At 43.5% G+C, this 121,896-nt stretch overlaps 3 protein-coding genes across 6 annotated transcripts; 1 reads left to right on the forward strand and 2 right to left on the reverse strand.

Moving 5' to 3' along the window:
- Window positions 1-42,754: 42,754 nt before the first annotated feature.
- On the reverse strand, window positions 42,755-85,151 carry ece2a (endothelin converting enzyme 2a). Its single transcript, XM_041948964.1, has 18 exons — window positions 84,987-85,151; window positions 84,382-84,483; window positions 82,813-82,881; window positions 82,527-82,675; window positions 81,481-81,523; window positions 81,361-81,405; window positions 81,176-81,273; window positions 80,845-80,942; window positions 80,462-80,643; window positions 79,947-80,055; window positions 79,375-79,450; window positions 79,104-79,173; window positions 78,893-79,025; window positions 78,711-78,805; window positions 77,693-77,756; window positions 77,370-77,591; window positions 75,747-75,885; window positions 42,755-43,019 (listed from the first exon to the last, which is right to left on the reverse strand). Exons 1-18 carry the CDS (start codon window positions 85,149-85,151, stop codon window positions 42,755-42,757), a joined length of 2,124 nt encoding a protein of 707 aa, XP_041804898.1.
- A 4,597-nt stretch (window positions 85,152-89,748) lies between these two features.
- map6d1 (MAP6 domain containing 1) lies at window positions 89,749-95,847 on the forward strand. Its single transcript, XM_041950014.1, has 3 exons — window positions 89,749-90,281; window positions 91,197-91,524; window positions 95,770-95,847. Exons 1-3 carry the CDS (start codon window positions 89,749-89,751, stop codon window positions 95,845-95,847), a joined length of 939 nt encoding a protein of 312 aa, XP_041805948.1.
- Window positions 95,848-97,782: 1,935 nt separating this feature from the next.
- On the reverse strand, window positions 97,783-121,529 carry yeats2 (YEATS domain containing 2). Of its 4 annotated transcripts, none has more exons than XM_041948743.1 (30): window positions 121,373-121,529; window positions 120,809-120,914; window positions 120,591-120,688; window positions 120,321-120,413; window positions 119,991-120,224; window positions 119,752-119,870; window positions 118,583-118,744; window positions 116,989-117,100; window positions 116,329-116,373; window positions 116,077-116,245; window positions 115,696-115,938; window positions 114,681-114,848; window positions 113,597-113,688; window positions 112,442-112,627; window positions 112,073-112,301; window positions 110,992-111,150; window positions 109,786-109,916; window positions 108,680-108,826; window positions 107,037-107,222; window positions 105,459-105,828; window positions 105,201-105,335; window positions 104,498-104,635; window positions 104,040-104,181; window positions 103,625-103,701; window positions 103,429-103,508; window positions 101,853-102,057; window positions 101,015-101,250; window positions 100,772-100,846; window positions 100,402-100,475; window positions 97,783-99,221 (listed from the first exon to the last, which is right to left on the reverse strand). In XM_041948743.1, the coding sequence occupies exons 2-30, from the start codon at window positions 120,906-120,908 to the stop codon at window positions 99,113-99,115; spliced, it is 4,314 nt and encodes a 1,437-aa protein (XP_041804677.1). In that variant the 5' UTR covers window positions 120,909-120,914; window positions 121,373-121,529; the 3' UTR covers window positions 97,783-99,112. The 4 variants fall into 4 exon arrangements, with proteins under 4 accessions (XP_041804677.1, XP_041804675.1, XP_041804678.1 ...); XM_041948741.1 differs by having other exon boundaries at window positions 104,498-104,638; XM_041948744.1 differs by lacking the exon at window positions 104,498-104,635.
- Between the last annotated feature and the right edge of the window lie 367 nt (window positions 121,530-121,896).

Consider the following 121,896-nt stretch of genomic DNA (forward strand, 5'->3'; position numbering starts at 1 on the left):
TTCACTGCTCCAACTGTTCTTTTCAGGCAAAAGAACAGAATATTCTTAATCAAAATATATTATTATTTTAATAATTTTCAACAATTTTCCTGAAAGCGCAAAAATCAGCCAGTCATTTATCCTTTAAACATGTTATCTGCTCAGCCAAAGAGCTCCTGTGCATTTAAACATCACAAGCTAATAACAACACAAAAAAAGACTATTGCATCTGGTTACATTTGTTTCATTACAATGAACAAAGCCAGGGTAGTATATTCTGAAATCATCTTAGCTAAGATCTTAGCTTGCCACAGATATATTGTATCAGATATACTGTATGTCATAACTGTCTAATGTTCCACTCACTGTCACACTGCTTTGATGACCAAACTTAACGCAATATTTCAGCACAGTGGGAAACAAGCTTATTTGCTAACTTGCAGAGAGCTAACTGTCGTTTGTGCTGTGTTAATAACATTTTTTTGTGTTCTGAGGGTGTTTCCTTAAACCCTCAAAGGCTCGTCTCACCATCTGGATGAAAAATGTTCTGTTTGCCGCCTCGAAAAATAGATTTTTAACTTGTTCGACTTGTTAACATGTTTCTGCCATACCTGTACAGTAAACATGAAGCTGCAGCCAGCAAGCGGTTAGCTGAGTTTAGCACAAAGCCTGCAGGATCTGTCTGAAGGAACAGAATTTGCCAAGCAATGCCTCTACAGCTCATCAATAATAACATTTATATAATACGTTTGTTTAATTCATAAAAACCCAAATTAAGAGGTCGCTGTTTGACAGGGGTCAACCTTTTTACACTCTCAAATGCACTTCTGAACAGATCCAGGCTGGCTGTTTCAACCTGTTTTCAGTTTTTATGCTAAGATAAGCTAAGATAAGATGAGCTAACCAGGCACTGGCCTCAGAAAGCCAGTAAGCAGAATTCCCAAAATGTTTAAATATGTTATGAGTTTATGCAAAAAAGTGAAAATCTGCCATAATTTAATCAGATTTTTCTTTCTTTGTCTAAAATATCAATATTGGACTAGAGAATCCAGTGTCGATCAGGTGCCATCTGACACAAATACCCCCACCAATCTCTGGAGAGCAACTCCATGTCAGGTAGACATCACTGAGCATGCTCAATACAGTTTCACACTGGTTAAACTGGAACGAAGGAGAATAAACTACAGCTACAGACATGTGACAAATAAAAGCAAAAATCAGCATAAGGTGTCTTAGTAAGGTGTTCCTCCAGCAGCTTTATGCTCCTTGGTACAAATAAAGGTCTTTTAAAGTCTCCTGAAGTCTCAAAATCTCTCATACATGATCTGGTGACTGTGACAGCTGATTTACATGATTTTAATTTTCATCAAACCATGCAGTCTGGAACATCTAAGGCAACAAATAATGAGCTACTGCCCTCTGATGAGACCTAAATTCTGTCAACTTTGGCGGTCAGAGGTCAGATGAGTGCTCGCTGCGGCTGTGGATGTAACCCAGGGTCTTTGGGGCTCGGGTGTCCTGACCTGGCAGATGGGCTGGGAGTGCAGGCCACGCTGGGGTCAACACAGACACACTGCCTCACTAATGGACGGCCACTGTGGAAAGACGGGACGGAAAAACCATGCATGACAAAACAAACAAAATGCTACAGCAGCGGCACTGACACACCACTGTAAATGTTAAGTGCCATTGTTGTGTTCTCTCTTCTGTTATCTCTCAAATACACGAGCACACACAGCCGAGAGCGACGCTCAGTCCTAGGTTCAAACTGAGCGTGTGCAGCGAGGACAGAGAGCTTTGATCTGATTCCACTTTCGCCTCATCCTGAGTGGATGTCCATTAATATTCCTCCTCCAGTTACGTAAGCCTGCCATACAGTATATTATGCCATTATGCTGCCCCAAGGGAGATGGGCAGATATACAGTGCTTTAGTCCTCTCTACATCTAATGCAGACACGTTTCCACTCACAAGGATAACCGGTGATCCCCTCCATCCCATCTTCTCTGGCCGATAGCAACTGGCCACACTGGGTGTAGGTCAAAGGAAATTCTAGTTTATTTCAGTTTGGGTCTTATTTTTGTAGTTTGGGCCATAGTTACTATCTGTTAACTCTCGCTGTACTCATAAAAGTAATTGCTGAGATCTGGGGATGCTGCGACATCAACATCAAAGACTGATAAGGCAAGAAAGTTTTTTCCCAATCTCAAATTGAATGATTATTGGAGGTCCGAGTGATTAGACTTCCTAGTATTTCATAAGAAAAAGGGAATTATTAGAGAAAAGTAAACACAATTTTGTTTAGAAGAAATATGTTTTTCATCCTCTCCTGTAGCGTTACTCACTCAGAGGTGTGATCTATAGCGCTTCATCTGGGGCTCATATCAAAAGAATCCTGACATGTGGCTTTCAAAATCTGATTGACTGAAAGTTTTGTTTTCATGAATATTCACAATGGATATTGTTATTTACTTAATTTACATTTGAAGGTAAATAGAAATGACAGAATAAGATGATCACCTCCCACTATGTTGAGGAACAGATATCATCAGCATATTGGATTCAACACACGTCTAGTTGCCGGTAGCCTACAGGTAATAACTTTTTCCCAAGCTTCTGATTGGCCAACATGGCTTTTAGGTTACGGTTCTATCGCCGCTGCGTTCCTGCCTTTAGTTGTGGAAGGAGAACGAAGAAAGAAAAACCCTGCTTTCAATAATAATAATAATGTGCATGTAGACAAGGCCTAAGTTTCATTCTCCCAAGTTTGACTTACCTGAGGGTTTGTTTAAAACCTGTATGATCATCTGACTGCTCGTGTTTCTTGCCATTCCCAAATCTCAGAAATTGTTAGCACGATGTTTTTTTGTTTGTTTGTTTTAAATCACAGATTGAACAAAAAATAGGACCTTGGTTGTAAACCTTTAAAAAGTGACAAAGCCTCGATTGCAGCTGCAGTAAGTAGCCAGTCGAATGAGGTACAAACATATAAACAGACAGTCGTGCTGTGCCGTGATTCAGTGTGAACACAAACACATACAGTGTGGCAGATGAAACCCAGAGATGTTTGGTTAAAGCATGCAGTCGACCTTTTGACTCACATGAGCCCTCACATAACACCCACACACCAAAGCACTCAGGGCCAATCGATGCAGACAGAGAGGGCAGGGTGGTGGCGGTGGTGAGAGGAGTGACTGAGAGAGTAAAAGAGAGACAGAAATACAGAGACAGAGAGAGAGAGAGAGAAAGGCATTGAGCATGCAGGAGATTAGTGTTGTTGCTGCCCTTGGGCAACAGAGCATGGAGGACAATTAGCAGCAGGAGAGAAAATTGTGGCTCTGCTATCTCACACACACATAAATACACAGTACTCCATATTAAATCACGGTCGTAGACACCTGGATGACTCAGGTAATCAGCTGAAGAAACAAAAAAAACTGCACATAAGACAAAAAAGGTTTGTGTTTGAGAGAAAATGATGACTAAACCTCTCCTGCACGAGGCCTGTGCCCTGCTCGGTGGTTATATAACTTAAGTCCAGTCAAGTTAAATCTCACTGTCAGGGTCTCAGCTAGTGCACATCAGTCGGTCCGAGTGAGGGAGATGCAAACTAAATTCAAGGGCTGCTGAATTTCAATATATTCAGATATTGACTGAGCAGAAATGGAAGCAAGGCTAAGTCAAAGTGAGGAGAAAGTGGGGTAAATGGCATCATGCTTTGGCAGGAAAATAGAACAAGAAAAGCATAAAAAACTAACTCTGCATGCGAGAGGACATTCAATCTCCATCAGTCCACACTGAGTGTGATGATCTTAATGTCCCAGCGCTGCAGTGTGGCTGGTCTGCACCCCTAAGCCTCTGCTGTCAATATCAAACCTACTGCCACTTACATAAGCACCCTCCTGTCATTCACCCTGCCAGGCCAAATAGGTGCCAGGATGTTTTTTTAAGCCCCCTGTTAAGGTAGCCAGGGCATTGCACCCAGTCATCACCATGGAAACCAGATAATAGCCAATGGGGTTTACCCAGACACAATGCAAGGGTTTGGAGGGAGAGACAGAGTGGGTGAGATCGAGACCATCAGATCGGAAGACATTTCAATGTGCGCCACAGTGTGTGTGCAGTGTGTGTTTGAGAGTGTGTGTGAAGAATATACAACAGGACACAAGAGTGTGTTAATGTCACATCGTGTTTTTACTTCACTGGAAATCCTCTTTATGAGTATAAAGGACACGAGGATGAACATTTTATATCTTACAAGCACGAGACATTATAACAGTGCCTGATCATCATGGAAGCAAATGACCCAAAAGCTCCCAAAGAGCTTATAAGAGGTTGCATCAAAAAGACCCTGTTCATGACTCATACAACCCCAGATAAAGTTACCAGTTAGTCCTCATCCTTATCCTGCATGATTATGGCCTCTTTATAGGATTCTCTCTTGAAAACAAGTTAGCTTGAAACATTAAAAAGTCAGCAGGGGACGGCTTGTTTGGCCAATTCACGGAGTTAACATTAGCTTAATTAACTAGCTCGCTGCTGCACAGCTGATAAAATCCGCCAGCAACTGTTGTTATTTGAGTGGACAAAATCAACAGTCGCTGGCTAGAGATGAAAAGCTGCTTTCGTTGCTCTCCAACTAAAATCAAGGACTCACTGTTTGATTTCAAACGGTAGCCGACGCTGTCATTATTTTTGCATGTGTGTCCAAGGACAGCCCAAAGCTTGACAGGAACTCCAGTCAATAGTCAGGTCCATGACAACTGGGCAAACTCCATCTGCTCAGGAAGATTGAAAAGCTCCACAATGGCTACTAAATAGGAGACCGTTCCCTTAACATCAAAGTTAAAGTTAAACAAACTACCATGTTACCCCAGCAGAAAATCATGGAACGAAAGAGAAGCCTTCTGAAAAATCACACACCTTTTTTTTCCCCCCCAAGTCTTAAAAATAGGCGGTAATTAGATCTCAGTGGAGAATTAAAAATAAATGATTTCTACTTTATCAATGTGGTCCCCCCTCCAGTCACCAGCCTTCCTGCCTGTCTGCACGCCCGGCTGCCTCTCCCTTTCTGGTCTATATTTAAGCAGCAGAGAGCACAGGACCAGAGACTCATCTCATGTTTCCTCAACAAATAACATGCAGGGCGAGCTATTACTCGTATGTACATGTGTATGTGCCCACAAGCAGCACCAGTGCGCTCGAGAGGTGCGTCAATCACCGCATATCTCCATTAGCAGCTTTTGTCTGGAATCTAAAGTAGACGGGGGGCAGATTCAGACAACCCCAACAGAAGGGGAAACACTGACTGACATATTAATAGACTTTAACACTGACTTTACATGCAGGCCGGGGCCGTAGTTATGTACCCTGTCTGGACATGCCGGTTTGTCTTGCAAACTGCGTAACACTGGCAGGCCGGTGCTGGTGAGTCTTCCTGATATATATGCAGACAGAACAGTTGAGGGCACTTGGAAGTAAAATTGCTTTATAAAAGATAAAAGTTTCTATTATGAACTCCACTAGAACAGAAGCTGATAATAGCTGCTTCAGAAAATTATGACAAAAAAACGCATGATGAGTCATGCTTGACATTACTACAAATCACTCCAGCAATCGCAATTGAACTGACTATATAAATAATACAAACTCATAGAAAGATACAGAAAACAATGTTTGTGGTTCATTGAGATTTTACCGTAGCGGTTTTCCTGAGGCTCCGTTGGTCATTCATTGGCCACTTTGAATGTGAGGGACCAATCACCACTGGGGACAGCCTATACGAAAGGAAACTTGCAGCCATCCAAAGAGAGCATCCCTTTGATGGTGTTGTGCATTTTGTAATGTAGCTTTTCTGAATTTCTTGTTACATTAAGAGGTAAATAGCGGGGAAGGGCAAGGGTTTATTGGCTGGAGCCACCACTGTAACACAGGTAGTTTTTCTAATGGATAAGTTAGTTGGGTCTTTTGCTTGGGTTTTTGGGTGGTTATTTAAGGTATGTTTTTTTTTATTCATTTCTTTTATTTGGCACATAAGTTTGTCCCGTTACCCCTCGTGTTTAGAGAACCTTTTTGTCTAAATGGTGTAAATAGTCTGTACAAGGAGGTGATATATGTAAGTCTGGGCACCCATGGTCAAATTGTGTTTCTGTGAATAGTTAGGTTTGAAGAAGATGGACTGAAAATTAAAGAAGAAACATCTTTAACAACATTTTAAGGAAATTTAGTGCATTATTCTTGTTTTGTACAAAAAAAAAAAAAAAGGAAAGGAGCACCATGCAAAGGTTTGGGCACTCCCACAGATTTTAGCTCTCAGCTAACTTTTTGAAAAAGTTAAAATAGAACTTTTTGGCCACAATGAGCAAAGGTCTGTAATAATTTCATGAAAAGTACACCTCTCCAGCTGTTAAGCCTGGGGGTGCATCGATCATGCTGTGGGCTTGTGTTGCAGCCAGTAACAAAGAAAAAACATTTCACTGGTAGAAGGAAGGAAGCGAACACACAAATCACAATGTATGTAAAATATCTAAACATGAAAAGATGCTGGCTTCTACAACAGGATAAGGATCCGAAACACACCTCAAAATCCACAATGGACAACCCCAAGAGGACCAAGCTGAAGGTTTTGCCATGGCTCTCACAGTCCTCCAACCTAAACATCACTGAAAATCTGTGGAAATACCTCCAAAGAGCAGTGCATACAAGACGGCCCAAGAATCTCCCATGACTAGAAGCCTTTTGCAGGAAGAATGGGTAAAATCCCCAAACGACGAAAATATCGTGCATTTGATTTTGAAAATATATTTAAATAATTTGTTAAAAATGTATATTCCCATTTAGCTGTCTTATCTTAAGAATTTCTCAGTTGAATTTACAGAAAATTTAGAAATCGCTATTATGACAGAAAATTACATATAACATGATTTTATTTGTGTCAAGCGCCCCTGGTGGTGCATGGTCTAAATCTGTCTACTGCAATCATTCCTCATAGATGACCAAAAGATATAATATGAGGACATCATTTACAGACAATGAAATTTCTCAGTTTCAACAATTGATAGTTGTCTTTGTGCTATTCTCAATTTAACATAGGGTTTCAATATCTTACAAATCATCAAATTCTGTCGGTTTACATTTTACCCTGTGTGCCAACATTAGTGGAAATGGAGTTGTAGTCTTAGGATTCTTGTAGATAAACCATTTATCTTACAAGTCAGTTAATTTAAACACAAGATAATTGTGCTCAAAAAGAGGATTCATTCTCAGTGAAGATTCTTGGACCCCTAATCTGCCTCTATACATGCCAAAGAGCAGTGATTCCAAACACGTCTCAGGGGGTCATCAGGTGGATACCTCCCTTCAACAGTGTTTCGCCTTCTTAGTCCCACGACACCTCCAGGAGGCTAGGCGGTGAACTCCGGCGTCCCAGAGTCAACCCCCCTAGTGCCAGTTCACACTGCTCCTACACAATCCAAACAGCGCTGCCATGTTCAACTTGACCCAAGCCTGTTTAGGAGATGCTCCAGGTAGTGGCCAGTACCGATGCTACCATTTAGCTAATGCTAATGCTAACCGCTAAGAAGACAATACAGTTCCGATGCTACCATTTAGCTAATGCTAATGCTAAATGCTAACCGCTACCTGCTAAGAAGAACAGAAGAAGACAATACAGCTAGATTCACCTATACTGTTAATGTTAACTGCTAGCTGCCAATACTAACTGCTAAGATACTATCATACTACCACTGCTTTAGCTATTGTTAGCTGCTACAATGCTACCACAGGCCTAGATGCCACATGTAACTGCCAATTGCCGCACTACCATCATCTACCCCTACCTCTCACCAACTGCACCAATAAAAGCGGGGTGTGGGGATGCAAGCCCTGGTTCGGGTAGGGGGTAGAAAGTAAAGAAGTAGAGTCAAAGATGAATTAAATAACTCACAATTAATTGATCAGTTACCTTTAGCCAGTTTCATACGATTGAAACATTTCTGGAAGCACAGCAGCATAAGCACAACGAGTCAGATCATACAGGTTGTGAACAAAGCCGCTGGTTAGTCAAATTGATCCGGAAGAGAAGACTAAGACCAAGATGAGTGTTTGTGTAAAACATTTATAATCCACTGACAACTTTTTTTTTTGTCCCATTTGTTGCCAAGTACATGTTACTGGACAGTTGAAGCCTCCTTGACTCCTTGTTGTTTGTCAAGTTTAAGTTTAAATAGCACCTAGATGGACACTTTTGCACATCTGTGGAATACCAAACTACCTTAAAACTGGCATCCTTCCTCTCAGGCACTTGCATTACATTGCATCGCTGTAAGCCGGAGCAAATGTGATGCATGGAGCTGGTGCTCAGCCATGCAGCCCGATAACACGGTGTGACGGCACCAAAACTGTCGAGGTCCCTCCGTATGAATAATTGTTGTTCTGGGCCCATCACCGATCCTTTGTGTGAGATACACGTGTGCATCACGACACAATAAGCTTCAGAGGACTCTGCAGAGCTCAGGCAAACAAGAGTACGCACACACACACACACACACACACACACAGAATATGAATACTGACACAAATAGATGGTTGCACAGACACATTTACCCAGAGAGTTTCTCCAGAGACAGACGTGTGTGGGGGAGTGAAGGGACAGAGTCTGCAGAACACTGAGCAACGAACTTTTTGAATTTCTCACATCAAACGCTCAAACTGGGTCAACATATTGTCCGAACACATTGTTAGAGAAAGTTACAGGTACAGTGTACAGCAGGTTTAATTACAAGTTTGCATAAACCTGCTAATAAACAACAGCTACTTCTCAAGAGTCGTGGCCTTGAGTCACATGACTTTCACTTGAGTCAGACTCAAGTCACAAATATGGTGACCTTAGACTTGACTGAAAAAACAAAACAAAACAAAAAAGCCATTGCAATCTGATTTTGACATTGACACCAATAACCAGTGACCTCGCTTTAGTCTTTGAATAACTTCATTTCCAGATTAAAACTTAGATTGAAATGTATGTTAAAAAAGTTTACTTCAAATCAGTCCGTCAGCAGCAAATCACAACGTGCTTGGCAGTGCACATTAGCCAACGGACAAAAGGTGATGAGATCAGATCAGATTACCACAGTCAGATAAAATGATTGCTGTGGTCAAACAAACAAACAAAAACATATGGCAACGTGCAAAACGTGCGGCTAAAAAGCCACAGATGGTTTTCAACATTTAAAGCTTCACAAAGAACGTCAAGATGAAGCTAACGATATTCCATGACTAGCAATGGCTTAAGCTAATATTAGCTAGCATAGTAGTATATGTAAATAAATAAATGAGCCCTAAACACTGCTAGCATGCTAACAAAATCTTTGCATCCAAGATTTGGTAGCTAAATGTTGCCTTTTAAAATCAACACACAGCAGTTTAACGTTCGCCATCTGTTGTTGGTGGCTAGCAGTAAAGTTAGCCTAACGTTCGACTAACGACTTCACAGCCAAGACATGAGACTTTCAAAACTATGACTTTGTCCCACTTTTGCTAATTTTTGGACAATTATGGAACATTTACAACAATTTAATTTTTAAAACGTGAAACTGATTTAGGACGGCTTGTTGCTGAATTATTTAACGTGTTACGGCAACTGAGACATCTCTGCGACAACTGAAAAAACTCTATCACAAGATGAAGGTCCATGAGATGTGGTTGAAAGCTCTGGAAATGGTGAACCTTGAGTTGGGACTTTTTAGTTTCATTTAAAATGTTATACCAACACCACATGGACATCAGCTGTTCCAAGGGATCAGTCAACTAAATATAAATGTGAAAAAACAGTTAACTTATGAGCTAATCCATGTTTCATGCCATACACTGTACATACAGCTGGGCTATATGGATGCATAGTGAGAAGCTACTGCATGGTCTCTGGGGATGGCTGCATGCCTGGGCTTTGGAGGCAGAGCTCACGTGTGACTGTCACGAAAGCTGGGATGGTAAAGCCATGCAGCCAGGACGGAGTAGTAGTAGCGGTCCGTACAGTAAGCCGTGGAGGAGCACAGCGGCTCCCCCCTACGCTGTCCCGGGGTCTTTGGAGAGAAGAGTCGCTGTGAGGCGAGCACGTGTATCCTGCTCTGCTCACATGATTCATCTCCACCAGCAAGCAGCCCGAACATGAATTATTCACTCTCCACTGTGACACGGAGGAGAAGCGAGAGGAAGGGTGGAGGGGTCGCTGGATATGGGAGAAAATGAGTAATGTAATGCACAGAAGTGGGAGAGAAAGGGGGAGGATGATCTAGGTTAGATAGTACCTGATAAAAACATAGCAGGGAGGCGAAAGAATTTAAACTGGAAGCCATGGCAGCCATAAAAAATGTGGACAACATATTTACTTGAAACCTGGTGGTCCAGGCGACTGTTCCTTAGCAGGGTATTATACACTGTACATACAGAATCAACAGACTGATTCCTGATTCTTGCTTGAGCCTTACTTTGTGATGAGTGCAATTTTAAAAGAACACTCCACATTTAAGACTGTAACAAGCATATTTCCCAAAGCGTTGGCGGCTTTGTGTCCAGTGCAGAGGTGTGTCAAGGAGCTCCAGCTTAACTCAAGTGCAGGAAGCAGAAGTAAACTGCCAGTATCCATCCATAGTGAAAAAATGCACCATAAAATAAAAACCATGGAGTGTGCATATTGTGCCTGAATCACTATTGTCAAGAAATAGCTCCAGAGTACTGCACACTGCAATTATTGCAGTTTCTAGCATTAAATACACAACATACAACATGTTTGACATGTTGCCTTGGAGTTATTGAAAGCTGTTTTGTTTTGTTTTGACAGGTAACTGTTACCCTACCTCAACTGACTGAGCTAAGACGACTAAGATCACTAAGAGGCCTAAAAACCAAAAATGTGGGGTCTTAAGGTGCTGGATATTTGTCGGTGTTCATCAACCAATCGTTAGCTCTGTCTGCCTGCCATTAGGGGCTGTGCAGGCAGAGTGCGGAAACAGCTGGGCTGTAAAACAACAACAAACAACATTTAACTAAATGCTCAGCAGAACTGCAGAGATGCGTGTTCATTCTTTGAAATTCTGGTGCTATCATATTACAAAGTCTCTTTTATTCAGTCTTAGCAAGGTTTAAAACTTACAATAAAAGAGGGGGGCATGTCCGTCCCTTTTACCTTAAAAAACATGTCATGACAGTTTCCTCAGAAGGTCAGGTCAAAAAAAGTCGAAGTGCGGTACAGGTGGAGCCCTCCAGAGGAGTGAGTAAAGCAGAGTGGGAGTTAACAAAGTTCATCATCCTGACTTCACCCCTTCACCCATTATTCATGACACTGAGATGTATGGGTGCACCTTCTGTACCTGCGCAGTGTAACTCCAGAGCCTTATGTCACCGGTGATTGGACGACTGACGTCATTGCAACCCAACACTGAACGATAGCAAACAGCTCAGCGACAACCATGACTGCTTGATAGCAAGGCTGGCGGTTGAAGGCCAGCTTAAACTGTGAATTCTGTGATGACAACATCATCATATTACCCCGTCCCGCTTTATGGATACATTACTGACCGAGATTCCCATACGCAGCATGGGCATGCATGTATGCATTCGCAGGAAATCCTTATGAGGAGGAGGATGATGCATCAAGTATGGTGAGTCATATTTGTACACATTCTGTATGGATCGGCACTCGCGCTATGACAACAGCTCTGCTGCTATGTAGATCACCCACCCACACATCGGAGTGGTGGTATTATGATATGAAGGATGAACAGTGGCAGATCTGCTCGGATATGATGTTCATTTGCTCTGAAAGCTAAGGATAAACTTAGAAAAAGATCATTTTTCGGGTAGAAGAGCTGTTGTTTGTGTCTAAAAATGGAATAAAGTGTCTAATGTGGAGTCTCATCAGAATCAACAGGTGGATGAGGTCCCACTGGCTGCTACACCCAAACACAGGAGTAAGGAAACAGCATCCCCAAAACACTGAGTCAGTCCACCCCCCTCCTTCCACTCTCGGTCAGGCATCTGTAAGCTGATCCTAAGTGGGCCACAGGGCTTCTCCAAGAGGACAGAGGAAACCACTCTGTTAGCACCCATCTTCGCACACTCACACTCTACTGATTCGATTCCTCAACATCCACACTCCAACATGGTTCGCTCTCTCTCACACACACACACACACACAAACACACAGCATCATGGCCTCTCCTGAATTATTCAGTATGGTGGCGGAAGCTTGTGTCTAAGTGACCTGACCTGTCTTGAGTGTACTGCAACAAAGAGGTAATATGAGATCCGGAGTCAGGATCCCCATGAGGAATTCCAGGTAATCCCACTGCCCTTCAAAAGTTTTACAGTATTCTAATATTAATCCGTTGTATGTGAGTCAGAATGATGCCACTCGTCCTAAACTAAGAAATCTATCTTTTTCTAATTTCTCTCTACAGGGGGCAGTAGGTCAGTTCACCACTTTGGTGCAGACTGAATCTCAACAAGGGTTCAGCTGGTTGTCATGAAGTTCTGTACATGCTTTCGTGGTTCCCAGAGGCTGTCTCCTAATGAGTTTGATGATTCTTTGACCTTTTCTCTAGTGCCACCAGCAGGTTGAAATTCTTGCTTTTGAATCCTCTGGGTGTCACTGATATTCTGGTGATCTTGTGACTTTTCTTGTCGCGCCACCAGCAGGTTTAAGCCAGAATTTGTACAGACATTCATGGTTCCCAGCTGATGAATGAAGACTTTGTTGATCCCTTCACTTTTCCTCTAGGGCCACTAATATGTTGACATCTGTGATTCTGAGTGAAATCTGTCAACAATAATTCGATGGAGTGCAATGACATTTGGTACATAAATTGTGTCCAGTGCTAATTAGCAATGTTAGCGTTGTCATCGTGAGTGTAGTAGCATGTCACTGTTAGATAGTAGTAGTACTACTTTGTGATCACCCCATTGATAGTAGTAGTAATACTATAGTAGTAGTAGTTGATAGTTACTTTGGCAGACATGACCCAAACAGTCTTTTGTATAGTGAATAATTTGAAATAAACTTGAAATATTAACTTTGTATATGTCAGTGCCAGTCACTGTCTGACCTTTCAGCAGCAGTTAGAGAGAAGATAAGCTGCTGATCCAAGGAGAATGACAATCCATCAACTCTGTACCCTCTTTCTCCCTCCAGGTGTGCGTCCTCAGTTTCTCCTATTCGCTGCTTTGTCTTTCTGTCCTCACCAGACTGCAATAATGCTCATCCTCTGTTATCTCTAGCCATTCTCTCCTCTCTGAGCTCTGGTTTTCCTGAAGATACTGTACATGAGATAACGGATTGTCTCTGGTGGTCGGATGAGGACAGGGTTTCACTCTGATGGACCCTCAGGTTTACATAATCTGGGCTCATCTGAGATTGAAAAGGTATGTTTGTGGCTCCCGAGGCAGCGAGAGCACACACTGTCATCCTTTCCAATTCTCCTGTTCTCTTGTTTTTTGCCCACCAACTATCTGACCAATAAGCTTCCAACATTTCCAACCACATGGCTTCTGTTTACAGTTGTCTTCTTCCACAGCTTTTGGTTGCATCACCGCCACCAACTGATCGATCGATTAGGCGTGAATGCGACCTAAATGACACTCAACTTGACAATTACAAACTTTGATGAGTTCGGCTATGTTGACCCACAGGAGAAAAGTCTCAGGTGCACGACTGTAGCCATGGCGAAGTGAAAGCAGACTGATGTTATTGGTGTTAATAAAGTAGGCCAGTGAAGTTGGTCCATTTCACCTCCACGCGGATCACTGATGTACATGCAGGCTATCACTGGTCAGGGTCCAATTGTAGTCTGCTATGCTTCTCAGAAGTCAGTTATTCTTTGTTATGAACCTATGGAGGCTTTAGTAAGGGGGATGATTAGTGAGAGGCAAGCAGAGGTGGACCATCCAAGTACATTTATATATGTGTGTGTGTGTGTGTGTGTGCGCGCGCACACATGCACCCACCACACCGTGGGTGAGGCAAAGCTGATCAGTGGGTAGAAACAACAGAGCGCTATCTCTGGTCAGCAGACTTGTACAGACCACAGAGCGCTGTCACCTTTAGAGATACTGTACATCCACACACACACATGCACACGCAGACACAGAGAACAGAGCACAGAGCACACACACACAGACACACACTAAATTTGCACCAGTGAACACATATTTGAACTGGGGCAGAGAGAAAAGCAGGGAGGAGGTGTGCATTTTATTTAGGTCATATTTCAGATCATATTTGATAAATTCTCTCCCATCTTCTCTGTGGTTGTTTACTGGTCTCATGTAGCTCTACAGGCCCCCCCTGCAGCCCCCCCACCTCTCTCTGAAGGAATGTGCATTTGAAATCAACCGCCTCTCTTCCTTTCCATTTCACCTCACCCATAGCCTGCAGCCAGGCATGTGGATGGCAAAAACGTGTAAGCGTCTTGAGGAAAAAAAAAAGAAACGAAGAGCGAGTGGGTGAGAGGAACATGGAGAAAAGGAGGGGCGGTGAGAGAATAAAGATGGGAGGGAGGGAGGCGGTGGGGCGAGAGAATGAGGTCTCAATGCTGGTCTCCTAACAAAGCAGATCTACTCTTCGGCTCTACCCTCCAGGGGTGCAACAGCCTGCTTGGTTTCCTTCATCCCTCCATCCCTGTTTTTACCCTCCCTCTCTCGCCTTCTTTCTCCAAGCTCCTGCCTTCAAGAGCCAAATGTGCGAACGCTATAAGGCACCATCTGCCCTGGAGAAGCTCGATTTTGTGCAAGTATAAATTTGCCTGACCGAGTGGGCTGTTGCTGCCCAAGCAAAGTGTCTTCCTCAGGAACATGTTTTCATTTGAAATTGAACTAGAAAACAAAATACCTTCCAAAAATCTATTACATAAAGATAATAAAGGGTTTTTTTCTGGTTGCTCCATATGCACAAGAAGAAAACAACACAATAAACACTCTAATAACACATTAATTTATACAGACCCATAGTCCCACTGGAAGACTTACAGCACTTGGCACAGTGATGGATAACAGGGAAAACTTCAGTGTTGGATTCCCTCTCTCCACCCTCCAACTCCCTGGCACTTTGCCCACCCACTTTTCCTCCCCCGAATTTCCTCTCTGCTACCCTCCTGCCCCCCTCTCCTCTCCTCTCCTCTCCTCATGCAGCTCACACCCCATGTCCTCTGCCCACCCACTGCACGGATAAATTATACATCAGAGACCCTCTCTCCTTTTCTCTTCTCCCCCTCAACATCTATCCATCCTTGCCTTGCTATAAGGCAAAGAAAAATGGCTTGTTTGTGCTTGAACGTATAGAAAAAGCTGACACTGATTCACAAAAGGAGATTTCTAGGCTCAGTACCTGTTCTGATGTGAATCTGAGCACAGGTTGTGTTGGGCTTGTGGAGGCACAGGCTACCGTAGGAAGACAACAACATCCTGCCTTTCAAGTGGGCGCATCCCTCCCTCACACCTCGCGTCGCCATGGAGACAAAAGTTTAGCGCTGGTCACGGGAATGTATGTAGGTCAGAACGGGACACCTCTCAAAACAAAAACACCAGGCAGCAGAACAGCGAAACTCGCGCCTTCGTTAGGCGAGGAGAGCTGCAGAAAGTTTGGATAACGAGCAGCGCTGATACGAGAAAACAGCTCGAACAACACAAAACTACACTGAGTGTTTACCGTGGAAATAAACATCAACATTTCACTGGGACTAGCTTTTTCAGGCTGCCGCCAAGCAAGGTTGTGTGTTAGAAAAAGTCTCTCTCCGCAGCCTAATTAGTGGGTTGACTTGAGGTGAATGCAGGAGTTCAATAAAGACAAATCACTGCTTTTTTGACAATAAATGCAGCTCTGAACTGGGTCACTGCTGATATGTTTACAAAGCGCCTAGTCAAGATGAAGAAAATGGAAAAACTCTGCCTTGGTCATTTCCCTTAAAATGAGGGAAACTCTTGTCTTCAGGGAAATTTTCAACAGCGTTCCCATGCTGTGAGATGTAATGTCTGTGTTAGTGTGTGTGTGTGTGTGTGTGTGGTCTGTGCAAGTGTGTTGGACCCCTGTCGAACCGATCAGCATCTCTGCATTCAGCTGCCACATTCTCCCCCCTGGCTATCCGGCACGCCGAGCTAAAATTAAAACCTCCCTTTCTTCCCTTTTCATCAGAAATAACCGACTCTGGCTTTTATCTCTCCTTTCTTCTTTATCTCTCCCACTCCCTCTCACTGCCTCCTCACCCTTTCTGCCTTCCCTTTCCATTGGGGACCAGAGAGAGGTTTGCTTTAATTACTGAACTACTTTTCACACCAGCGGAGAAAGACAGAGACACACTTCAGACACCCACGCCCGCCCACTGTCATGCTCCCAGCATCCTAGTGCTGCCTTTCATGCCTCTACTCCCGAGCGTGTGTGTGCGTGCTCGTGTGTGCATTTTGCTTGTGTTTAATTTAGTAAAAACTTGCCTCATCCACGGCTACTACTTAATAGCAGTTGCAGAGACAAGGCAGCATTTCACTGTGGTCAAATATGCAAAGTTAATTAAGCGATGTTTGCTAGTCTTGGTGGAGAATGATGAAAGAACGACGCAGACTTTGTGAAAAACTTCTTGCAGGATGGGAAGGCACTGAGTCAGCGAATGCGTAATTAATAAACTCATCTGCCTTTCAGAGCAGTTCAAAAAATAGTAAAACTCGGAGGAATATGAGCCGCGGAGAAACTAGAGCAAAACGTGAGCGGCTGGTACAGTGACACGTTTGGCTTCGAAGACTGAGAGGAGGGAGGGTGTTCCCCTCTTTTTGGCTCACTCCCCCTGTGCCTCCGTTTTCTCTGCCTGTAAATCTGATGCTACCCAAAGCCCAGGACACTTATTACACTTATCAAGCCCCCGCTTGCACTTATATGTAATTATCCATTAAGTTCTTGCGGGTATGCTTGTGTCAGCAGCGGCCGGGTAATTAGTTTATTGTTGCCATCCTCTATTTAGCAACACTTACAACTTACACAGCAGCTAATGCTCTGCTACTTTCTGATTGGGTTTTAGCCATAAACAACCCCTGTGTATTTAACAGCTTGGACAGAAACTGAAAAGTCAATCAAGATATTGTGGATAGATCAAGAGCCAAAACAGAAACAACAACTTCAATAAAGTCACTCATTCTTGTTAATGGCGAGTCGGAGATGAAGAGTTTGGCAGCAGCTGGCTAAGGCGAAGGGAAGTAAAATGGGCCAGTGTGTCTGGCTGCTGAACGGGTCTCCCGCGGGACGGGGAAGGGGGACAGGACAGCCCGGTGGAGGTTCCAGCAGCACATTAACACACTCCAGCCCTTTCACTAGGCCAGTAGCACAGGGAAGCCTCGAAAACCGAAGCCAACAAAACTGGCGCCTGAACCACCTCGACGCTTCCAGTGCAGCACTGAGGGGATTCTCTCTCTGCATTTTCAAATGACGTAACTTGTCGATAACATTATTAGAAATACTGATCACACCGGCACCCAACATTCGAATTTCTCAAGATCAACAGGTCGTGCCTTGCGCTCTAGTGGGGGGCATTCCTTGAATGCACCGTCCGTCTGTTCGCCGACTTTCTAAAACACGACTACCTTGGAACGTTGATTGCTTGAACACGATCAGACTGAAATCTGTCTGGCATGATTTACAGTTGTGTTGAGCAAAAAGCCTGCAGGACAGGAAAGCAGTGTAGCCAGGGCTGCAGAAGCATGTTCAACAGGTTAAACCCGGGTTACTTCAGCGTCTTTGCAAACCCTACACTGCCATTACCCACACTCACTGCAGACAAGCAGCGTCCCTCTGTCCCTGCTGCTTGTATTATTTTGCCACTTGGTCATATAAATAAGAATATAATGTGTATCTCCTGAACGAGAGGTGAATTCCAACCCCTCTCTTAAGCTGGCTGGACAGTGGCAAGCCTTGCAAGTTCACCAAGTTTAAGGCTCGGGCACACTCTCTGTGTACTCATAGCGTGGACGTGCATGTAGTCCCATTCGTACCACAGCTAAGGGTCTGCGTTGGTCCGGCAATCCATGCAGGCACATTTTCCGATTCACTCGTCATTGCAGTTGTTGGCAGTAATGCACCATAACATTGTTTGCCAACTGCCACAAAAACCAGGAAGAAGAGGTAGCACGCTCTTGAAAGAAAATGGTGACCTCATGGTGTTGTTATCTGGAGCATGAGCAGTCAGCTCTGCAGCCCACCACAAGCTCATTGGTTCAACTGATCTTCAGGTGATTGTCATTGCACCATGTGATCCTCCATCCTCCGTGCTCCTCTGCAAAAACAGTCTCTAAGTGAAGACAGCATGTTCCTCACTGAAAATGATGCACTGGAATCATACTTGTCAATATAATCATAACTCCATTTCATTAGAAAAGACACTCCATACCTTTCATTAAATTCCGTAAAGGTCTTCACTACATATATGAGTCTGGGTAGACATGGATGTAAACTGCATCTTGACTGGTTGGTGGAGGCAAACACGTGACCCCAGTTTCTTTCTTGTGTGAATGGTTACTGATGGTTGCACAGTCATCAGCAAGGACTTTTTGGAACCAGGACCTGGCACTGAGGAATATTTGAGCATCGCATTAAAATGATGTGTTCAGGTTTCCCATCTGTACTGGCCACTTATGTGTTAATTGGTAAGAAAAAAAATGTATCGTCAATTCCTGGCCCAGCGCTTATTGGCCCAGAGGCCCAGAAAGACTCTTCCCCCTCAGGTCTCAATCCACTGGTGACTTCCAAGTGCTCATCCCACAACAAAGCAGAGGTGGGTCTGCTTTTCTTTCGTTCGCTGGCTTGGCTAATAAGTAGCATCCTGCTATATGGAGAGGCATATAAATGTGTGTTCACCTTTCTCAGTTTCCCTCTGAGGACGAGGAGGAGGAGGAGCAAGGGTTCACTCCGACCCAAAGAGCCCACTGAGGGAAACCAATTCATTTAATATGGTGCTTATCAGAGAAATAACAGTAACAGGTCAATTTATCATGCTTGGCTAAAGGACACTGGTGCTTGTACTCTGTCCTTCACTGGTTCACATACAGTGCTGCTTTGTTGTAAAACTCCACAGAGGCCAAACAAATGTTGCTGGCTGTGCTGAATAACAGTAACACTAATTTAATGAGTGACTGTAGAGCGAATTAGAGGTAGAAAACACTTCTGTACAGCACAGGACTGCTGCAGACGTGGGCAGGCCAGTTTCCATAACAACCTGAAAAAAAAAAGATAATTTATTCTTAAAGTTTGGGTGCAAGAAAGCAAGTGTGCTCATCTGCTTGTGTTATACATGACATATAACTGCAGTCTAGGTTGATTTTTCCTAAAGTAAAACTCATTCTTGTCACTGTAGCTCCTCCATGCTCTCACAACAGTCACTGTGCTTGAATTAGTTGCTGCCACATCAGTCCTGTTTAGAGGAAAGAGACTGTCGACAGTTCCTCCATTCAGAACTAATGTAACGTCAGCTGTTTGGGTGGCAGTGCGCCCAACAGTGAGACAACAAAACATAAATCCCCAACGGAGATCAAAGCTACATATTCTGTATATAAACTGAGAAATTGGGTGGAAAGAGATTAACACCAAAACATTTTCCCACATCAGATTTATTACTGGGGCCAGTTTTGCCAGAATTATTTGGTGGAGCCTTGAGCAAATGCTCAAATATCTGCAACAGTGTTTGTCAAGGCCAGCAGCTGCGTATGTTGGTGTAGAAAGACAGAACGAGCAGACAATGTCAAAGGCTGAAGACTGCAAGCTTTTCATTGGCCAACACAGCGTCTCCTCTGGACTTATTGTAGACTACAGCAGCGCTTGGTGACACTGTAGACCATAAACTACGCGACAGGAGCCAATCATGGTTGCAAGGACTACATGTTGACACAGGAGCTAATTTTACAAGAATTAAAAATGATGTTTTTCATTATTGTTAAGTGTTAAGTTGTCAGTGCCCACTGAATCTAAAAGGTTTCTGCTGAGTTGACGCTCACTGTGACACACAGACAAGTTTCAAGAGTGTGAATTGATTTTAATGCTGCATGCAAATAAACAGAAAGCACTGACCGCCTGGAAGCGGGAGGAAAACTTTACACACTAAAGCAGCAGTAATGTAAAGTATGCATGGTTTGTATCAAAGTAGCTGAAACAACCACAGTCAAAGATTTGGTCCTTTACGAGGAAAAGTGTTCATTCAACCGATGAGACTTAGAGACATGAGAGACAATGTCCCCGACCTCCCAGCCTGCACAAGAGTCAAAGAAAAGGTGCGCTCAAATCATAGAATTTCCCCCTAACTGTGCAACGCCGCAATTATCTTTCAACTCAATAAGACAGCACTCTTCCTCTTTCCAGTTATACTGCCAACATTATAAAGCAGCTCTCGCTTCTCGCACAAAACCAGGCCGAGACTCATTAAATACTAGATCATAAAACTGTTCTTTAACTGCGCTCCTACTGTCTCATTATACGGTGAGAACACCAGGCAAGTGTTAGAGCCTTCACAGTCAGGCAGTCAGAGCTGCACACACAGGGGAACAAGTGATGGGTTCGAGCCCAGTGTAGTGTGACTGTACTATTTGTGTGGGAGGGAGAGGAGGAGCTGGATCCAAATTAAAGCAGAGAGGCAGAAAATGGTTGGAAGTGCGGTCTACCAGGTGAGGAAGACGAAGAAGAAGAAGAAGAAGAGGAGGTTTAACAGCGCACATGTAGAAGCCAATCCTCCCTTTGGCTTTCCACACAGCCTGGCAGGAAAGAATCCATGTTGATTTATTCTTTATTTATGTGTGTTTCAGCTTTTTAAAGTAATTTCACAGATTTAAAAATGTAGTGCTTACGTCCACCTGTGTGCATACTGCATATGGGTCAGGTAAACTGTTTCGACTTAAAGGTAGACTGTGGAGAGGTTTAGGTTCATGCCATTCGGAGACGAAAATTATGAAGGCACTGAGCGTTGTGGGAATATCTGGGAAGGTGACAACAGCGGAAAAAGCTTCTTTTTCTTTGGGTTTTGTAACGGAAACAGCTGATCAGTCATATGAGTTATAGTTGCTGCATCAGAACTTATTCCTCAAAGGTGTTTCCATTTCCCAGTTAGCGCATTAACAGTTTTTCAAAAAGGGCAAAAACCACCTCAAGCGAGGAAGCTTTACGATTGCAATATTTCGAAACGTGCATAAAAACACTGCGATGGACTGACAGAACAGTCGAGAGCCTGTAAGTGATTTAGCCCCCTGCACTCTGCACCCACGCTGGTGTTTTCACTTGTTGCCTGATCTTCTCAGGACTGTGTGTACGTGTACATACTGGGCTTGATTGACGTCTCCCTCGCTCTCCTGTTACTTCTGTTGCACCCCATAACCATTTCATTGTGTATACAGTGAGTTTTGTGACATCCACTCATTCTCAGCAGAGCTCCACCCAAACCGTGAATTAATAACACCTGTGTGGGTGCACAGGGGGGCTTTACCGTGACATTTATTTTCCTCACAGCAATTATTTGCTTGTCCAGCTGATTTTTTCTCGGCTGTGTCCTATGATATATGCGGATATCTGGCTGAAAACAGGCCAAAGCAGTGACTCAGAGCGCTCCGACAGCACAGACGATTGATTTCGCACTGGCTTACAAGCAGCAAAAGAGCACAATGCCAACAAAACCATATAATAAATAAAACAATTAAAAGGTACTTTGTCAACAAAAGTGTTGTAGTGAGATGTAGTGTAGCCGGCATCTGGCCAATGAGAAAGTGTGTGAATGGAGTCTACCTCGAGGAAAACAGCTTTTACTGGAGGGTGAACGGCTCCAGAAGAGAGTTGGCTCCTTTCTGACACCTCATAATAATGGCTCTCCTGGCAAAGCCAGACCAGCAGTACAGCATTCTGGACAGCTGCTGTTCAAACACACCTTGCTGGTATCATTAAAGACGTCTGGGATTATTAATATCATGCCAAAAGGAGTGGACGGATGGGTGAGGTGGGATGCCTCCACTGATTGACTGACTACTGGCTGGCTGTTGCAGCTGGGAGGTTTTTTCTATTTCCACTTGGTTCCACTGGACTCCCACAGTGAGCAGAGTAACAGTCATTGTAGGAGTTGATGTTGAAGTGACTGGAGAAGGGCTGAGTCACCGGCGATAAGGCTTTAATCCAAATTTAACAGCCAGAGGAATTCCCTGACTGTTGTACTGCAGCATCAGCAGTGACGGTGCGTGAAGAAAAGGAAAAAATAATGACTAAAATCATCACCAAGTTAAGTGATCGAGTTCTTGAAAACAAGGCATTGCGTTTAGATTTGGTACAGGTCCCCAAACTGAAGATACTAAATCACACTGGAGAGTGCAGATAGATAGGCAGGTGGTGTGGTTAGCCTGTCAGCTCCCCTGCTATAGTGATCCCTGGTTACACTAGATAATCCACGCGGGTAGTTTCTAGGTTAACTTATTTAATGGATCAGACCTTCACTGGCAACAAACTACATGTATGGATGTGTGCATGACCCGAATCAATCATGAAAAGCTTTTGGTCTTCAATCTCGCAGCTCTTATAAAAAACAACCATCATTATCATCTATCCTCAGAATAACACACTGACACCTAACTTACACCCTTCAGCGTCGGCTGTGTGTGTTGTTTGGGGATCAAACACAACCAACTGCTGAAATGCGACCTAAATTCATTCTCAGTTTTCATTGCCACAGTTCATTTTAGATTTTAACTCCAAAGAAAATGCTGCTGACTGCGGCACCAGTGTTGACTGCAGTTATTTTACTTTCCAATAAAGATAAAACGGAGCCGAGTCACAGGTTGTGACTCAGGTTCATTCTGGGATACAAACAGCGTTGTGGGGAAACCCTGAACTCCCCATGAGCTTTTTGCCCGAGAGGTACTTGACACCGAAGATGCTATTTGAGGCGTAAATACAGATTTTTTAGATTTTTGCAAAAGAAATCAGCTGCAGCTCGATCACAGTCACTTGTTTCATGTTGGATTTTTAAACAATAAATCATTTATTTTCTGTCTCTCACTCTTTTTTCACATTCTTAGAGAAAACAAGGAAGTCTGCTGCTGCTGCTGCTTGTTGTATTACTGTAAATCCTTTCTTTCCACAGCTGTGTTATTGTAACAGACAGATCAGTACTCCAGCTTCAGTTTGATAACTTATGTAACTTTGCAAACTCTCAGTCCTCTCTTGAGCAAAACAAGAACAAACTGCATTATGCCTCTAACAACTGGAGACTTTTCCATTTACTTCTGAGCAGCTCCTCTCCACTGAGGGAGATCGGTGTGATCATGATGAGATTAATGTTGACATCTCTATGAGGCATAACGTTAAAATCCAGAAAACACTCATCAGAATATGTAAATCTATGCTGCTCAATATGATGTTATTGCAGCCTAAGTGTTCACTGTAATGTATTATCTATCTTGAGCAAGTTTCAAGTAAGTTAATTACAGCTTCACTCGAGTAAATGGAAACCACTGGCTGCCTGGAAGGTAGGAAAAACAATATACCACTTCACTATAAAGCAGTGAAGTGAAGCACAAACAAGTTATACTTAATCGGCTAAAATGTGCAAAAACAACAGTCAGGTTCTTTAGGAGGACATCAAGTTTTATTTAATTCCAGCTGAGTGTAGCCTGTTGTCAAATATGCCTTCAGTACAATTGACTACAAATTTTCACAGTTGCATGTCAGCCTGATCTATGGACAGTAACGACAAACAACATCAAGAGTGCATTTCCCAGAGCTAATCCCAAAGGAGACTTAACAAATCCCTCTGCTTCTTGCCACCGGCATCAAAGCTGGAGAGAGTAACACCGCACATCAAAGCCTGAGACGACTCAGATGAAAAAAAAAATTTAAAAAGACGCCGGCAAGCTGAGCACCTAAAAATGCCTCAAAAAATAAAATCCACTTCATTCCTCTTTTACTGGTTCTGGCTCATTCAGTGAATACCCACCTCAAACAATCAAACGCTCGCTCGCTGTGAGCTGCTTTGTCCCACCTTTAAACATCACATCCAATTCAGGAGACACTCGGTGGTGTCCTGCCTCGTGCTAAGTAATGGCGAACAGTTGCTATTATTTGGGAGCTATTTCTGTGGCAGCGGTCGACCCTGCGGGCGGAACATGCAGCTCGTAGACCGCGACGGTGCCGTGCCCCAGACTGGGAGAGAGTGGCCTGAAGCTCGCCCACTTAGGTCCCCTCAAATACCCCATCCTCAAATATGAAGTGCTGCTTCAACTGGGAAACTTTTCATGCTACGCAAGCTTTGCTGTTGCAGGATCTTTGTGCAGTTCTGATATGGCCTAAATGAAGGGATATGCAGCTGACTCATTTGTGTGTGTGTGTGTGTAATTTTGCATGATTAAATACAGTAACATTAAAATCATGGTAGTAGCAGGATGATGGCGCGTCAGCAGCAGGCGTAACACGGTCGCTCCGTCACTCTGTTGCACCTTCTGTTTGTTTGTGCTCTGCTTATCTGTCACTCTTTTTTCCATCCCCCTGTCTGTCTCTCCGTCTCCCTCCATCTGATGGAGGACTGGATGAGCACTTGGATTCAGAAAGCTGTGATTGTTTAGCGAGAATTCAGCGTGGCCCCAGGCTGTTGTTTTTCATAATTAAGTACTGGAGCAACAATCTGGCTACAAACAAAGCCCACAGCAGAGAGGGACGCCCGCACCGCAGCGCTGTTCCAAAACACTCCTCATGTAATATCCATACTGTACAGGTCAGAACTGACCACGTACAGCGGCCCTAAAGGGGTTTCAGCAGGTGAAGGCACTGTAGAGACTGCTCTGGACATGTAACACAGCAAAACAAACCCTCCACCCTCCCTCTTTCACACGTGAGCAACTCTGTCTCCTGAACGCTCCGCCGGTAGCTCTTTCTTCTCGTCTACTTCTAAATTTGAAGCAACATGAAAAGCAGGGTCCAATTTTTGCCGTTTCCGTATAATTGCATCATTTGGCAAGTGGTACAGTTATTTCAGGCACTCGGATAGCTCGCTGTACACAATGCAGAGGCTCAGGGGGACGTAAAAAGGATAGAGGGAAGGGGCGGGAGGAATATCATGGCTTACACATGGACACGTCTATTTTCTGCAAGTGGGTCAGGACATAAATTCATCTGATGCTTTTGGACAAAGGTCGGACAAACGGAGCAGAGATGGTTTTTGTCTTGTGACATGTCCATCAATTGAAGATTCAACCTCAACCTCATTTATTCACCCAAAGCCTTTTGATGTATGGAAGCTGATAATATTCGGATTTAAAATGCCTAAAATACTCGAAGCGTATTCAAATCACATGCTGTATATGCTGCATACATGCGATGCCTACACATCAGATAGGCTTTCATTTCTCTGTGGGCTTAACATGCCTGTTAAAAGGGGAAAAGAAAGCCCACAGTTTCATCTCGGTAAACAGGAGACGGACAAAACAAACTTTCCCTTCCCGACCACCTCTCGACTGCATGGCGATAGCAGGATGGGATGCGCCGCACTGTCACCTAGTTTCCATGGTAACCTGTTGCTATGGAAACAGGCCCTGGAACAGACTCTGGAGTCAGGCGGTGGAGATTTTGTTGCCAGAGAGGCAGAGGGAGGTGAGGACGGAAGGGAGAGAAACAAAAAAAACAAAACAAAACAAAAAAAAACAGGGTAGAGGAAAGAGAAGACATGAAGAAGAGGGTAGAAAGTGAAGTGGAGTACTATCCCATCCAAGCACCAACACAGCTCGCTCGTCACCACAACTTCACCGTACTTCTTCTTTTTTGTTTTTTTACTGCATTATGGGGGGGTTCAAGTGTTCGATAAGGACCGAAAAGGCAGAAAAGGAGGGAGCAGCCTCATTGGCATTCATCTCACACGTCTGTTGGCCATGTACAGCTAACATTACATAACCACTGTGATGGCTGATGGTGGCACCACAGCCAAACGCGGAGGTGCACGCTCTCTCTGAATGTTCCGCTCCTCCTATCTTTGTGAGGACCAGTTTGAGTTTTAGACATTCATAATGAAGAGCACTCTGACCCCTCCTCGTATGTTCATGAGGACATACGGGTGCTGGGGGTCTTACAATGACTTTAGGTATCGGTCAAGTGGCCGTGTTATGCGCGTGTTGATTATTTAAGGTCAGCCGAGATATAGAAAAATGAGAGTTTGAGCGCATGTGTGTGTGCCTTCATGCATGTTCTGATGAGTGAATCAAGTGTTAGTTCACTGCAGGATGTTATAGAAACAACCTTTTAGAGGTTACAGCCAGTGGTCACTTAACACGCACACACGCACAGCTGTGTTTCTGTCACTTTTGGGGGGACATTACACTGACTTACATACATTTCCTGGAGACTTATCCTCACCATAACCATAACCACTGCCTTAACCTAGGCCTAACCATACCCTAACCAAAGTCTTCACCCAAAAATGTAGTGATGTACATTATGGGGTCTTGTGTTTTGTCCCCATAAGGACGGCAAGTTCCCACAATATGACTGTGTAAACAGATTTATGTCCCCACAACGTCTGTAATACTATAATGCACACACACCTACATATATACCCACAAACACACCTACTCTCTCACACAGACACACACACAAACAACATGAGTAAGAGAGGAAAGTGGCAAACAGCTTAATTTGTTTGTTACTGAGAAAATAACAAAGAGGCAGCGCTGCTTGCTGGCAGGTAAATCCGAGCCTAACACTCTCATTTGTAGATGTCCGCATAAAAGGCTGTTTCCCAGAAATTACAGACCGAGCAGCCTTCGGACAACATTTGATTTCCTGTAACGTCTTCCTGCGCACCCCCCTTCCTCCGTCTCCATCTAGCTCTCTAATCTTTCCCTGGCTCAAGTTGGACTGCAGCCTGCTGGGTTAGTCTATACAACTGCTGTCACATAGACAGCCTTGGAGCATGTTGTGTAGTACAGTCAGTGACAGACAATATGGACAGCAACTGGCAGGGAGCACCACAGCACAGATGGACACACACTCACGCAGAGTCAGATGCACACTTATTCATGCTGTCTGAGGTTTATTCACTCAATCGCTCTGACAAACTGCACCACAGAGTTCAGTCGGACTTTCTACATTACGGCTACAAATACGTGTGTGTGGAATATAAACAAATCTGACAGCAAGGATGTGTAAGTTTTATCTTTGTACACATAAAGAAAATGCATGCAACCCCCCCCAAAATTAATCATTCAATCTGAATTTCTTTGAGGTTTAGTGTTCAATATCTGGAGTTCATGAAAAGCTTCAATTCAGATTTCTTTCAGATTCATTATCAGCGTTTGCGGGCTGAGAAGGCAGACACACTACAGTTTTTAGTGTTAGCCTAATTTATATTTACAGTCTGTGGATACAACCTGAAAACCAGACAATAAAGGAAAAGTTCGACATTTTGGAAAATTTTATGAGGGCTTATATGCTGGGCTATTTCTTGTCAGGGACCATTAACTCTCTGGAGTCGCCTCTGGTTGCTAGGCAACAGGTCCTGACCAAGTAAGTCAGGCACATCAACCCCCGTAAAAATTCAGTTTTTGTACAGACTAAACAAACGAGACACAGCATGTTCATTAGTGAGTTTACAGGTGCTGGTAGGTGGCTGGTGTTACCTTTTGGACAGAACCAGGGTGGCTGTTTCCCCCTGTTTCCAGTCTTTGTGCTGAGCTAAGTTAGCCAGCTGCTGGCTGTAGCTTCATATTGACCGTACAGACAGGAGAGCTATATCAATCTTCTCAACTCACTGCAAGACAGCGAATACGCTTTTATATCCCAAACGCAGTCTTTCCTTTAAAACAGCATGTGTAGCCCATTAAACTTTGTAAACCTTATATGTCTTTATTTAGAAATACAAAGTTCATAAGCTTAAAATACGGATGTAACAAAAAATTCTCCTTAAAATTCTCCCTAAGTTGATGTGATTCGTGAAATTGTTTCACTGTCGAAGACTCAGTTGATCTTCTTGAACTCCAAAAACTGATTTTACAGTTTAGTTTGTCCGTACACACAACAAACAAGTTTCAGTCACATCTCATAATAAAGATGCTCATTTTGACATGGAAATCCATGTTTTATATCACAACATCCCATGATGGGAGGAAAGGAACAGAGTTTAAACAGGTATGAAAAAACAGAGATGACATGAACAGGGTGAAGGTCCGATGGACAAACCAAGAGAGGAAGAGAAAACGAGACAAACTGCGCTCTATGGATTGTCACAGCTGCCTCGGGCATAGCTGTTTTCTGTGGAACACGGAATAAAAGGTTTGCAATGGCTTCAGTCTGACGATACTGAAGGAGGCGATTTAATTAACTGATTTGGAGCATTACACAGCTCCACTTGTGTTCAATGAGCAACCCACAACTACCACCAGAAACAGCATCCAGAAGCTTGAGTAACAGAACAGTATAGAACATCTCTGTGATCTGTTTGTGGCAAACTATAGCAATATGTATCTGTCTTTTCATGTAAGCTTATGCCGATGATTGCAGAACCAATGAGCTTGTGGTTAGTGTCACCAATTTAGCATCTGACCAAATATTAAATATATGATCACGGTCTCCTCTCCTGTTCCTGAGTGATGATGTTGAAGAATGGCCAGAAAAGTGTTTCTGCACAGTGATGTCACAGTGAAGGTGACCTTTGACTTTTTGGATATAAAATGTCATCACTTCGTCATTTTATCTTATGAAACACTTGTGATACTATCACCTGTTTACCTGTGGAATGATCTAAACAGGTGTTTCTGGAGCATTCCACAACTTTCCCAGTCTTTTGTTGCTCAGGGTTATTTTTTGTGATGTGACAGTGTGAGTTTATGATTTTGCTTTATCTAAATCTACAGTCCAAAGTGGGAAATTATTGTGAAAAAAAGGTTCTCCTCATAAACCTACAATAAAGCCATAAATGTGATGTAATTTTAGGTACAAACGTAAGTCAGCCATCTGTACGAAGAGACAGTCAGGACATGAAGTAACTTTTAGAGTTAATGAGGCCCTGAAATACAATAAAGCCATTTAAACTATGCAATTTAATGCTTAATACCCTGGTACATTTAATGGCAAATGCATTTACATCATATTTTATTTGCTAAGATTTGTTCAGATGAAGGCTATTTTGAGTAACGGCAGACATTAGGACATTTCTTGGACTTAATTTATGTATTTCTTCATCGCTTCACTATGTTGGCAGACAGCAACCATAATGGCATTTTTTCACATATACAATGATGTGTGTGTGTGTGTGTGTGTGTGTGTGTGTGTGTGTGTGTGTGTGTGTGTGAAATGCAGTGTCTGCCAAAAGCCTGCTGACAGCTGCTGGCAGCTACTGTGTTGCAGATGCATAAGTCACTGTCACAGCGTCACGCTTCTTCCAGCTTGGGAGGTGTCAGTTAAATAAATGTATAATTATCTGGCGGTTGTCGAGAAGCAGTTTAGTGCGACGTTCCGCTGCCTGACTCAAAGAGAACGGAAAGACGAGCTCCTCAGATCTCTGTCTTCTTTTCAGTGCAAAAGAAAAGTGAGGACATACAGCAGAGACCTCTGTCTACACATCTGGAGCTGAGACACTGGAGGGCACATCTGTGTCATGTGTGTGTCTTTGTGTGTTTGTCGATGTGTAGGAGATTTTTGTGCATGATGTGTCCAGGCATGTGTGTGTGTGTGTGTGTGTGTGTGTGTGTGTGTGTGTGTGTGTGTGTTAAGCAGTAGATCCAGCTGTTCAACAGTGGGATCCCTGCACATCTGGCAGCATGCTTTGGCCTGGAGTTGAGAGGGTTAGCTACCATACAGCGATGATGAGAGGGATTGGAGATAGAGAAGGAAGAGCAGGAGATAAGATTAAAGACAAAGGGGAGGCGGCAGAGGGCTCGAGAAGATCAAAAGAAGATAGATTTAGCTTCATAATATGAGATGAAAATAAGCAGATATTCAGTGAGACACCTGGAGAGGAGCTGTGTTTGAGAGAGATGATGGAAGAAGCTGAATACATTTACGCTCCTCTGCCTCCTGCAGTCTTGTAATTTTCCTTTAATTCCAATAAAAAGAACATAAACTTGAAAATAGTAATAGAGTAACAGCTGACAGACCATCATCTTAAAGCGCCGTCAGCTCAGTCCAGACATTTAGGTGACACAAAAATACAGCCTCCTGTCTGGCTTAGATACAGCAAAGGTGAAAATAACATGACCATGCCTGACATTTGGCCTCGTCTTTCCACGACCACATCTGTTATATTTGTTGGGGCTTGTGGGGAAAAGTCCAATTTTAATTGTGCAGACATGCACAAACAGATGAACTGCCCATGTTTTGGAGCCCATTGTCTTAGGCTGTGGATGCATTCAGAGTCAATCCGTTGAGCTGTAGATTCACTGGTAGAACTTATACGGTACCAAATCCTTTTACAGCCCACACAAAGCTTAAACCTGCAACGACTGATTATTTTTTTGGCCACCTGCGGACAGCGGAAACAAGTTGCGAACACCACACTGACATATTATCACCCTTTGAGCTGGTATGATGAACTTGTTAGCTTGTTGCTTATTAACACATCCAGCAGGTAAAAGACCAAAACTATCATTCATTTGGAGTGATGTTTGTGCCTCCTGGTGAATGGAAGTCCAGTAGTGTCGGCCTTTGACAGATGCAGCAGAAGAAAAATGTCATCAAGTTGCATTGAGGGAAGTGTAGGTTTCAGCTGCTTTGGTGCTTGACCTACATTTGAATTTAAAGTCAGGACATGTTGGCATCTGATGCTTCAGTTTCAGCTAGTATTTATCTTTCTCTGTTATCTGTTTCATTGGTTCATGCTGCACTGAACTGTTTCAAATATCCTTCTTCTAGAACACCTTTCTCCAAGTTCTCTTTATTCTACTTCAGCAGAGCCAAAATGACTCCACAGCTGACAATTGATGAGTTACATGATCTGTTTGTACCTGCAGGAAACAGGTCTATTTTTGGTGAGAGGGTCAAGCCTCAAGGGTCCAAATCAGCGCCCTCTCCCTGCTTCAACCACTCCTTTAAAACAGCAAATAGCTGTTACCTTAGCTGTCTGCTCTGGTCCATTAGCTCACAAGAGAGGAGGTCATTTTGGTGACTTGAGATGGAACCGGCATTATGTTGCGTGGACCTCTGCCAGCTGAGAAAAATCTGTTTCTTGTGAGTCTTGTGTGTGCCCGCTGTGGGACTGGAATGCGGGAAGATAGAGGATCACAAGCCTCAGCGATCGACCCAGGCCGGCTTTCGATGGACAGCGAAAGGTTGGGGTAGAGGAGAAAGAGAAAAATAGAGTGCAGTGGAGAAGAGAAAGTGACCCAACTGCAGGCTTGATTGATCTGCCGTGTGGAAGAAAGCTGTTTTCACAGTTGGCTGGGTCTTATCTATCCAGAAACACCTCACACACAGACATTGAACACACATGAACACATGCCAATGCACGGACAGACAAACAAACAGATGATTTTCCAACATGCACAGAGATGCCTCTCGGGTATCGGGTTCCCCAGATATGAAAAGAAAAAAAAAACCCAGCCCAGGTCTGTGGGTCGGCTTTGTCATGTCACTGCATGTTCTCCATAATGTATAATTGACAAATATGATGATGGTGACAGGCGTCGACTGGAAGAAAAGCAAAATGGAACTGATCTCCAAAGCACGCCTCAACTGGAATGATACCTTTCAACAGGAAAAGAAAACAGTGACATACAAAAACAAAGCTTTTCCTCCGTCCCTCCCTCCTCCCTTACTTTGAAATGCCTTAATGAGAGAAAAGCGTCTGTATCGATTCGCCTGCATTCTAACACCTCGTGATCGAAGAACAAAAGAGGGGAAAGATCGGGATGACGGCAGAGAGTGAGAGCGCATCCCGTCGAAGAAGCTTCCAGACGCTGCAGCCAACTGAGGAGCGGTGCACCCTGTATAAATAATAAAATAAAGCTTTATGGTGTTGCAAGTTTTTGTACAAGAGCGAGTGAAATGAAATGTGTACAGCTTTCTTGGACTGCACTGACACTCATTTGTGCATGTTTACCGTATGTGCGTCACTCTTTTTAATGCTTTTAATGACGAAGGAACACTGTAGAAGGGCCAAACAAGCAACAGAGATATAGTTCTTTGTAACAATCTTATTGCTTTTACTTATTTGCCTTATTTCTTGCCCTATTTATGCAGTCTGTGAAACCACAGGCATGACAACACCAACAATGCATACGGGTGGACAAAATAACATCTACTGTAATAGCACTACGATAATTTGCACCCTTGGGAAGCATGTAAAAGTCTGACACTTGGGGAAGTATGCTTGTTTGCTGACTTGGGGAGAGATAGATGAGAAGATCGACACCACACTCACAGCTGTCCGTGAATAATGAGGCGATAGCCAGCAGCCAGGTTAGCTTATCTTAGCACAAAGAGTGGAAACAGGGGGAAAAAGCTAGCCTCCTGGCCAGCTGGCCAAAGGAAACAAAATCTGTGCACCTCTGAGGCTCACTAATCACCACATTGTCAAAGTGTAAAAAAAAAAAAAAACGACACCAGGAAGTTACTGGTCACTGCCGAGTAACTGAAAAGCTTAGTGACAAGTAGCTGAAACATCCAAGTATTGGGAGGAAGAATGCAAACTTGATCAACGCTACTGAACAAAAGGGGAAAAAGAGGATGAGCCTTAACATCAACAATTCCAGGGTGACTGTGTTTTGTGTGAAAGTACAGTTTGCAACAATATCTGCTTTAATAATTAATAGTTCATAACATCTAGATTAAAATCAGTTCCGGAGAATTAAGAACATGATGTGGTGTTGATGAAGGGGCACTTGAACTCCTCTCACAGGGCTGTGGGGGTGCGTCTGACTGACGAGGTCAAGAACTGAACAGTGATAAGGTGTGATGGGATCAGGAATATAAAAGCAGCCTCGCACGCATAGTCACACACACACACTCCTAGGAGATTTGTGTACTCTACTAACCGTCTTCATGGGGTGCACGCCACTCCACTTCACTGCGGCCTACATTGATTTCCCACACATCCACTCTAAACGTGGACTCTGCCCCTCGTTTTACTCCCTACCGCGTTGTGCTCATCACATGCACAAAACGAAAAGATAAACTGAGAGTGAAAACACTGTAATGCATCTCTGTGTATGGGTTTTTCTTTTCAGGTTTTCTGGCCACACGTCTGGCGAGCTGCACTCACTCTCTTTTTCGCTATCCTCCTCTCCTGTCCCTCATCCCTCTCTCCCATATTCTCTTATTCCAATTAATGATCTTCCTCCTTTAGGCATCCGTTGTTTCCATAGGAACAGTGCTATATAGTCGATACCAGTCGCCTAGGCAACGGTGAGCTGGGCAGGACATTCCGCGTGCGTGTGTGCGAGCGTTTGTGTGTGAATGTGCGTGCACATGTCACATGTTTACTTGGTTTGGGCTTGCCCCCCTCGCAGTCCTTAAATGTAAAAGATATTCAACCAGTCTGCAAAGCCATTTTCCTCATTTTCCTCTTCGATTCTGAGCAGTGTGCATCGTCTTGTTCTTTATTAACTATTTCCCTCAGTATTGTGCCTGTATGTGACCTCGTGTTCTGAATGTCTCCTTCTCTCTCTATTTATTGCACACACACACACACACACACACACACACACACACACACTACTAAAGGGTAGTCCCTGTAGATTATAATCTCTGTCCTGCGTACAGATTATACTGTACATGTGGTGAAAAGTGGGTAAAAAATCTGGCAGCACAATATTTGCCGCAGTAATACTGCAATCCTGTGCACAGATGACATGACATAGAGCTACAGGATTGAGAGACAAACACTACTGTGTGTGTGTGTGTGTGTGCAAAGAGTGTGTGAGTGCATCATGTGTGCATTAAAGCATGCAGTCACATTTATGAGATTTAGCAATGACTCATGTTTAGCTCGCATCTGCCGACCCATGTCATTACACGGCATTACAGGACACGATGTATCCGTGTGGACAGTCTTGTAAACTTGAAACGCTCTTTGTGCGTGTGTGTGTAAGTGTGCGCGTGTGTGTGAGTTGGAGTGAGTGAGGGACATGGAGAGTGTGTGCGTAAAAGGGAACAAAGGGATTGCGTCTGGCTCCGGGGGCTTCCCTCTTCACAGCTGGGACAAACCTTAACGCTGGATTAACGAAAGTATCTGCAGATAGAAAGAGCAAACACGAGGTGAACAGTGAACAGCTGAAACTGGGACAGGAGAGCGAATATACAGAAAACGTGTACAAAGGGAAGGAAGGAAACGAGAAAATGGTTTGATTGACTGTGATGACTTGCTACAAATATGTCTTATGATCCTGAGACCACAAGTGCATCTGTGTTTGTCTCTTTAATCTATTTGTCCCCCATAAACTCATCATTAATAAGCAGCTGAACACAAAAAGAGAAGCAGACTGGCTGAAGACCAACATACTGCAATATAAGTTGTCTATATACAGTAAATATGGTGCAGAATAAATACATTACAGAGCGCATGTATGTGCTGGTGTGTTTGTGTGTGTGGAGAGAGCCATCTGCCAGTGTGAGTGGTGAGTGTATGTATGACTGAGCACGTGCAGAGAATCCTGCCTGCCCAGTGTGAAAATCTCTGGAGAGCCGGGAGGCCTCGGCACGGCAGTCCATCCCCTGACACACACACACGCGCAAATCACACACACATAAAGTCTACGCAAGAAAAAAAACACATGTAAAGACTCATGTAGATGCCGATGTGTGAATATACAGACGTTTTGTACACCCACACTGAAGCGCATGGACAGACAAGCACCACAAAAAAAAGAAAGAAATAAAAAGATGCTCTGCAAGCACACACAACTGCACTCGCACACTCCGTCTTTGATCTCACCCTCACATCTCTACACATGCGCAACCAGAATTGCAATCACCCACGCTCCGTCTCCCTCACGTGTGCTCCACTGCTCTACTTTCCCTCTGCTGGAACCGGAGAGAAGAGGGTTCATCGGGCCAGCCCCCTCACTCACTCACACACTCACACACACACACACACACACACATAGAGGTACGCATGCAGAATGCACAAATATCCACACAAGTACGCGTGTTAGGCAATAAACACATGCGCACGTGCACACAGGAGCCAGCAGGTATGCAAACTCAAGCATACAAACACACGCAGGCACGCAGGAACACACATCCACAAATCTGCGGTTTTGGATACGCACACACAAATGCATGTATGTGTGTAAAAAAAAAGGGCTCACAATTCTTGCGGATAAACACAAACACATGAGCAGTGACGTAAAAAACTTCCTGCTATCAACATTAATCAGGTTTTGAAGTTTACAGACTCGTTCACTCAATCACTTTGACTGCTGGGACTAACAACCTCTTCCTTTCCAAACTTTCATAGAACCACACAGGGAATCATTTCCATGTTCCCACAGTCCTGTGTTCCCCAGAGTTATATGGCATATAATGGGAACATGAGAAAGGGTCACTTGTTGCCCAGTTCTACATATGTGCTCTCCCAGGGTATCTATGTTCACAGGCTTGGGGTTAGACTGTTCATCCCAAACACAACAGGAGGGTTAGTTAACAAAACACTGAGCTGTGGAACTTAGGGCCCTAAGGAACATAGATACACTCCCATACAGAGACCAAATACATTTCTATCCACTGAGACATAAGTTTTTTAAATTGTGAGGGGTGAGCTGATACTGCATGAGGTGCAATTAAGGTCCTTTAAAAGCCCCGATTTCTGCACTGTGCCTCATAATTTGGATCTCGGAGTCACAGCTCAGTCAAATCTGAACACTCAGATATGAGACACATATTTTTAGACGTTGTGTGACTGAACACTTTCTGAGAACATCATTATTTCCAATGTGCATCATCTTAGAAATCATACAAAAACTCCCCACTTCTTATATCTCCAGAACTTGCCTGAAAATCATTAGATTCCTTCAGTATCAAAGTAATCCAGTGATAGTTGTCTGTGCAGTACGAACAGGAGCTGCTAAACGTTCGGCATACTGTTAACGGTGTCAATCTGCCAAAATGTTAGCAAACATATAAGCTAGCCCACTCCATGGCAACATTATATGTGCTTCCTGTTTATATCTACCAAAACACTGAACTGTGGTTCCAAATCAATGTAAGACAAAGAATATTGTCTAATATTTTCTTTCATTATTACTATGAATTTTTTTGTCATGTGATACATCGGGGGTGTCTCATCACAGATATATTGGTGTCACCAAATTTGGCAACTGATAAGACACAACAAATGGCAGGACAAAAATGTCTGATGTAATTTTAGTGCCACCATAATATAACACTGACAAGTTTATTGAACTACTCAAGTTGTATTTTATTGGTCATAAATCTAACCAAGTCCTGAAAAATATTCTTTATAATGGTCAATTTGTCGATATATTTCTTTTTTGTTTTGAAAATTTTAATGAATTCCCAGTGTCATTGGGTCTGAGTTGTTGTGCACCTGTGCCTATCTGCTTATTTTGCAGCTCAAACTGTATCTTCCTTTGTGGGTGTTTAAACAGATTACATTTTGGTATTTAACTAGCTCAGTTTGGTTTGCACCGGTGCTGCCAAGATCTTCAAAGCTGAAAAGGCGAAGTTAGCCAGATCCACCTGTGCCACAAGCCCTCGCTTTCATGGCCATATTTGTGTAAGAAGAGCCCACAGCTTTTTGTCATTTTTGTTAAGGCAATCTGTTGCAAATTTAAATTACAGTGGACAATTTCAGTGGCAATGCTTACAACGCAAAGTTGAGGATGAGAGGCCATTTTCAGATTTAACAAAGATTAAATCATTGATGCCAAGAAAGTTCAGAACTTTATGTAGCAAAACAAATAAACACAAGCATGAAAGTCACACATGACTTGAAGCCAATTATTTACATGGATGCTAAATCTGAATATGGCAGCAACTCCTAACTCCAAGTCTTTGTTAAAAAATGTCAGAAATTAAACAAGCCCACAAATTGCACTTTATTTTCAAGTCTCTTTTCAAATCCATTTTTTACAAGAACACAGAACGGGTCGAGATAGAAAAGGGAGCGTGTGAAAAGTGAGAGAGACAATAAAGTGGATTGGCGTAATCCACTTTAGTAAAGGTACAAAAGGTTCAAACAGCAATGAAAACGTGCCAACATCAAGACACAGACATAAACAGAAAGACACACGCATGCATACACACCGAGTGTTTGCCGTTGTTAGAGCGCTACAAGAATACATTTCACAAACTCTGAGAGATAAGACCAAAGCTTATGTGTGTGTGTCTGACTGTTGTACCATCTCTCTCTCTCTCTCTCTCTGTGTGTGTGTGTGTTTGCGTGTGCGTCCTAAGATGAACGTTCCCCTGGGGCTGTCTTCCCGGCAGGCGTCCAAGCTTCCCAGTAATGGAGCAAGGGAGAACTCTCCACAGCAGGAGCCAGGGACAGCCAATCAGTGTCAATGAGTGTCTCAGGATGATGTCATGACATGAGCCTCTCCACCACGATGGGTGGGTGGGGACACAGTCATATGTTTTCCAGTATGTTAGCCCAGCAGAGGCGGGGATTCACCCATTCTTTAACTCCACGCACACTTAAAATGCACTCAGCAAAAAGGAGAGAAGGAAGCTGCACAATTTCTATGACATAACGTCAGAAGAGGAGGTGATGCTGTTGGAAGACCATCAGCGCAGCCTTGAAGCTCTTCAAATAAACTACAGACTGTGTGATAACAGCAATCTTACAACCGTGTTGCATGTCACACTGTGCGAGATGCGCCCAATAAAGTCTCGACACAGTCTGCGCCAGACATGTCATCAACTTTCGTCATCCATCTTGGTCTTGAAATGCAGCGCAGCATCAAACAAGCTTTGGCGGATGACACCAAACATGAAATGGCAATTTTGCAAAATGAGTCTGAGGTTCATGTATTTTTTAGCAGTCGTGTTTGTAAAGTTTATGGTGAGTTACGCTGGCCTGTGATGCACAGCCTGTGTTTGCATTTGCACTGATCCAAAAACTCGCACTTCATTTGCAAAGTGACAGATTTAGGTGGATCTAGTTAGGGCCACACACGAAAAAACTCTCTCCCTGGAAATTCCACAAACACAGGTGTGATAAAACAAACAGAGCCACCATTCACGTTAGTGGCGGCACCTGTTCCTTTCCTGCTATGAAGAGTCAGAATAACAGCAGCACGTGTCGACCCATCGAGTTGTTTGGTTCGGCCGCATCCTTTGAGACAAGAGCAGACGACATGATTTAAAGCCCGACTACGACCCTGAATTGGTCGTGACAAATCGCCATCGAGGCAGGTCGCCGTGGACACTCAGCAGCCATTGTCTTGCAGTGTGGAGGATTGAAATGCAGCCAAAGACACACTTTACAATGAAACTTTTGATGACTCCTTGAGCTTAGAAACCTTTTAAACGCCAATTTACTCTTTCTAAAACACACACAAAAAGCTGTTCTGAGTTCCAGAAAAGTTTATAATTTCGAGATAAATTTGGGAGTGACAGGCGGTCTGAACGAAACATAAATGATTCTCCTCTTCACAAAGTTCCTTCATCTGTTGCACACAACCACAACGTTGCTTTAATTCAGATGATCTCGCTAATATATAAACACCACACAGAATTACCAGGGACAGTGTTTCTCAGCTGACTCGGCACTTTGACGGCCCAGTGGAGGATGGAAAGAGAAGAAATGTTGCCTTGCATCAGTAAAGCATCGCGTCACACCACAGATTTATATTTATGTCTTTAAACAGGCCTGAAAAACACTTTTTGAGATGACTGAAAAAAAAACAACTAGCTCTTACCTCCTAGAACAAGCCCAAGGACTAGTCTTTACCTCTTTAAACAGGACTAAAGGTTAGCAATTAAAAGTGTTAGTCTGAGATGATATCCGACGAAAGAGTCTCCATAGCAACAGTAAGAGTGATTCACAGAGCATGTCAGGCTGTGAAATAAATTTCACACCTCAGTGCACCACGGCCTCTCCTGTGAAGTTTGGCATGTGTGTGTGTGTGTGTGTGTGTGTGTGCATGTCAGCAACAAAAATAAAGCTGTGTTTGTTGTTACACCTATTGCGCCATGATACTGTGTGTGTGTGTGTGTGTGTGTGTGTGTGTGTGTGTGTGTCTCCTGACTTCTGCTGCATCTCAGCTGTTTTTCATCTGTGCTTCTTATCTTCACATACTGAAACATTTATTTGCAGCATCGATCGCTCATTAGCATGTTTGCATTTTACCTCTTCGTCGTTGGTTTTGCTAGGAAACACTCTCAAAGCAGATTTTAGATTAATTCCGCTCCTCTTTTTTTCCCCTCCCCTCCCTCTTTCTCTCTCTCCTTTGCTACCTTCTCCCCTTCGGTCTCACACTGCTGCACTGCTCATTAGCTTTCTGTCATTTTTGGTTTCTGTCTCTTCTTTCCTCTTCTTTTTTCTTCCTCCTCTGCAGCCATGCAGTTTCCTCCATACCCTGCTCTCCTCTTCACTGATCGGGCCATTTTCCTGCTTCTTCAGAGCTTTTTCTGTCTTTCCTGCTCGTCTTGTTCATCTCTCTCCATCTGTCCCTGCTTTGTGAGACTGTGTGTGAAAGAAAGGAAACTGGGCTATGAACCCACCTCCCACATTCCTGCAAAACACACACATACATACACAAACATAAACTGGAATCGTGACTGCTGTACCCGTACAGGCCACAGCGAGAGAGCAAAAATATACCAACGCAGAGGACCATCGACTTCTCTGTGATTACACACAAACACACATCAGTATTTGCATGCAGGAAGATGCACAACGCTCAGAGCGCAGCAGAAAGACAACATGAGCACAATCACACGTTCCCGTCTCCACGCAGCCCTGAGCATAGAGCAGGTGGGAGAAATGACAGTGGAAACGAGGGGAAAAACGGAGCGAGAGGCAGAAGTGAGAAGAAGAGATGGTGCGAAGGGAAGCAGGTGACGACGAGCGAGAAGATCTCGACTCTCTTACTGTAACGGCTCTCAAACAGGGGCTGCTTCGTGAGTTCAGCTTCACTTCTTTTGAAGGGAAGTCAAATCCTCCCATCTGTCCCCAAAAAACACTCACTGATCCTTCTTTAAGACTTCCTTCTGCTAGAGGAAAACACCCAGCACGCTGTCTGTTTTTCTGGTGCATATGCGTGTGTGTGTGTGTGTGTGTTGCTCTTGTCAGACGCTGTCCTTAAAACCTGGCCCATATACAGCACAGTATATGCCTTTGTTTACTTCCTAAGCCAAACTTGTCCTTAGTTAAGCTCGTAGCATTAAAACCCGAGTTTGGGACGATCAAAAAGATCCTTTAAACTCTTCAGTTTGATAACATTTTTCAGGCATTACCTTCATTGCATGGCAGTACATGCAACACATCATGCATATCCCTTTACTTTGTGAAATGACCCCTATTTCAACCAATGACTGCACAGAGCTGGATAAAACAGGGCTGTCATTTTTTCAAAAAATCATGTTTAAACAAGTACAAACTGGCACGAAGCAATTCACGATGCAACTGACTCCAAAACACAAATGGCTTTCAAACGTCCTGCCACTTTAAGGGGGTGAACTCACTTCTCATGTAGTAAATACTTAGTGCAAGCACACAAAGCCGTTGTTAGCTACCTATGCTAGCTCCTGCAGTTTATGTCGTGAGTCCAGCCGTCACCTTTTTTCTGTCCCACCTCAATTTTGCTTCAGCACACAAGTAAATGTTGCCGTTGGGAATCCGGTCTGACTGTCTTTCTCTCCATTCACGGTGCCTCCGCTGCCTCACTTGAGCGACAAGCTAATGTTCCAGGCAGCATTTTACAAACAGGCAAACAAACGTTGGAGTACTTCTATCCAACATTCAAGTATAGTTTGAATTTCAAATACAAAGTGGAACTAACGAAGCTGCAGCTAATTTTATTACTGATTAATGCATTATTTGTCAGATACAAGTGCCCAATGGATCCCACTGAATGCATTCCCATCTTCATAGACGCATTGTGTACGTCCATGTTTGCTGGCTCACTTGCCAATCAGAGGGAAACCAGCAGCAGGTTTTCTTTATGACAAATCCAAGTCATCAGCACAAACGCTTTGCTGGTCGCCTACTGACTGCAGCATTTTCAGTGCAATGTTCAACTGAAAAGCACTCGAACGTTCTCATTTAATGTGTGTATAATTTAAAATATTTGCATTAACATTAGTTGCACTTAGTCCCCTCTGCCTGCTTCCATTAAAATGAGTCACACAGTCTGAGCTTTTCCACTGTTGCATTTAGTGTAATTATACATTGAGTCTCTGTATTGAGCCTAAACTACACCTGTAACTCCAAACTACACTGAATTATAACTTATTAATGTGCTCCAAAGGTTGCGTCGAGTACATCATGAGTAATTCTTCCCCATTCAGAGCTCGGGAGTCACCTACTCCAGTTGATAGCGGTGTTCTCTTGTCTTAGTATGTCAAGGTCAAGCATGGCTAATGGCCAAAACATTGTCATTGTCACATTGACACAGTGGTGGGTTGCGCTGCAGCCAGCAGCTGAAGGGCACTCAACGTCACGCAAGTCAACTGATTGACTGTGGAGATGGAGTGGAAATGCAAAGTGCCACTATTACCGATTTCCACTGTCAGAGAGAAATCATTTACAGATAATCTGATTGTGTCACAGCATTCAAATTATCATATAGTAGGCGTGTGAAGGCTCTTGTGGTTTGTACAATACTGTCAGGCAGAGGAGAGGTCAGCAAATCTGGACCGCTCTACAGTATATATTTCAAGTGGGCTTTTTGTTGAGTCTATCACTACTACGCCAGAAAATACACCGAAAAACATCCAACTGCTGTAGTATGGAAGTGCATTAGGCTATGTTTGTTAGGAGCTAAACTTTTTGTCTTTAAGCAGAGATTGTCCCAAATACTGTTTAGAAGAACTACTGAATGTCTGGACACAGTGACTGATCTCTACAGGGGCTTGGAACATATTGGAGGCAGTGCTGTGGCAAATAAAAGGTGTTTAACCACAGGTACTTGTTTTCTTACAGGCTGAACTGGCTCAAACCCATAAAACTAAACCAAATCACAGACCTGGCCTGAGAGCTAATGGGTGTGTTTAAGTTATTCCCTTTTACAATTTTTAGACCGATGAAGGCCTGCAGCCCGGGTCAGCAGTAATACTCAACCAAAGGCCAGTTTTTTCTCCATTATTAATAGCAGCACTTTACAGTCATGGTGGAAACATAGGCCTATATTTTCAGTATGTTTTGCTTGTTTCACTCATTTAAGAATAACACAAATTTATAAAACTTTGTTCTTGAACTTTATCAGAGATAGATCAGTCATTTTTCCCATTAGTTATGAAGGGCCCACTTAATACCCATTTGGAAAAAATGACTCACACTGTACAGCTTATCCACAGACAGTGACCACCTTCATTTATGGTTGACTCATTGTACTTTTGACACAAATCTGTTGTGGTCGATAAGTTAAATTACAGTATTCATGTCTAATCATCTGATAAGTTTATTAGACCTTATGCAGCACTGTGCTCTGTTCAGGCAGAATATCAGATGCAGTGAGGGATTCACGTGAGCCTGAAAGCTGATCTACAACCGTATATCACTGTAATAATGGTATCTGAAGGCTGGACGTCAGTATTTAGCTGTGACAGATGAGTTATTGTGGCATTTTTGAGACACAAGCATGTTTATACTAAAAGTCCCATCATCCCAAAGGTCCAGAAAAGTTCAACCCTTGTCACAGATTTTTAACAATACCTCTGTGAGGATCTTGTGGATAAAACAAGCGGTCTGAGGGGACACCTCAAAAGGCGTCTTCCCTTGCACCATGATGGGGTCCAGTGTGGCCTTCTCTAGGACGACATCGAAGGACACATCGGGGAAGGAGAGCGGGCGCATGTCCATCTCATGCCAGGTCATGCCTGGGCAGTTGCTGTGCCTCTCGCTCATTGTACTGATGCACACTGAGGAGTCACACTGCTGTTTCCAAAACCTGATGGGAATGAAAGGAGAGAGAAGGAAAAAAGACGTGAAAAGAGGGGAGAGATGAAGAAAAGGAAAAGAAGAATAAGATGGACGACTGAAAAGTCCCTGATGACTCACATCCTGAATATGTTTTTCAGTGATGCTGTGATCAATACAGCAACAACATCACAACATTGCAAAGATTGCTGTGACTGAGAACACCTCTCCTGTGACTGAAGCAGAGATGGAAACCTGCCACCCCAGAAAGACCATAAGGGGCTCAAATAAAGTCTGCTGAGGGGCCGCTGGCGATTCTGACATGACCTACTGCTGCACGAAATCCATCACAAGCCACAAGATTTAAACGTGTAGCTCTTCACAGGGTGATGGATGGATGGAAGCCAAGGAGGGAAACAAAGCAGGACTGAAGAAAAGGTAACATAGCGTCTTATGTTGCAAGACGAGATGAAAATAATCTACTGGATGCAGCATCTCACCTTTTGGATCAGATGACTCATAAATCGTGCAGATGGGAGGAGGAGGAGGAGGAGGAGGAGTGGGTGGAGAAGACAGGAAAAAGAAAAAAAGGTAAGGAAGCGGCGGAGGAGAACATGGGGGAGTCATATATGCTACCTTGATGCACATATTCTGTTGCAGTAAAACTGGGAGTTCATGTGTGTTACCTTTGGAAATGGTGATATTATCTTGCACTTATTACGTCTGTGTACATCTGTGTTTAAGGGCATCCGTCTGGGAAAGGGGGGGGTGTGACAGGTGAGACTGTGACTTCCGGCAGCACGCAGGCGTCGACACCTCTGTCGCAAACGTGTGGCTGGCGCTTGTTATCGCCTTACTGCTTCGACTAATTACCGGCCTCCAAAAGCTCCGTGTGTGTACGAGTGTGTGCGCGAGCGATTCAGTTAGCAGCCTCGCACACCAAGCAACACTTTTGTAACCTGTTTAGGTGTGTGTATGTACACGCGGTACACGGGCAAACCTTATGCTGTACACTCACAGTATTCATTCACACACATATGCATGAACAAGTAAAAGGCAGCAGATGTGATAGGAAGTATGGCAACAGAATTTAAGTGACAAGGAGAGAAGCAAGCAACCAGCCAAAGATGCATTAAGACATGTGCAGCAAGAGAACACAGCGCCAAATACCCTCCACGAGTGTTAGAGAGCGTGTGTGTGTGTGTGTGTGTGTGTGTGCGTTGCAGACATCAGAGGGCTGGAGCCGCTCGTCCCGTGATGGCTCTCCCCTTCAAAACAAGGGAGGAAATATGTCAGCGCCGCTTGTCACACTCAAATAGTTGAACGCTTTCTTTATGGATGACTGGAAGATGAGAGAACATGTCAGGGTTGAATTGCACAGGCTCAACAGGTTATTTTAGGTAAATTTAATCTTACTGCACATGGGCCAAAAGCAAGCAACAGCCTTGGAAAATACATTCTGCACAGAGGAGGAGGCAACCTGACAAACAAGACATGACTTATGGGAACATAATCTTTGCAAAAATGACCAGAAACAGAATTGAAAATAGTGGCAGTGTCCTTTATGGAAACAAGGGCAATCACTTCGCATCGACTATTCAGTCTATGGTGAAAAATGAGGGTCTGTGGCCTTGTTTCATGTCCAGATTTGGTGCTCTTCAGAGTAGGTTAAGTCACTCCTGCGCTCCCCTCTCAAATCCCCGAGCATGCCAGACATTGTTTCCAAAGGGTTCCCCCCACTGACACAGCTATGTGTGTGCGTGTGTGTTTTCTTTTTCCATGCACTCTTAGGAAGGGGTGTCACATGACAGTTCATTCCTAGGGGTTGTCACGACAATTATAGTTGCCAGGCTGTCACCAAGGACACTACCCTCCTTTTGGGTTTGTGACATCAGCTGGTGCCCCCCGCAACCTCTGACCTTTATACACACACACACACACACACACACACACACACACAGACAGACACACACGCACACTCACACACTCACCTGCATACACTGCCAAAGAAGAGACAGGACAGGGTGTACTGCATTCATGTCAGTCTGTATGCTTGTGAGGGGAGATCTTTAAGTGCATGTATCACATCAAGGTTTAGTCAGGATACCAATCCAGACCAGTCCAGTCCAGTCCAGGCCAGGCCAGGCCAGGCCAGGCCGGAGCCTGTTTTTCCTCCAGCTGGAAGCGAGGAAGCTAAAACCTCCTGATAGCCAGAGAGCACATCCTAACTGGATTATCCAGAGCGGCAGAGAGGGAGACTAAAGTTAGAGGTGTCATATCACCTCGTTCTGCTGGCTGTGTGAGTGCATGTGTGTGTGTGTGCGCATGTGTGTGTGTGTGTGTGTGTATGTGTGTGTGTGTGTGTGATGGAAAATCTGAGTCCTGGTCTTAAAAAGCATCATTCCACTCATAACAAATTGGTAAAAACAAACTGCTGTGAACAGCCGTCATTCGCTTGTGACATGTGTAAACTGTTTGTTAGCTCGAGCTTTGTGTTTGCTGTATTTGTGTTTGTCTGTGTCCATTTATACAGGAAATTCTGCACAAACAAGGTTGTTGTTTTGTTTTTTTAAATAGGAGAAGTAAACCAGCTGCTGGTACAGTGTAATGTTGGCCAAACATGGAGGTGGTTCTTTCCTGCAGACTCTGAGATGCTCAGCCCAACAATGGTCTCCAGTTGCACAACTGACCTGACAGACGCTTTGATTTTCAAGAAAAAGTTTAACACGTGCCTTTCACTGCAGCCAGATACGCCACAGGAAAGGAAACGTCTGAGGCAATCCACTGGAATTACGCCGGCGGCATTCCTCTGCTACTTGTACACAGTCGGCTTACCAGGAAAAAGGGCCATGCAGCGGGATGAAGCATTTTCCTAAATTACACTGCTAAAATACAGTTTACAAACCTGAAGGGTCAAGCTAGTTCATCATTTAGTCCATATAGTCCAGGTCATAAAAGGATGAAAATAGATGCGAGGGTATTGCAAATAGCAAAAGAGACAAATCAATGTTTTAAAGGTGTTACTGACAGCTGCTGATATCTCTGTGATTTTCCACAAGGAATACAACCATTCAACACTTTGCTTCAGTAAATCATCAAGCTGGCTGTGTACATGGGTGCTCACCTCATTTATAGCACAAGCATATAGGATAGTGTTACAGGAGAGAGTGCTTTGGTCGATGTAAAGTAAACCGTACTTCCATGATTGCATAAGATGTTTGCAGAAGTTTGGATTCTTGTCTAGAAAGTGCTGATCCATCATAATATTTGCATTCACATTTAGACTTTGCTCAAAAATTAGACAGTCGCATCCTGATTTGAGGCCAATCCTCACACCGAAAAAGATTTAAGGTTCCTTTTTGGTAATTTCTTCATTTACAGTCAAGCTCCTTGACTGTTACTCAACATGAACTGTTGGAGATTTGACCTTTGGGCTATCAGATGACCTCCCTCCACATAAACCACCCATCTATGGTCAGGAGGGGTGGTGGGTGGGGAACCCCTGCGAGTGAACCAGCGGTGTGAAATATCAAAGCTGCTATCTCTGAGCTGAGACGAGCACAGCAGTGGAAACTCCATGATGTCAGAGGCACGCGGGGTATTCATTCATATGCCAGATTGGTTGAGACACATTAAGGACGGGAGACTGTGGCCGTTGCTGGTGAAAGGTGATGTTCACATGTGTTCCATCAACAACACGGAGCCCCCAGCACCCCCCGCGAACCTGTGGGCTCTGGGCTTGCCCCGAGGTAAACTGATGCCACGGTGACGCTCCGCAAAGTTCAGCTGCAACAGTAAATGTCAACATATGAAAAATGCACAGGTGTGCAGTGTTTGTTGTGGCTTTGGGATTGTGTGTGTGTGCATGTGCATGTGCATAAATCACAAGGCCGCATGTGAGTGGATGTTTGCTGCCCGGGCTTGTATCGGAGAATGTGTGGACACAGTGTTTATCTGTCAAAGAGAAATAAGACATTTAAGATGACTTGTATCAGCTGCTTTAAATAACAACGGTAATGGAGAATTTTCCATTATGCACACGGATGTGAAGCTAATGTTGGTGCAGTTTTGTGCACAATGTGTAATTAAGTTTGACTGCGACTGGTCATGACAGGTTATGAGAAGCCTGCACGTGTCTGTGTTTGTGTGTGTGTGCAGCATGACAATGATGACAGTCGACAGTGTCACATGCGGCCTTGTTTTAACCAATTACCTCTTGTTATCTTCCCTCTGAGTTAGAGTCCACTGTGCTCTGGTTAATCAAGCATTACCGTTTATATGACTTGCATTTGTTGACATTTACATGCAATCACAGACACACACAAATGCACACAGACTTCTCTTCAGTTTACTTGACCTCTATAGGCTCTCAGGGTTGGGTTGTGCTTAAAACAAAGTAGTTCAGCGACATTGCATCGGACCACGGGGCAAAAGTGTATGCTGGTATTCATGGTGCTTCAATTCTCTCCTCCTCCTATACATGAACAGTGACAAAAGAATGAGAGGAGTTTGAGGAGTTTTGCTGACTGAAACAGCCTCGCAGCTTCTTCGGGCCACACACTGAGGACAGAGGAGTGAGAGCAAAGGAGATTCGGGATGGAAGAGGTGGAAAAGAATGAGAGGGAGATAAGACACCAAAGGAGAGAGGGGACACAAGGAGTACTAAAAATTAAGGAACAGCAGGGATGAAAGAGACGTCACAGGAGGGCGAAGGGAAAGCAAAATAGGTCAAAGGAGGATCTTTTCTGTCACTGAAGGGTTCACAAAGCACTAGGTACTGAAGCAAGACAAGGGCGAAAAATGATGAGGGAGAAAACGGAGGGAGAGGACAAGAGAAGGAGAGGAGGGAGAAGAGAAACGACCGCCCAGCCTCGTCGCTATGGAGCTGAGAAATCCTCTCTCCTCATCCAGGTGTCTCTAAACCACATACATCCCCAGCTAGCATCCACTCACAGTGACGAAGGGATATTCAAACAAACAAATCGCTGCATGTGCCAGTGTGCATGTGTTTTGGTATGCACAGGCTCATCTGAACACAGCCTCGTCTTTGCATCCACGCCAGATATAGATATTCTTTATTTCCATGTTTTTCAAGCAGTTTCAGATGCTCCAGAGAAGTTGCATCAGCAGCAAGGCCAGATGAAATTTCTCTCAAAAGCTCGGCTCTTCCGGCGAGTTGCTTCTCACGAGTCTCTTCTTCCCTCCGCTCACAAAAGCAACCTCAGTTACGTAACCGGGTATACAAGATAATTAGCGACTGAATAATTAAGCGTGTGTGACTGTGTGACTGTTTGATGGAGTGTGAGTCTGTGTGTGTGTATGAGTGATGGAGGACTTTTGGAAGGACTCCATTGTATGAATCTGCCTCTCTGCTGTGGCACTGAGCCTAAAGCTTCTCTCAGATCCAAAACACCAACAGGCACCAGGAATGGGGGCTTAGTAAATGGCAACGAGAGGAGAGAGCCATCTTCTCTCTCTTTTTAGCCAGAACTAACAGTTACTGAAAGCCACCCACATCCCTCTTTATATTACTATTTATGCCTTGTTACCTTCCATGCCAGAATTCATACAATACCACAAGTCAAGCATTTGCTGCATGTAAAATTTTGTAAAAACTGGAAGCCTGAGTGCTTTCACACTTTGCTCTCTGCTCAAAGAAAAAAAACACTCAGCTGTGGAGGCTGCAGCACCACTGCATTTATAGCCCTCTCTGTCCTTAGCAGGGTCAAACAAAAGCCAAAAAAACCCTGACTGTGTTGTGGGGAACGTCAAGAACAATGGATGGAGCATTAGCATGAACGGTGGGCAGTTATCAGACAATATGAGGGCAACAGGGGTGACTATAGGAGTCGTAGAGAGAGAGACTGACGGAGTGTGTGATAGAGAGCCCAAATGATGCAATTTGATCTGTCCTTGCTGTGTAACTGAAGAGCTAGTGGGGGCACACACACACAGCATGAGTCAGGTGTGCAGGTCCTTGTAAAGGATGATGGTGTGGCCTGTTATACTTCCAGAAACAACAACAGCAACTGATACTCCCTTGCAATAATAAATAATGGTGCAATGAACCAAGTATGATCACAATTAGCTCTCTATACAACATGTCTAGTAGCCATTGTGTCCATCTCTCCCAGTTTCCATCCCACTGACGTGGCTCCTCAAAACTTTCATTAGATCCATCAACACCCCCACGCTGCGTAAGCACAATCATCATCGCATCATGACATCCTTTGTCACAAACACGGATGGGTGACATTTCAATCTCTGGATCTCTACTGAAGGGATGAACGCCATTCTTCCAAAAGACATCCCCTCATTTGATGATGGTCGCTCCGAAGTCTCCCATAAGAGTTCGACAGGATCATGCTCCATGCTTGGCAAATACCATAACAAACGATCTAAACTTTTCCGTCGCCCCTCATTCATTTTTCACCCCTTTTTCACGACGTTCACGGTGCCCCGCAGGATGAATTAGAAAAAGTCACGGCAATAAAACTAATGATGTAATGAGCTTCAGCTGTGCCTCGAGTTTATTGCTATTAGCAAATGTTACCATGCTAACATGTTAAACTTTGAGGATGAACATGATAACGCAAACAACAAGGATGGCCATTGTTAGTACTCACAGCTGTCAAGCTAGCATGTTAGTATTGGGAAATTAGCCAAATTATTGGATCGGCTTATTATAGTCACAGATATTGTATTTTATTTTTTCGTCAGCGTTTTGATTTCATTGCTGTTGGGATGTAAAATAAATCACGGACGAAGTAAATCCTCACAGAGCAGTATGGCTGTAGACTCTTGGCCATGTTCAATTCATATTCTCAAAGTTCCTCAACATAGAAACAAAGGATTACATTATAGATCTGTGTATCATACAATCATTAAATTATTCCATTCAATGTGGGAACCAAGGAAAGGAAAAATGATCCGCCCACTCAAAAAAAATTGACTACGATGTGTAACTTTTTTTTATCTAATTATCATGATTATAATTTCTGGTCTAACAAAGCCTGTGTGATTATCATGCAGTCTGAAGGTAATCTGTCACACTGGAGGTAGGACAGTGATAGTGAATATTTGTTAAAACTCCTCAAAATGATTAAAACATCTGATGGTATTCCACTCTTTTGCTCACACAGACAGAAATTCGACTTGTTTTTTGGTTTTGGTTTTCGATTTTATTTGATTACTAACTCCAACATGAAAACAGGTGGAGAAGCTGAAAACAAATCAAGGTGCCGTATTTGCCAAATTCATCCAAAACAGAGCCAGAACTGAATGAATGAATTCATTTAAACTGCAGATTGCAGTATCAGTTTACTAAAATGTGGAATCTTTCACCTGCATTAGCAGCAGACAAAACCAGATGTTGACCGGATGATTCTCACTAAAATACACATTGGTAGTCGAAGTTTTCTAGTTATGTTCTACATGCTTGTAATCTTTTATATTAATATTTTAACAGTTGCTCATCATTTGTACTAATGATCCAACCAGGAGAGTTTCATGCCTCTCAAAGCCCCGAAAATGCTCCATCAACCAGTAATGAATGGGAAACAGTTAATATCCTTCTCCATTTATTTATTCAGACTTTTCCTTTAAGTTGTCTCCTATGTCTCTTGTTTGGTAACCTCCAACCTCCAACACCTTACCAAAGTATGTGACACCTTTCACCGTACCACAACCTGTCATGTTGCCAATCACATCACATGCTCTGGTTACAGTTGCTCACAAAAGGCTACGGTATGATAAATGTGGCACATGAGGAGTTCACATTATGAGAATAAACCATTGTTTGACCCAATACCAGCTCTCTCGATTATCCCTGTTATCCCTGCAGGGGAAATATCCACACCATCACAGCTTCAGTCAGGCCACACTACCTACCAAGAGTTACAGCAAACTGGAGAAGCTCTTCAACAGCCGCTTGCTTGCACAGTTGTGTTAACAGCTGTGTCTGTCAACAGCTTTCCCCTCACACTCCCCTTGATATTCATTATAGCCACGCTGAGTCAGATGCAGAGGTACCAAAATGTATTTTTCCATCAGGCAATTCTAGCAAGAAAGTATGTGCTTCTGTGTGTGTCGACATGTATTACTCATGTTGTGGGAACATACGTGTGTTAACACACATTGTGGGGACTCGCCTTCCTTATGGGGACAAATCATAAGTCCCCATTATGTAAAGCATTGAATTTTAGGGTGAGGGTGAGGGCTACGATTAGGCTAAGTGTTAGCAGTCGGAAAGTAGTAGTTATAGTTACGGTGAGGATACGTGTCAGGGAAATGAATGTAAGTCTATGCAATAACCCTAAAAGTGATGGAAACACAGTTGTGTGTCTATGTGTGTGTGTGTGTGTGTAACCCTGTGGTACAGTTTGCTCTCTTTGGCTGGCAGTGTTTTAATCTGTCAGTCAGACAGTGGTGTGGCAGCAGAGAGGAAGGTCATGATTCAGCATTAAACTGTGAGCGTGTCAATGGGTGTGCAATCACGTTAATAGGAATCAGAGAGAAACTCACACACTGTATGTCGATTAAGTTAGTTTGTTCCACTCCCCTAACATCCCACACTAACATACTGTATGAAGCTATGAGATGCACAGAAACTGCCACTGTCATGTATGCAATGAGGATTCATCGCAGACTGCCTCAGCTGGAAAACACAGCACGGTATAACAGCACAGATTAGGCAAAGTCAGGGAGACACTGTGATAGAAATGCAGAAGACTTGGAAAGTACAGGGACCAGCTGACAAAGATTCTTCAGAGATTTCATGAGAATTAGCACAAGATAGATGTTACAAAGACAAATTACTTCCTGAAAAACTTTAGCTTTCAGGCTTTTCTTTCAAATTTGCGTGTGAGGTAAGATTTAAATGAGGCCAAAACTTCTAAAAATCTCAGCGTCCCAGTGAGTGCAATGTTGGTGGATAGTCTGACACTTCATGCTGTGAACAAGAACACAAACGCACAAATAAACACACACGCAAAGACACGCACACACGCATTGTTGTGCAGAGTGGGAAAGAGGAGGTAACAGCAGTATAGGCATTTTCAATTAGCCACCTACCAAGACCACGTCTGTGACAAAATTAAATGGCCGAAACAGCACAGGTATTCTTAAGTTCTAAAACACATACACACACTCACTATGAGTACTTCTCTCCCTACCTTTACACCGCAAACACACACACACACACACACAGAAAATAAAATCACTTAACACACATGCAAACTTGACTGGTTAATTTTCTGCCTGGTTGGCAGGCGAGTTTGTCAGTTCAAGGTGCCCGCCTCTATATGTAAATGGCTCTGTTGCCTGACCTTGGTGTGATTATGCAGTATGGATCAGGTTTTACAGATGAGAGCCGGCCCAGTGTGGGAGCGCTATGGCTGACCAAGCATATTGATCCCTGCAGGAGGAAATAGCATGTCTCTCTGCAGTGTCATTGTGTCATAGTCTAATCTGAGTCAGAGGTCTGAATCAGGCGTGCTGATACAGATTCGGAGCACCATGACATCAGCTCACATGGGGCCCTGCATTGTATTACATAATGCACAACACACCTTATCACTAAATGGCTTTGGTGGCTGATGTGTGTGTTTATCTATGAGATGATTCCAATTCTTACTATTTAATGTTATAATCTATTACTTTGCCTCACAATAATGGAAATATTCCTTTTTATTAATTAAATTCCAGTCATTTGTGACAAGCATAATCACACACTTCAGAGTCAACCCTCTTTTTCAATGTCAAAATGATACAGAATGTTTCCTTCTTGACAGACCACGTTTGATTTAGTGACACCTGCATGCAGAGAGCGTAATAAGCAGACAAAAGCCAATAGTTTAATTTTGTACTTTGTCCAGTCATACAATGTACTTTAAGCAGCCACAGCTGAAAAATATTTGCCAGGTGACGGCTGTCATGACAGCAGCCAAAACTGACAGTCGTCCAATAATTCCTTTACTTTTTTGAAGACTGCTAATGCACTGTAACCAATAGGAGATTAATTATTATTAACAATAAAACCAATTAAAATAAATTAATGAAATTAATCAAAAGTCCGAAAGCTCACAATTTCAGTATTGCACTCTTTGAAATCATGATTTTGGTTTGAAAGGATTTATCATTCAGCCATGCCGTGTTGTCACAACATGGCCCAAATAATGTTAATGTTCTACTTTGTGATAGAGAGCAAGCAAGGAAAAGAAATTCCTCTTTGCCTAAAGTTGTGATCAGCTCAAATCCAAACTTCAAAATGTCCTTTCAGACATGGGTCACGCTGCCTTCACGTATCCCCACAGTCTGTATAAGAAGTGCACCGTACGCCAAATACCAAACTTTCATAGAGAGGCTCAGTCAGTTTCTTTCAATGAGGACATAAACGTTTAGCTGTGGAAAGCATTTTATGTTAAAATTTAAGCTGCCAACTCACTCAGCACCACCTTACCTGTTTATATAGTGAGGCAGTGCATAAAGCTGTTTATAAATAATAAACCTTTTATTGAGCGACTATTAACATCTGTGCCAGCTAACCAAATGGCTAAACCTGCTGTCCATCTGCAGGTGTTGACAATTTATGACAACATAAAAACACTTGTAATGTCTCTGATAATGACTGTCTGTACACACCAGGTGGATCTAGCAGTTCAGAACACAATGGCAGCTGTGTGCAGACTCCACATTGCCCTACATTTAATGTAAAAAAAAAAACAAGTGTAGAGTTGCATTGGTCCTTCCAAAATTGTAGACTTTCTGGTTGTGCTTCCAACAGGTGCTCCAAAATAGTGACTGTGGTTTGTACCGACATGATAGTGTGGTTTGCAGTCTGCTCTCAAGCCACCAGCGAGCAGCTGACAGCAGTGAAGTTGCTAATGAAGAGTGAAACAGGCTGGTGGATGAAGACGGTGATTAATGCTGCATGCCTCATCCCCTCCTCTGGTCTGCTGCTACATGCACTATCCAATGCCTCATTGCTACTCTCCATCGCTCTCTGACAGACTTTGATTCATCTAGTCTTCCAACTACTTGTCTGATACATCACAATGAACACGTTATTTATCCTTGCTTCGGTTCTGTCTTCATCTCTTTCAGTCCTCTGCATAAGCCATTGCGTAGAGGACGGTGAAAGGAAGGTCGTGCTGCAAGCATCTGCTGCCCTAGTGACTGAGAACTGGACTGGCCTGGACTGCACAACATGAAATACACACACTGAAACACACACGATAGTCTGTTCTCACTGAATCATGACCACTTCCTGTTTGGCAGGAACTGGGTGTTCTTCGACCATGAGAAAAGCAAAAAACAAGAAGTGGAGGAGGTGAGAAGGAGGATATGAGGAGAAGTCAGACTGTGTGTGTGTGTGTGTTTGTGTGTGTGTGTGTGAGTGAGTGTGAGACAGAAGTTATGTAGTTGGTATCTCCCAACAAGCTCCAGCTAAACGCCATCCAATCTCTTACCTTTTGAAAAAAAAAAAATGTCTGTGACCTCTCACTGGTTCTTCCTGGGACTGCTCAAGACAGACCATCACTGTGATGCCACTCATTCAGCCAACAGGAAGTACCTATATGGTCATGGGAGCAGGAACTGCAAGAGGAGCTATGAATGTCACCGTAGTAATATCTGTGTTCCTCTGAGGGTGCGTGCAGTGTGAGGAGGTGCTGCCGAAATTCTCAAGAGCTCCTCTTTCCAGGCTGCAGGGGATTGAGAGGGAGGCATGAATGACATTCAATTTGATGGAAATGGGAGAGCGGGGGACGTGAATGGCTGGGGCTGTGAATGGGGATAGGAGTGGAGGAATTGGGTGGGTGGGGTGGAGAGTGAAAGGGACGAGATGCGGAAGAAGGGCAGGCTGAGATAGACGAGTGTGAAAAGCAGTAATTGGCAAGTGTGACGATAAAGAGGGGAGAAGTGGAAGCTGGAAGTGAGCGGGTGGCATGACGTGTTCAGAGTCTTTCTCTAACGCTCCCTTCTCTCCCCTGCTTTCTCTATTAGGCATCTCTGCTGCAGCGTCGACTCCAACTGCATACTTGATGAGCGAGCCAGCACAGGTCCTGAGTCTCCACACACTCACACACACACACACACAGTTTGATAAGGCAGTGCCAGGCTAAGTGCTGAGTCTGGCACCAATCCTGAACCCACTGCTACCACTGCCTGACTCTCTCTCTCTCTCACTCTCTCACACACACATGTGCCAGCACACACACACACCAGAAACAGCAGGTTACAAGAGGGATTCCACTGTTCTCAGCACTGTTTTCCGGCTATGAAATATTTGTTTATTGAGGATGTAAGGAAGAAAAGAAACACACGATACCCACTAGAGTACAAAAAGAAAATCTATGTGGCGCATGCATGTGCACACAAGTACAAGAAATATGGCTGAGCAGAAGTGATGCAGCAAAAGCCATATAAACAAACACACATACACATGTTAAAGCACACACACAGTATATAGCGTAGAGCTAGCCTGATGCAGAGCCAGTTCTAGGCATGACATCGTACACCACCTATAGGCAAGGAAGGAAGCAGAATCAGCAGTTTTTGTTGTCCAGATGTAGACATACAGCTGCTGCTTTTTCAGCAAAAATTAGAATATTATCACTGCACGATAAAAGACAATTATTATGCCACACATATGAATTAGACGAGTTAATGTTAACAACGTTGAAATTGTTTCATTCTTTTACGCCACTGGCCAAAGGCTGCTGTGATCTCAACAAACCGAAATACAAACATTACATACACACACACGCCAGAACATAGACTATGCAGGAGTGAACACAAGCAAAAAATAATACTGGACACAGCTTAAAATCACTGTTCAGCTCAACCTTGACATAAAATTTTATCTCTGTGGTCATTCATGTATATGGGTGCAAAGGCTATGAGCCAGCCCCAGTAGTCACCCCTTGTCAACGCCAAGGGGTGTCTAGCAGTCAATGACAATCAGATTCAAGGTAACCAGTACACAGAGCCAGCGTGTGTGATCAGACGATGATGCCATGCCCCTGTGTCCCCGTGAGGAGGTTAACGCGACCTCACTTCCTGGGCCAGGAGGCTGATCTATGACAAAGCTCACACCTGCCCAGGGACCGTCTCAGGTTAAGTTTTAGACTGCTGAGGGGTACAGTTACAACGCCAACAGGGAGTGTGTCCTCAAAGGAATGATAACTTCCTTATGTTATGTAAAAGTCAATGAAAAACTGAAACTCAGTAGAATATATGCGTATATCACAAAGGAAAGTTTAACATTGAAGTGGGCCAAAGTAGTTTTCTGGAGTACAGTATGTACAGCTTGGTTCCTCTTGGGCTGAACGCTGTATTGTCAAGTATTAATATAACACTTTGTTCATCATGTATAATTCATGCTTCATTAAGGGGTGACATTGGAGAGCAAATCTTAAGGTTAGCTGCAAAATACAACCCTGATTGAAGCTACAGTATATCATAATATTATCATAACCTTCTGTGACAGGAAGAATATCCTTAAAGACCTGTTGCTACATCGCCAAAACATCCCCGAAATAGGAGCTCTGGTAAGTGTTGAAAAAAACCACAACAGCGTTGTGCCTGAACACTGAACGTGAACGTTGTTAACTTCCGTCAGGTCATGATTTTGCCATCCTCGGAAAAAAAGTTGGCAGAAATGGAATATAACATTCATCATTATGTTTTCATTTATATGGAATCACCTGAAAATGAGAATTGTTCACCACTACATGCCACTACTTGCTACACACTTTAAGAGCTGCTATTTCAGTAAGTCCACTTACAACAAACTGGACACAGTTGTGTTCATCTCATCCATGTTTTCTGGCATTTTTCTGTCACTTTTGCAATGAATGTAGCTCTGTCGCTAACTAGCCATGTAGGAGCGACGTCCCCGTTCTTAAATCCATTTACTAAACTCTGATCAGTTGTTTCTCTAAGCGGGGGAAAACAGTCGTCACAACACCCGAACAAATCTTAAATGTGGGTCAAAATTCCTAAGTATCACGTTGGAGATGATGCCTGGAGAAAAAACAACGTTTGATGCCAAAAGAGGCTGGTGCTGGAGGCTGTTAAGTGCCATTAGCCATCATTGTTTTACTCATTACTTAACATCAGCAACATTCACGTCCTGCAGAGCTTCTGCCCTCTTTTTTTAAGTCCTTATAGTCATACAACTGGAGCACCAAATCATCTGGGAACATCCCAAAATTCTCTCCCTCCATCAATCTCATTCACCCCACCCCCCATGCCCACTGAGCTATTGCTGGGAAATGCATTAGGAACAAGATTAAGACCTTAAAAAAATGGTCCGAATGGGAAGAGTGGGAGGCAGAGACAGAGAGAGGGCAGTTCTCAGAAAGATGGGAGAATATAATGCTTGGCGAGGGTAAGGTCTGCTGCCAAAAAGTGGTTACATCATCGCAGGTCAGCGAGGCAAAGTGTAATCATGACAGAGATGAGATGATGAGGGGATGAGGGAGGGAGGAGGGAAAAAGAGGGAGGAGAGGAAGGGCAGACCAGATGTCAGCTCCTGAAGATGAAAATGAGCTAGACGCGCAGCAAAGGCTACATGCTTACAAAAACAGGCCTTATGACGGGGGAAAAAAACACGTAAGTAAGAAAAAGAAACCAAAGTAATTCAGTGCACAAACCCACAAACCCTGGACGTACAAACAAACAACAGATCAGCTGAGGCCAGACAGTAAAAACCCAGACCGTTCTATGTCAAGCATCAATTGCTCAGACCAATGAGAGCATCAGGCTTCTCAGTACAGCAGCAGGTCTTCTTCCCCTCCTCCATCCCCTCTTCCTTTACTTCCACCATTCCTCGCTACACCTCTCTCTCTAATGTATATTATGTAACCTGAGCTACGGACTCTGGTGGAGAGGAGGTTGCCTGGAATGAAAAGCAAAAAGACTGTGTGCCAAAGGTACAGACAGAAATATACGGACAGATACATGTAGACAGGCATAGAAAAAGACTAGAACACAGATAATGCACAGGAGGATGAAAGAGACAGAGATGTGAGGCATGAGAGCAGTTTCCACGAGTCTTGGGAAGAGGAAAAAAAGGAGGCAGCAACACAGAGTGAAAAGGAGAGCGATGCAGAGTCGAAGGGGAGAGTCAAAAAGCAGATTGAGGAAAAGTACAGGGAGTAAGCAGAGACATGCAAAAAGGAGTAGACTGTTTAGATGGAGAAGAACTAGGAGGAGGGAAATATTGAGATGGCATGGTGGATGTGTCAATGTTTTATAATGTAGCTGTACAGTATAAAACCCTCTCTTGTCATCAAACAGTCATGGACCGAGCACTCATCAGCTCTCACGCCGCTTCATGAGCAGCATGCTGTGACAGGAACCACAGTCATCATCCAAGCATAATGCACAGCACAGCAGGCAAATGGGACTTGGGCTCTTTAAACTAAGAGCTATGTCTTGTTAGAGGGACTGTGAGAAACCTCAGCGGCTGGCACACGAGTGTGGACGCACATCCAGCCGACAGCCTGCTTCGCAACGTACATCGCTCTCAACCCAGTTTGGGTTTATGTGTGATGGGTGACATAGTGTAAATACGTGTAGACCGTGTGTTTGTTTGTGTGTGCGTGTCTGGGAGAGTATTACTCATGTTGTCTGGACTAAAATCTGTTACACGGTCACATTGTGGGGACTCGTCTTCCTTATGACGACAAAACCAACGTTAATCATCAACTTCTAGGGTGAAGGCTGAGGCTAGGGTCGGGGTAAGTCTGAAGGAAATGAATGTAAGTCAATGTAATGTCCTCTGAAGGAATGGAAACATGACTCTGTGTGTGTGTGTGTTTGTGTGTGTGTGTGTGTGTGTGTGTGTGTACGCCGGATTTAATCTGCATGGGAACACGAGGTCTGGAAAGACTCCCAACAGTGGGATTTGTGAAAATCTGCAGCTCAACTCTCTCTTTTCTCCTAATCTTTCTTCTTTCCTTTCTGTCTTTCTTTTTACTCTTTTTCATGAACCCAATAACAGGCACAGTAACCGTCCACTAAACCCCCTCCCCCCAGCCCCCATTGTCCAATCATTGTTCAGCAACAGCACAGCTGGCACGGCAGGCCTGTCCAGGTTTGCATTTCTCTACAAGGTGAAGAGATGTGACAGGACTGTAAGAACAATACAATACAAACAGCTCTGACGGAAGCTGTAAAAGTTAGCGGCTAACTAGCTAGCTACCTTCCAAAGCAAAAGTAACCATGCAAATAATTTACCAACTAGTTTGTGGGTTCACAGGTAATGTGTTTTTTTAAAAAAGTCCTGTTCACAATACAATATCCCAACATGTGGTATTTCACCATTGTGCCAAATCTGGATGCAATCAAAGTTTAGGGCAATGTTCAATGTTCAGTGTTCAATTAAATACCAATGCTTTATAAATTCCATCACATCCCAGTGGTATCAAGACATGTACTAACAGCATATGACATGGCTGTGGTCCACAGACGCTCTCCCACTCATCAAGCTCATATACAGGAACAACAACAACACCTTCATATTACAGCCCAACAGTTACATTTTCGCATAACAATGTGTTTTTAAATAAATATTGTCTTAGGGAGCGGGTAGCCATGGCAACAGGGAGGGGAACTGACTCTGCGATGGTGGTTTGGGTTTGTCTCTGTACTCTCGCAGACTCCACTCCAGATTTAATACTGTCAGGTTGGGAGGGATTGTCTTGATTAAGTGTGTGGCATTAAACAGAAGACTGGACTCAAACCTCATGGGTTTGTTGCTCTCCGTCTCAGCTGACTGACCAGAACTCTTCCTTTCTTCTTCTTTCTTTCATTGTGTGTGTGTGTGTGTGTGTGTGTGTGTGTTAAGGGGTTGCAGGGGGTATTAAGGCCCGTGTTCTCAGGTTTAGTGAATAGAGCATGGCAGACCATCTGCTCTCTGATTCGCTGTACAGGCTAATATAGGCCATGCATACACACAGTTGTTTGTTATGTTCTAATGGCGTCGTTAGTTAATTCCAGTACCACTAGACCAGAACATAATCCTCCGTCCAAACTCAGTCCATAAGACTCAAGCATGCAACTTTAGGATTGCCAGTAGACGCACAGCAGCCATGCAGTAAAGATGTGCTGAAATTCTTCCCCTCACTTCTATTTGCGGTTATGTTGGACAGCTGAAATGCAGGAGCTAATAAATGCCACATAAAAGAGAAAGTTCAATGCAATTTGATCATGACAAGCAGTGGAGCCAGTGGGCATCATTCCCTGACCCCTTCGATTATTATGTTCCACTCTAACAGGGAAAAGTCAATACTTCTAGCTCCACTTAACTTTTGTTTATGTGCTGTCTGTCTCACTTCGACATCTAATTATAGAGGTGAGCCATTAAAATACCTTGCGTAATGTTGCATTACGTTGAAGTGCGACAAATGATTATCCTCATCCTTGATGAATTGGACAGTCATGATATCCTAAAGCCTGCGCTGACATATCAAAAGGCTTGTTTTGTCTCACCAGCAGTCTTCAGCTCAAAGCATTCAGTTTACAATCATAGCAGACAAAGAAAAATGGCAAAAATTCACATTTAAGAAGCTGGAAGTTTCCGGCATTTTTGCTATAAAAATGATTTAAGATTATTTGATCGTTAAAAATGTTGCAGATTCATTTTTTGTCAAATTCTCAATATATTGATAAGCTTTTCATTTCAGCTCTAACATCACAATCAGCCTGTACAATACAGTACTTTACATTTTCTGGAAAATTAATGGAGAAACTGTTAATAGGTTCAATTACCAACATGACTTTTACTTTGAAACAAAGACCAAAGACAGTATTGCATGTGTTCTGTTAAAATAATAACAGTCTGGTAAAGGCCCACTGCGAGCCCAGCAGCACAGAGAGCAGACGACGTTCAGGCCAGTCGAAGCAGTGATGTGCAGTGATGGAACTGAGGGGACAGGCGGCTTTCAGCAAGCCAGACTCCGCACTGAGTGGTTTCCACCATTAATCAATTCAATCTCTCTCTCACACACACACACATACCTCGTTTCGCCCTCCCTGTACTCTTTAACTTGTCTCACTGAACGTTCTCATTTGCTTTCTAGTCAGTCCCTCAGTAACAACAGTAATATATACAGACAATGCAGAGAAGAGGCACTGAGAGCAACTGTCCTCGAGAGGGATCTATATTAGTTTCAATTTTCCTCGTTCATGAATTCTTATCCAGCATGGCCTGGGTCACAGGTCGGTGCACAGCTGTTTATTTACTGTACTTGGAGCCTTTTATTCCCCTAATAATAAGAGCCCAAACGGTACATAATGATTTCTGTATTAACTGCTCTTTTTGTTATATTTAACAAACACTTAACTATTGACCTTTGTCATGTCTGACAAGAATTCTTGGTGAAATTGAGTATATTCATTAGATCGTGTCGACTCACACTCTGCCAGGCATGCATAAGCGTTGCCGTAACACCAAATATCTGCATTTGCAGACTCACACTTTTACACACAGGATAGCGTCGACATAAATGCAGGACATGGTCACAGATCGGATGTGCTTGATTCAGAAGGTCTCACATTTCTCCAACTCTCCATATTGCTATGGCGGTGGTGGGATGAATGTTCAACTGAGTTATATATGTTAGGGCTGCAAGATAACTCGTATCAAAATGGAAATTTAGATTCCTGCCTTAATGCAATCTCATCCTGCGGTATCTGAATAAGCAGGGAGATCTGTTCCAAGTGCTCCAACTCCCCTGAGTTGCATCAATAAATGACAATACAGCGTTACGCCATGTGATGGACTGTGCACAGGAAAAGGTGGTAGAGATGAAAGCTAACATGCGTCAGAGAAACATGGCGAAAAAAGCCTCAGAACAACAAAACGAGTCTCAATCAAGAAAGCCTACTACTGATAGTGAGAAATCATTGCAGCACTGCACAGCAACACCACAATTATTCAGCAAGCAACTACCTGAAGAGCCACCACAAAATAAAATATGAAGGGCTGTGAAGGCCAGAAAAATTGGCCAGAGAATCTGTGCTGTCACTCCACACAAACATCAGAACATCAGAGCAATAAGAACCTTAAACAGTGCCTCACAACACCCGACAAGCTCTCCGAGACACACAGAGATTATAGAAGCTGCAAAGTTTATTAAAAACAGCTTCCCCGAGAAATTGTGAGAGGAAACTGTAATCTTAATTCGAAGTGGATAAAACTGCGATTCTCTTTTTTATTCAGAGTTAGACATCTCTTGTCTATGTACGTGTGTGTGTGTGCCGTTCAGACAAGGGAGAGTGCAAAGGCAAATCGGGAGTTACATAAGAATATCACGACCGAGCCGAACTAACTCTGTTATGCATGCCATATCAGAAGTGAGAGATAGAGAGATGAGATGTACAGACAGCCAGAAAATGAAGCAAAGATTGAAGACTGGCACTAACGTGGGCCCACAAACAGAGTGATGAGACAGACAGAGAATTAGCAACAGACAAACGGAGACTCAGGGAGTCAATCTGTCAGTTAAGAAGACACAAAGAGAGACAGAGCAAAATGTTAGCAATTATGCTGATAGATATTTAAGCACATAACTAAGAGGTAGAGCGACAGACAGACACACAGGTCACAGACACAGGCTGGCAGAGACAGACAGACATGTAGGCTGACATGAAGATGCAGAGGTGGAGGTGCAGGTCTGTTAGTCTGTGCCTGCAGCATTACAAGCAGCATTATGTAAGAGTGCTGGAGACCGCCTCGCAAAAGCCGGCACACTCATAAAAATCCTATTGGACACACACACACACACACACACACACACACACACACACACACATATACAAAAAAACCCCAAAAAAAGGTGTATTTAACGACTTAGCTGCAGTAATGGTCTTACAGGGGAGGATGATGAGGGGATTTGGAGACATATGTGGAAGATACAGCAATGCAAGGTTCTGGTGAAAGATAACAGGCTGACGAGGTAGAAGGAGAGAGACAGAGGCCAAGCTGGTGTCGTCATAGCTACAACGACTGCGGTAGTTGAAACTTGAAAATCCTATCTTACTACATTCAGCGCTAATTCTGCGGGGGTTTGATTTTCTGCTATGATGTCAAAATGCCGCGAACGCCAAGATCGGATATCGAGGAGCAACTCACAGCTCTAACATTTTAAAAACAAATACTGGACAGTGGTCCGAAGGCTTCAGGAACATGTTGAAAAACAAACAAAAAAGCACATTTAACATGTATTAAGTGGTGATTTGGGCCAAACTGCAGGCAGCGGAAACAAGCTGAAAACACAACTCTGACCTTTTAAGTCAATATGTCGAATGGTTGTCAGCAGCAATGGCTTATTTATGTATCCAGCAGATACAGAGCAACATGAGCATTTACTTGGAGTTGTGCTTCCGGCTACCTTATCAATTAAAAATCCAATATTCTCTCATTCTTCTTTCAGCTCAGTTTTTGGTCTCCACCACTATGGCTTGTTAGCTGCAGTGACCAGCAGTTAGTCAGAAACTGTAAGTTGGTGTTGGGTATATAAGGAGTTTTTAGAACTTGAGTTTGGTGCACATTATGTCAGTTCCTGTTAGTAAATGAGAACGTAAGCAACAGCATTATTTTGTACTGGCTGCAAACATATATTTTCTTGTTGTATGTACTGGAGAAATTTGCATACAGAATAGAATAAGGACACAGCTGTAGTGCTGGTTGTTTGCTACATCAGTCAAATAGGAGCAGCACAGTTCGCATGTATATTAGCCTGCACTATTCATGTGCCTCTGACAGTGCACTGAAAGCACTGGTCCCTTCACTCCACTCTACACTAGACTCTTCACATCTGTTAATTCAGAGACATAAGTGACACTGAGCCTGCTGCCGTAGGCTGTTATTCTATTAAAGACTCACTCGCAGAAGCCCAAATACGCACAGCGTCACACCTGTTCGCAGGTGATTGAAGTGTATAACTCAACATTAGCACAGCAGGCTTGCAGCGACAGTGCGTCACTGCAGAGAGCTCAATGCGTCGGGACATCAGTGACGCACACACAGTGCCATTACCTAGCTGACAGGGCTTTCCCTGCTCAGAGCTAAGTGATGATAGGTTAATGACGCCACTGAGAGTCAGGACACGGCCTACGTAGCTCTCTCTCTCTCTCTCTCTCTCTCTCTCTCTCTCTCTCTCTCTCTCTGACAAGCAACTGTATTAAACACTCCAAATTTCATTTTCTGTACGGTTTACAGCCAACGGTATCATTAAATGCGTGCGTGTGAGCATGTTCGGTCATTTGTGTGCCTTTAAGATGTCCAGCTTCCGAACAGTCTGTCTCGCTGCAACATAGTAAGTGATGCTGACGCTGCAGTGGCTGTCGGTACCGTGCTTGGAGTGCACACTTCAAAACCGCATCTCCTTGACTGAGTTGTTGGACACAGGATATTCAGCTGTGACTGGGATGCACATGCATGTGCATTTGACCATGACTGTGCAATTAGATCCAAATGCATCCTCATCAATATATTGTCCAAGTGCCTACTCTTGAGTCAACACAAAAGCATTAATGTTGCTTGATGTTTTATACTTGTTTAATCCTCCTGGCATCATCTTGATCCTGTTCAAACATTGCAGAAACGTTAATGCTGCGTCACTCTTAGCTTAACAGCAGGACTATATGTGCTTCGATGTCCCTGCGTCATGCACATCTGTATTGTTCAGCGTGTCATTTGTTAGTAGCACAGTAAAATTGGGTAATTGTCTCAAAGCATCATTGGTCTTTAGGCAGAGTCCAAGTCATCGTTTTAATGGCTTACATGCTGATTTTTTAGGACACGGCCTGTCGCTGGAAACACAGCTTTTTGTGTACAAGGTCACAGAGGAATGACTTTTTTTGCTGCGACATAAAGCGACCGTCACAGCGAGGGGAGCCTGTCTCTAGGTAATCATGACAAAAAACAGCAGTGCGACTCTGCATACACGTACGACCCTCCTTTAAGGTCGCCATAATGTCTTTGTGAGAAACACACAGCGAGCTCCAGGATGATACTTCAGCTCTTGAGAGGCGACTTTGGCTGCAGATGCACCTCTCAGCAGCTACTCTTCCTTCCTCCTCTCTGCCGGGGGAGGGCGAGCAGAGAGGAAGGGAGGAGAGGAGGAGAGAGAGAGAGAGAGAGGGAGTGGGGGAAGGGAGGGAGGGAAATGTGATGCAGAAGTGTGCAGTGCAGACAGAAGAGGCTGTGTTAATGCCAATCAGTAATACATTCCCCAGCCTCAACAGACATACACACAGCTTTGTTAGAGCATTGTGCTTGTAACATAAAACCAATGAATTTCCATAATTTAATATAATTCATTCACAGACACAGTACAGATGCAGTTTAATGTAACTTAAGGTGCCAGTTTTGATAAGTATATATTACATTTGGTTGCTGACATGAGAAGATGGACACATACACACACAAACACACCAATGTCCGACAGAAACAACCTCCGATTCTTCAACAAACCCGTCTGCAGGCACTCGAGCTGAGCTGCAAGGCTGTGCTCTTACTGTGTGCTGGGGCTTTAAAATAGTCAAACTGACAACACTTAAAAGGTTCAGTTCACCCAAATTACAAAAAACAGATTGTCTCACTTACTCCTAGTGGTACGTAGCCATGGACACCACCCTAATACAATGGAAGCAAATGGAGTCAGTGTTGAAAAGGACATTTTAAACACTCAAGAGCAAACCATCTTTCCATTATCAGCATTTCCATTACTCTGGATAATCCCCGTGGTGAACAGTTTTCATTAGAATTACTTTCCACCAACTAAACAGTGTCCATGAAAACTCCTGACAGTGTTTTCGGAGGATTATGCAGCCTGTTGGGGACATTGTTTCTGGAAAGAGATGTATGCTGTCTCATTCTGAAATGTAGTGCTTCAATGCTGGAGGCACCACAAATGAAATTCCACTCACGGCCATTGTATCATTCACCGCCACTGAGTGGAGGCTGATATCTCAGAGACACATATGTCAAACCCTGGATAAGTAATAACAAAACTCTCGCATGTCTAGACACCATTAGGGGTTAATGATACACTATTTGTTTTTTTGTAATTCAGGTAAACTTTAATACATATGTACTCATCAGACATAAAAGTAACACCAAAGCTAGTATATACATATATATGTGTGTGTGTGTGTATGTATATATATATATTTTTTTCACTTGCTCGCTTCCACCACCTGCACTATCGTCCCGTCTTTAACATCTCTGTTCTCTACCAGCATCAAACTCATTTGATGCTTTCCGACATGCTTACCCTCACAACAGCAGCACTTGTATGCAGCACACATTTAATCAAATCAAGGAGCCAGTCAAACTCATTGGCTAGCTGTATAATTTGCACTCTGCGAGGGGTTGAGTAACAGCCATGCAGGCTCTCTCCTTCCAATGGCCATATTATTACTGTAAGTGAGTGAGACAGGAGTGTGTGTGTGCATGTATGCGTGTGTGTGTGTGTGTGTGTGTGTGGTCACTCCAACGGTCCACCTGCACAAGCCTTCTCACCAAGGACGTTCAGTGTTATTGAGAACAGAGTCATTCACTGAAAAACAGCATAACTAACACACATACACACACATATCCTGTGAGCCTGTATCTCTGTGTGGAGTCTAAGTACCCACACACACACATATAATCACAGGTCAGAGAAAGATTTGATAATAAGATATCTTCTAATTGTCCCAGAACAAAGAAACTCCCACTGCGACACACACACACACACGCACACACACACACACACACGCACAAACTCTGTGCTCTGTTTATCAGGGCCAGGCCCATCGATCATCCTAGCCTGGTTGCCCGGGTAACCCCGTTATTATTCAAAGCACGGAGCACCAGCTTGCGGAGAAAGCTGTTTATGTGTAAGTGTGTGTGACTGTCGGTGTGAGCGAGAGTGAGTGTGTGTGTGTGTGTGTTCGGTAGTGGAGATTCCCATTGGCTCATAGGCAAAGCAGCCACCAGTCCAGGCATCCTCCTTCCCAGCATCCTCCCTGATCTGCATACCTATGAGGGTGGGCATTACAATACACACACACACTCACACATGCACACACACACACTCACATACATAGGATGATAGTTCTAAAGGGACACAGCAATTGGAGCGTGGCTATCTCTCCGATAAAATTTCACATTCTCTCCTCATTTCTATCGCCCACCACCACACCACCTCCCATGCTCCCCTCCTCTGCTTCATCCCACCCTGGTTTTCATTCAGCGTCCTTCCTCCATTTTTCTTCCCTGCTTTGCTGCATTTCATTCAGTCTGCACCCCTTATCTGCTCACTCCCTCTCTTATTTTTCATTCACATTCTGCGGCTCTGAGGCTCATTCATAAACAGCACCACTCCTTACAGCGGCAAAAAGTAGGGAGGAAGGGAGGGGAGAGGGGGAGAGGGGGAGAGGGAGGGGAGGGAGGGGAGGGCGGGATGGAGGGAGGGTTGCCCCTACTGACTTACTGACTGCTGCATGATGAGGGCTCCCTGAAAACTGAAAGCAGCCAATCCGGATGCTGAGGAGAGGGGGAGGATAGGGAGGAAAGAGAGAGAGCAATATGGAGAGAGGATTGGGGGGGTAAGAATCTATCCGCCTCAAACTACACTCTCCTCCACCTCCTCCGTTCCGCTGTCTTTCATTCATTCATCCCTACAGCCATTCATTCATTCAACCCACCCTCCATTCACACCTCATCCGCTGCAGTTTTGTATCTACTGCAGATGTTTGAGCACATCGAGGTAAAGACAGGCTGTGTGTGTGTGTGTGCGTGTGTGTGTAGTTTCCCTCAGGTTGAGGCCAGAGGACACTGCAGACTAAACAACCTCTACTGCCTTTGTTTGCTGAGCAGCTTCATTTATCTCTGCATTAACTAAGTTCCTGACTAACTGTTCCTAAAACAACACAACACAATGTCACTACGTCATTGCTACTCGTTATTACCAAATAACACATCCAAATCCCTCTGTGCCATCACTGCCAGAGCACTGACAGCACTAAAACTTATCATAGCCTCTGAGAGCAGGCAATCACTTTAAAATTAGCCTACTGTTTACAAATAATATCAGCACATATCCCTTGAACCCAGCCATAAAAGAAGCTGGATGGCAATTGCCAGCAAAAACTAGGGCAGCGACGGGGGAGGACAGGGCTGATACAAGCCTATCTGATCAGACGTGGTCCGCCTCCGGCCGCCACAGGAAGGAAGGGCTGCAATCAATAAAAGGAAGGGCAAGCGTGAAATGGCCGAGGCCTGTCTCTTGGTTCTATTATTCCTCTGAAAGCTGCCTGTTCCTCACATCCTCGCTGCTGCTGCTGTTCCCAGTGCAGAGAGGAGGTGCATGCATGCATGTGCCCGTCTGTGCAGGCAGTGAGAGACATGAGGGAAGGACAACACGGGAGGAGTAAACGGAGGAGAACATAAGTGAAAAAGATGAGACGGATGGAGGAGTGTGGTAATGAGGGAGGAGAGGGGCAAAGGAAAGGAAGTAGAAAATAGGACGTACCGATAAGGGGGGAAAAAGAGGGAAGGGTTACACAGAAAGATGTAGAAATTTAAGAAATGAGGGTTGAACTCCCCACGAGCAACAGTAGATCTGATATCAGCTGGATCTTCTGACAGCTGCTAAGACATAACTCCTGACCTCAAATCTCGTTCACTCCCACCCCCCACGCTCTCTGTGTTGCCAGTGACTTTCCATCCCATCAGCACATCAGCGTGTGTGTGCGTTTATGTGCACCTGTGTGCATTTCCAACACTGCGGTAAAAAAGGGATGTGAGGACTGTCACCTAAGATCTCCCTGTTAACACTGAAATGAAATCCTGCTGCTCGGCCTCTGTGTTCCTCCAGGTCGACAAGTTGCGCATGCAGGTTTACAGACAAACAGCTTTATGTGCATGGGTGCACACGGTGCTGAGGATGCACAGAGGCAAAAAACTGTTGTGCAGAATGTTCCAGCATTAAGTTGGAGGATTTTATTCAGCAGCACAATAATTCAGCGTATTACACATTAAACACACTGAATACTGGATTAAAATACAGCAGAACATAACAAAGATCAAACAGCAACGCTAAGAGCTAACCTATAAATGTGGGCTGCCAATTTCTGAATGAGCTGTAGCTCAACATAATAGCCCACCAACAGTTAGTTGGACTCTCCTGAGAAAAGTGCAGCTCCCACAACTCTCTGCGCTGTTGTAAACACCTCTGCTCTAGTTATATATAGGCGGACTGGCTCCGGGCACACAGGTGGACGTCTTTGATACCAAATACTGACAAGCAGGCAAAGGCGGGGGGCAGGGGAGGAATGAGTGAGGCAATGGCCGGCAAGAAACAAGAGAGGTGAGACAGCGAGGAGGAAAAGGGGGAGGTGACAGGAGGTGATGGAGGGGGAGAGAAGGGGATGGGGGCGAGTGGAATGAATGAACATGATGGGGTGTGCAGGAGGCAGAGAGGGTGACGGAAGGAGGACTTTACATTGTTGCTAGTGTGCTGTAATGTTCTTTAAAAAAGGTATAATGTCATTGTAGTCGAGGCACAGGGCTATACATAGTTCCACAACAGCTGAGCGAACAGTCACACTCACGGTCTTTCGCTATTCCTTTGCTAGTAAACACCACTTACATGACCCTCAGGAGCTGAAGGAACCCAGACAGTGACAGGACAATGACGTCCGGAGGTGAGCTAAAAAAGAGGGAGCAATGCAGGACATTTAGGGAGGGTGAAACATACCCTATAAGTCTATTACATTCACAATGGAGCTGTACTGAAAACAAATGTGTCAAATCTGAAACCACTGTCCACTTACAAGCTTTTTCCAGATCTCAGCCACATCTCACAGTCTTCACCAGCAAAGTTTGCTCATAGGTCATCTGCTGAAGAGGAGCGTGAGATGTAGGTGAAAGCTCCGGAAAAAGCTAGTAAGTGGGCATCGTGCAACCAAGATTTTTCTGTTCAACCACCACTTTCAAGGTCAAGAATGAACTTTCGAACGCAGACATTCAGCCTCCCATCATGATGGTCAAAGAAAAGCATCATTGTCACATTTTAGTGGCGACTACGAGCCAATCTTCTGCGCTTTTGCTTGAAAAATTACTTAAGCTAATAACTATTTAGCAAAATTACTACGGACTAATTCTGTCAACTGACTAATCGATTAATCGACTAATTGTTTCAGCTCTAAAATATAAAAGTACAAAATATAAAAACATATGTGCACACGCACAAAAAAGCCTGCCAAAGCAATGAAACAGAAGCAGCCGCCAGCATGAAAGCCGCTATCAACACACTGGCTGCACAGGTACGTTTAGCCTATGCAGCAATCACCTGGAGACAAGACCCTCAGTTGTTAGAGGTAACAATTTGAAAATACACAGACTGTACAGAGCATTTCATGTCTGTGTGTCTGCGTGTGTGTTGTTCTGAGAAAATCTTCAGGAACTCTAGGCATTCCCCTGAATAGCCAATTGCATGTTACTACGCACTCCAGATAAAAAAATGTGGACATGCACGCACTGATGTTACACACACTGTAGCCCTGTGGCCCTGTGGACAGTTTGCGTCATGCCCTCCTTACCGGGTGCACTGATGTTAACATGTAGAGAACATGAAAGGAAGACAGATACTCCCAGGATACAACCTCACACACATCTCAAGCGCCTCTCACTGCTGGAGAACAAAGCCATTACATCATCACCCCTCGCCTCGGGGGAACGAGGCATGAGCGCTGACCACCGGGAGACGTGGGGTCATTACATCACTGGCCGCGGCGGCCCCGGAGCAAGACATAACAGGAGGAGCCGAGGCTGTGTGGCAGGCGGGAACTGGACCGTGCGCGAGCTGATCATTGCTAATGTTCTGTAATGCTGCTAACACACATACAGGTCAGGTGGAGGGTCAGGGACCGCTTGACGCAACGCCGTGACACACACCACCCCAGGCCTTCAAGCTTACCATGCAGCCGACCCAGTCAGCAATGAGCACAGTAATGTCACATTATGAGGCCGTATAAGTCACAGACAGTGTTTCCATAATTAGATTCTATTATTGCAGAGCTTCGAGTTTTTGTTCCATGTAAAATCTGGAAAATGCCGGCGGTGTTATTGTTGTTTCAAAACTGTCGGCGTATTCATAACACGTCACACTTTGATACCTTCCCATAGAAGTGCAGTTCTCCACATCATCATTCCAAGAAATGTTACCGCACTCTAAATCAGCATCATTTCAAAGCCGGAACAACACTAAACCTAATGTCTTCATGGTTGAAGTGGGTGTCCGAGTGGGAGGTGCAGCTTCTAAAGCAGGATATGCTATTATGAACGATTTCACCACCTAGACCAGAGGATCAATACTGTATCTGCTTTGGAGGATCGTGTCATTCACTGATCACAAGGATGGCTGTTTGCTCCTCCTGTTCACATGTGGAAGTGTCCTTGGGCAAGACAGTAGAACCCCAAGCTGCTCCAAATGGGCAGGCCGGCACCGTGTACAGCAGCTCATTCGCTATCGTGTGAATGGGTGAATGACAGGCTGCATGTAAAGGGTTAGGGTTAAGAAATATGGCAGATTTCAGAGCTAACGTGCCCGCGGGCATGTTAGAGACCGTGAGGTCTGCCACTGAAAGTCAAATATCTTTATACCAAGTTGGCGAGGTACAGAAACATCTTCAACACTGTCATCGTATAGCTCTGTTCCTCATGGGCGAGGATGTGGAAGAAGGAGATTAGCCAGCAGAAGCAGAGATCAGAGTGCGGCTGGTTCACCTGATGCTGATTGGCTGGAATAGTGCTGTTTGTTCCACATACAGGGCCAGGGCTGTGCGAATAACACATCAGCTAGCAGACTGTGCTGCAGACATTCATTGAATTGGACAAAATGCTTATTGGATTACAATCGCTGACTGTACCTCTAAGGTAGAAAAGCGCTACAGTCAACTCACCATTTCCCGTCCATATATTTCTGTCCACATTTGCCACTTTCAGAGAAAAAAGGCAAGAAATGTATTTTTTACGTATACAAGAACACATTGTCAGGTGTTTCTTAAAAGGAAACGCTGGAGATATTTGTGTTATTGTCAACAAATCCCTTGAAAAGCAAAACCACCAACATTTCTGGTTTTCCTAAACAGTCTCTGGTGATCAGCCTCAAGCAGCTGGTTCCATACTGAACACGTAAATCCTTAAAAGCTGGTCACAAACACATACTTTCATTCTTAGTTTAAAAAAAAAAATGGAAAGCAGTCTCAGCTGGGCACTGTATTTAGTAACCATGACTCAAACCGCAGTAAACAGTGTATCTAATGGGGACTATTTTCTGCTCTGCCTTTGATGCACCGGTGAGTATTTCCAGCAGCAGGACGGTGTATGTGGGACTGGCTCAAAATAAACCACAATGCCCAAGTTGATCATAATGAAGAAGCATGTGCTCAGTTATGTGTTTTTGGACAACAACATTTGTTGTGTGGCACAGGAATAATCATGTTTTAGATGCACAAATACCCTGTGTTAGTAGGATCAATTACATGTTGGATTTGGTATTTTCACAGAATTTGTTTACAATAAACAAGATCAGCAGATCAGCAGCAATTTCCTGCATATACAGCAGAACATCATCGGACTTGTCTTTTAAAGCAGGACTATTATGATCTGCCACTGTAAAACTGGTAAGTGATCAAAAAGAATTCATGTACTGTAGCATCGCGCATCTGTATTGATCAAATCCCTAAACCAGAAGAGATCGCGCTAATGTTTGATCACGTGATCTAGTTCCAGTTCAGATTAGCATAAATCTGTTGACACGCGAAAACGTGTGTGGTTGTAGTCTAGACATGAGGACTCATACTGCTGAGTAGGGGTTCATGACAAAGACATAATAATAACGAAAGGCAGAAGTGGGTTACCAAGAAGGTGGGGAGTGCGATGGGGGAGGCAGTCTCTCTAGATGTTCGAAAAGTGGGTGGGAGGAGGTGGGGGTGGGCGGAAACAGGTAAACTGAGGCTGAAAAGCGACTGCTCAGATAAACAGAGGACAGAGACTGAAACAAGGCGCGTGGACAAAATGACGAGGGAGGAAGATGTTAAAATTGTCATCAGCATGCGGCAAAGCGCTCCAGGTCGCACCCCTCCCTCGTTTGTTTCTTCGTCTCTGCGCTGTACAGACCTCCGTCTGAGACGGCCGACGGCCCAAACCTGATCAGATATTTACCCCCCCTGCATCTCTCTCTCCTTCATCCATCCATCACGCGCACGAACAGCACCGTGGCCCCCTCAAGTCTCTCTTTGACGTCTCCCCTCCTCTCCGCCAAGTTATACCCCGCCCCCCCCGTACGGTGACGGTAATTTATTCTGTCGGTTCATACGAACCAGTGGTCCCTCTGGTTTGACAGACTTGACAAGCGAGGGCAGCCTGGAGATGCGTGCAACAGTGGCAGGCGTTTGTCCAAGCGTGGTGATATTTAAGTGCTTTTAAGAGCTCTTCATGTCTCTACAACACGTGAGGGTTCACACATAGGCTTCTCCATACAGCTCCTTATCTGTGCATGTGTGTGAAGAAGACATCAACACGTGCTGCTGACAGAAACGTGTGATTCCACTATCTCGAGAGAGGCTATATATATATATATATATATATATATATATATATATATATAGAGAGAGAGAGAGAGAGAGAGAGAGAGAGAGAGAGAGAAATGAGAAATGCCCTCCAAGATGAGCGCTCTCAAGCGATGTAATGGCTTTCCTTTGGGTTTAAATCAGCGTGCAGAAAGTGGTCTGCCCTGGTGTTGCCTGCTGCAGTGCAATGCAGGAGAGAGGCAAGAGAAGATATTTTATATGTCAGACTCCAGAGCCCACTCACGCCTCTGCTGTAGGTGTGCCGATGACGCACACTGAAAAAGTGAGGCTGCATACTATCTGCGTCTGTCTGTCTTTTTTCTCACGCAGAACCGTGTTTCAAAATACAGGCTTTTTTTTAATCAGCAGAGAGCCAGAACACCGTCCGAATTGAGAAAAGAAGATCTCCAGGTGTTATAAAGTAACCTGTTTATTGGCACTGTAGCTTTGCAGGAATTAGACGGCAGCAAAACACAGAGAGGTTTTTATCGAGCAAAGAATACCCAACTTCTGACGACCTCCTCTGTCTCGGTCCCCCTCCCCTCCACACACACACACACACACACACACACACACACACACACACAAGCTCCTGTCAGTCCCTGACACAAATTTAACAAACCCCCTGACACACACAAACACCACTGAGCATGCATAAACAAGGCTCGCATCAGAAAAATACAGACCACCATAGCCCTCTATGCTCGTGTGGAGGTATAGCAGACTACCAACAATAGACTTTGAAGCTGGCATCTATAACTCATCCGAATTCTAAAGAAGGAAGCTAATTATAAAAACAACTTTACAGCCTTTTATTTGTCCAAAATCAGCCTTTGTCAATGATCATCACATCACAGTGTCCAGCTTCACCTCTGGGGAAAAAATGCTTTTTGGATTATGACTACATAGAGGAAGCAATGAAATTACAGTAAGAACCACTGTGATGCAGTCCAGTCCAGAGCTGCACACTGTCTGTCAGCATTAGTTGTCAAATAACAGTTTAATATGCAAAACAGATACATTTTTTAGTCTGCCGTTAGACAAACAATAAACCAAGAGGGAACCACTGAAGAATCTGTGCTATTGGTCACAATGCCTTCACCAGGTTTGGCTCTCAGGCCAACTGCTTCATATGTTGCGCAGCTCCCATTCACATACAGGCCTATTTTATGTTCAGCAGCCTAAACACAGTGTTCATGCTTCAAGTGCTATTGGAGGTGGTTTGTCGGGCTGCAGGGCCATTTAAAAAACAGGTACTGCAGGCCAAGCTAAATGCACAGAACTGGCTCTAATTTTAAGGGAACAGGGACATCTTGTGGACATTTGGTAGGTTTTCTCCCCAAAGCTCGATAATTCATTTTTCTTGAGCAATGAAGTGCTGTTTCTATCAAAAATTATGCCAAACTCAACATATGGACACATTAAACATAAACCCAACAGGATTTTTTTTCTTGTCATCTTGTACCCTATTAAAGCAACCAGTATCCAGTTTAAATGTCTCAAAAACAAAGAGTGGGGAAAGATACTGAACCACACATTTTTTTTGGCACTGACTGAAATGTGTCCATAGCCAACCAAAAACAGTCAAGAACTGAGAGGTGGCATTTAGTGCTTAGTCAGATCCTTTTTTATTTATTCTTCGATCATATACTTGCAAATTTAAAGAAGGTTTTCACCATTTTTAGACTGTTTAAAAATCATTTAGGCTGCTTGTGTCAGACAATGTTTAACATTTTAAAAGTTTGGTTTGTTTTATTGATTGATGCAGCAGATTTCTGCACATCAAGGTGTCAAATATTTTAATAGTCTTTTTATGCATTGAAAAAGTACTTTGGCCACTTTTACCACACTAACTATGAGGACAATTGCAATCAATCGGCCGCCTGGGAGGATCTAACAGCAGCATAAGTGATGCTAATCACATCAGTGACAACCATGCTGATGGTATGTGACACCCGGAGTGACAATGGTGACAGTATATCGAGACTGATGCTTAATAATAGACTGTGTCTTTTTTGTTTGTTTATACTGCATTGTGTGGTGAGAAGGCTTCCAGTCAAATACGCAGATCAGAATCATATAACAGTTCTAACCAAGTATCAGAATAGCGTCTTCTTACTGGATGTGTTTTTCCAGAAGGTGCTGGAATTTGGAGAAGCTGTCCAACCGGTCATAACTGTGCTCGGCCTTGTATCTCTCATCCAAGTAGTCAGCGTCTTTGTACCTGGAGTTGTCATCCAGCAGGTGGTCCATTTTCTCTGTGACATGTAAACGTGGCAAAAAAAACATCACAATGTCCTTTTAAGAATAAAACCTTTTTAATTTCTTTCTACTAGCTTTGATCCAGGAACCATCGTGCTATGTGTTCATATTATGGTCTAGTTAACCTGTCCATTTCAGACACTCACAGCTCATTAAGCCCAGTAATGGAAAAACGTTCATAATACAAACTCATCAGAGAGAAGGCAAACTTCATCAGGATGGTGTTAAGTTTAAAAAACAAAAACTCCAGTGGGGTGCAGGCCCTTTCCACTAATTTAGTCCACTAATGCAAAATTTAAGATGGTTTGGATCTCAAATAACCTTTATTGGCATAATTGTGGATGATGCATTATTGTCTAAGCTTTATATATTCTTGAATAGCCAGGTTGTGTTGTCATGGTTTCCATCCAGTGTGATAGTTACTTTCATAATTTTGCTGTAGTTTTCATGTTTTCTTTTCTTGACTCTTTTTCTTACCACTGCTTTATTTCTTACTGTTGTAAGTGACGAGGGATCGCTTGTTTTTTAAGTGCTGCCATAATTTGAGAGCTCTTCTCTCAGTGAAAAAGTTTTGAGAGAACAGCCTTGACCCTGCTCTGCATGCAGCGCCGTACACCCCTCTGTACTGTCTGTCAAAAGGTTTCGACTGGATGCTTCTCCAATAAACTTATTTTGAATGTGAATAACGTGTTCACAAATGTGAATGAATCCACATATTGTAGCTTCGCAGCATTAAAGCTAATAGTAGACATTTATTTTGAAAGGTAAATGCATACTTCCTGTTTGTGTTAAACTTCTGGTTCTTAGTGAATGTTTAACCATTTAACACTTTCGTGCACTGCATGCCGCTTTGAAATTTCATGTGTGCCTAATGTGACAGTTGTCAATTTGAGTAATCAATTTTAAAAAGTATTATCAAAATAATCATATTATTATATACGGTATTATATTCTATTATCCACCAAAATGCCATAGGTTTGTATGTTTAGGGGTTTTTGAGGGAAATATGACCTTCACAGAAAGTGAAAGAGAGAGAGAAACATACAAATGACATATTCAGTTCCATTTTCAACTACAACTACTACTACCAGATCCACAGTGAATGAATCTTATTTTATTTAAATTAGAAGTTTTCATGACATGATATCCAAAAACAGACAAATGTAGGGTATATTAATGCAGACATATAATTAAGAACAAACATTTTAACTCAGAATCAGCTTTAATTTTTTTGCGTGTTTGTTTTCAAATAAATCAAACTGTCAACGAGTAGATACACAATGAGATGTGGAGATTTATAGCACGTGGAAAGAAATAACATTATTTGTGGAGTCTGGAAAAAAAAACACAATAATACAAAATTAGACTTGGATACAGCTTACTTTGAACATATTACCTTGTCTGCTATCTCACAAAATGATAGTCAGAGGAGGCAGTCACTGTGGTATCTGTCACTAGAACAGTCTGAGAATCATGTTACTGGTGAGTATCCCAGCGCCAAGGATGAGCACCATGACCAGCACCGTGAGGCCACGACGCAGCAGCAGCTGCCTGATCCTCGGGGGCCGAGGCGCTGCAGCGGCGGCCGTCTCACCGCGGCCCGGACCGGGCGCCTGCAGGTCCAGGTTCCGTTCCTCGCAGCTCAGAGCAGGAGATGAAATGATGCTAACCTGGGACTCACTGCGAGCTGTACTGACGAGCTCTAAGCAGACAGGGGAGAGGGGTCATGTGTCAGTACCGTGCACAGACAAGTTCCTGGAGGGCATGCGATGCAAAGGAAACATGAAGGCAGCATTTATTTACCATGGTTTTTCGCTGCCAGCACTTCTTTCCTTTCTGCGTCCTGGACTCCTGCTCTCACCATTGCCTGCTCGTGCGCAATTATGACATCTGTTTGTAAATGCATATCAACACATACTGTAGATCTACAGGGTCATGAACTACTACATTGGATTTACTGCAGTTACTTTAAGATGCAGTCTCAGGATAATATGATTTATTCAAGACGTTCGTGTCGTTCAGTGTAATGTCCCATTTGTGACTGTAGAGGGAGCGCGTGTACAAGGTTACTCACACTGGGGCTTCTGCACCTGTTTACTACATCTTACTTTACACAGAGCACCACTCACCCACTTGCTTGCATTGTTGTTGTTGTTGTTGTTAAAGAAATGTTATAAACGTACCACGAATTAAATTTCTAATGAGATTCACAATTGCAAAAGAGGATGAGATATCCTGACTTTTTGTCCGGACTATCAATCATCTCCTACATTTGCGAAAAATGCAACTCAATAGTGTGTTTCCTTAGACACTTCCTGCTTGGAAAACGTGTTTGAAGCTCCACACCTTCACCATGTAAAGCAGGCTTTATGTTAAAAATGTGATGTCACCAGATGACCGTCAATTAAGACATAATTAGAGTTATTATCTCAGACTTTTAAAAAAGCCACCAGCAGCCACTCTGGAGACATAATAGTTATTGTATAGTAATAGCTGAATTGTAATCCTCATGGCAAGAAAACTTAATGTGTAAAATTGGTGCACTTCTGCTGTGATAAATTCAGTTTAGTTTGACTTAAAACTTTTCTGCTCACCTCAGTGATGTATTATGCTACTAAATTTGAGCCAAAGATAAAAGACAAGCGGAATTGTGCAGGTTACAGCACAATATCCTGAACAAAGTACCTTTAAAGGCGAGCTTAGTTTCTAAGACCTGCTCCACACTGTTCTTTATGTTGCACTCTCACTCAGATGGTAACAAAGTAGTGTAATTCCTGATCAAATGTCAATTTTCATGCAGTTTCACAATGTGGTCACCCACCTCTTCAGCTGCCTTTCTCCAGTCTAGTTTCCACAGGACAATGATAAAGAATGTGGATTGTAGAGTAACACAAACTAAGAGCCCCAGCCACAGTCCTGTAACAGAAAAGAAAAAACACTCAAACTGGTTTCAGACTTATTTTAAAGTTACATGGTCAGTGTCAGCAGCTCCTCTGCCCTCACCGACGATTCCCATTTTGGCAGCGAACATCAGGGACAGTCCAATAGGAAGGCCGATGCAGTAATAGCCCACCAAGTTGCAGATGGCCCCAATCCTCGGTTTCCCTGCTCCTCGTAAAATTCCCCCCGTCACAGCCTGCACGCATCAAATACAGTGATCAGCCTCTGTGCTTTGCTTTGACATGGTAATCATTTCTTCAAACTGCTCCCTTACCGCCATGGCATCTACAGGATGGAAGAACCCTTGTATGATCATGACAACAGCAACCCGCTGAACAATTTCTCTAAAAGAAGTAAACAAAGATTTACATTAGGAGGAGAAATGCAGAATTTGTGCAAAGCTCTATTTTTCTTTTCTCACCTGACACAGTTACTAAAGGCTCAATCCTCAGTCAGGTTGGGTGGAGTGCAATTCAAGAGTCTTAACTATATCTATACTATATAAAAACTCTAGAAAATAATTCACCTCAGTGGTCCATACTCACTCTTCTGTTGTAAAGATGTAAGCAATCACATCCTTACACGATGCAAGAATAATTCCAACAACGCACGAGATTGCAACTGGATTGAAGAGGAAGAACGTGCGTCAGAGATAAACAAAATTGGGCACAATGATACATCTGTCAGAGGGAAAACAGAGTCTTTTATACTCTATTTATACATTTAGTCTTTGACCACAGGTATGCAGATATTGTTCAAAATAGATAATTAAAAAAAAAAGTCTGCCCACACAGCAAAATATGTCCGTACACACAGATCATTTAAATGATTTCAAATGCTCAAACAAGCACACTGGGCCAGTAGATGGCGATAAAGTCTACATCAACGATACCTCAACACCATAGAAAAACATTCTACCACACAGAGGGATTTTCCTTTGGTGGTAGCACACAGCCTAGCAGTGCTAACCATAGGTAAACTAACTAGTAGTACGTTATTCTAAATAGCCAAATGAAGGCCTTAATATTTACTGTGCCTACAGTATTTGTTTTAGTCCAGCCCAGTGACTCCATTGTATTCTGCAGAGGGAAGCCTGCAGGCATGCATTTGTTCTTACGTGCACAGATGACGGAGACCTTTCCAGATAATATGGCCTGTTCAGTGTTCCCAGCACCAAGAGCATTCCCAACCCGCACACTGGCAGCTGCCGTGAAACCCATTGGCAACTGTGGTGTAGAAAGGGTTAAAAAATGTAATGCGTCATTTTTAAAAAGGAATTATTTCACAGTTCACCTTCTACATACATCTGGATTGTCTGCAAAAGTTGTGTAAATTGCAAAGTATATTACAATATACACAGTGGGGTGTCAAATGATCTATTGTCATTTGACATTGTAATATCTACTTTAGTACAGTAATTTTGAGTATTATGGATTACGCACAGTGGCGCTTTCAGCCAGTCGAGGCTTATCATTTTTTAGCACTAATCAAGATCTTCTAACACAATTTAATGAAAGAAAAACAGGGAAATGTCTGAAATTTAATTTAGGAAGTCACATATACCAATGCAGTGCAAGTCTGAAAACAATTTGCAGTCCTAAAAATGCAAAAAATAAAGTGGCTCTGAATTACCATGAACACAATAGTGACCATCTGATGAACAACTGACTGAGCTGCGAGCTCAATCTCACCGATCACACCAGCCAAGAATCCTCCAATTTCAAAAGTCCACCACTCCAGACAGAGCATAAGCATGCTGGGGATGGCCATCTGGGTGAACAGGCCCCACTCCTGCAGACAGTCCAGTGACCAGCCTGGGGGGCCAAAGTTTCACAAGTTAAGAAAATGTAGAACTAAATTTTGTTTTGTAACTAGCTATGAGCTCCGAAGTCAAGAGTGCTTGGTACCACTGTACCCTTTTCTCGTACATGATGTGTAAATGTTGCTACTATCACAGCACAGGATTAGAAATGATCTCATCAGTTGTCAAAATTCTGAAAAAAGAGAAAACTCACCAGACCACGTCGCCTTGTGTAGCCCCTTCCAGCGGATGTAAATGTACAAGATCAGAGCCAAAGATGACTGTGAGGCAGCATTTGCTGCTGCAGATCCACTGCAGTTCAGAAGAGTTTACAACAGAGTTACAAAGAACAAGCGTCCTTTCACTGACACTCACAATCTCTGATATCTGAAACTTGACTGTCAGTGAAAGGCTGATACAGATACACTTGTAAAGATTTCACTTGGCCTGCTGCACAATAACTATCAGCCCTAAAGTACATGAAAAATGATACGGACTACCTCGATTTGTAACATCTAGTTTCTGATGGTGGTGGGAACACTTACACAACACCCAGATCCAGCACATAGAGGAGGATGCTGTTGATAATTGCGTTAAGAATATTTCCAAGGACTCCAGTAATCACCTGAGGCCAGATTATACCCTGGAATTCAAGCACAACATGGACTCAGCCTTGACCCTAATAGCATTTCTCCAGCTGTCATTGTGTTTCTGTCGACGTGCACTGTACCTGGTTCTGTAGATACTTTCCCTGCAGCTGGTACATGAAAGCAGCCTGCAGACAGCAGAGTGAGTCAAACTTTGAAAAACACATAAATGGGAAGAAATTGATATTGTGTGTTGAACTCACTGGCAGAGCAGGCATGAAGATATTCACATAATGCTGGGAGAGCCTGTGTGCAGCAAACAGCCAGAAGGACATGTGTTATGTGTGAAACTGAACCAAATGTTTCAGAAAACATGCACATGGAGATGTACAGGATATACACGTGTAACGTTTACTTTTATTTAAGCAGAAATAACTTATTGCTGGTCATCATCCTACAACGCTGGATTACCAAATGGACAAATCAGACAACTACCCCTGTTCCCCAGACCCATGGAGCACCTGAAGGCACCAGGTTCAGGGAAATTGTGCCATATGCTAACCATTCCCTTTATTTTAAAGCTGCACTAATCAATGTTTTCATATGAACAATGGTTTAAATGGCTCTCTGCAATGTGACAGGTGCTCACAGAAACGCATCCCCTGACTCAGCTCATTTAAGTTTCTGTCAGTTCCATGTTCTGGTTCTACGGCAACAGGTTTGGGCCAGTCTCACTGCTCTTATCAACCTTGTTTCTCGCAGTGGTCTACTTCCTCTGCCTGCTGTTTGGTGCTGTCTTTCCCAGCACCAAACAGATGACAGAGGACGTTAGCAAGTAGCTGCTGAACCTTTCAGAGCTGATGAGACAGACATTTCCCTCAGGAGTCGGTAGAGTCTAAAACAGAGCTAAAAGTGAGTGAAATTTGAGCTTTCGTTCAAGAGGCGTCCAAAAAGACGACATGCGTAAAGAGGCAACTCGTTCATGTGTTTACAGCTTGTTCTGCTGCAACTGGGTGCAAAAAATGTTGCAGGTTTAAGCTAGAACCCGGCTGACAGTAGGATTGGATGTAGCCAGTTGCTGCAGTGGCGCCCTGAAAAAGCCCCATTCAAAACACAGGTGTATGTATGTATATATATCTATGTATATTCTTTAGTACATATTTGCTTTGTGCACAAATTGCTGGCAGCTAGTTAAAAGTTAATACACACACCCTTCACAAAGAGTGGGAGGAAATAGAACAAGGTTCCTCCGGCCGTGTCATCATGTTATTTACGTGCAGTGCACATGTGTTGGTGACAGAGTGCTGACCGTGCGATCTCTGGGTTTTGTTTGACAGCGAGCAGGATGGGCTCTGTGTTAATGAGGATGGCCCAGCAGGGGAAGCAGGCCAGGAGCAGAATCAAAATGCCTCTTTGGAGAATGACTCCCACACGCTTTAGGTTTCCACTCCCGTAAGTCTACACAAAACACAAGACAGGTCATGTGCGCACAAATGCTGCTACAAAAGAGAACACCGAAACACAATCCACAAGAAGACAAAGAACAGTAAAGGGTAGGACCATGGATGGGAAAATGAGCCTGATCAAGACCGTACCTGGGATATGAGCGTATCACAGGCCGATGCCAAACCACTGCCAACTGAAATCCCAGTCACGTTAATAACCTGCATGCAAAACACACACAAAATCACAAAATAACGTCGGCATTAATCTGATTCATGCTGTGACAGAGCCAATTTCAGCTGTATACAAAGTACTTTTTCATATTTTAAGTACATTTTCGTAATAATACTAATTTTACTAAAGGAAGTTTTACTTTATAATTATTAAATTGTGGTATTGCTTCTTTGACTTCAGTTAAAGATCTTTCGTGGATCACAGACAGACAGGTGCCTGTGAATATTCTCATTCATCCAGGTCATTGTAAGTTTTAGGGCATTCAATCATTCGCAACTGGACCTCGTCAGTTTGTCTTAGAAGACGTTTCGCCTCTCATCCGAACAGGCTTCATCAGTTCATGCGCACCAGACTAGATAGGACAGCTCTAGTCCAATGCAATGGTGTTAGGTTCAAGTATTTATCCTCTGAGTGAGGCCAACCCCCAAAACCAAGGATGGTATCACTCTATTGTGAGGCAAACGATCCCCCATTAAGGTGGGGTAGGGTGCAACGATCCCCCGTTAAGGCAGGATAGGGTGCAACGATCCCCCATTAAGGCAGGGTAGGGTGCAACCCTTGGGTGTCAATGACAGTCGTCTGCCTCGTTGGTGTCCCATTCTTGTCATTGGGAGGCTCCTTGAGCCATGTGTGAATGGCTTTGTTGTTTATTTTAAGAGGCTAAATCTTTGAATCTTTTTGGGAGAGATGAAAGGACAGCAATGTATGTGGGAGATAGGTGGTGTCTCAGACCTCCCCCTCTGTTGAGAGATGGTTTTTCAACCTCGACATAGATGGCTTCTCTTACTCCTCTTTCAAACCATCTGTCTTCTCTGTCCAGAATATGCACATTTTTATCCTCAAAGGAGTGTGCTTCCTCCTTGAGATGCAGGTAAACAGCCGAGTCTAGACCTGAAGAGTTAGCCCTTCTGTGTTGTGCCATGCGTCTGCTCAGTAGCTGTTTGGTTTCCCCAATATACAAGTCTGGGCATTCCTCACTGCACTGGACTGCATACACCAGATTGTTCTTCTGAGTGTACGGTGTACGGTCTTTGGGGTGCACCAGCCTTTGTCTGAGAGTGTTCCCAGGTTTGAAATGTACCGGGATGTTGTGTTTGTTGAGGATTCACCTGAGTTTCTCTGATACACCAGACACATATGGAATGACGATGTTATGCCGCCTGTCCCTATTTTCTTCCTCTGTCACCCTGTTCTTTCTGGAAGCAGCTGAACTTTTCACAAAAGACCAGCTGGGGTAACCACAGGTATTGAGGGCCCCCCTCAGGTGTTTGTGTTCCTTGTCTCTGGCCTGTTGGCTGGTTGGAACATTATCAGCTCTGTGTTGGAGAGTTCTGATAACACCTAGTTTGTGTTCCAGTGGGTGATGTGAGTCAAAAGGGAGGTACTGGTCTGTGTGAGTGGGTTTTCTGTAAACCCCAATATGGAGGCGCCTGTTCTCTCCAATGGGGACATACAGTTGCATGAGTTCTCTGCTTGTGTTTCCTCACCGATATCGCCAACGCCACACTTGCGAGCTCTTTCGCCCCCAGGTGACCACAGAACACCGCGCTGACAAAACTGATGAGAAAGATCATCAGTTGTGAAATGAACTGAAATAGAAGGAGAGGAAGAAGAAGAAAAAATCCTTCAATCACAGAGACATTTGGTGTAAATACAGTATATACGAGCCATTTACCTAATCGAGGGTAAACTACCACAGCTTATGATCGTTCACCTGAACCTGAACATTGTAGTTTCAGTTGCTAGTTAAATAAAACAGTAGATTTACACGTTCTTCTGAGAGGTTCCTGGTGCACATTAATATCACATGGTGACTTTCAATCAAACGTAAGTAGCTGCAGAATGTCGCACTTTCCAAGACAAATGGACAAATGGTTCCCCGTCACTGGCTTCCATAAATAAAGTGGTCTCAGTTTTGTTAGCAAGTGCATGATACAATATGACAAAAAGTGAAATAACAACACATGTTTTACCAGTGTGGAGGGAAAACACAAAAAAGCGGAAAAACCTAAACTAAAGAGGACCAGGACCACAACTCCATAACAGAACGAAAAACACGTTCTTTATGTGCTGTGTCAAATCCAGAGCTTACCACAGGTCCTGCGAGTTTGAAAAGTTGAATTATTTCATTTGCATAGCCCAGTGGCCCAACAGTGGGCACATGCTCTTCTTCATTCTGACTGTTTGTTCCACTTCTATTGACAGACTTTAGCCCTAAATCTTCCGTATCTCGGACTGAAGACTGGGCAGGTGTCATCTCTTTTGCTGCTTCCCTCAGCTGAGTCTTCTGGTGGTGTGAGGAGCTGCACAGAGGGCGGGAAGGCCACTTAGCTCTCCTCCCACTCCTGCAGCAGTGCTGAACTCTAACAGAAACTTATTTGGAATTCAGATGATTCAGTGAAAAACCATTATCAGGCCTAAGGGCTGTGCTCTCATCAAACAGCGTGCTCCTTTTATTCCCTGTTATGCATTCTCTGTTTTTCGTGCAGATGGTTTGAAAACAGTTAGGGACTGTAAGAAAATTAATGTGTGTGTTGTTGTAACACAAATTGTTTTGTTATGATGCAGAAGAAAAGTAAAGGAAGGACGATAATGATAACATTTAGTGTGATAGGGGAAATAAAAGCCCTGAAACAGTGATGGGATTGTCCTCCACCATCAACTGTGCACACGAGAACCATCATTTGTGACTGTTTGATTCCTTTTATAATGAATTCTGCAAGGGAATGTTAAAAATATGTCTGTGTTTACTTTGGACTGAAAGTAACATCCAATCAAAAGCTCTACACGTGGATAAATTTAAATCATTCAGGTTCATGCTTAACAGGTTAAGGTGGTCAAACAGGTTAATATTTTACAAATTTTTCACTTTTACGCTGAGGACCAAATCATGACACAAGAAGCTATATGAAGCCCATAATGTCAGTTTCGTCTTTTATGGGCTCAGACAGTCCATGAATGCTTGTCTCGTTAGTATTCTATCAATTTTCATATTTCAACAATTCAGTTCCCATGCCTCTGTTGCATCATCTGTTGTTTTATGAAAATATATATAATTAATATTGGCTGATCACATAGCAAGACTCCACGACCTGGCCAGCTACTGTTTGGTCTGAAAGGCAGGCAACAAGACAACAGACTGCTGAAAGGCAGGACAGTGTGAGACATCACAACACAATGACATGATTGGTTGCTCTGATTCTTTCTGATCAATCAGTGGACTGCAGTGTACAAAGTACTTCAACAGGAGGTACTCCGGCCAAATGGAGCGGCTGTTTGATACTGTCCAAAACTTTTCCCAATGGAAATAACCATTCTAATGTATAATGACCTGAATTGATCTGATTTCCTCTGTAAACTTCTTAGATGGTTAATTATAATGCCTGTTTGAGGCTCGAAGGCTACAATAACTCACAAGCTGAATGAAGTCTGAAAAATATCCCAAAATTTGTGTAGCAGAACTTTTTTTCTTATTTCTTATTTCGTTTGTTATACTACCCAGTTAATCATCTCATGACCCCTTAGACTTATCTTGTGACCATTTTGAGGGCCCCCGACCCTGAGGTTGGGAACCACTGGACTAAGAGACTGATTTACTTTACTGTAGGCATATATAACTCCACCTTCACTAGCTGTGACGGTAAAATGTTTCTGTTGCACTGATGCATCAGTGCTAGCAATCTATTAGCACTATTATTTATTTATTATTTCTGCATAATTAGACCTTTTATACTTTAGGTGCATTTTGCTGTTTCTAGATAAGCAATGAAAGACTTAGGACTTTACTGAAGTATTTTAGTGTTGTATTGCTTCTTGCATTTAACTATATATAATTTTATTTATTTATTTATTTATACATACATACATACATACCCAAAGTTCATTTACATGAAAACCATTAAGCTCACTGTGGAGGAGAGTAATGTCACATGTCCCCCTGCAGATGGTAGTATCACACTGTCATTTTCAAGAGACTGCACTACCTGGACGCTGTTCATGAACTGCTTCAGAAATCCACTGATAACCTCTCAGTGCTCATCCAAGTTCATTATCTGTCACTGAGAAGTCGTCTGCAGCATATGTTTCAGGCTCACGTCGGCAATCACGCTACACGACCTGTGGCATCTATCACTGGAAGCGCAGCGGCGTGAACAAGGGCAGATAAATCCTGAACTTAAAGTTAAACTAACGGTTAAGATGATTTATGTGCAGCAAGTGCCCCTTCATCTTCATCGAGGAGAGCGGCTTTTTCTGTGTCAAACCCACCTCGGCGGTTCCGTGCTGCCTGCCTGCGAGAGGCTAATCCCTCCCTCCCTATGAACAGCTCACAGAGGGACATTCTTGTGCCTTGCATCAAGGGCCACTCTGTCAACTCAATGCATATCCCTCCATTTCACACTCGCTGAACTACAATCAACTGTAATTCCCTGCATAAACTTGCCCATAAAAGCTTTTCCTGGTCTCAATCTTTTTTTTTTTAAGGCTTCTCTCTTTTATTGCCGATCCACCATTATGGACAAATAATCAGTTATCTCAGAAGAACCAGAGAGCACTTCAGAGTCTCTTCACCCATTTCTGACACCTCCCGAAAGGCAGACACTTATGTCTGAAAGATTTAATGTGAAGGATAATTTGGTCAGCGTAGTAAGACGTGTTCACAGTGCCAAGCTTTGGAGTCCACTCTTCTTTGTGTTTTTGTCTTCTTTGTCTGGTTGATGCTGATAAATCCTGGAGCGGACGCACAGTGCGTCCAGATGGAGTAACTGGGGTAAAGCCAAGTTTGCACTAGCCGACAGATCATTTACTTGGAGCCATAGGGGGTAATGGGTAAATCCTCATACCTTACGGGAAAACGGTACACAACTTCCTGCTTCAACACTAAAAGTAAATATTGTTTCAATCTGTTTCAACAAAGGACCAATGGAGCTTTCTTCTAGAGAGGCCAAAAGAAAACCTACATGGGAGCCCAAACAGGTACAACCCTGATTCCAAAAAACAGAATATGATCATTTGCAAACAAACTGTTTTACGAACGGTTCTACAAAGTCTTCCTGAGCCCATGTAGCAACATCCTTTATGCAATCATGTGTTCACAAAGTGGCGAACCTCGCTCCATCCTCGCTTGTGAGCGACTGAGCCTTTCCAGGATGCTCCTTTCATACCCAATCATGAAACTATCACCTGTTACCAATCAACCTGTTTACCCGTGGAATGATCCAAACAGGTGTTTTTGGAGTGTTCCACAACTTTCCCAGTCTTTTGTTGCTCCTGTCCCAACTTGTTTGAATTTGTTTGTTGCTGCATCAAATACAGAATAAGCAGATATTTACAAAAATCAATGAAGCTTATGAGGTCAAATATTAAATATATTGTCTTTGTACTGTTTTCAGATGAGAGATCAGCAAACCGTCATGTTCTGGGCTCATATGGGACTAATGTGAGCTTGTCATGGCAACACTTTCCCTGTTCATAGTAAGAAAAGCACAGGTTTTAGTAATAAAACAATATTTTAGCTCTTTTTAGGTGTCCCAGTAAGCCATGAAAGTGTGACTGTCAGTGAGCCAGCATGTGCGATACCAGGACCCTGCCTAGTCCACACTTAGACAGGGATTTTGTTAAACTGGGTTTTTCCTCCATCATTCTTACAAAAAAAAAATTCCATCCACACTAGAACTGTTTTTTTGAAAAAAATCTCTGTCCATGTATGTGAAAATGCAAAAACATAATTGAAGCGCCGGCAACTAGTGCTCTAACCAAGCGTCAACCTCTCTGCCCTGAAATGTGGAAATGACAAAAAGTGCAGTTTCTTGAATGGCCACTAGAGGCTGTCTCCACAAGCGAGTCAGAAAGCGGGACTGTTGGATTATGTAGCTGTCACCACTCTGATGCCTCTGTTCCTCAATAAAAGTGAAAAGTAACTGCACATGTATGTGTGAGGTTAGCACCAGAACTATTTTCTAAAAAACAAACAAACAAAAAAACTCCCCTTATAAAAACAAAGGAGATGATGATGCAACGACAGACAGAGCTTTTGCATATCCTCACCCTGGAAGGAGTTTGCCAAAGGCTTCATTTTCGATGACCTAATTCTTAGTTGTTGTGTGGAGAAAAGGCCAAAACGCCAAAAGAAAAGCTACGTTTAAAAAAACACCCCTGCATGTGTGGACTAGGCATGAAGCAGCTGACTGGAATTCATCCATTACTCTTTTTATTATTTAGACTGTGCTTTACTAAAATGCCTCACAGTGCACGTCCACGGTGACCTCCGCGGAAAATGAAGTTGATGCAACACATGGCTAAGAGGAACCTGGGAAACGCAGGATCTCCTCCGCACATTCTCCAGCTGGGCTCAGGGGTTTAAGTTGAACCACCAGCCTCCACTGTATACTTGTGTACGCTGCATCATAATTATGTAACCCTCGGCACGCTGGCAGCGGTTACAGTATCAGGAAAGTCGAGCAGAGAAGCCGTCGAACATCTCCGGGGGGAGCTTTTGATTGCACGTGTGTTTGGATGCGGAGGAGAGACACGTCTTTGAGATCGATGCGGTCGCTCGGGATCCGGCAGGAGATGCGGAGAATAATTCGCCACGGATTCCTCTGCATAGTGGAGGCACTATCACAGACCACGTGAGAGGAATATTCAATGACGGTCCCCTACAGACCGGCTCATCTCTGCTGGCGCTCCTCCGCTGCTGACATGGACTCCTGGACTCTGGCCGCGGAGGGAGGGCGGCACTCTGCTTGAATGTAACCTTTTGATCTTTTGCGCTTCTTTTTCTGTTCTTTTTGTTTGATTTCTTCTTCTTCTCCTTCTTCTCCATAAGTCAGAGCACTTCAGGGGGGAGGGTTGGTATGGCTTGGCCGTGCATCAGCAGAGTGTGCTGCCTGGCTCGCTTCTGGAACCAGTTCGACAAATCGGACCTGTCCGTGCCGCTCACCATCCAGAACTACTCGGACATCTCCGAGCAGGAGGTGCGGTCCGTCACCAAACAGGTCTCCGCCTCGGAGCGCGCCCCCGGGAATAACTACTCAACCCCGGACCCGCGTTCCGGCGGCTCCCCTCATGCGCCCGCGGATGGCTCTGGGACCCGAGGATCTTTCAGGGCGCGGAAGGAGCCCAGTTACAAGCCCCGGGAGGACTACCACCCGCCCGGAGTGCCTTTCCCCAGCGTTACCCAGTACAAGCAGGATTTCAAACCCTGGCCCATTCCCAGGAAGGAGAATTTCCCTTGGATTAGTAACGGGGGCAGCAGGGCAGACAGTGTGTCGGACAGCCCGGTGAACAGCTACCACAGCCAGGCGCAGGAGGAGAGAGAGGAGCGGGGCAGGGGGCACAGGTGGGGGGAGCAGCAGGGGACGGAGGAGAGAAAAACCAGCTCCTACAGGTAGGTCATCTTCTACTCGCATCAGCACAGGTCGCTGTCCAGTCCACCTGAGTCCTGGACCAGGCAGGAACACGGATCAGCCGATTCCTTCCTTGACGCTTTATTACATGCTTTTTAGTTCACTGTCTTCCAGAAAGCCTGCATGCAGATCATTAATAATTCTCTTACACATCTCATATGCATCTAGGAGAGCTCAGGGGTGAATGTTTGATTTTCATTTCTGCATTTTACCTTCAGTATGTGTTTCTCTGCCTGTTTGGCTTGTGAGCCTCCAAACAGAGGACATGTTGATAATCCCCCTGCATCTCAGGCTCCTGTGATTTACAGGCAGCACAGCCAAAGAGTGATGCTCCTCTCTCAGACTGATTGATTTGAATAGATTTTAGAGGCCCGAAGAAGTTAAACTGGTAAAAAAAAAAAAAAATTAGAGCAAAAGAAAACAATAAACTGAATTTGAGCACCAGAAATATTTGTTTTGGCCCTTTGGGTGGTCCAGATCTCCAGTTAGAGCTGTTATAATGCTGTAAAAGCAGTTAAAGAGGTATTCTGGGGATTTAGTGTTGTAGTTGCGATAGATCAAGGTTAAAATCGATGCAGAAGAGACTGATCTGGATTCAATAATTTTGCATTTTTAAACCTTCAATCCTCACATTGTAGGGCGTCTCCAGCCCAATCAGAGATAAGACTGTTGAGATCCTCAGGCTTATTCTCCCAGACTTTCAGTAGCTCTAGACCAAGACCACAGAAGACGTCTTCACAGGCTGAATGCTCCTTTAAGTGCCAAGCAGGTGCTTGGTCACCGTCCACACTGCGCCCAAAACATCCCAAATAAGCCCCGATAAAAAACCTTTAGCCTGTGCTAAATGTAATCCATGTGGCATCTGTCAGCCTACTGATGCATGTGACTTCCTCCAGGCAAGAGTACAGGCCATGGACGGGGGTGAGGCCGGCCAAAAGTGCGAGGAGAAACCCCCCAGCTCAATACTCCAGCCCAGGGACAGAGGCCACCCAGGTCCCACGTGAGACCAGCTACCAAGCTGCCTACAGTGGGGAGACCCAAAGGTCCACAGGGCTGCATCAGGCGGAGCACATCATCCCGTCCGCCAGCACCAATATACAACCCGCTGCCGTCCCCCAGCCCATCCCCACTGCCCTGCAGGCCGGCACTTCGCTGAGCCCCTCCGGCCTCCAGCAGAGCACCCTGCCCGAGAGGACCGAGCACAGTGGAACAACCAAGGGAGAGGTAAGCACAGGAGGCAACGTCGTTTGCAGCGTCAAGCATTCAGCCGGAGGAGCAGCGCAACGTACATCGCAGAACCAGCCTTAGGTTCAGTGGAAGAGCTACAGGTTCAAACTGCAGCACGCTGCTCCTGAAAGTCATCTTCACTCACCTCCCCAGTGGCCTGTTGCTGCTGGGCCAGTCTCAGAAAAGTGATACAGCATTCTGTCCCTAAGCAGCTCAAAGTGACCCAGCTGTTTAAAACAGGCCATGTTCTGTGTTAGGTAACACTCTGCTGGTGCTACACTCATTACGTTGACCTGGATAGAGCTGCCTCGATGAGAACAAAACAGTAGATGGGTAATTCTTCCAACTGTGCTCAAAAAAACCAACCTGTAGACAAACAGGTTGATGCCGGTCTGAAAATAACTTCTGACACAACACAAACCATAAGGAACATGTGTCAAACCTAAAAATATATACACGTACAGTATCTTTTAAATTAATAACATATTTCATCTAATGTGATCTTTATTTAATTTGCATTTAGAGCATATATTATGAAGGGTCATTTTTCTAGCCTCGTCAGTAAATATCATTAAACATACATTATGTTAAAGAACATTTCATTTTTCAGTGACAACAGTTGAAGAATCACTTAAAGTCACACAATTGTACATGTTTTCCCAGATTTCTGCTGCTCTCAGACATAAATTGAGACAGAAAGACGAGCACACAAAGAAGCAGATTTACAGTCTGACTGAAGCAGAACTACATGCAACAAGGCGAGAGGATTTGCTCACGAAGCCGTGAAGGCATCGATTCAGCCAGGTTGTTCCAGATTATCGTAGGATAAACTGAGTGAGGGGACATATCCCCCTTTCCCCTCCCCGGGTGCTGTTGCTCAGGTCAGCGGTTGCCTGACAGTAAGCGAGACAAGTTTTGGGAATCTCCAGAGGTTTAGTGCCATCCCTCTTCCCCGCCCACGCCCCTCAGTGCCATCTGCCAGCAGAGGCTGGACCGGGTCAGGCTGGTTTATCTGTTGCCTCCATGAATCTCTCACTGAAAGGCGTCTGAGAGGGTTCGAAAATGTGCTTTTGTGTGAGACGCTGTGTTTGCGGGGTTGTAGCATCGAGGACACTGAGCTCCTCAGTTTTTTGGGGTTTTAGGAACAGATTTAACAGATTTTATTTCTAGTTTTAGAACAATAAATTAATAAAGGATTCATTATTTTGTTGAATTTTGTTTCTGGGAATTTGCAGAATTGATAGCCAGTGAAAACCAAATTTGGTGTTCCTCTTCTTCGGCTGAATACACAGTAATCCACTGTATCTGAGAAATGCATCGTCCCAAAGCTTAAAACATGGCTGTTTTTGTTAGCTTGTGAGAAGTTGAAAATTTTTAGAGACTTTCATGAGATGCAGGCCTTGAATGAAAAGACATTCATTTTGGGAAATACAACGGCGGTTCCAAAAAGTTGGTCCCACCTTTCTTGGAATCTGGGTTGGACACTTTTCAGACATTATACTTAAATTAACTAAAATTAACACAATGAATACGGTGTCAAGTATCAGGTATCAGTGTTTCCACGGCCCTGTGAGTCCTGCAACTTCTGAGGTTCTGCGAAGAAATAACCTTACAGGTATTTGCATAGTTGTCAAGGTAATGACTGCCCTATTAGGCCGTCATGTCCCTCAGTATCCCGCATGATAGTGATGGAGGTCAGAGTGAGGGATGTCAGCAGCAGGACACCGGCTCTATTAATAACAGTTGGCCCAGTTGGAGTGAGAGTTCACGGCACATTAAGGGGGGAGGTGCTGCTGCCGGTATGTTCGGCTGTGGGTCTGCACACCGCAGTCGATAATATGCACACATACGCATGTTCACGGTGCAGTTTTTCAGTTACACCACAGTCTGCCAGAGCGACACAGACCAGCCTGGCAGCAAATCAAGTTGATCTTAGATAATCCACCCTGGTCACCGCCGGCCCACTCGCTGCCAACTCATTATTGACTCACCAGCCCCCTGCAGAGGTGTCTGACGAAGCATTACACATCCCACTCCAGTATGCATTACACTGGGCCATGGCACTCTGCTGGTATTTGTCTTTGAGGGCACTCTCAGTCTGTGAAATACACGGCCACGCCAAACCGCGTAAGCGTCCTCGTTTAGGGGGAGCGACTGTATCTATTCATTAAAAGATTTCATGGTTAAGTCCCAAATAAGCTGCTGAAATCAAAATCAATCTGCTCTTCATGATAAAGGAGTTGGGCAGCCATGAAATTCTCATTATTGCTCAAATCAATCTGTCAGATTGTGCACGCCCCCACCTGTAACAGATCAAATCCATCTCAGCAGATAAAAGATGTCTCTAATTGTATGACACGCAGGAGGCAATCGACCGTTTAGACCAACCGATGCTTTCCATGCTGAGGGAGACGTTTTTTCTCGAACTCACTCAACTCGCAGTTTGTTACGAGCTGTCAGATGAGAGAATGAACCTCTGTTCGACCTGCTTGCCCCGCTCCGGCTTAAATGAGTGCAGCCCTGAACTCTCTGCTCTGTGTGTGTGGAATCAGGCCTAGCAACTGCAACACAAGGCAAACAGATTTGCGAGGATGGGCCCGTATAATCCGGAGTGTGTGTCAGGGATGAGCAAGACAAAACCGCTGAACGGGGAACACATTTAGCATGCAGAGTGGAAACCTCAGCAGGAATCTTTTGTTATGACAAATTCTTGGTTGTTTTATAGTCGGCTTAGAGGCAGCAGCCCCCCTCGGGAGTTTGGATTGTGCTCTCGGAGCTCACGGGCAAACCCTGCTTAACTTCTGAACACAATGTATAACGGTGCTGTGTTTCTTTGTGTGGCAGGGACGTGCAGTCGATGCACGGTAGAGGGATGGAAATGCTGCTCACAATGGGTTTAAACTGCATGAAGAGGACAGAGAGTCTGCAGGGACAATGCAGCCTAAAATTTGCTTTCCCGCTGTCTCCTTTGTCTCTCTCTCCGGTTACCCAGGGGTGGGGGCTGAGGGGGCCCAGGTGACCCCTTCAGCAGAGTCTGGGTGACAGGTAGCTGGCTTGTTACGTTCATGGTTAAGCTTACTTTATTGTCTGTTGTCTTGGATTCAGGGAATTGATTTCAGGCAGGGGGTCTTACTCGTACATCCACTACATGAGGTGGGGGTGCCTGTTTGGGGTCTTTGTGCGGAGGCCTCATAAACTGTCCGTGGCTGTCTGGTATTTGGAGCTACAAATAACAGCTATTTATTTATCACATTTCAGATTAAAATAGTTAAAACTGTCCAGCCCATTCTTTCATCCCTTGTTTTTCTCTTTCTCCGCCCAAGCCAGCCTTTCTCCCCGTTCTCCTCTCGCCTTTTCTTTCACTTGGACCTCTTCCCTTTTCCCACGCTGCCCGAGACAACAGAGGGAGAGCCCTGTGCCAAGTTGGCAGGACTCTGGCAGGGAGGAGACGATTGAATTAAGAGCCAGTGGAGAGGCAAGAGAAAGTTGATGGAAAAGAGGCAAAGATGGGGAAAGCTGAGGAGAGAGGAGAGAGGTGCAGTGTGTGATGGAGAGTGAGAGAGAGAGAAGGGGGGGGGGGGTTAGTGAGCAGCATTTGATGGATTATCTGTTAAAGTGCGATGTTGCACCGGGTTGCAGTCTTCTTTGGCACCAATCTAATTTAGGAGAAAGGTAGACCTGGCTGCTACACAGAGCACAAAAGCCGGTGTGTGTGTGTGTGTCGGCAATCTGACTTGCTGAACAGCATGTACTGCCTTCCCTGCCACCCACAGCGCTGCACAGCCACATTCAAAGTGCTGCTGGGACAGCAGGCCGTCAATCTCTCCAAAGACTTGTTCTATCTGATAAAAGCTGCCACACTCGGCCGCCACGCAAGTCCATTCAAACGGCCTGGCCCGGCTTCACTGACCCGCCCGATAATTGCCCGTCATGATATAATATGGCCGACTTTTATTAATTCGTCACAGCCCAGATAGATTCTGCTTTTCAAGCTTTGAGAACAGCTGCCATCAGCAGAAGTGAGCGGCGCTAAGCAGAAAGCGGCACTACAGTCCAGGCTGCTGGCGCTCTGACAGCCGACCTGATGCTTCCTGACGGCTCGGCCCGGCCAGTCTCCTCTCATTTCATGGGTCCGGTGTGAGCACCACAGCTGCTGCCCTCTCTGGTTTCATCTGTGCGATCACTTTAAAAGCTGCTGTTATACCTGTCTCTCTCTTCCCCTCTCTCTCTCCCTTGTCTCAGGAACATCTGGTGAGGACCAAGCTCCCCCCGAACCCTTCCGCTGTCTTCCAAAGCGGATCCAGGGTCTACAACATCTGACGGCTGCTCCAATTTCCAACCATTCCACTTGGATCGGTTTCAGTTTTAAGGAATTAACAGGGGGGGTGATCTCAGTCCATTCCACAACACAAGAATCTATGCAAGGGAATGTATTGTTGTGAAGCCTGCGGGGCTGCAGCGTCGGTATCCCAAACGGAGACAGATAGACAAAGCCCCTGAAACCCTTTTAAACTGCTCCCCGCCCCTGTTGCTGTGGAAATGAATATGCATGTAACGAAATAGTTTTAAAACAAGCTCTCTGTTTCAGTTATAGATGCACAAGAAACTGGCTGCTCTGTGTGTTTGCGTGCGTGAGTTGTGTGTGTGTGTGCACCTGCTGATTCGTCCTTTTGTTGTAGATAATGTCGAGTCTGCTCCGATAACGAATGACACGGTTGGTCATAACGTGTGTATGCTTTAAGAGTACTATGTTGCCCCCTTGGTGTTGCTAGAAATCTGCTTGAAAATATGTTATTTATTTCCTCAGTATTCCATTAGGTTGCTATTTTGAGAAAGTATTGTTCGGTCTGTTATTTTGTAAATCTATTGTTAAAGAAAAAGAGCAAATATATAATGTAAGTGAAATTATAATAAAAGGATGTTAGGTTCTTAGCACTTTCTATCAGACGTCACTTGGCTCTTTTTCTCAGCTATTCTCGGCCTTCTGAGTCATCTTAATGATTTTATGAATAGAGGACTGATTGCAACCAATTGCTATTATACCAAAGGTCAAGTAATGTGAAGTTAGATGTTTAAAAACCTGAAAAGGGTGTTCGAGTTAAAACCAACTTATATAATTAAGGCAATAATCGGATACTTGTGTTCTCTTGGTTGGCTTGTTCTCTTTATATTCAGTGTTCATGTGTCAGTCCACTCAAATGAGAAATAAAAAAACAAAAACATGACAAAAAACCCCGCAAAAATAACACATTTTGTGACTTACCTTTGGTGTCTAGCTGGCCAGGTTTGAGGTTTCTACCTCGACGAAAACAGCAAGTCATAGAACAAAATGACCAAAAAGCAATTTAAAATGTTTAAAAGAGTAACTTAAATATGCTCATTTGCTTTCTTTCTGGAAGTTAGATGTTGACTCTCTCTCTCTCTGACTTGGCGCAAAAGAAAGAAGGTGGTTAGCTTAGCTTAGCATAAAGACTTAAAGGTCTAGTGTGTAGGATTTAGGGGGATCTGTTGGCAGAAATGGAATATAACATTCATCATTATGTTTTCACTTACAGCAGGGGGAAACAGCTGGCCTGCCTCTGTCCAGAGTTCACGAATCAGCCTCACAGCACCTCACTCACTAACATGACATGGAAAATACAGGCCTGGCTGTTGTCTGCCAAGAGTTACTTACAGCATTTTTCATTTTCCCATAAACCACTAATTGTTTTTACACTTGTTTGTGTATGTATTAAGCCAATCCCTTTAATTAGTGAGCTGTAGAGGTGATGGCTAGCTTTTTTGTTTATCTTTGTTCACAGCCAGACAAGCCAATCCCCCCCGGTTCCATGCTGCTTTATGTTAAGATAATTAGCAATGGCAAATTGCATCTAAATTCCAGCACCATACTTGATGCACAGACGTGAGTGGTATTGATGTTCTCATCTAACCCAATAAACATAATGCCGAAATATTCCATCAGAACAGCAGAATTCACCTGCACGGCCTCTTTCAAGAAATAATGTTGCTTCTCTGGAGAACCCACAAACCTTGTTAGCAGTTTTCATTGAACTATTTCTGTTGTAGAAAACAGTTCTTTTGACAAGTGCTCACAGCAAAGCCTGAGCATTAGCATAGAAATGTCTTGGCCCTTCAACTCTCGAGTATAACAGGTGCCCACTTAATTATCCCTAGTTAGTTAAGAGATACTGCAGTCCATAGCCGACAATCTATCCTGACTGCATTCATCTAAAAAAAAAAAGAGAAAAATTCAACCAGACCTTTTCTTTGTTTATTACAAGAATATTGATTATATTTTTTGGTTTGCACTGGAACAATAAAATACAACATTTGGGTGTCTTCTAAACTAATTTGGCTGAACAGGCATCACAACCACTCCGGCCAAACACTCGTCCACATATCAGCATAACGCAAAGCTCCACAAGAGACAGAATTACCAACGTGACTTTAGCTGACGAAACACACACGAGCACTCACCTCCCATCAAATTCTTTACCGTTTTGTTATGACTACATCCACTATCCACACAAATTCATATGCACACACACGCACTCACTCACTCACCACTGTGAGGGCATTACAGTTCACAGATAAAAAAATAAAACTGGATTTGAAAACACCATCTATTTCATATTGGTCATATACACAGTGTACATTACATGATTGATACATTACGGTTGTAAAACAGAACACTTAAAAGCACTTTCAACTGGCTATCAAACCTGGTTCATGAAGAAGAGAAGATAAATATTGAGTGATGCTCTTGAATTCATAATACAAGGAACAGATGTGATGAAGATCTCAACTTAAAAGTAACAAACATGAATCAGCTACCTCTTCTAAGAGCCTTAGAAAACAGCCGTATTGCAAGGGCCATAATTACCTCTGCCAGGTAACACTGAAATACATCAAAGGATGTTCATAATGACGGATCATTGTTGCCATGGCAATGACACTTTTCTGTGTTTGCGTTGCCCAGAGTACCCGCCAGACACCGCTATCAACGCGACGGCGAGAGACTCTAATACCCAGATGTTGATTAGTGTTTCCAGCTTGCTGTAAAGCTGTGGTTCACCTCCGCTGCTGAACTGAATCTTGTTCCAGTTCAGGTGATGTGACAGCAGGCTGAAGCTGTCTGATGTTATCATTTAGCCCTGTAAGTCACCCAGGCTTCATTTCCCTGATGTCTAGCTGGCTGTCTGGCTGCAAACACTTCATCATTAAAATAATCTTGTTATGAGGTAAGCGAGAGCACGACAGCCTCTCAAAATCGAATAACACGAGTCCCACAATGCCGTTTCTCTCAATACGTTAGGACTAAAATGTTACAATATACCCAGAGTATTAGAAACATTTGTTATTCCGCTGCTGCGAGAAGCAAGCTGAGCCCTTCTATGACCAAGTTAATGAATACAGTACATTAGTTATTACTGCGCAACCTGAGGCAACAGGACTACATCCAGGTGTGAATCTTCACACAGCAGAGCTGTCAGCTCACAGAGTCTCTCCATCACAACCAGCAGTTCAGACAGTCCTCACATCTTTGTATGTGTCATTTAGAAGTCAATGCCATTCCTGTTACGCCTCAGTTGTCCTTGGACAGGTAACCCATGTGTGTGTTGGTGAGGAAGTCACAGGTGGGGACGCTACTGACCGCCTGGTGGATGTTCATGGCTGTGATCTCTTTTGGAGCCCTGTGAACCCCAGTGTTACAGAGTTAAAGTTCAGCCTGCTTGGGACATCACTGCTAGGCTTCTGAATATTTATGACTTGATCATGCAATGTTTTGTTGAATATTCAGCTCTGAATAAATGCATTCTGAGGTCTGTTATATCAGTTCAGCTCACTGTCTTACATCATGCAAATGGCACAAAACACACTAAATACTCGCACTAGTATGCAAGGACAGTAGAAACTACTGGTGTTTAACCAAAGCATATAATGACTGGTTCCCAAAAAACAAAAACAAAAAGAAACGTGTAACTCCTTGCTTTCTGCATGGAAATGGTTACTAAAGATGGCAGATGTTTATTCCATGTATTTCTTATTGTCAACAAATACCAGAAAAAGAAAAAAAAAACAAACTATCAATAAGTCTGTCTCTCAATACTTTCAAACTTCCCTACCATGTTCCAACTCAGCCATGTCATTGTTTCTACTGAAGTCTAACAAAACAACAGGAAAGCTCTTGAATATATGCCAGATTTTTTCAAAAAGGCTACAGTTCTTCCAAAAACAACTGGACACTGTAAACAAGAGTGAACAGTAAATTTATTTGGAACTACTTTCGGCTGCGGATGAACACACATTGGGTGCTCTGTCAGGTATCAACAGCAGTAGGACAGTGTATGTAGGACTGACTAAAAATAAACTAGAGTGCCCATATTTATTGTAATGATGATGGTGCCCAGTGCAATGGGATGTGTTTTAATAGTTAGTGGACAATAATGGAGCTCTGTGGCACTGAGGAATGAGATAAATTAAGCTTTGGATACACAAATATAGCTGGTTTTCATGGTATTTTTTGACAATAAGAAAAATGTTAAATATCACTAAACGCATGCTAAAAACAAATAGCCCAGATGCTGAATCTACAGTGTTCTACCAAATGCAGCAAACTAAAGCATTATCCTGTCATTACTCAAACGATTTAAGCTGCTGTAAATTCTGTGGTTCAATAATGTTCTGAAGCAGTTATTATGAAATACCTATTCATTCATTATTGATTTTTCTAGTGGACAAATTGAGAATAATCTGAGTAGTAAACTGTTGGTCTGAATCAGACCTGGATATAACAAATGAAGTGAGAAATGGAGCACTAAGCAGGTTGCATGTGAGAGAGAGAGAGAGAAAAAAAATAAAATTGAGGCTGACCTGTTCTGAGGGGATTTGGCGTAGGCCCCAGCCAGAGCTTCTCTGAGGATGTCACTGGCAAACTGTTCAGTAGCCTGCAGTGTACGCACACACACACACACACACACACACACACACACACACACACACACACACACACACACACACACACACACACACACACACACACACACACACACACACACCATTAGTCACAAAGAAACCCACTCTCTCGTACAGTACAAGGTGAAACACGCAATGTTGTGTACATTCTATACATACTGTATATTCATCATTCTAGTCAAGGGTATGTTGAGGTAATGGTGAGCTACTGTGAATGGCCAACTTTTCTCTTTTTTTTTTTCCTCTCCTGGCCTGTATATTGACTGACCTTCAGGATCATGGCTTCCACTACTGGAGCGAACACATTCTTCTCCACCTCGACCGGCTGGAAGGTGACCCCAATCTGGTAGAGACAGAGGGGTCATCATCATATAAACATGGAGAAAGTGGTGCAGCTTCTTCTGGTTAAAAATTTTGTTTCTAAAAGTGGCATAATACCGGGATGTTATTGGTTGAATTCATCAACACTCCCTGCATTACCACTTCAAAAAACCCCGGAGAGGCTGCTGACCTGCTGAGCTGTTTCGCTGACAAACTGGGCGGACACGCTGGGGCCCAGGAAGAACTTGGGCTCCGCGTCAGCCTCTTGCTCCTCCTCTTTGACCTTTAGTTTCTGGCAGGGAGGAGTCACGGTGACAATATCCACTATTTCATCATCTGCCTCCTCTGGCTCAGTCTTCAGCAGAGCTTGCATCTGCTCCAGCCGGAGCACCAGCTCCTCGCAGCTACTCAGCGTCGTAGGGCACTCTGTGGACACATTCAAATGTACATTTGACACACTGTTTCACAAGCAGCAACTACTGCATCAGCAACTGCATCATTGTTTCACTCAGCAGCTCCACGTGTGGCTTTTTTTTTTATAAGGAAAGGTGAGAGAATGTCAGAGGGATTTGCTTCTGTGAATGATGGGCTCATTTTAGCGGTTAAACAATCTGACAATTATAAATCAAGATATCTGGGAAAGAAGGAGAGATGAAGAGGACACAATCACAGATGATGATTTTGTCTGGCTCAAGCGAGCGTGTGACTCATCAGCTCAGCAGCCTTGTCTCTCACCCTTTAGCGACAAAAGACAGAATTAATGAGAACTATGAATAAAACGACACGGCCGAACAAAAACATTGAGGCTGCACACCGGCCGCCCTCACACACTACTGGACTGCAAATATTACTGGACCAACTGGTAACTGCAGAAGAACTACACCCACACATGCAACACTGAAGGGAAAACATTGATCCACTTTGAGCTGCTGGAAAGAAGAAACGAGCAGACTGTGAAATCGCAAACACAAGCCACAGTAAATAATCCTTGCGTAGGGGATATGTACCAAAAGCAGAGACAAACTCACCGGGCTCGTTGTCGATCTGCGTGAGGATGTCCTCGATGGACTCGTCGTCATTCTTGCGTTGGGGCTCCAGATCAGGTGGCGTGTAGCCCCTCTGCCGGCACCACTGCACCACCTCTCGGGTCTTTGGGGGGGTGAGGGCCTGCAGGCGGGGCGAGCGGTCCAACACATCCTGGACGACCCGCTTTACTGCCACCGCTCGCTGAAGCTACACAGAAACACGCCAAAATCTACTATGTAAAACTGCATTAGGCATCAATCCTCAGCTTGACATAGAATATCATTTTGTGATTGTAAAGACTTGATGTGCATAAATTTGGGCACCGAGTCCAGTATAGGCTACCTTGCAGCCTATCGTTCCCTGTCCTCATACTGTCGAATGATGTACTTTGAGTCGCTTGTCCCCTAAGTAAATTAGTGACCTCCAGATATAAATACCCACATCCGCGCTCATCTGAGAGCCTTTTATATTAGTTAAGAATGAGAATAGACAGCTAGGACATGGGCTGGCCTGTATGAGCTATTGATGAACCCATTCTGAAGAGATGAGAGGAGACAACCAGACAGAGATACACATCTGACCAGAAAGATAGGAAGACATGAGGCAAGCAGAAAGCGTGCTGAGTCAGGGGTCCAGCACCGGGCACCAAGACAGATTACACAGACAACAAAACTGCAAACAATGCAAATTATCACTGACATTACAGACGCCCTCACCCTGCAACCTGAGCAGCAACTGCTAGTAAGTGGCTGCTGTTATTGTGAGATATTAAAGGATAGCTTGTTTTTTTACAACCTGGACCTTATTTCTAGCATTAAATATGCCCATTTACTCACCCAGACAACTTTGGTGGCATTTGGGGATGTTTTGAAGAAATTAGCCCAAGAGGAGAGCGCGTATATCCGTATAATGCGAGTACTCGGGGCATCCATGCCCAGCCTCTATATAACGCATAATCTGCGGCGAAACTCGTTCATATTCCAATATTTTGTTATGATATGCTGGTGCTATTCCCCTCTGAGCCCGTGGTGGCATGTTATCAACATTGTCTAGACAACTACCTCTGACGTGGATGATGTTATTACCGAACGCCGGGCGCTGCGAGCAACCAGCCACAACACGGCTAACTCTGAGGCGGTCGGCTACGAATACGCAATAACAAACCATAGCTGTGCCAAACTACAGCTAAACTAGCCGACCGCCAGAAAATAGGTGACCACAAAAAAGGTCACAATTTCCTAAAGCCCAACATGTTGTCTACAAATGTCTTGTTTTGTTGCCCAGCACCCCAAAACCCAAATATATTCAAAAAATCACCTAATCCCCACAACTGACTTAAAACAATGAATCTATTATGAAAATAGTTGCTGATTGTTATTGTTGCGGCTCTGATTTGCATTATTTCATGAAATATAGTAAGATTTTTTTTAACCATTTTTGGTTTTTTTTTTCCCCCAACAAAATGATTTCCACTGTCTTATCAACAGACTCCACTGAGGCTTTATAATCACTCTACTGCACAGACAAAGTACAGTATTCATCATTATGCACAAACACACACACAAATTAAAAAGTCACCTCTGATGCTCTCCGCTTGCCAATATTCCAGGAATAATACTGTTCGGTTGAAGAGGCACAGAATGGATGGGAGTCTTCAGCTAAACAAACAAGAAAGAATTAAACAACTCGACAAACCCCAGCGCATTAGATTTCGGTGTCATTTAATATATGCAGTTGGTTTAAAGCACACCAAATGGAAGGCAAAATCCCTCACTCTTATCTGGCACGATCAAAGGGAATTTCTTCACCACGGCTGTCAGCAGCTGCATCATCGTCTCTACGTGCTCGGTGCTGAGAAGGGAACCACAAGTGTGAGGTGTATTACCAGAAACGATTCACTGACATGGCTGCTAGGAAGAGAAAGAGTTCCAGGAACCCTCCATTAATATACTGGTAGCTATGTGATAAATGAAGTTAAACTATTCACTGAGGTCAGTTCAACACTTAAATAAAATAAAATAAATGTATGTATGTATTAAAACATTGCTACATTCTGATGACTCGGTGTCTGTCTGCAAAAATCTGATTCCACATTTGCATCTTTTCTTTTAACAGACAATGAATAATCTGTCCTTCTAAGAACCAGTTAACGTGTTGTACATTAAAGCAGCATCGTGACTTGCGCTTACTTGATGAGGTCGTGTGCAGAGTTATCTGCCCCTTGCTCCTGCTTTACTGTGGTGGCTGCAGAGGCAACATGGACAGAAGTGGGGGCAGGAGCGGTCACCGGGGGGGAAGGACCAGCTGTGCCAGCACCTGGCTCTGTCTTCACTGTGGCGGCAAAACATAAAACACGAGAGAAAGATTCATTTCGATAAATCCACTCTGAAATTGAGGTTGAAGTTCTTCTTTGCCTTTTATATTCAACACTGATGCATTTGAGAGTAAAATATTCAATTCAGGTAAAACTAGTTTAAAAGGCTATTTGGTAAAACAAGCCATCAAAGTTTCATTTTGGTATCAGCGCCAAAACTCAGTTTGTTTTGCCACTAGTAAATTATGACAGAATGGAAGAAAATGGAGGTTGCGAATAAAAGAGGGAAAGAGTGAAAGTAGAGTGAGCAGAGTGAAGATGGACCCCTCTCACCTTGTGCCAGAGGCAGGGCAAGGGAGGGGGACGACTGGCTGGCAGGACTTGGGGAGGCTCCAGCTCCAGCTGCTCCAGGGGTGGTAGAGGAGGAGGAGGAGGAGGAGGAAGGAGTACTGGAGACTGGGCCTTTAGACACTACTATACATAGAAGAAAAAAAACACACACACACACATACAAGAGGGATCAATGGCCCATTAGGTAAATAGGCTTAACAGTAAGATGGAAAATGAGAGGGGAGGAAGATGGTTTACTGCACAGAGAGGAGAATCTATAACGTGTTTGAGCATCCATCTAACACATTTCACCCCATGTAGTTTTATGTGTTAACTAAATAAACTCAATTCAAGACAGACAAATGGATAATGTTGCTGTTAGCTACTTTAGTCTGCCTCTTTTAAAATCATCTGAGAGAGAACATCATACTTTATTTCAACATTTGTTCTTCAGAAACTTGTTGGAGAAGATGCGGCAAAACCACAAAGCAATCAAAGTCAATACTGCTTCATGTTTTATTCAAACGCCCTTTGCTACGGCCTTTTTGTCTACTTTCAGGAGTGGTTTATGCTTTTGAGGTCAATTACACCATTTTTCTAGCTGGAAAGTAGACTTAGGTTATAAAAGACTCTTCATATGAACAAGTGATGAGGCTGACTGTTATGTGAGCCGAGTGCATCAGTGGGTTGTCTCAGGCATGCTTACCCTTCCCAACAGGCATGAGTATGGTCTGCAGCCCTCCAGACCCAGTGCCAACCCCCAGCTGCTTCAGCTGGTTGGCAGGGATGGTTAAGACTGTCTGCTGGGAGCTGGAACCTCCAGAGTGGATCTTCAGCATACCTGGAGACGAAGCACAATACATTCCAGACGAAGAGCAATTTGAGGTTGGACCAGTACCAGATTTGTTCAAATTATTAATCTTGTAGACACACACAAACCAGGTGATAACAAGGTGATGCATACCTGAGAGAGCACCCGTCTTCCCTCCTCCTGCTGCCACTCCACTGACTAATGAGGCTGCGGTGACCAATGAAGTGCTGCTGCTTTTCGACACACCGACCACAGTGCCCACCCCTGCACCCTTTGACATGCTGATGACAGGCATATTGGTAATGCCTTTGGCAACTGTTACCACGGCTCCAGTTGAACCCGCAGCACTTTTTGTCAATGTGGCAGAGCTGCCAGCTCCCTTGACCAAGGTGGCCACAGCTGTCTTTGACAGGCTGCCTCCAGCTGCAGCACTGGCACTCTTAGCGGCACTGATTACTGCTGCTTGGTTGGCTGCCACCAGGAGCGAGTGGTGCTGAGAGGCAGACTTCCCAGCATCGCCAGCCTGCAGGGAGCACACAGAAACACAGCTGTTAATCAGCAAATACACAGAAACACTGTCATTTTGCTCTCTTTCAGAGTGTATGTCGGTCAACTAAGCACACCAAAATCAAGGATTCTTGCCAGAGTTTTAACTTACTGATACCATAGCACGCATAGCATGTTTTCATGCAACAACATAGACAAACTACAATGATCTATTTTATGAATTCATTTGAAAACACCCAAATAAATGTGAGTGACAATTTTCATTTCCAAAACATTTTATGGGACAATGCATCTCACCTCTTCTGCAGTCATATGACAGTGATATGACAATTAGCTATGTGACAAATCCATTTAAACATACACATTGGTGTTTAGAAAAAAAAAAGGAGTGCTGGCATATTCAAACTTTAGAGTTAGTGTTAACTGTCTTTTCTTTGCTCTGATAACGTTTGTTTTCCAGTGCCGCTCAACTCCCAGAGCGAGACACGCTGACCAGGTCACTGATTTTATGGAATTCTCAAAGACAAAAGAGCACATTTCTCTCACAGAGAGTCCTCATAATTCAATTAACAGCCTTGAAAGGGCTTTTCCAGTTTTGGAAAAGCAGTGATGTATTTTGTTTTTGCATCAACAGTGTGTTTTTTCTTCTGTCACATACTGTATGCATATTTGTTTTTGCGGGTTGGAGCCTCTAGGAAGCTTTCTTGTGTGTTTCCATTTCTCAAGTTAATGAGGCCGGGCCACTGACTCTAAAGCTGTAATCACCCAAACACAGACCACTGCTTAGCTCTCTTCACACACCATCGAAACTCTCTCACGGGCAAATACAAGACTGACCTAGCTCCTGCACTCATACTTGCTTTCCATCTATTCATACTGCAGTGGCAAATCAGCAGAACTTTTATCACACTGGCACAAAAGCATAAAAGCAATGAAAATTCATCAACTGGAAAGCAGCTAACTCCACCATGAAAATAATCCTCAAGTCACAAAAACACTAAAACCAATATAAAATAAAATTTTCATATTAAACTGTATTTGGTGGAAATGTAACTAGTTAGGCAATCTGGGACACAGCAAACCCAAATAACCAGCTTGTAAACATAACAGTAATACTTCAAATCCATTTTTAATGTAACTGCTGTTTGTTCCTTTTTTACAAGTAATTTCAACCCAGCTGTCAGGTAGCATAAAACAGAAGAACATGAGGGCTGTGAAACTGGCCTGTTGTTGGCCGGCTGCTGCAGTGCTGACAGAGCTGGGGGTGGAGCTAGCGGCAGTGATGACTCCGCCTGTCATCCTCAATGTGGTTGTCCCCGGCTTGGACAAGTGGCCTGCCGCCGCCGCCGTTACTGTCTTAACAGAGCCGTCGGACAGCTTTACCTGCGCACCCTGGGAGCCGCCCACCACCTGTCAGTCACAGAAATTACCAAGATGAATTTAGGATCTGACAGTAAGAGCGAACACTCACTAATAAAACACAGCAGTCTATATTAATATACTTAAACTGGCAAGGAAGCAAGTGAAGTGGCAGAAAATTAATTAGCACAGAAAATCAATACAAAATCCAAAGTGGATTTTCTTTCCAGACTCTGACAAACCCACACAGTTCAATCCAGGCTACCCTAGCAACCTGGAATATTTTACAGTATTTAACTCTCTATAGTGTTTTATTTATGGTATAAATCTAAGGATTAGAAATAATGTTAGACATGCAACAGTGGAAATTGCAGGTCAATATATCCTGCAGCATGTCAAAGATAGAGTTTTAAAGAGCACAGATTATCTCAGAAACATACAGGGAATATTAGCTTGCTTAAAATTGGCATCTGAAATTGGCTTTTTTTGTCTAGGGAAAATTGAGATCAGAGAATTCATCAAGTTTATTCACAGAGGGAAGTAAGAACAGCATTTGAGGAATGAGGTGAATTAGCCATAATTATTGACTCTGATCTCCCCCAAAAGCATAATCACTAGTTCTAATCTGAATCAGAGAAGACCTCCCTATGATCACTACAGGGTACCATCCCAACATTAAAAAAAAACTGCTTTCTATTAACATCTGCCCAAGACAGATTTAAATAAACCCTTCCACAATCAGTTTAACCTATAAACCCCGACATTATATAGAACTGTGGTGTCAAACTGGAAGCATAATGGGGCCACAAACTGTCAAAGCTGAGAGGTCAGCAGCCATGGATTATAATAGAAGTGGTGAGTAGCAGTGACAAAAACCGAGGTTCAAGAAAAAAGACAAATCAATATTTCAGTCATTAGAGTAAACAGGACTGCTGGGGGTGTTCAACAGGAACAAAGGTGCTGACAAACACCAAAGGAGGTCTTCATGTGCATCTCAAAACTGTACTGGTCATTGTCCTGGGAGATCCTTAGTGATTTGAAGCCCAAAGATAAGACAGTTAATATCAGGCAGTTCTTGAAACTGTATCAAAACTGGGCTGTTAGTGCCTGTGAAACAGTAAAGGGACACAAACGTAACAGCAGTAACTACAGCAGCCTCCATTAGCAGAAGACTATTCATATTAAGAGCCATTTCAATTTTTAAAACATCTTTTGAAGGTTAGACTAAATGACTGAACGTATATCACACTAACCTCTGGCGCGATTCTGGTGTTTGACGAAGCATCTGATGTCAGGTGGTAGTGACGATGATGCTACTTGAAGCACTGGTTTTCTACTACTTGCTGTCTAGACATTTTTTTTTGTAATTCTGAGTTGTTGGGGGGGGGGGTTTGTTCATGAGTTACCTTGTGGCTGGATCAAGCAGTCTTACACAGACCAGATGTCCCCCACCCCTGCCGTAGAGGATACAGTAAAGTCCTGCCCTCAGTCTTGATACCTGTACTGACCTGAGCCAAGATGGCCGCCTTCTGTCCAGCTGTCACCCGGATGGCCTGCTGGGTAACAGTTGCTGGAGATGATGCTGCATGACCTGCTGAACTGGAACCTCCCTGCTTTCCTGAACCCTGTGCCGGCTGGCCAACCAGAAACGTGCCCTGGGTGAAAGGGATAAACAAGGTTAGGGAACATATTACTTTGAACTCAGACCATGACAATTCCACTGCCACTGAATTTAATCAGCTTTGTAAACCACACAACATTAACAAATAGTAAACAAACAAGGTGCAGTTCCTTTTTAAACCAGTGTAACCCTAACTGAGATTAATATGTAACCCAAATTATGCTGCACAGGACATTTTCAAAAAGTGTAAGGACGGTTCTAAGCCTGTAAAATACATCTATTAAATCAACTATTTCATCTCTTATGTAGTCTAATATCTTACATAACATTTAAATAGCCTTCTTTGGAATCAATTCATCATCCTATTAGCTCTTCACTGGAGTGTGTGTGTGTGTGTGTGTGGACACTAGCCCTTTAGCTGTTTATGTGTTACGGAGAACACATTATATATAACTCTTAACCTTGAAGATTGATTATTTTGAGGAAGCACAGCCCAGATTCTTACTTCAACTGTCGTGAAAACCCACTGCAGATAACCTCGTTATGTCCTGTTGACTAAATGCAGATGCAGCACTGTTCTAAAGCTGGCTACAGGATCAATGTTGCTAAAATGAATGTGTGTAATTAAGAACACACCAAGCTGAACCTCTCTATGAGAATACAAACATCTGACAGTCACAGAGGGAAGGAAACCCATTCTGCAGACTGAGCATGCAAGTCCTGTCACACTATACAGGAATAAAATCTGAAATTGTTTTTTTTTGGAACTGTGGTGATGAGTATTAAATGGCTTATGTGAAAGCACCTTCAGTTTCCTTCAGACTTCTTCAAACACTGCTCAAAATATGCCAGCAAATAAATACTAATGCTCCCATGAACAAAACATGAGAATCCACAACGACACAAAAGGCATCAAAGAGAATGTTTTTAATACTCGAGTATGCGTGTCTATAAGGTTTGTTTATACTGTAGTGTAAATGCGTTTCTACCCACCTGTGGGGTCTGTTTAAGGATATAAGACGTGTAGGAGAGGTTCGAAGGCAGACTGCTGGAAGAGGAGGAGGAGGAGGAGGACGTCTGAGAGCCCCCAGCGCCTGCCGACGAGCTGCTCTGGGACTGCTGACCTAAATTACAGACAGCCACATAGACATCAGTCTCAAATCTGATAAACAATTCTGTTATTCTTCATCCCAAATGACAGATTGTCTTCTATTTATTATTTTGAGTAATTTAAAAGAAAAAGCACATTTTACTTAGACAAATGATTCTGAAGCAGAGATATACAGAGACCGGTTCACTGCTGTGAAATGTGTATTTTAGATCAAACATAGGATGCTGCTACATCTCTGTATTTGACAGGAAGTGGGCAGTGTGAGGGATTCTAGCTCGCAGTACACATTAAATAAACTGCAGAAAGAAATAGATGACTAGGACTGACTCACTGTCCAGAAGGTACTGTAGCAGGCAAAATCTGTAAGTCATTTCAGAAGTGGGTTCCTTACTTTTCCCCAAACTTTATGATGAGCTGAGAGCAACAACATTTTTAATACAGCTGTCTACAGCTTGAGGCATGGAGGAAAAAGTCATTTGGTCAGGACACTGACCCCAGATACTGAGTCACCTACACACTCATGTATTAGTTTCAGTTAGTCCCAAACCATTCTGAAGGCCACCAATCTGTCCATGTTAGACACACACAAGGAAACAAGTTTACCAAACCTTGCAATATGTGCTATTACATTTCTGCTAAGAAATGATATAATTGAACATTAAATCATTATATAGGCACAAATTGAAGACAATGCTTTTTTAAAAGTCTTGTGTATATGTGTGTGTGTGTATATATATATATATATATTTGAGTTACGGGGTTGTTTGTGGCCTTAATGTTGCTTCGCCAGTGAGTTTTTACCCGTTTGTCTACGGTGTATCTGATAGAGAACATCAGACCCTTGAAGTCTCCAGGAAGTCTAACTTAACTTAGTTATCTGCTGGCTCATGTTATGTGTTTAGCAGCCATAAAAATACTGCGAACAGCCAGAGAAGCTCCATGAGCTTGACAGGAGTGTGTCAAGTATGTGACTGAAACTCTGTATGAAGAAAGGAGCGGGGCATGGCTGAATAATTATTAGCCGACACCAAGTTCTTTTGCCGATGTCTGTATTTAAAAAGATGAATCCAGGATGTAGCATGTCTCACTTGCGCTGGAGGCTCGGAGGATAGCTCCCTGTGGGATGAGAAGCAGCTTGCCCTTCCCTGAGGGGTTCTTGCTGTTGGTGGTCAGGTAGAGCTTGGTGCCTGGAGGCAAATTGGCCAGATTGGCCAGGTTGTTGGCTGGAAGCTGAAGAGTAGCCATCACTAAAGACACGCACAAAAAGAAAACAAAGAACAAAAAAACAAAAACATTTACCCACCACTGAACTTGTACAGCAAATTTTGGAAAAAGAAATTGATCTTAATATACAATATCAATATATTTTTCCTTCGCTAAACCTGAAAATCCTGAACATTTCAGTCCAAGTACAAGCTTATGTACACGACAGACTTTGCCTTTGGGTCATAAAATTGTTTTTCCTAATAATTAGTAACACAATAGTCGGGTTGGGTGATTGGACAAATATATCAGCTAATAGCTGATTGGCTGAGTCCATCACCAGTTGTTTGTTTTTTGGGTGATTTTTGTCATTTTGTTTGGCTAATTAATGGTCCGCCTCAGAGGAATGAGTGCCGCTGCTTAGTTGCAGACTCTCATTCGGTGAGCTAACCCAGTAGCACAAAGAGATCAGCAACAGCAGTGAGAGGGAAAACAGCGTGTAGAGCCACAATATTTCACATTTAACTGAACTGAGGGTTTATTTTGACCCAACCAAATGGAAGAGTGGAAAGACTAACCGCAACGGTTTTGATGAGTCACTTAGTTTCTACTGAGTTTAAAGTTATGATTAGTAATTAGCTAATTACAAAGTAATTAAGCTAGTCTCAGTTTGGTGAAAGATAGAAACTTGAATTCAGATGGTGTACAGTTGCATTTTTCTATTCACACTCTAACAAAAATACAAGCCATCGCCATTTGTTGAGCTGACAGTGGCCGGTTGGAACATTTTAATGATCGCCCAACCCTACGCATTAGTGACTAAAATGTACAACTACGATGTGCATATCCGATTTCATTTGCTATGGAATTCAAATCTGTTATTATAATAACTGTACAATGACTTGTGCTCCTTAGTGTCACATGACCCTCTGCATCATGTGTACTTGTATGTGTGTGAACTCTGACCTCCACTCTTGCCACTTGAACCACCAGCCGCCTTGGCAGCAGCCTGCTGACCAGAGATGCCACCGGCTCCACTGACGATGGCTTTAGCAACTCCCTGAGCCAAAACCTGCTTCCCACCCATCACCTTGGAGACAGAGGGGTTACCCTTGGCAACCAGAATCTGTCCACTGCTGATCGCCACCTGTTTGACTGCAGACTGAAGCGTTGAGCTAACAGGAATGCCTAACATCTAGAAATGAGAGAAGTGCCGAATGCAGTTTTTGAATGACTCGAACTTTCGACAACACATGTAAATGTTTTTTCAACAACATGTAAATAATTGATGTGCTTCTGTGTAGGGGTGTGTTGGTATATGCATGAGAGACTGACCTTGCTAGTTGTGGCCCCTGTGGCCCCTCCTGCCTGTTTCTGGGACGACATGGAGATCATGTGACCTCCCTTCACTGCGACAAACTGGTGCGCTGGTGTAGCAGCAGGTTGCTGCTGGCTGGTTACTGTGGAAACCATCTGCTGCTGCTGTGTTGAAACTTCCCCTGGCTCCTGCTTGATAATAACCTGCACAAGAAGTGAGCGCACATGGAGGGGAATGAAACAGGAAGGGCAGACTTCCACAAACCACAACCGGTTGTAAATATTGCAGCTGTTTTCATTGGTGTAAAGTTTACTCTCTATTTAAAAACACATAATTTAGTGATTAACATGATCTATTTTGACCATAAATTTAAGTTGACCTTATTTCTTTTTTTTCCAACAGGCTCCAGATAGCAGGGTAGTGAGAAGAGTTCTGTTGTTTAAAGCAGATTTTTAATAATCAGCATCATCATTTATTCATCAAGGAGAAGTTCTTATATTACCCATCTATCCCCATCTGCCCTGGTCTTTAGTACTACAGCAGATGCCTACAATCTGAGCCAATGAGAGTACCACTGTGATAAAAGAGAAATTTTAAGAGAATTTGTGTTTCATTCTTCAGTGGCGATGATGGGATGAAGAGCATGTGGGAGTGGAAGGATTTTACAGCAGGGTATTGAAACTGAGTGAAACAGAAACCATGCATTTCTCTTCACTGCAAAGCTCCCCGCACCCACTCCTATCTTCAGAGTGATGTCCCATTTAAATAGCTTGCCAAGGCACTCACATCCGCTGAAGATAGCACCCTGGCCTACTATTAATACCATCCTGCTTTGTTAAAGATACAGATACTACAGGGGTAGACTATATTCACATTGGTGGGAACAGATTAGTAAAAAGAGATGCTTCAGGAGCGCCTTGGTAGCCGAACAGTTACAGCGCATGCTACACAGTCGCATGGTTGCAACTTTTTCTGGTTCTGGCAGCAGGCTACCTTTGTTGCATGTAAGTACCCCTCTCTCTCCCCCCATTTCCTGCCTCTTTATCTGTCACTATCAAAAAACCATCAAAGGCACAAATGCCCCCCAAAAATCATTAAATAAATAAGAGAGATGTTCAGACTCATGTGAGTTTTTGTTAATGGGTGACACCATTAAGATTCGACCGACTCACCTTCACTCCTGAGGACAGGAAGGTGCCAGTGTGAACTTTGGGCGCTGGAGAGCGAGTGCCTTGAGCAGCAGACTGTTTGGCAGAGGGGCTTCCTGTGAAGTGATTTACAGCAAAAAAACACATAAGTCATGGAGGAGATGACTGTACTGGTGATGGCTCACTGCAGATCCTGCCATCCCTTCCACAGACATCAAGGCCATCATGGTGCGAGGTGACAGTTTCACGCCAGGGTTACTCAGCATGGGTGCTGAAGTGTGTACTCACACAGCTGAGAAGCTGTAAAGTTTCGTTCCTTATGTTAAAATTTCTTTTATCCTAGGATAAGTGAATCAGCCACAACGCCCACATCAACCTCATCCAGCTTGATAGAACATCACTTAATAGCACTCCAGCCATGCTGACAGATCTGGTTGAGCTGTGCACTTTTGGAGGAAGTGTGGGAGTGGCTGAGTGGATGAGAGAGTGTGAGCAATCAAGGAGAAAGAGCTTCTAAGTGGAATATGAACTGAAGCTGCTGATGTGAGAAAATAAATACAACAGCCTTGGTGAGGTAAGATGACTCTGCTTCATGACGGGATGACGCACGTATGATGTGCACACTGACAGTGAAACATCATCTTTCCAGATAATTGCACACATGGTTTTGGGGGAACATCACACATAAACACACACACAACTTGATGTGAACATTGGGTCTCATCTTCCTAATCTGGCAATGAAACACAGCAGCTCAGTCACCATGGCAACCTATCATCCAGCAACCATCCTGCTGGCTCACCACACGTCATACTTTATGAGTGCAAAACAGGGACAAAAGAGAGAGACGTAGAAAAAAAAACGAAGGTAGGAAGTACAGAGCTAGGTAACAAAGTACAAGTAGGTAAAAGATGATGAGCAAGAAGTACCAAATAGAGAAAGGGGAAGAGTCTAAAGGGTATTGTTCATCATCTGTTCAGCTATAGAGCACAATCCTCACAGCCATTTTTATATCTATGTGGGCGGCTTAGACACTTCTTCTCGATTTCGCTGCAGGTCGACTTCCGATTTTAAGGAGCACTTTGACATAGAGTAGGAGTGGGTGTACCTGTGGAGGCGGTGGATGAGGAAGCCATGCCGATCACCTGGCCTGGCTTGTCAACAATGATATAAGGGTTGTTGAGCACTGACGAAGAGCTCTGCTTGCTGTGGACAGGGGTGGAGGTGGTGGGTGTACGAGGCAGCGGGGAGTGGCTTGGGGTGGAGATGGGAGAACCTGTGGGGGAGAAAGCGAAGTGCAAGGGATATTAGATGAATAATTCTCCTTAAGGATATTAACAACAAATTAACATGCAAAAAGCTTCATGCAATGAATGCTTTGGGAAACACCCTGTCAAATCAGATTTTGGATGGAAGCTAAACTAAGAGTGAATGAAAAATTTGTACAAATCCATCAAATTCCACAAATATTTTCTATAAGCCAACATTAAAACTAATGTGCTTCCTTTGCTTGGGATTCCCAGACATCATGCACCCGTTTTGCAATATGAATATATAAGAAATGATGATGTGATATATGAAAATGTTAATGTCATCTACTGCTTCCCCTCTTGGTGGCCATAGTGCCACCAGCCTTCCAGTTCTGTCACTCACATCACTGCCTGTCAAGTAGACATTAATTGAATTTGTAGAAATTTGGCCAAAAGTAAACTACTTTATCCATGATGCAGATTTAGAAAAACATCCTTCTACAGAAACCATTCTTACAATTTTTGCAAAGAACAGCAAATGTGTGCCTGGAGGAACTCATGAGAGGTCTTGCTCCCTTCTGAGCAGTACAGCATATTACAAACTATGACTGCATTTGAAATAATTACAGTGAATGATCAAAGTATGCAAAAATCAAGCAAAATCTCATTTTACCTACATACCATAAACATAACATAAAATCTGAATTTTCTATTTTTTAAGTAGGCTGTTTAACAAAATTAGCAAATGAAAAGGATGTTAAAATTATGATATTTGAGAAACAAAATCCAATTTCACAAAATTATTATTTATGAAAAAAACAGCGTGTAGAAATGAAAATCACTGCGAAATGGCCACCGGGTGGAGACATTTACCTGAAACTATTTTACAACTCATGGTAATTGGCTGGAATGATTTCCCAGGAGACTCAGCGGGGCTGGGTGGATGTCCCTGCGGGACAATCTTACAGCTTGCTGTGATGGGCTGGAAGGCCGAGTTACCATGGGAACCCAGAGTGATCCTGTCACCGACTTTGGGTCGGGTTGGGGTGCGTTCACCAGCAGTGAGGCTGGAGCTATGGCCACCTGCAGACCTCCCCGTCTCTGCTTTTATGAAGCCTAGAGGGAAACAGAAGAGTGTTTTTCACTTATGAGTTACAGATGAAAAAAAAAATGTATCTAGTTCAAGGCTTTGAATTAAAGACACTCACATTTTTGTGATCTTGTGTGAAAGGATAAATGTTTCTGTGTGTGTACCTTTGTCTACATTGGGATCATGAGAGATGGGAGAACTGGAGCGTCCATAACTTTGGGTCAGGGAGGCAGCTATCATGGGGCTGGCAGCTCTGTGAGTCACCTTGGAGGAAGAGGGCTGAGGGATGTAGTCCTCCCCAAGAGAGTTCCTATGGAGCTCCACATCAACCACCTGGAACAAAAATAGCTCATCGTCAGAGTAAAGCTCTGAGAAAAACGTCACTGCAGGAAACAGAGTGAGCATTTATAACTTACAGTTTCTGCCCCAAGTGTCTGCAGCCCAGTGTATGTTCTGTCCAGCTGTAGGAACAGAAAAGACAGGTAAAAAAAAAAAGGCTTTTATGGAGTTTAGGTTATAAAGGAGCGATATAATTGAGTTTTAGTCATTATTAATAGTTGTGAAAGTCCCATAAACTGTAGATGCTGGCTCAGAATGATGACTAAAATAACTTTAAATTCCCCTCAGGTTTTTTGGTCTAGTTGTAACACACAGTTTGCCTACAGCAATGTAGCTGCTAACTATGCCAAAAGGCCCTACGCTGGATATGTTCTTTTGCTTTAATGTTACAATTTTATTTTCTTGTCTGGTGCTTACATTTTTCTCACACAATCTCGATCTTGATCTTATTAGGTTCTGTCTTTTCTGAATCCTATATTGTTTAAATTAATTTTAATGTGTCCACAACAGTTAAGTAGGTCAAAGCAGGCAACTTTAAAGACCAAAACATGATTATTAATATCTAATTTACAATTTACCAGTGCTAATAGCGAGGCCATCACAAACACAAAGGACATCATAAACTCATCAGGACGTCTATAAGAGGCCCAGTTAAAACTGTGTGTGGAAAATTACTGTGTCTAAGTCTGAAAAGGAAAACAAGCTGAGTGATGATGTGGTCTAGGATCTGGTCTAACCTTTAGTTGGTGGATGATGTCAATACGCTTGTTGCGAGGGTCTTTGAAGTGGATCTGGATCCTCACAGGAAACTCACCCCAACCACGACGTGTTAAATGAAAGGGAGGCTCACTGAGAACAGACACATTCAGAAAACCTTATGTAACGTCATCAAAGTACAAATCTGGAGGAAAAAAAACCTTCCACCCTGGTTTCTGACTCTGGCTGAGTAAATAATCTCTTAAAATCAATGACTTGAAGGGCTCTATTCCTCTCCCTCTTTGAAGCTTGAGGTTTTCATCCTCACATAACAGGAACTGATCTCACTGCCTGCACTGACAAGGGCATGGGCATCCACATTATGTTGAGTATATGCAAGTAAACCCCATGGCAGACGCATTTGTGTTTTTCCTGCCTCTCATTCATCCCTTCATCAACATTCAGGCTGTGTCGAGACTCAGCAGAGAGCACTGGGTCTGTGTGGGGTTCACTGGGAAGGAAGACTTGAGTCAGTCAGTGGGGGCTTATGAGAGGCTGCTCCAGCAACGTGAGCGCCTTGTCAGCTGAAACAGCCAGGAGGCTACAGCTCAGGATAAGACTGCTGACTGATGAAAGAGATGATTTATTCAGAAGCCACAGGCTTATCCTTTTCGAGGATAAAATCTAAAATGAGACATCTTAATTACAGAATTCCAATCCAAAAGTTCTTCTAAGTGATTCGTAAAGGGACTGTGCAACATGAATCTACACACCTCAGTGTCTTAGGCTGAGGCAAACACTCAAACACATGTTTTTCTGAGTGAGCACACTGTGTGTAGGATTTAGGTGTGCCCACTATTAATCATGTTAATGGTTACTTCTAGTCTGACTCACATGTGCTAAATGATGTCACAGACTCCACCTAATGATGTGTGTATACAATCTGGATGATGAGTAAAACTTTTCTTAGTTTGAATAAATACTAGCCACAGGCTGGATTTAGCTGGACTGCGTATCATTCAAAGACAGAGTTTTTTTTTGGTTTTTGTTTTACTTTGAGCTACGATTTATGAGGACTAAGCTGGATGAGCTGCATATTCAAATATCCACAAGGGGGCAATGTTTATTAAAGGATTTTCCCTCCCTTTGCTGCTGAGGGCGTGTGACACAATGTGAATATCAGCTGTTCAGCTCATCAACTGTTTTTACACTCAAAGGCTGATCTACAAGTTGTCCTGAATTAAATGTCACCCGATGATGAAGCCTTTCTTTTACACTTCCAGGTGCTATCATCCAGAATTCTTTCCTTACCTTCTTCAGTTTGGCAAGTAGAGCATGGAAAGAGGTGGGGCAAAGTACTGACCTAGAATAATAATTTAAGGTTAGAAGTAAACATTGTGTCTATGGGCAACAAAACACTGTGAGGGCAAATTTTCCGGAACAAGTTTGTCCCCGTCTCTGACTTCTATTGTTGCCTGAGGTAACCACATAAAACAGCACCTAAGTGCTAATTTTTAGAACATGAGAGGAGCCCTGCCTGTATCAGAAAATGTGTGCACGACTGAGGAGTGCTTACACACACTTTGTCTGTCTCAAATATGTAGAAAAACATATTCAAAAATGTGTAGCACAAACCTGACTTCCACAAGGTCATTGGGTTTGTAGCTTGGATGCAAGAAGAACCAGACTTTCTTCACAAAGTGGTCGATACTGGGCTCCCTCCTGGAGCCCCTGACATACACCATCCACTTATGGGTCGACTGGTCATTTTCTTCCCGCTTGTCTGGGGGAATGTACCTGAAGGTGAGGGATAAAGAGGAAAAACAACCAGAGGGAATAAAGAATTAGCACCAGTAAATGGAAGGGATTATATACAGTAATTAGGTGGCGTAAGACCAACACGAATAAAACTTCAAGAGAAATAAGCCACTTCACACTTCAATACAGCTTTACTATAAATCTGCCAGACAACGAAATACATTAAATGATACATTAGCTACAGTCTAGGTCAATTTCAACTCATCTAATCCCATTTATCTTCTATTAACCGTCTATGACTGCTGTGTCAGGTTTAAGCCTTCTTATGTACAGTATAACTATGTACTGCTCATAAGAAATGACCGTCCCACTGTACCCTAAAGACATTTAGTGTGCATGAGATACACGAGCCTTGTAAAGGCAGCTTCCTAGAATTAATGTGTGCTTAGTATTATACTGAATCAGACAGTCTCAAGGGACTGTCAGTTATATGGATCAACTCGGGCTCAGGGCAAAGTAAATTAAGTAAAAAGGCAATTTCAAACTGCATCAAGACTTTGCTCGTAGTAAAACCAAATATGGCTCAGGTCTTCAGTGCACAGTCAACTTCAGCCAAAAAGTCTACCACTATTAAGTTGTCACAATTGGTTGTGATGTTTACATGAATACAAAAACACCTCTAGAGTAACTACATGCCCAAAAGCTTAAGTCAATGTATGGCTTATAACTCATTCATAGGCTTACTGTCAGATCTTTCAAATCTTTTCTGAAGAGCTAAGACAAAACACCTGACTACTAAAAAGATGTTAGTATCCATGACTAACAACACCTCATTATTTTTAACAGCTCATTGTTGTTAAAAAAGGTACATATGTGATATGGACAGATTTTGCCAGAGAGACTGATGAAAATACAAACTTTGATGTAATGATTTCAAGTTCTCAAACAATCTGACTTGGAATATTTGTGATCTAAAACTTTTTTCAATCATAAAGGTCAGAAAGACAGCTGAACGAGTAAAGCTTTTGCTTAGTCTGGTTACATACTTGGACACATTTCCAACTACGATTGTCTTCTTTGCATAGAGCCTAGAGGCCTCGTTTCCAGTAGTGTGGTACGTCACCCTCTGCTCTGCTCCAATGGACAATGGGACACCAAATGTATCCTATGACAAATAATTGAGAACATAATGGAAAGATAAAAAAAAATGCAAGATCAATGCTGATACCCATTTTGTATTCACCAAATAATCAACAACCCTGTCATCTTCATCAGTTGAACTCACCTTGCCTGTATTGCGTCCAGGTCTGCGCTCCTGCCTGCTGCCGTCCTCTCTCCATGCTCCCTCTCCATCCCTCTCGGCTCCCTCTCCTTGCTGCGAGAGGGACTCGGACTCTGAGTGGGCCAGAGAAGGAGTCTCAGAGCCCTGGTTGAGCGGGGAAGAGGAACGGGATGGGGACTCCAGAAACTTGCGGATGGCTGGATGGTTCAGCACGGCAGGGTCACTCTTAGAAGCATGCTAGGACACAGAGGAAATGGTGGTTGCTGCTACTGTACTCTCCGACTGCCTTCGAGCTGCTGACAGCTGTCTGACCATCAATATGTGGGAATTTACCTCTGGCAGCTTCGTGATTCCAGCATTGGCATAGTAATTGGCCACTATGCATGCCCTTAGCTTGTCCATCATCCTCCTGGCTTCATTGAGTCGCTGAAAAATAATGGAAAAACAATGAACTGGAATGCTCTACTTTATACTGCAAACGTACCACATAATTCTAGAAGTTAGTTTCTGTACCAACACAATTTTTTTTGCAATAATGACACAAAACAAGTGAAATATGGTTTACTGAAAAGAAAAAAACTATTTCCAGCATCATCCAGATACCTGACTTATCACATCTATCTCATGCTCTTTGTTCTTCATCTCCAAAGAAAACTGCTCGCTGATGATGGTTTCAATCTTCTGTACTGCTGCTTCTCGGGCTGAAAAAGCAGGAAGAACTTATATTAAAAGAGTCGGGATCACTCGACCACAATTACTTGTTAGTTGCCACAACATGTAAAGCAGGTGTACTGTCTAAAGTGTTCAGAGCATGGACTTACCATTATGTTCAACAGCTTTGTTTCTCTTACTATTTTGGACCAGCGAAATGTCCTCATAATCGGGATCATTCCCTTCTATTTTCCTTTTAACTCCCGACATGACTGCCTGAAAAGAGGAAAATATTAGAGAAAATGTATATCAAAACAGCTAACGTTAGCTAGCCACGTCCATGCTCCTATGGCCAGTTGAAATGGTACTTAGCATCGAATTAGCCGGCTAACAGAGGCAGCCAGTTACAGCTCATGCACACGGCTAACTTTAGCACTGACTAGCTAGCTAGTTATGCTAATGTGTGTTGGTAGACTGTCTACATCTAACGTTAAAACTGTTAACCCATTATTTGAGGAAACCATAGCCTTCAATTAAGGTAATTTAAACAAAACTATCTGACGCTACGCCACCGGACGGTGCCTCGCAACCTCCGTGTTAGAGAAATCCGTGCCTCCCTTCCGTGCAGCTACTAGCGCTGTAACGTTAGCAACTGCTATCCTTGTTTGCTAATTTAGCTAACGTTAGCACACATTTGTAGACACCGGTTCAATCTGTTTGAAATGCAAACTTACTGGAGTGCCCTGTGCTGCGGAGCAACGTTTCTTTGTGAGGCGTGTGTTTTAATTCAGTGAGAGCATATCCTTTGCGTTATGCTATATTTATTATACACACTTGTGTTTAGTAAATTGCTAAATCTCGAGGTGGACAAGGAAGCTAAATAGTGGATAGTTAGCCTTGCACTTCAGCAAAACAGCCACCAGGGACCACTATTCTACAAAATAGTTGATGCTGCTCAGGAGCGCTCTGTGAGTATTTGGCATTATCATCTTTCTGCAGTTTTGTTTACTGGGTATAGGACGTGTGATTAGATCCACAGACCCATCTCATGGCAGAATTCTGACTACAGTCTTGCAGTTATATTTTTTTGGGGAGCACATATGCAATGTGACTGCTTTTAAGCCAGACTCGTAGCTATGGCTAGAGACCTAGATTAACCTTACACGTTTACGCATGAGAGCACTGTCAGGTAGCATGACGTGAACTAGAGAGCCGACATGTGACAAGAAGAAGTTTCCGATGCCATCATGTCTCCCTC

This window comes from Chelmon rostratus, chromosome 12 (genome assembly GCF_017976325.1).
Source record: "Chelmon rostratus isolate fCheRos1 chromosome 12, fCheRos1.pri, whole genome shotgun sequence".
NCBI classification, from domain to species: domain Eukaryota; kingdom Metazoa; phylum Chordata; class Actinopteri; order Chaetodontiformes; family Chaetodontidae; genus Chelmon; species Chelmon rostratus.

Bases quoted from the DNA above. Each gene is read 5' to 3' on its own strand.
- ece2a (XM_041948964.1), bottom strand. From the start codon at position 85,151: ATGACACCTGCCCAGTCTTCAGTCCGAGATACGGAAGATTTAGGGCTA. The intron at 81,274-81,360 runs GTACAGTGCACG...CTTGAATTCCAG, and splicing joins GAAAGTATCTACAGAACCAG to GGTATAATCTGGCCTCAGGT. The intron at 79,174-79,374 runs GTGAGTATGGAC...TACTTCTTTTAG, and splicing joins TACATCTTTACAACAGAAGA to AGAAATTGTTCAGCGGGTTG.
- map6d1 (XM_041950014.1), top strand. From the start codon at position 89,749: ATGGCTTGGCCGTGCATCAGCAGAGTGTGCTGCCTGGCTCGCTTCTGG. The intron at 90,282-91,196 runs GTAGGTCATCTT...GACTTCCTCCAG, and splicing joins AGAAAAACCAGCTCCTACAG to GCAAGAGTACAGGCCATGGA. The intron at 91,525-95,769 runs GTAAGCACAGGA...CCCTTGTCTCAG, and splicing joins GTGGAACAACCAAGGGAGAG to GAACATCTGGTGAGGACCAA.
- yeats2 (XM_041948741.1), bottom strand. From the start codon at position 120,908: ATGTCGGGAGTTAAAAGGAAAATAGAAGGGAATGATCCCGATTATGAG. The intron at 115,939-116,076 runs GTACACACACAG...GTTTCCCTCTAG, and splicing joins TGATCCCAATGTAGACAAAG to GCTTCATAAAAGCAGAGACG. The intron at 102,058-103,428 runs GTGACTTTTTAA...GTTTCTGTGTAG, and splicing joins GCAAGCGGAGAGCATCAGAG to CTTCAGCGAGCGGTGGCAGT.